The 144,179-nt window shown below is 35.4% G+C and overlaps 3 protein-coding genes and 3 long non-coding RNA genes across 55 annotated transcripts in view; 1 reads left to right on the forward strand and 5 right to left on the reverse strand.

Annotated features, from left to right (window-relative positions):
• Positions 1–1,406: 1,406 nt before the first annotated feature.
• On the reverse strand, positions 1,407–84,261 carry ptprc (protein tyrosine phosphatase receptor type C). Of its 50 annotated transcripts, none has more exons than XM_087304332.1 (41): positions 84,123–84,261; positions 83,936–84,031; positions 76,069–76,128; positions 73,186–73,260; positions 72,759–72,809; positions 71,899–71,934; positions 68,410–68,463; positions 67,385–67,438; positions 66,253–66,276; positions 65,660–65,722; positions 65,138–65,254; positions 60,335–60,421; positions 58,981–59,043; positions 34,954–35,034; positions 34,827–34,850; positions 34,487–34,726; positions 33,824–34,003; positions 33,563–33,685; positions 33,322–33,444; positions 32,113–32,262; positions 29,776–29,934; positions 28,466–28,686; positions 28,324–28,384; positions 28,090–28,192; positions 27,970–28,001; positions 27,787–27,887; positions 15,010–15,100; positions 14,824–14,891; positions 14,598–14,634; positions 14,305–14,402; positions 13,165–13,290; positions 12,928–13,085; positions 9,564–9,699; positions 6,891–7,034; positions 6,717–6,807; positions 5,025–5,155; positions 4,753–4,887; positions 3,954–4,076; positions 3,417–3,583; positions 3,194–3,329; positions 1,407–2,320 (listed from the first exon to the last, which is right to left on the reverse strand). In XM_087304332.1, the coding sequence occupies exons 2-41, from the start codon at positions 83,988–83,990 to the stop codon at positions 1,967–1,969; spliced, it is 4,332 nt and encodes a 1,443-aa protein (XP_087160458.1). In that variant the 5' UTR covers positions 83,991–84,031; positions 84,123–84,261; the 3' UTR covers positions 1,407–1,966. The 50 variants fall into 50 exon arrangements, with proteins under 50 accessions (XP_087160458.1, XP_087160457.1, XP_087160460.1 ...); XM_087304331.1 differs by having other exon boundaries at positions 27,970–28,004; XM_087304334.1 differs by lacking the exon at positions 71,899–71,934.
• LOC147831575 (zinc finger protein 618-like) lies at positions 23,922–24,878 on the reverse strand. Its single transcript, XM_087304398.1, has one exon. The coding sequence runs from the start codon at positions 24,803–24,805 to the stop codon at positions 23,996–23,998; it is 810 nt and encodes a 269-aa protein (XP_087160524.1). The 5' UTR covers positions 24,806–24,878; the 3' UTR covers positions 23,922–23,995.
• LOC141380327 (uncharacterized) lies at positions 41,276–44,039 on the reverse strand. Its single transcript, XR_015522038.1, has 5 exons — positions 43,569–44,039; positions 42,485–42,611; positions 42,223–42,308; positions 41,882–41,924; positions 41,276–41,784 (listed from the first exon to the last, which is right to left on the reverse strand). It is a non-coding gene; the product is annotated as an uncharacterized LOC141380327 (long non-coding RNA).
• Positions 84,262–94,995: 10,734 nt separating the features above from the next.
• LOC147831576 (uncharacterized) lies at positions 94,996–101,683 on the reverse strand. The gene is made up of 4 exons (XR_015522044.1): positions 101,565–101,683; positions 100,751–100,966; positions 96,529–96,650; positions 94,996–96,431 (listed from the first exon to the last, which is right to left on the reverse strand). It is a non-coding gene; the product is annotated as an uncharacterized LOC147831576 (long non-coding RNA).
• A 6,422-nt stretch (positions 101,684–108,105) lies between these two features.
• On the forward strand, positions 108,106–113,601 carry LOC147838494 (uncharacterized). The gene is made up of 2 exons (XR_015522042.1): positions 108,106–111,341; positions 111,444–113,601. It is a non-coding gene; the product is annotated as an uncharacterized LOC147838494 (long non-coding RNA).
• A 7,572-nt stretch (positions 113,602–121,173) lies between these two features.
• nek7 (NIMA-related kinase 7) overlaps positions 121,174–144,179 on the reverse strand; it is a 126,723-nt gene continuing 103,717 nt past the window's right edge. Inside the window, 2 exon segments of the mRNA NM_001003617.1 lie at positions 121,174–122,761; positions 131,691–131,804. Coding sequence (NP_001003617.1) covers positions 122,654–122,761; positions 131,691–131,804 — 222 coding nt within the window. The 3' untranslated portion in view covers positions 121,174–122,653.

Here is a 144,179-nt window from a genome sequence, read left to right on the forward strand (position 1 = left end):
TTAGATTTGTTGTCACTGAAAATCACGTTTATTCCACTAATTGATTTCAAAAGTTGAAAGGTGTTGAAACAACTTATAATGTTCCAATGACAAAATGTGCATTTTTAATGTAGATGAAATTATATTAATAGTTTGCAGAATTAAGTGACTGCTGTTGACTGCTGGCAATAAAAAAATAAAAATAATAATGTGTGTGTGTGTGTGTGTGTGTTTTAATAAATATAGTTAATGCAATTATTCTAGTGAGATTATATTGACTAAAAATTGACTTTTGGATTTGGAGCTACTGATATATAAGTAAAATATTCATCTGTTCCAGTGTCACCATTTCACAATAAGGAAAACAAAATTGTTTCCCCCTGAATTTTAGCATGATTCCCCCCGAATTTAATATCCTTACAATTATGTTTAATTATTATAGGCTTGTTCACAGTTATATTAAAATGTTTAGCATACAAACAGACTAATAAATAAAACTCTTCCAAATACACCTCTGCTACTGTATAATGTAACATATTGGCCTATAGGTTATAAAAATAGGCATATTAAATAATTTGCTTTATTCATAGCAAGTTAGAAATTAAGCATACATTATAGACCTACATATTTCCACAGTGGCACACTAACTGATGTTGCTTTTATTTAACATCTTTATTAGTAGGCCTACCGGAAAAAATCATGCTGGCTTGAAGATGGATGAAATGTCCGTGCACGCGCTTCTTTTGTTAACAGGCGCCATCTTGTGGTTCATCTTTACAATACAAAGGCTTGTTTTAAGTCACAGTAGCGCTAATTTCAAACGTTTTGCGTTTTCTAGGTCAGGTTTATGCACCTGACGAGCACAAAAGCGGGTCAAATTAACCATAAGGAAATACCTTGACCCGAATGCACAAGTGACACTGCTCGTGTTTATGTTCACCTGTGAAATAGGCATGCTTTTTGTTTAAGCCTTATGCACCCGTTTGGTGTGAGTAATTTGTTTCATTGTATTTCATTTTAGTAGCCCCGTGTGGCACATCTGGCATAAGAGAAGACACGGATCACTGTATTCTTGAGAAAACATTTTAAATATTGGACATTCTTAAAACAAAAAATTACCAATAAAAAGGTGCGAAGCACCAAAAAAGTACACATTTAAATAGGTTTTTGGCTAAAATCGTCAAAAGTGTGGTTATGATGACTATCTGACAAGCTAATTCAGAAAAGTGCTTAAATGTCACTAAAATGCAGTATTTAAATTTCACAATTCAATTGAAAATGAGGTGTATAATTGCAAAACAGTCCACTTTTTGAGAAAAAGAACCCTTTTCACCAGCTTGGATCCTGATAACATTTCTACTCATTTAAAATAGAAAACATTGCAATGAAGAGGCATTCTATTGGTGAATAAAAACAATTACCAGTCATATTGTTCAAGCCTTTATTATTTTGTTAACTTACATCTGCTTAAAATGAAAATAGGTAGCCTATGAAAGATTCAGAAACACACAGTAAAAAGAAAGATAGTTTGATGACAGCTGTAGTACAAGTCATCCTTGCCATATTTTGTTATTCTTGAACATAAAAAAATAAAAAATATTTATTCACATCAAACTTCCAATACAACATAATTTAGACGCAAGATTGTGCTTTGATAGTTTTCTAAAAACAAAACAAATGGTAAGGTCCTATTTTACAATACATTCAAATGCAATTTGATAGCCTAATAAACTCAGATCATAAAGCAACACCTTAACACGTGTGAATAAACAATCAATATAAACAGATTTGTCACAAATATCATAATTACACAGAAAAATTCAAACCTGAGAGGAAAAGTTTAAAAGGATCAGTAACATGCTGGTCAAACGACAACAAATGTACTGTAAAACTAAAATATAACCAAAAAAATACCAGAAATATTATTTTTTACAATTTTGGCAGACACTTGGTGTCGAATCAGTAAAATGTAGCTGAATAAAAATGGCTAAGCTTCAACAGTGGCGGCGGGCCCGTTGGTTGTGGCCTCCGGTGTGTTTTTCTCTCCGTCTCCCTCTGCTGGTGAAGCCGCGGCACTGCTGTTCTCCTTGGCCTCCAGCTCACTACTCTCCGTCGTGGTTTTACCGTCTTCCGTCTCCTTCTGTTCGGTAGCAGGAGTGCTGTTGGCGTGCTCGGTGGCGGCCTCAGCGGCGGGCTCGGCGAGGAGCGCGGTGGTTTCGTTAATCTGCACAGGTGTTTCGTTGATGATCTCCGCGCTGTCGGTTGCAGCCGGTGTCTTTATGGTGCCATTTTGCACCGGGAAGGCGCCCTCCAGAGTCGTATAGAGGAACTGATACTGCTCCTGTGATGAGTTCAGAGTTTTACTTCAGAAGTGTAACTTAATATAGTTTATTAATTTGTTTGATATACATTAACTAACTATTAATTCTTTTTAACCGTTAACCGGTTTTGGTTAGCATTTTTTTTGCATATGCTAGCAAAAACCGTTTGAATTAGCTAAAAAATATGGTTTGTCTGTGGCCATGTTTGTTAACTTTTCTCTGAGGTAGGCCTACTTCAAAACCTATTGTTTTGAAATCTCTTTAAAAGCACTTTTTAGAAACATTTTGACAAGAGTTAGCAAGATTTTAATTAAACTATGAATGTGTGGCCCTGTTTGATTTTTTTTGTGAAACATTTTAAAAGACGCTTAATTTTTTGTTAGAAATATATAGAAAAAAAGGTAGTCAGGGTTTGTTTTGTCTGTTCTGTTCCTTTTCTTTATACCTTTATATTTTTCATCTTTTATATGCCGTTTAGGGCATGCTAACAATACCAATGGTCCTATTGTATTTCCTGTTTTACTTTTTTAATTTCCATAGCTTCAGAATTTTAAAAAAGGTTTGCATATTGCTAAATGGTGTTATAATAGCTGTTTTAACATTAAATTATTATTATTAAATTGTCTCTTACTACATTTATGAAATAATTTTACAAGCAGGACAAGCAGGAAATGTTCATAGGCTAGTTGCATCACCTCATTGAAATTGTCTATATTAGCCTATATTACAAAATAACCTTGCATAATGTGAATATGGCCCAAGAAAACAATACTTCTCTGAAAGCCACAAAATTACAATGGGCATTTGAATGAACATTTATTGATGAATATTTTTGATATATAGTAATAGAAAATTCATTAAATCCTATTTACAAAAGAAGAATTAAAACTTACAAATGTTTCCACCATTCCCTGTCTCTCCTTGCGCAAGTTTTTGACCACTTGGAAGACGTCAACCAACTTTTCTGTTAATGAGCAATCCATAAGATTCCACAAAGCACAGAAGAGTCCAGTACGCGATGACCCATTGCTGGAAAAACGAGATTAAGATAGATAGATTTATTTAATCTATCCATAGATCCATCCAGAAAAAGTAGGTCTCCGGTATTAGCCTTACCTGCAGTGCACTACTATAGGGATGCTCCTGTTTTTTTTGCTGTTGTCATATTTGCCATTCTCTCTGATGTTCTTTATCATCTCTATCAACTCCTGAGCATTTTCTGGAAGTTCATTGCTTTTCCATTTTAGGAACTGGTACTGATCCAACTCCAAGATTTCGTTCTTCTATTATAGGATTAAAAACGAATCAATCAGTGCATCCAAAATGATATACTACAATAATTTTGTATGTGAAAACAATATGTGTGCTGAGTAGTTTGTCTAAATTAATTGTATTTGGTAAACAGGTGAGAAGTACTTGGATGACTCACAGGTAGGTAAATAAGGTAGGTGATGTGATAATAAATGGTCGATGTAGTATGTTTAAATTTAATTTATGCTACTCACATTTGTACTATATAGAACATACTTTTTTAAAGGTCGGCAAATACGGTCAGAACCAACATGAGTAGTGTGTGATTTCAGACACATTAATGACTTAATTCAACGAAGATAACATGTCTTCAGTTAATAGCATGACAGATATTCCACTTACCTTTGTGGACTGTATTTCCAGGTGACGTTTTACATATGTTGGGAAGCTTTCTGTCTTTTTCACCTCGATTTCCATATCTCCAAACACTTTCTTTTCATCTCCCCAATACTGACAGCACAAATCCTAAAAAAAATACAGATGGGTCACTCTACCGGAATGTCTAATCAATCAAATTTCAGAAAATGTCTACAAAAAAACAAGAATAGTGCCGAAATCCAAAACATTTAATGTCATTGATGTTTATTTAGTGCGTAACCCACTATTTTTATGAGAGAAAAATGTAAACATGCCAATTTTCACTTAAGTCAAAAAATGACTTTTAGAATAATTTTACATCATTATGTTTTTTTTACAGAAATATCGGATGATCTGTTAGTAAAATCTGTTTACTTTGGCCATATCTGTAGCATTATTTGGTGATCTGTTAGCGAAATCTGTTGACTTTAGCAATATTTCTTGCATTATTTGGAATGCTATTAGTAAAATCTGTTGACTTTAGCAATATTTGTTGCATTATTTAGTCATCTATTAGAAAAATCTGTTGACTTTAGCAATATTTGTTGCATTATTAAGTCATCTATTAGAAAAATCTGTTGACTTTAGCAATATTTGTTGCATTATTTAGTCATCTATTAGAAAAATCTGTTGACTTTAGCAATATTTGTTGCATTATTCAGTCACCTATAAGAAAAATCTGTTGACTTTAGCAATATTTGTTCCATAATTTGGTGATAGCGAAATCTGTTGACTTTAGCAATATTTGTTTCTATCTGTTGTCTGGTACTGTGGGAGTTCATACCTTGCCGTCCTCTTGACAGTCTGTGAGCATAACAACTGTTTTAGTTTGCTGCTGGTACAGCATGAGCAGAAACTCTGCTGTTGTGTTTGGTAAAGGCCCTTGTGCTGCGATCAGACTCTTCTGACACCAGTAGCCCTGTTGGAAATCAAAAGGTGTGTATGGGTTAACGTTTGGGTAATTTATTCATTATTTTACATTTTCTCCTCTAGTCCAACAATTGAATAATATAAAATCTATAAATTAATTAAAGCCTAGAAAATCAAAAGTCGTACATCTAAGAATGAAGCATTGATGTATTCATTAGATTCTTCTTCTTCTTCGTCTGATGAATACGTGTCATCCTCAGGGTCGCTGGTCTGGTTTCCCGCAATGTCCAGTCGAAACAACACTCGATTATAATCATCTGCAAAATAATAATAATAATAATAATAATAATAATAATAATAATAATAATAATATTTATCTGATACTAATTCAAAACAAATTAAAAATCTTTTTTTTTTCTGTGTTTACTGGAACTAATACTGTAGGTGTGATTTTTAATGAAATGTTAATATTTCTTTAATTCAATAAAGGTAATTATTATTAGTATTAACATCAGGTCTTAATTTTTCTTTGTTCATGTATTGCTACCCAGTCTGGCCAACACCCATGCAACAATTGATCTAAATAAAACTTTTTAACAAGGTAATTTTTAACTCTATTTACCATAATGGTTTCATTATTTTCTTTACAGTAACATTTGTTTAATGTATTGTGACGAGCATCCCATGAAGCTATCAGCATCGTCCTGGAGAGGAACGAGGAACACCTGGGCCCTCTCGTTCCCAACTAATCAGCACCAGCTGCAACTCATCCAAGACCGGCTACATAAGCCACACCGAAAGAACTAGAAAGGGAGAAGCATACGAAGGAAACAGAGCAGTAACTCTTATTCTCCCTTTCTTTCCTGCAGACAGCAGTTGGTGACGGATCGGGTTCCTAGACCCATCTCACAGACACTGAGCACCCCACGGATGCAAGAACATCACCCGCTGGAGCACCACTTTGGATTTTGCACTCATGCACCTTTGTAAATAAATCCACCCTCTGGGATCTAAACTAGTTCTTTTTGTCGTGTGATTCTTCAGCCCATCATAGTATTTACTGCTGAGGACGTTGACCTGGACAGATTGTTGTGCGTAGATTTATTTTATTATAGTTTTATAACTTTTAAAACATTTTGTTTATTTTTTTTATTTTAAAGAAAGTTTATGTTGGAAAAAGTGTATGGATACAAGTAAAGCTTGCTTGTTTTTACACAATATATGAAATATTTTGCAAAGAAATACTAAAAATATTTAAAAATATATTTAATTATTATTGTATTAATTAATGTATCAAATGTACTTATATTTGATAGGGCAAATAAAAATCTTTTCCATCTGGACCATTTGAAAAATTCCTTAGCGTTTATCGCTTTGAGTCTAAAATTTCATTTATAATGATCTAAAAATGTCTTTTAAAAGTCTTAAATTGAACACAAACCAGTAGAAAATGTTATACTTTACACAAACACAACTACAAAGCATAAATCTAGAGAGTTTTGAGTTGTCTCTTTGAATTTTTTGAGTTATATAAATATGTATACTAGGGCAACACAGTGGCGCAGTGGGTAGCACTGTCGCCTCACAGGAAAAAGGTCAATGGTTCATGTTCTCCCCGTGTTCAAGTGGGTTTCCTCCACAAGTCCAAAGACATGCGGCACAGGTGAATTGGGTAAGCTAAAGTGGCCGTAGTGTATGTATTTGTGTGTTTCCCAGTGTTGGGTTGTGGCTGTAAGGGCATCTGCTGTGTAAAACACATGCTGGATAAGTTGGTGGTTCATTCCGCTTTGGCAACCCCTGATTAATAAAGGGACTAAGCCAAAAAGAAAATGAATGTATGAATATGCATATTACTATAAGTCACTTTTGATAACTCACATGGGATGACTTTTGAGTCCCGATTTTTGTCCTTGTTTTCTTCGCTGCTTCCTGTGTTGATTGTTCTCCAGTTTTTAAATTTCGGCAGTTTCTTTGTAAAGCAAATCAGAGAGAAGACTATGTGCATTAACAGTCAAAAGCACACAATCAGCCAGATAATAAAATGGAACAAACCTGGAACTCTATTTCCATTATGCTCTCATTGCCTTGTTTCTCTCTGATGGTGTTGAGCACTGAGTGGAACTCAGACAGGAGGATCTCTGTCTCTCCAAACTGATTGTGCTCTATTAGAGCTGTGTGGATCAGTATGTACTGGGCCTGAAACAATCAATACAGTGTTACATGTTAAATCAAGGAAACACACACTCATGAAATCTTATTGCTTGCATACAGAACTAATTTGATGGATGTCTTTATAGTGGTTTAAAGTGAAATATAATTTGACTACATTTAAAGATAACATTTGGTAACGATCATCAGTTATTTACTCCAGAGCAAATAGAATTGAGTGTAATGTTAAGTTTTTATATACATACAGACATATATTAGGGCTGTTAAATGATTTTAAAAAACTTAATTAATCACTCTTTTTAATTACGATTAATATAAAGATTGATTAATTAATTACTGATTAAGCACAAAATGCCATATTTATTACAGAAATAAAAACACAGGCATTTAAGTGCCATTTGAATTTCAAAACAATCATTGCCAATAACAAACAAAAATGATTTTCATGTTGGATTCTAAGTGGACTACAAACACACACACACACACACACACACACACACACACACACACAATACAGCAGACCCGGTGAGGATCCCTTCAGATTCATCAACACGCATGATCGAGTTAATCAAATTTGCTTAAACTAAGTGTTCTACAGTATGGCTGTATTTTACAAGCAAAGATTCTGACACAGCAACGTAAAGCAACGCGATGTGAGGGCTCATGGAAGTAACTTAGCTTAAAGGCAGAGAATAGGGCTGTGGCTGTCTTTGACAGCTTGTGACTTCATTGGCCACTTTCACTACAGTAAATTTACATGGACTCCAATACTCTGCTTTTAGGATTAAGATAATTGTGATTAAAAGTCTACCATGTAAGCAGCGATTTTTGATTACCTTAAAGCGATGTTTCTCAACTGTGGGTCGCGGGAACATTTTTAGTGGGTCGCGGAGTGTGTGATCAAAAAAACAAAAATACAAAAGTAAAAATTTTAACTCAATTAGCTTATATCGGACTTTTATTGTAAAATGCGTGTGCAACAACCGTACTGTTTGACATGTAAAATTTCATTTAATTATAGCATCAAATATGTCGAAGCGCAAGTACGATCTCGAATATGTAAAGTGTGGATTTACATATATTGACAACAAAAAAGGCTTAAACCTCAGTGTGTCATATTTAGTGAGGTGCTCTCACGAGAAAGCATGAAACTTTCTAAATTGAAACGACATTTAGAAACCAAACATCCCAATTGCAAGGACAAACCTGTGGACTATTTTCAAAGATGACTCCAAAAGCTGAGGGCATCACAAAAGTGCCTAACATCTTCATCTTCAAAACAAGCTCACCGTTTAGCAAAGGCCAAGAAAGCCCACACAATATCAGATGAGCAAATAACTGGTGATTGTTATAAAAAAGGGTTATGATCATTTTAATCATTGTACATCAATTTGCTGGTTTGTTCTGTTCAACAGGATCATGTGTTAATGTGTTAATGTTTTATTAACAGTTCAGTTTAGTTAATGATAACTGAACTTTTCCTTATCCTAAATGCTGTTTATAGTATTTGACGTTTTTACGCTATAATATTACTATAATTTGATACATTTTGATTTATCTTTCACTACTTGTGTATGTTAAGAAATAAATACAAATAAATTATAATTCCTAAAATTACATTATATTTCCTAAAAATTTGGGTCGCAGCATGATGACCATGTAAAAATGTGAGTCCCATGGCCAAACCAGTTGAGAAACACTGCCTTAAAGGATCACGCGAGTCCCGAAATGCGGAAGTTTTTCTTTCCGTTTGCCATGAGGTATCAAATTCCACTAGAACATCCTGAATGAAAATATGCTAAATGAGAGTGAACTGCTGAACTGCAGTTGAAGTCTAAAGATTAAAAATTAAACACCTGAAATTGCATGAAACTCTGGAGGAAACGCAGGATAGCCTGGTGATGCGACATTAATTGTTTTATACTAAAACTTTCCTTCTAAAAGCCTGTCCTTGGTCTTATCCAAATTTCTTTGCACGTTAAACACACGCAGGACCAGACCAAGCTGAACTGTTGGTCTAGGCAAATGGCAGTCCCACCGCCCTGAACCTGAAAGTGACTGATTCGCAGATGAAAGTTAGGACCGGGTGTTCGCTCACTATTCTGCTCCCAAAGGCGGCTGCCTAGGTCACCTCAATGCACGTGCCATCCCTGCACACACGTTGGCCACAACAGGAAATAAAAATAAAAAAAACTGCAACTGCGTTATTTGCGTTATTTTTTTATGTGTTAAATATTTAAAATTAATCACGTGCGTTAACATTTTGACAGCCCTTATACATATACATATATACATAAGTTGTTTTATAGTATTATGAATATTAAATGACTATGAATCAATTACCAGGTAACATTCAGAATTAAATAAATAAATATTTTGTTATAATTAATAAACTAATACATAATGAAATTACTATAAAAACAAACAAACCAAAAAAAAACTATGCCTTTTTAAATGAAACTTATAAAAAATTTTCTGCACCGGACAAAATTTTTTGCTGATCAATAGCAAATCACTCAATATAAAACCTAATGATAGCTTTCCTAGAAAACTCACCTCCACTTGCACCATGAGGCAACGCTGGCGACGTAGTTTTGCGACAAATCCATAGATATCAACTCTGTTCTCTGCTTCCAGACTCTCAATCATTGCGTCGATCCCAATATAGGTTCCTGTACGCCCAACACCAGCACTATAGAGGACACAACACTTTTTAGTCTCATCAGTTACAGTACTTTCTGTGCTACCAAATGTGCATAGTATTCTCTATGGTCTTGTCATATTATGGCACATAAATTTCAAAATATATATCCAGCTGCAGACCCACAGACGTTTCAGGCATACACAATCTAGCACACATAATCTAGGCAAACCAAATATGGTTAATGATGAAATTCCTACTGAATTTCACAAATATGGCGATCGAGACCACCCGTGCTATGATTGCCATTCATTAGACTGTGAACAGTTTATGGTTTCCCATTGCAGTCATTATTTCCTTATTATATCGTAACTATCTTTTTAATATTTGTTCAGTTTTGGAACTCAAATTATGTAAGTAAAAATAATTGGGTTAAACACTTATGACTTTATTCATGTATCCACATACAAAAAGAAAACATAATAGACCGTCTAATTGTAGCATTAAGTGTAATAAACTAATTCAGGATCTTAATGTTGTCACATTTAGTTCAAATTCTTTTGTAGTAAAATATTAAAAACAAAAAATAATGTGTCACATTAAAATGAGATAGTATAGTTAATAATTTTAAATTAATATAGTTATAGATTTTTTATCTTTTATTAAAATATTACTTAATTTTTTCTTATTAATTATTAGCAGTTAATTTGTTTGTATTACTATATTTGTTCCAACTATAATTACTACAAATTATCAGTACTTTATGGTTTAAAAACAATATATTACATACTATAAATTACTATAGTATTTAATATGGGAAATCATTAATAAAAACATTATTAGAAAATTAGTCAAATAAATACTATTTAATCACTGGAGTAAAATATTAATATAGTGGTATACATTTATTAAATCTAAAAAGATTTTCATTACATATAAAGATGTATTGTAGCCTGTACATATTAACTTGCTATTATTTCCTTTATATACATTATATAAATTAAAGTTTTAAATACCTCTGAAAAATGTTTTAGCAAGGTCAGTAAATGAGTGTCTGCTATCTGACTCATCATTTATCATTGATGATGACTGATAGAAAACGGTTCAGTCTATTATATTGAATGGCGATCATAAACAACGTTCCCCATTCACCCGTCTTGATCACCATATTTGTGAAATACACTATTGTTTATTGTGTACAATATTTATTAACAATATATATATATAAAAATACATTGATGACGATGTCCGAGAAGACATAAACAACATTATTATACAAAAAACTATGTTATCTCTCGCTTTATTCACCATATATAGATCTCCAGGACCCTATGTCAATTTTCTAAAAGAGTTTTCTGGTTTTATTTCTGACTCACTAGTTAAAACTGATAAAATTCTAATTGTAGGAGACTTTAACATCCACGGATGACGCTAAAGTCTCATAACAGTACAGAAACCGCATTAGTAAAAAAATAACCAACAATTTACTCTTAGCTGCTGACCAAGGGTGCATCTCGCTATCAATTTTACTCGATCTTAGTGCCGCATTTGATGCCATCAACCACAATATCCTTATAAATCACTTAAAGTCTACAGGCGTCCAGGGACAGGAGCTACAATGGTTTAAGTCATACTAAGCCGACTGTTAGCAGTTTGTGAATATTAATGGACAGCTTTCACAAGTCAGCCCAGTAAAGTATGGGGTGCCTCAAGGATCAGTTTTAGGCCCTTTGCTGTTTACAATTTACATGCTAACCCTGGGAGACATTATTAGAAGACATGGGATCAGCTTTCACTGCTATGCAGATGATACTCAGTTATATATTTCAACTAAACCTGATGAGATGTCTGAACTGTCTAAGCTAAGTGAGTGTATTAAAGATGTTAAAGACTGGATGACCAACAATTTTTTTCTCTTAAGTGCGTGTGCGTGTAAAACAATATAATTTACACAAAGAAATTATAGAGGTTCTTCTCTAAAGAAGTAGTTACTCCACCCAGTTTAGAGCATCATCATGGGTGTTTTACGTTATAACTAATGTAGTTCAAACAATGGATTTGCGACAGAGAAACTACGGGTTTTGGGAAACACTTGTCACTACATCATTCTTTTATCAACCGATGCATCATACTATGATAGTTCAGCTGCGAGTTACGTCTTTGTTTGGGAAACCCAGATTGAACATTTTTAAACCATATCTTATAATCCAAATTAAATATTAATCAGATCCTCATTCTTTCACTCCAGTTGACTTGGTTACACATGATTGTTTTTAGTTGGATAGTCCCAACACAATTGGGTTATTTGGATTTTTGGTTATTGCGCACTGAATCAGAAATTTTGTTTAATTTCGCACTTAAAAAAGTAAATTCAACCTCACACTGTTAATCGTCTTTCACCTTCAAAACCTTTCATTCATTCATTCATTCATTCATTCATTCATTCATTCATTCATTTTCTTTTCGGCTTAGTACCTTTATAAATCTGAGGTCACCACATCGGAATGAACAGCCAACTTACCCAGCATATGTTTTACGCAGCGGATGCCATTCCAGCTGCAACCCATCTCTGGGAAACATCCATACACACTTATTCACACTCACACTACGGACAATTTAGTCTACCCAATTCACCTGTACCACAAGTCTTTGAACTGTGGGGGAAATCGGAACACCCAAAGGAAACCTACGCGAACATGCAAACTCCACACAGAAACACCAAATCACCCAGCCAAAACTCGAACAAGCGACCTTCGACTCGACAGCACTACCTACTATGCCACTGCGTTGCCTCTTTAAAACTTTTGTTCATCATAAAAAAATTTTAATCAGATTTGATTTTTTTTTTTCTTATCTGAAAAGGTGTTTTGAGACATGTTTTGACAATTTAAGGCAGCCATACAAGCGAAACCAAGTCAAAATAGAAAATGGCGTCAAAGAAACTAATCCACTTGGTCTTGCAACACAAAGCCCTTTATCTAAAAAGATTAGAAAGTTAGTATAAAAACAGATTAATTAATATGCATCAGACTAGTTTGCAAGGTTTGTGTGCATAATGAATATTTCAGATTTTAATAAAAAAAAATAAGGCATACAAATTTTTTGAATTTCAGTCTGAAAAGACCTTAAAAATATATATTCCTACAGTTACGATATCTATTTTTCCGTATGCTTGCAGAGAAAAGCCTTCCAAAGATTTTCTTAGATGTACTGGTGACCCAATTAGAGTGCATAAACATTGAAAAAGTCAGATTTTTACGATATGTCCCCTTTCCGTACCTGCAGTGGACCACGATAGGGCCACTGAAGAAGTTTTTGAAGGAGTTGACTCTTCTCCTGAGCTTCAGAAGCTGACCGGGGTCTGTAGGCACGCCATGGTCCGGCCAGCTGATGAACTGGATATGAGTGATTTCTCTTTCTGAGGCCTTCTCTCGCTTCTGTATACACAAACACATGCACAAGATGATAAAATTGTCCGAATAATGGTACAAACCAATGAGTGGACCACATGCTCACATTGGCCAGGACCAGATGGCGAATGATATAATCAGGGCAGTGTTCCTCAGTTTTAATTTTCACCACGAAATCATCGAAAATCTCAGTCTCTCTGTCCAGACAGGGCCAGTACTGGGCGCATTTGACCTAAGAAAACAAAAAAAAATGTTTCGTTATTGTAAACTGTACATATTTAAAATAATGTTTTTGCCAAAAGGGTTAGGAATGTTGCATTGCAAAAAAAACAAAAAAAACAAAAACACAGTAAAACTCGATGTTAAGGTTGACATGTTAAAAGGTAAAATAGCCTAAATTGCATTGAAAAACTACTAAAACTTTAACTAAATTGAATATACAAAAAATACAAAATAAAAGGCAACTCAAACTTATAAATTGGAACAACCTGGAAATTGTAAGTTTTTTTGGGTTTTAAATGCAGAGTTGTGTGTTTGACTAAAATGTAATTCTGTTTTATTCTGCAACTAATAAAAATTGGTCACGTTTATTTTTTTAAATTTTTTTTGTCATTTACAGTTTTGTTTGTTTTTTTCGAACACAAAACGTTTTACAGGCATGTTTACTGTATATTCAGTTTAGACAAGACAACACCAAGTTTTATAACTTCAAAAGAATTAACAAAGCAACATTTGGTGGATTTTTAGTCGAAATTAATTAAAACATTTGTTATTCTGACCATTTGTTCTTTAATGAAAAAAATACAGGATTTATGTGAAATTGTAGGAAGAGTTTTTTTTTTCTTTTTTTTTTAACAGATATTTATTTAATGAAACAATTATTAACATAACTCCAACACAATCTTACAGCAATTCGTAACTTTTTGTTTTAGTGGCTAATTCATATGAATTCGTACAATCTCATTCTTATGAATTATTACGATTCGCTTATCCCTTAATGGCGGTCAGGTTTAGGAGTTGGGTTGGGTGCCACACCTCCTTTTTAAAATCGTACATTTTCGTACAACTGAACTTGTAAAAGTATATACGAATTAGCCACTAAATTGACAAAACGTAAAATAATTACATTTCCTTATGAGATCAGGCTGAAAAACCCCTGCTATTGAATAGTGTAAATTAATTTTAAGTGGTCATTTTTTCCATAGTTGTACACAAACAATTCTATAATAGCAAACAAAGCACAAACCTTATTCCCTTCCTCACAGCGGGTGACCATGACAATAATAGATGACTTCTGCTCCCACATCATTTGCCAGAAATCAACAATAGTTTCATCCTTGGGTCCTGAACAACACATCCAACAGAATATTGAACTTTAACACTCTATTAATCATCACTATTAATCATCTTAACTGCTGGTATAATCTATTCTCTCATTTTTTTTTTTTTTTTTTTTGTCAAGCAACAGAAATTGTCCTAAAGTGTGCATTTATTGGCCGCTTTAAATGTGCTTTAAACATTCACAGTTCAGACTTTTACCTTGGGCTGCAATGTATTTCTTTGGCTCTTGATAACCCTGTATGGATAAAAAAATGTTGAAATAAGAAAGCCAATTAAGTTTTACCAACTGAAAAATCCTTTGATATTAAGTGTATTAAAATAATATTTACTTGCATTTAATATACATTTAAAATCTAAATAAATGTCAACAATGAATAAAATGATATTAAACAAGCGTGATATATAGAGATGATATAAGTTGTACCTCAATAAAACTGGCATTGATGTAGTCACCATAGGCTCCAGATGACAGGGTCACACGATTATAATCATCTGCGAATTCAAACACAAAACAAGCTGTTGTCAGACTGAAATATGTAGAAATGTGTAAAGAATGCTCAAGGAAAAAAGCATAAATGGATCTGTTTATGGACGCTAAAGAGATATTTACAAGGCAGGATGTCAACATAGCGGTTCTTGGACTGGTTTTCTGGTCTCTTCGCCTCCTTGATGGTGTAATTGTTAAAAATTCGGGGAATGCTCTGAAGAGAAAACATGCATTCTCATTAGTATGGAACAATAAAATAAATAAGGAGAATAATAATAATTAACATGAATAAATAAATTAGTATTAGAGAAATGTATAAATAAAAATTGTATTAAACTAATTATAAAATTATAACAATTATTTAAAAAAATAACTTCTACAAGAATTGATTAACTGAGATTAAAATAAACCAAAAATTAACCAATATCTGATTTAAATACATTTAACTTAATCTACACATGGCCAGTTGTTAGTTCAAACTACTAATTTAAAATGAGCTAAAAACAACACAATTCTTGAGGTTTTTGGGGGATATATTTTTTTATGTTCAATCCACCTAAATTTGTAAAAACTAATAAGTTAACTTAGTAAAGTTTCACAAACTAATTTCAAGAGGAGCATATGATATGATTCATCGTGGCTGGCCCCATATCCGTAATCATTAGCAAGCTAATCAGATCATTCCAAATTCAACATAAATATCCCATCTAACTTTACTCTCTTATCTTCATTTTTTGCAAAACCCCACCGAGCCACCCCATTTCCCTCCGCCTCTTTTCTAGATTAATCCAGGATTGGGTGACATGGTGGCTCAGTGGCTAGCACTGTTGCCTAACAGCAAGACGGTCTTCTGGTTTGAGTCCCGGCTTGGCCAGTTGGAATTTTTTGTGCGGAATTTACATGTTCTCCCTGTGCTTTTGTGGGTTTCTTCTAGGTAGTCCAGTTTACTCCACAGTTCAAAGACATGCAACTTAAGTAAATTAAATATAATCAATAGGAACAATATAAGAGCACGTTAGTAATAAGCTTTCATCGCATGGATATGCGCTGGTGTGGTTGGCGGTCTATTCCTCGCTGCCCCTGATAATCAAGGAATAGGCCGAACAAATTTGGGGAGCTCTAAAGAACTACTTGATCTCGTACCCCCTTGCATGCTCATCGACCAGGCGGGAGCCATGGGCTCAGTTGTCTCCGAGCTCAGGGTTCTTTCTCAGGGCAGCATGCTAAACCTGCTAACATTATCAAGCAATATCTAAGTGTGAACTCTTAAAGGGGTGGTCCAGAATAGAGATCTGCGCGGGACTGAATTTTGAATTTCGCTTCCGCCCGCACCCGCCAGGTTTTAGTCCAAACCCGACCGCTCCCGCTTATGTTCAGCATTCGTTGTCCCGCTGCCCGACCCGCTCCGTTTTCAATCCACCGTGCCCGTTCCCGCTTACGAAGGGGAAAGGTTGAGGGACAGAGCTATATAACATATATATAACAGAGCTGACAGCCGATATAACAAGCTGTCTGTATAAACACACACAGCACCAACCAAGCAAGCGACGCACATTATGTGTTTATTAACGCAGAGGGATCATTGCTTCAGCACCAACTGAGTGGATTAAATTTATTCTCCTTATTTCTTTCTGTTTTATTATGAAGAACATATATATTTTTTTTAAGTTTTAGGTAAAGACATCAAACTATGCCTACACATGCAAGCTAACCCATGATTAGACTATTCATATAACCGGTAATACATAAAGTGAAATCATAACGGTAAAAAATGTGCATTTATAAAAATGAAAGCAAACATTAAAAAGGGTTCTCTGTTTTGTCAATTTAATTGCTTTTAATAATATTATTAATTATGAATTTTTAAAATTGTAATATGAACTACTGTGGGACCATGCAGTGTCCAACTGAACATTTTTATTAGGCTACTCTAACATTAATCCCTAACGTCTCTGCGTCTCTGCTAAAATTAATTTAACGGCAAATTTCTTTTGCACTTTTTCCCTTTGAGCTCAAGAGAGCTGTAGCCTTTTTGAAAAATTAGTTAACCAAAACATTAAATTAATTGTGTTGTAGTGCTCACCTTCATGTCATCTAGTTTTCTCCCGTATGAGCTTCCGCTGCATGCGCGTTTTAAATGTTTAAATGCTACCTGGCACTGATTGCGGTCCAGGTGCAGCTCATCAACTCCCGTGTATATATACCGCACTCACGCTCAGGTTCATTGCGAAGTCTTGATTTGCCTGGCTGTCATTTCTGAGCGTTCCATACTCCCTGCTTCGGACTGATCTGTGTTTCTGACCCTGTGCTTGTTCTACGATTACGAAAGACATCTGCCTGCCCCTGATCTCCAGCCTGTTATTCTGACCAGTAAGATATCTGCCTGCCTTTGAACTTTTGCCTGTCCCACGTTCTGTCTCCTGGATTGCCCCTTTGTGTTTGTTTGTATGTGTGCTTTTAATAAAGCTTGCAAATGGATTCAATGCCTTCTGACTCATCACAACAAAAGACTTCGCCACTACAGAATCCAGCAGCTTTAGCACAAGTTTCTACTGAACTTTCCGCTCAAGCCACTCAGTTAGCCACCCATCATCAACAACGCACCCATCTAACATCCCTCACGGAGGAACTGGTGAGAGCTATGCAACAACTCCGTCATCCGAGTCCTGCAGTTACCCCACCTGCTACCATGACAGCTCCCCAGCCAACGCATGTCTCCAGTGTTCCGGCTACCGTAAGTCCCCGATTAGCTTTTCCTGAAAAGTTTGACGGTTCACCTTCTCGCTGCAAAGGCTTCCTATTACAATGCAAACTATTTGTTAACCAACAACCTGCATTATATCCCACTGATTCCAGTCGAGTGGCTTTTGTGTGCAATCTGTTAACGGGGAAAGCGCTGGAATGGGCTACAGCGATATGGAAGGAGGAGGAATGTAACTACCCCACGTTTGAAAATTTTCTCAAGCAGTTTCGGGAAGTGTTTGAGCATCCAGCAGAAGGGAGAAGCCCCGGCGAGCAGTTACTTTCTCTTACCCAGGGGCGTAACACAGCTGCAGAATACGCCTTGTCATTTCGCACTCTCGCCCCTCAAATTAACTGGGTTGAAGACACACTGAAGACACTATTCAGACGGGGTCTGACTGCCACTCTGCAATCTGAATTGGCTTGCCGTGACGAAGGAAAGAAATTGAACAAACTCATTGAGCTTACCATCCGTCTTGATCATCTGATTCGCAGTCGTAGAAATCCTCGCACACAGCTCCACGTTTCAGGCGACACGCCCCCTGATGAACCCATGCAACTGGGTTTCACCCGTCTTACCCATGAGGAAAGAATGCACCGATTGCAAAATCATCTATGCCTGTACTGCGGCCAATCAGGGCACAGGAAATCCACCTGCAGCGTACGACCTCATACCCCAGTTCAATTGGTGAGTCCTTCCCATGTTCCAGCACTTTTCAGTGTACTGATTCCTGTAATTATTAAATTTGATAAAAGAATGATTAATACCACGGCTCTTGTCGACTCTGGGTCTGCCGGAAACTTTATATCTAAGAAATTTGCTTTAAATCACGAACTATCTCTCAGCTCATATGATTCCTGTCTTGCAGTGGAAGCATTAGACGGTCGTCCTGTGGGTGAAGGACGCATCCGTATGATCACGAATAAGCTACAGTTACAAGTTGGTGTTCTACACATTGAAGAAACGCAATTCTACATTATTGATTCAGTTAATCATCCACTGGTATTGGGACTGCCATGGTTACGACGACATGATCCTCATATCTCCTGGAGGGACGGACAGATACTGCAGTGGAGTGAGTCATGCATGAAACAGTGCATCCAGCCCATTCACAAGATTCCATTGCGAACCACCAATATGTTACCTGAACTCGTTGATGAACGAATCCCCATTGAGTACCATGACTTACATGAAGCTTTTAGCAAACAAAAAGCTACTCAACTTCCCCCACATCGACCAAGCGATTGTGCTATTGAATTAATTCCAGGCTCCAGTCCTCCAACGGGTCGAATATTTCCTCTGTCACAACCTGAGCACAAGGCAATGTCTGAATATATCGACGAGGAATTGGCCAAAGGTTTCATTCGACCTTCTACATCTCCTGCTTCAGCTGGATTCTTCTTTGTAAAGAAGAAAGATGGCAGTTTACGTCCCTGTATTGATTACCGAGGGCTCAATGAAATCACCGTAAAATTCCGCTATCCATTACCCCTTGTACCTCCTGCCCTGGAACAATTAAGAAAGGCTAGATATTATACCAAGCTTGACCTTCGCAGTGCCTACAACCTGGTCAGAATCCGTGCCGGTGACGAGTGAAAAACTGCGTTTTCCACCACTAGGGGGCACTACGAGTACACAGTAATGCCCTTCGGCCTGTCAAACTGTCCGTCCGTGTTCCAATCCTTTATGAATGATGTCTTTCGGGATATGCTGGATCGCTGGGTAATCATTTACATTGTCGACATCCTGATATATTCAAACACGATGGAGGAACATGTTGAACATGTACGTATGGTGCTGCAACGCATGATTCAACATCGTCTGTACGCCAAATTAGAGAAGTGTGAGTTTCACCAGACACAGATCGCCTTTTTGGGATACGTCATCAGTGCAGAAGGGGTTACTATGGATGACACGAAAGTACAGGCAGTTCAACAATGGCCGTTACCTCAGAATCTCAAGGAGTTGCAGCGATTTCTAGGTTTTGCCAATTTCTATAGACGGTTTATCAGAGGCTTTAGCTCAATAGCCGCACCGTTAACAGCCATGACCAAACGAAACTCCCACAAATTAACCTGGTCCTCTGAAGCACGACAAGCATTTAGTGATCTGAAGACTCAATTCACCACAGCTCCTATTCTCCGTCATCCCAACCCAGACCTACCTTTCATTGTGGAAGTGGATGCATCCAACACAGGAGTCGGGGCGGTATTATCCCAACGTCAGGGTCAGCCATCCAAAATGTATCCATGTGCCTTCTTCTCCCGTAAATTGACCAACGCAGAACGAAATTATGATATGGGAAATCGCGAATTACTGGCAATGAAATTAGCCCTGGAAGAATGGAGACACTGGCTGGAAGGAGCTAGTTAGCAATTTACCATCTTAACTGATCACAAGAATCTGGAATATCTCCGCTCAGCCAAACGTCTAAATCCCAGACAAGCTCGTTGGGCTTTGTTCTTCACCAGATTCAACTTCATTGTCACCTATAGACCAGGGAGTAAAAATGGTAAGGCAGATGCACTATCCAGGCTATCAGAGGATAAACCCACAATTAGTGATGAAACCATTCTTCCCACAAACTTATTAGTGGCTCCAGTACAGTGGGACATACTTACCGAGATCCAAGAGGCAAACCGAGAAAACAACCCTCCAGTAGACTGTCCGAATCACCTGATTTTTGTACCCAATAACATACGTACCAGATTACTGACCCATGTTCATGACACTCCCAGTTCGGGGCATCCAGGCATCACGGCAACATTGGAGTTAGTCAAGGCTCGTTTCTGGTGGTCGTCTCTCACGAAGGATGTGATCAATTATGTTCAGAAATGTAAAATTTGTCAAACTACTAAGGCATCTCACCAAACCCCTGCTAGCTTATTACAACCGCTACCTGTTCCTCAGCGGCCCTGGTCCCATATAGCGGTAGACTTTATCACGGATCTTCCTGTTTCCCAGAACAACACAGTCATTCTCACGGTGGTTGATCGTTTCTCCAAGGCTTGTCGCCTAATACCATTGCCCAAATTGCCCTCTGCTTTTGAAACCGCAGAAGCCCTGCGCAATCATGTATTTCGGATGTTTGGCTTACCTGATGATGTCGTCTCAGACAGAGGATCCCAATTCACTTCCCGGGTATGGTCTGCTCTCTGTAAAAATCTAAATATTAATGTTAGTCTCACCTCAGGGTACCATCCTCAATCCAACGGTCAAACTGAACGAATGAATCAAGAAGTCATTCGATTTCTACGTTCATACTGTCATCAGCAACAGCACGACTGGAGCAGATATCTGATGTGGGCAGAATATGCACAAAACTCATTAATAAAGCCAGCTACGGGTATCACACCATTTAAATGTATTCTTGGCTACCAACCACTTCTGTTTCCATGGTCCGGAGAACCCACTGAGTTACCTGCTGTCACGGATTGGCTGCAACGGAGTGAGGATGTTTGGAATCAGGCTCACAGACATCTCATGAGGGCAGTCAGGAGGAGAGAGATTCAGGCGAACCGTCATCGACGCCAGGGACCCACGTATGAACCGGGGCAGTGGGTGTGGTTATCGACACGGGACCTTCGTTTGAGATTACCCTGCCGCAAACTCAGTCCCAGGTATGTAGGGCCGTTCAAAATATTACGCCAGATTACTCCAGTGTCTTTCCGCTTAGCCTTGCCTAATCATTATCGTATTTCTCCCACTTTTCACATGTCATTACTCAAACCCGCTGGTGGTCCACGAGAGGAGACGGCTGAGGAGGAATCGGAAACCAGGACCCCCTCACCTGTCATGATCGAGGGCGAAGAAGCCTATCTCGTTCGAGAAGTGCTGGACTCTCGACGCCGGGGTGGCGCCCTCCAATATCTGGTGGACTGGGAAGGGTATGGTCCGGAGGAACGGTCCTGGGTGAATGCTAGGGATATCCTAGACCCAACTCTCACGGAAGAGTTTCATCAGAGGTTCCCAGAGAAACCAGCTCCCCGACAGTGCGGTAGACCCCGGCGTCAGGTGCCTTCTCGCTTCAGGAGCCGCTCGCAGGAGGGGGGTTCTGTTGTAAATGAGGGCGATGCCGATCCTCTTGTGCACCACCAGAGGGAGCCATCGCCCGAATTCTAATTCGACTCACGGACTCAAAATCCCACAAGCCCTGCTACCTGGCACTGATTGCGGTCCAGGTGCAGCTCATCAACTCCCGTGTATATATACCGCACTCACGCTCTGGTTCATTGCGAAGTCTTGATTTGCCTGGCTGTCATTTCTGAGCGTTCCATACTCCCTGCTTCGGACTGATCTGTGTTTCTGACCCTGTGCTTGTTCTACGATTACGAAAGACATCTGCCTGCCCCTGATCTCCAGCCTGTTATTCTGACCAGTAAGATATCTGCCTGCCTTTGAACTTTTGCCTGTCCCACGTTCTGTCTCCTGGATTGTCCCTTTGTGTTTGTTTGTATGTGTGCTTTTAATAAAGCTTGCAAATGGATTCAATGCCTTCTGACTCATCACAACAGGTAGAAAGGTTGGAATGACGGGAGAAATTAATGACAGAAATAATTTTCAGGTTTGAGTAATGCACAAATTCTTTCTGAGAGGGCAGTAAATAAATTCGTGTAATTTATTAATTTATTTATTTACCTGCTAGCAGTATTATATTATTTATTTATATATTTATTTATGCTGGAATTTGTGGATTTGAATTTATATTTATTTGCTTATCTAATTATTTTTTTATTTATGCAGGAAATTATGGATTTATTTACTAATTTATTTAATGTTTTTTTGTATTTATTATTTATTGTTTTTCCAGGTTTCGTTTTAAGAGATAACAGACAATAGGTTAAGGATATTATTTATTTTTATTCGTTTTGTCAAGATGCTTTTAACATTTTAAATGTCAACGTGGAAAATGTATTTTAAAAAAATGCATGTACAATATAGCCCATTAGTTATTTTAATGTAAAATACAAACATACTATTTTTCTTTCACCACAGTAGGAAAAAATAAAAACAAAGGAACAAAATCGTTATCCACTGTGAACTTAAAGGGTCACGAAACACCAAAACACATTTTTTGAGCTGTTGACAGTCATATATGTGTCCCACACTGCTAAAAACACTATTAGGACACCTATATTTCACTAAAAAGTGTAAATTGGTTGTTTTTGCGTTATTTCAAGCAAATTCGTACTTCCTGTTTGAAACGAATTTTTGAAGCTGCGTCACGGTCATGACATAATAGCGTTGTATTCCAGCGTGCAGACTGGGCGTCTGTGCCAGAGTGTGTCTTATTACGTCTTACAGTGTGATGCATTAATGCATGAGTAAGGCTTGGTTCAAACCAATCAGCGCGCTCTATTGTGCAACTTCATTAATATTCATTAGTGTCACCGTCTTTACACCACAGAGACGCCACGTTGTGTTGGCAAAACAAGCGTGAAGTGTTGCTTTTATAGTTTGCTGCCATTAAGTTTCGTTTTCATTTTCTCTCTGTGAGAGCTCATCTGGATCAAGTGTGGATTACAGTGTACGCGACGCTCGACAACAATAATTTACGTGTCTAAGGGGGATTATTGTTTACCTGAGAGCTGTTCTCATCTGCAAACGCTGAAATCCGGATTCCGGATGTAGTCTTCTCTTCATAAAGACGCGGCTCTAGTTGCTGGTGATTGTCCTGTCTCTACAGATTTGGTAAGTGAGCGACCAGTGCTCTTTGTTTATTCAGTTTTTTCGTATCAAATAAGTTAACTATTGCATTGAGTGCAAACATGTTAGCACCGCATTTTGTGACCGGAATAACACACGCGGCTTTCGGACGCTACCTGCCGAGTGCATCTAAGTTTCCGGGAAATGCGGAGTTTTTTTTTCTGTCATTCGCCGTGCGGTATCAAACATTGCATGAAAAATACACGCTTAGAGCAGATCTTCGAATCAAATATCTCATTTGTCGCGAGGGGCATGAATGAATTCCCTGAATGAAAGAGCCAAACTGCAGTTAAAGTCCAACATTTAATAATTTGGCAAATAATTCGACTACAGATGTCCATGTAGGTTAAACACCATCCCTTTCTCCTGTGTATTTTGACTGAAACTCGCGCGTGCCCAAATAGACACTCCCACACCCTCCCACTTTAGTTCCTCCGACACTCCCCCCTAAACAGAGCTGGACACCCCCACTTTTCTGACTTTTTCCAAAGAAGAGGTGTGAAAACACCCTGCTGAAACGAGGGGGTTTCATGGCCCTTTAAATAATTGTTAAATCCAACAAAGAAAACAGGCATATATACAACAATAAACGGCATCTCAAAATTATAAACCGTTAATGAAATGAAAACCGTTATTTACATGCAAGATCCTTTTTTTTATTTATTTTAAGTTTCCATGCAGGAAAAGAATGTCATTGACTGAGGAGGGTTTCAGTACCGAACGTCTCTCCTCCAAAATCCGACCACAAAGGCTGAATGCTCTCTCGGAAGGTGCACTCGTGGCAGGGATGCAGAGGACAAATCTTGCAAGGTTGCTCAGGGCAGGGAACTGGGAATGGTTTGAATTCCACCACTGCAAAATGTTTTGTTGACTTGATGATTCAAGTTTTAAGGTCTTGTACTCTTGAATCTGAACATCTAGGGATTTTAATCCACATGATTCTTCCTCTTCTTCCCAATCGGAAAATTTATAATAAACAGTAGGTCTTTTGGCAGGTGTTGGTTCAATATCTTCATCATGTGTATCAAACTTTAAATCTTCGATCATCTCCTTGACTCCCTGTATCACATCCTGTCGCCCTCTTTCATCTAACATTTTTAGACCTCGCAAATTTGGTGTCAGAAAGGTTGCTATTTTATAAAGCATATGAACCGAATGTAATAAAATGCTGTCTGTTGATAGTAATTCTTTCAGCCGTGTTACACAGACAGTTGCGATTTTAGAGAGCAGAGGGTCTTTCGTGGCTGAAGTACAGTGCTCAATTAATCGCACAGACCACGGAAGAACCAGTGAGGCACTGGGAGCTGTGTTATCAGTTTCCAAGTCGTCAGTTGCCTCTTTGAAGGGCTGTAGGAATGATACTAGTAACTTAAGTGTACTGATGCTAATGCGTCCGATCTTGGCATAATTGTTGCTCTCAGTCAGCACAGATGCGATGTCTTCGTACTGTTCTAAGACAGAATTTAGCATGTCAAAATTAGAGTTCCATCGTGTCTCTATGGATTGTTTCAGTGACTTTTTTAGCTTGCCCTACAGTCCTGGGTGTTTGAAATATGTGACCAATTTTTTAACATCATTCAGAAGCGCAGCGATTTCTGGAGACTCTTCTATTATGGCAGAACCAAACGCGCTGGAGAGCGTCACGTTTGGTATGTGAGCTGTGCAGTTTAGCCTTGTGTATTCTCGTAAGGCATTGATCATGTTGGCTCCACGATCTGTGACAAAAACAATCTTTTTGCCCATGTCTGTCGCATCGATGCCAAACACTCTAAGATTCTGCAGCAGGTGGCTTCGAATATTTTCATCCGTCTTTGGGGTGCTTGGGTCAAAAGGGGCCGCAAAAAGCACTCTTGAATGTAGTTCAAATTGCTCCTTAACATAATGTAAGGTCGCAGACAAAAATGACGTTTTACGATATGTTTCTGTCCAAATGTCTGCTGTAACAGAGCACCCAAACTTCGATATTGTTGCAGTAATTTCGTCCACAACAAATTTACGTTGAATCTGAGCCCACATTTCAACATTTCTTGACACCGTTGTTGGGTGTGGTAGTATCTCACTGACATCGAATTTTCCTATTCTTGCTGCTATGTCGACTAAATGTTGGGCCAGCTGTGTGAAGCCTTTTCCTGAGTTAGTATCATACGGTCGAATGTCTTGGCAAACAAATTTAACACATTTGTCTGTGGTTTCTTTTCTAAACTGTTCTGGCACTCGCAAAGACTTGGTGAATGTCAGTTTTGTTTGTCCCTTTCTAATCAGACATGAGTGCTGTCTTAAACCTGAGGTTCCAGTTTTGTGACTGCTAAAGGACAACACTTTGAGGCATTTATCACATTGCGCAAAGGGTATTTTTTTCCATTTGCGTTTATGATGCATGAAAAATACTTCCATACATCAGACTTGCCTGACGTTGGTTTTCTAACAGTAAACTGACCGTTTTCGATTGCAAGCTCAATCTCCTTCGAGGACGGCCCTTTTTTCACTTTGCTCTGCCATGTTGGTAAAGCCCGCCCTGCTCTGAGGACAGATGATGCACGCACAGAGTGTGCGAAAAAAAGCACGTACAGAAAGCACTGGTTATGCGTTCAGCACGTGATACAGTCGTGACTAGTATTAGCACTGGCTGTACCTGTGCTTAATAAGAATAGGAAATAACAGATATGCTATTCCGAAATAACATCGGAAATGCTAAGGTTTGACCGCCCGCCCCTGTTTAGATTACACCAGAGTTACCGACCGTTACCGCGTTTTATTCGGAAATGTAACCCCGTGCCGCAAGAACTCAGTCGGGTCCCGCAGCGCCCGCGGTACAGCCGCGGGAATTCAGACCTCTAGTCCAGAATGTTATTTTAAGGCTTGGTTGTGTTAATAAGATGCAAAGCAATGTGTGCTCATGTTTCACTTGAAGGAAATTGTGTTATTTTTTCATATATCTCACTTTGATTATACAGCTACTCAGCTAACATGAAAACGACTGTCATATTTCCTAGTTCCTCTAAAAGGCCCTCCCTCAAGTGACTCTGCTTGGTCACCATCATAATGTGCTGTGATTCACCGATCGGCTCCACGTCATGCCCGGACAAGCATGTGCGTTTTGTGTAAACAGTCTGTCAGTCAACACCTGTCTGTAACGAGTGAAAGTGGGATGCGACTCCTTGCTTCGAAACGTTTCAAAACCTCACTCTACGGTGACACCTAGTGGTCATTTTTTATGAATTGCATTGAAACAGCTTCAGCAAAGAACAGTTGAGCTAATTGAGATATTAAACCCCACTTTGCACAAATGAACCTTTAACTGTTGTAGAGGAGTGGTTAAGGTTTCTGACTACTATCCGGGGATAGTGGGTTCGTAAACAGGCTGATACAGCTGTTTTGAAATCCTTTAATACCAGTTGGTAATGCTATGTTCTTGTATCATTTTGTTTTAACATTGGTCTGACATTCGAATAAACACTTTGTGAATAAATTTGTCTTGTTTTGGTCATGAAACAGGGTTGTAGCTAGATCAGACAGAAGTTAAGTGGCCAGTTGTGGCCAGAAGTTAAGAATAATTATTTATATTATTCATTTAGTTTACCATTCATTGTATTTTATTAACGTCCACCTAAACCCTAAACCCATCCCATCACAGTACTGTAAAAATATAAATTATTGTTTTACAGTGTTACTAAAATGATGCTAAACTGATGGCGCATCTGCAGCTATATCCTATTTAGACTACACCATGAAACAGACACATGATTAAAATACATAAAATCATTATTTTGGAGTGTTTGTACAAGTCGGGATTCGAACCTAAAAGTCATTTGAAGCACAGTAACAGCCTGCACAGGCACAGTCCACTAGGCCGTTAAAAACAGATATTTTTATGACCCTGGCACTCAAATGTAAATTTGAAAGGTCTCAAAGCGCTTCTGAAATGATCAATGCTTTGAATCGCTTTAGTCGTGACCAGGTGTTTCGAAACACCTTAATCATGTGTCCTGGGTGTTTTGAATCATGCTTCGGTGCAGTGTTTCGAAACACTAGCGCTTCGGGATCTCGACACTGTGTCAAAACATCAGTTTCACGTCAGCCATCCCTATTGAATTCCTGTTTAGTTTTTGTTTGAGTCACTCTCGTGCTTAATTTTTGCACTTCACGTTCTTGTCGATTTTGGTACATTGCCTGTCCCTTTGTCAATTTTTGGATCTTTATTGTTTGACAATAAATGTGTTTTGCTGCACTTGGATCTTTCCCTTGTTTTTGTGAAACGCAGTTATGATAAATACAAAACTAGTTTAGATATTAATAATGGTCATCAGTAGTTTGCAGAACTAATCAAAAACATATGTATCAGATATTTAGATATTTATAATTTTTAATTTCACAGTATATATATTTTCCATTAAAGGTCACATTTAGGGACCGTAGTATTAAAAACATTGAAAACTTTTATAGAGAATCACCTGAAACTCATCCATAAACAGTCGGCTCTCATCAGCAATCTTGGTCCTATAAGCATCAATTAAACCTTCTGGATAGATGGGCTCAACCCTGCGCAGGGGCTCTAGAAATGGACAAGAAAATATATTGTTTAGAAATCCATTCACCATCAAAACACACTGATTTTAACAGAGTAAATGACATACGTGTAAGACAGATTTCGTCTTCCTCAGGAGTCCTGCTGCGAGATAAGCACAGATAAACACTACGCTAATATTATAACAATAATAATGTTTATATCATTTAAAAATATTTGAGAAACAGACCGTTTTCTTTTCAGCAGGAAAATTTTGTACAACACAAAAAGGAGAGCAATTGAAGTCACTACGATAAGAAACGCCAAGAATCCGATGACAGCCGTATCGTTATCTAAGAAAGAAGCACAAATCTCCACTTTCAGGACTATTATTATGTTTGAAACATTTTATTATATAGTACTACAAAATATTTGCCATCCCTATGTGGGTTTGACTTTTAAAATAAGAAAGAGTTTATCTTACATCTAGTGGATGTGGAAGTTGAAACAATGGAGTATTTGCCATGTCCATTAATGGCTGTAATCTGAATGAAATAAATAAATATTGTGAAACACAAAGCAAAACACTATAAGTGACACTAAGGCAACTGCAAAAAAATAAATACCTTAATTGTATAGTTTGTGAGGTAGTAAAGATTTTCAAATAAAAATGAACAATTAATTGAATTATTGTATTTATTTGTATTTCCAGAGCTGGTGAGTTCGAATTGATATAATCCTCTAGGCCCATTCCATTGAGTTTCAGTCAGATTCTTGCAATTCACTAAAAAAGAATTGTGAGATCTGCCAGATACATTGACATCCTTTTTATCTCCAAACATAGGCTCTATTAAATAAAATAAAAGAAAAGACAAATGTTATTTGATTCTGATCAAGACACACTTATTTACTGTATGATCTTAATGGCATTTCTTTGGTTAAACGTTTAGGAAAAAGTCTTTAGTTTAGATTAATACTAAGATGCTCCATGGGATAGTTTTACAGCTTCCAACATCAAACATAACTTGAAACAGTAGTATTTCTCAGAAATAGAAAATGAACAATTTAGCAGAGCAATATTAAGCCAAGTGAGTGTAAATAGTACAAATATTTAGTATAAGAAAGCAAAAAACAACATGTATTCTAATTTCACTGTAGCACAAAACATCTTTTTAGATTTAAGAAACCACTGAGAAATAAATATCACAATTGCATTATCAAAAATATAATTTGCATTAAACATTTTCAGCAATATAAATGAATTAAATAAGTACAGTAATGTTCAAAATGCATTGTCTGAGGTTTCAAAATAGTTTTATTCATGCGTGAGATGACATTATCATTAATTTGCCTCAATTGATTTGCTCTGCAAAGTTTGGACTTTCAGCAGAAAAAAACGCACACTGAACTGAACTAAACTGAACTTCAACTCTGAAAACTGGTTTGACAGTTTCAATTAATTAGAACTTCTGTGTTAAGCTGCTTTGATACAATCTACATTGTAAGAGCGCTGTAGAAATAAAGATGAATTAAATTTAATTGAATTGAATTTGATAGTATTCATGTTATTATCAAACCAACAAAATCACATCCTGATAATTCAGAAAGAGAAAGGACTTACAAAAAGTCTGTATTTTAAATTTATAATATATGAAAAAGTGAAATTATATCACACTAGTAAACAAACCTTTTTTTATCTCAAAACAGCAGACATATTTCTGAAAGTCTCTGAAAAAATCATTTGAGCCAATAATCCAGTGACCCATTCATTAAGACCTGCTTTGTTGTAAATGAATCAACAATTTTGAAAGGATACTTTGAATGGTTCAGTTATTGCGAAAAAAAAAAAAAAAAAAAACACTAAGATATAATTCGGTCAAGAATGCACACCCAAAGTCAGTTACTATGAAACAAATGTAAAAATAATAACACTTACTGTAAGATTTTGTTCTTTGTATAAATCTGGTAACAAAAGGTTCACCACCAATTGTTGAATTGATGTGGGCTGAAATACTGCATTTGTACTCCGTGTATGCACTTAATTCATTAAATGTGCAATTTACAGTGGTTGCATTGATTTTATCACATCCATGAACTGAAAAAAACATACAAATATTTGCCAACAGTTAGTACATCACAACAGTATTAAAGTCCTAAAGATATTCAAAAAGATATTCAAAAATCTACAATCATTTAAACATATTTTGTCACATAAACCCCTCAATTGTCACCCCACTTTTGAGTTCTCACTAGAAAAATTTCTAGTTTGTCTAGATTCCACTTCTGCATTGCAAAAACTAATTTATATCATAATATAAAGCCATGTCTGTCAAGCTCAATCATCTGATAGAGTATGTAAACGGGCCAATGAAATGCCAATGAGTTGGCAGCGTCAGCTTGCACAGCTGAAGCTTGTTGCAATCAATTTGGCAATTAGAGCCCAGTGCGTGCTAAGCAGAGCATCCATTTCGCTTCAGAGCCTTTCACTAAGCTTCTGAGAGAGTCAGTGAGGGTTCCTCCAGCTGTACTACAGAAAGAGAGTGAACGAGAGCGGTCTTCCGGTCCAGAGTGTGTGACATGCAGTGGCAGACAATCGTGCTGAGTTTCTCTCATGCCTGGCGTTCTTTGGGTCCAGTTCTCCAGAACGGTTTGTGTTGTTGCAAAATTCCTAAAAGAGCAACACGGTTGGGCAGCATGACTTTTTCAAGATGTCGCTCCTACTGTGCATTTCTGGATGTGGTGGTTTTCTGTCCCCAGATAATGGGCACGAGCACTGCGTTTCATGTCTGGGGGCCCAGCATGTTAATGCGGTGCTCGCGGGCAGTGCATGCCATCACCACAGTGGCATGTCTGTTGCGCAGTTGAGATCGTGGCTCGCTCTTGCAAAGGGGCTACCCACCCCAGTTGTCCCAGGCTCTTCGGTGGGCACTCGGGCAGATCTGAGGGTTACAGTGGGATTAAATGCTCGGGCTTGCGGACCTCTTGCTCCTCCATGCGCTCCATCCAAGCTTCAAGTGAGAGAAGCGGTCCATCCTCGGATGGCCGGCCTCTCACTTGATGACACAGAGGCTCAGATGCATCGGAGGATGGGCTATCATTGTCTAATGAAGGACTCAAACCTGCTACCTCCCTTCGTGGTAGCGAGCGCAGCGTCAGATCTAGAAAAAAACATGATAACTATGCTTTCTTAGGCTGCTTCGGCTGTTGTCCTGGGGATGGTTTATCCCCCAGCCCTAAGGCCGGACCGACTAGATGGGTGTATGTGGAGGATTAAAAAGGCAAGACCCTCTAGCCTCCCATCCCTTTCTTCCCGGAAGTGTGTTCTTCCCGGTTATTTGCCCCTTCGAAGCCAGAGCCCACCAAGCCGCAGCCCAGGTTGCTTCCACCCTGCACGCTATAGACCATGTGCTTCCCCCCTCCTGGTACAACAGCGATCGTAGCGATGAAGCCATTAGCGAGGGCTCTGCCTGCCTGGTTAGCGCAGGCCAGCCCTTCGTGGTGGCTCAAACACACAATGAGACTTGGCTAGGTGAATCAATTGGCGAAACGGCCTCCGAAGTTCACGAGTGTGTATCTCACCAGGGTCAGCCCTGTGCCCGCCCCTGTCTTGCGAGAGAAGATTGCTGTCCTCCTGGCGAAAGATGCAATCTAACCAGTCCCTCCAGCCGAGATGGAAAGCGGGTTTTACAGCCTGTACTTTAACGTACCCAAAAGAGCGGTGGGCTACAGCCAATCCCAGATCTGCAAGTTTTGAACCACTGTCTTCACAAGCTGCCATTCAAAATCTTATGCAGAAGCACATTCTCCGGTGCATTCGTCCTCGGGATAGGTCTGCAGCAATAGACCGGAAGGATGCGTACTTCATGTCTCCATACTTCCACGTCACCGTCAGTTTAACTGCAGTCAGCTTTTAAAGGTCAAGCCTGGAAGTACAAGTCCTCCCCTTCAGGATCTCTCGGTCTCCACGAGTTTTCACCAAGCTCGCGAAGGGTGCCCTGGTGCCCCTTCGGCCCGAGGGCATCTGCATGCTTAATTATCTCGACTGGCTGATTTAGAGCTCACTGGATCAGTTGATTACGCACAGAGACAGGGTGCTTCTGCGCCTCGACCTATTGAGGCTTTATGAACTCTTACCATTACCATTGCTTTGGCACTCACTACTTTACTGTTTTTTATATATTTATTATCTGTTTTTTTTTGTTTTGTTTTTGTAATTCTGTTGCACTGTAGAAGCTCTGTCACGAAAACAAATTCCTTGTATGTGCAAACATACCTGGCGATGAAGCTTTTCCTGATTCTGATTGGCATGTGGCAGAAAAGCTATGCCATATAATTCCTGGACAGTTATCTCCTGGGTTTAGAATTCTTGAAATCACAATTGAGTTGTTGGTTACTGCTTCGTACAAATTTGTATAGGACCAATCTGTAATGATGTAAAAGGTTGAAAGCATGAGGTAAACATATATGTTGCGAGATGTAACTTTGTTTTATTATGACTAACAGTTGTCTCTTTTGCTATGCTGTTCAATTTAATGATATTTTATACAAACAAACAAACATTTTGAATATAATCATAGAGTGTATTTTAAAACGATGATGTCAATATTTAGGTGTAAAAATACTACATTTATCATGCATCAGTCAAGCTGTATTAAAAATAGATTACCCATTTTTGTATCATAATTAGACTTATATATATATGAGCAATAGAATTATATATATATATATATATGAGCAATATCATACTCGTAGCAGTGCGATATGTCTGTATATCGACACTGGTGGGAGGCGTGCGATGCTTAGTGCCCCCACCAGTGCAAATATACAGCCATATTGCAACGCTACGAGTCTGATATTGCGTTTATACAACAGTTTGACAGCATAATTGTGTAAATTAAAACAAAATCAAACATGGAGAGTCTCAAAAACCCTTTTGTATGTGGAACTACTTTCTTCCACATTGGATTCAAATCATAAGTTGACAGTTAAACAGTTGAGCAAGCATCTTTTAAACTTTAGATCTGTAGTGTCTGCTTTTTGCTGGCTGCATGTGGGCGGAGTAATACACAAAGGGTAAAGAGGCTCTAGGAGTTCTGATATTGCAGAATATCGCACGGCTATCAGCCAATCAGATTTGAGAATATATATAAACTAAACTTTCTTAAACTGGACAATTTATTTTCAACACCAAAACAGTGCTGCAGCACAGCTCAAGGTCCCATTATTGAATTTTAAAGCATAATTATAATCATAAATCTGAATCAATAGGCAATTTATATTAAAATATACAGTGATAGAACTGTTTGAACAATTTACTGTGTTAGTATTTAATTAAGTGGGATAATGTTTAAAACTGATGTACAGTCACAGTACATTTATCTACTGATGAACACTTGTAAATAAACAACCAAGTTTTACAAGTTTGACTGCATAATTGGTAAATATTTGCATGCGTGTGAAATAGTTTGAATCAGCAACTCACTGCAACTGATAAGAATGTCTGTTGAAGTGCTATTAACAAATGTATTGTAATATTTGTATTTTCCGGTGCAGCTGTAGCTTTTGCCAGGTGCCAAATACGCATCTTGATTTAACCTCCAACATTCTAAAGCAAAAAGCAAAAAAAAAAAAACATTAAATCATTTTCTTTAATAATCAGCTCATTAAAGTAATTTTCAAATAATAACATTTTTATAATACTAACAAACATTGACATTACTTACTTCCACCACCACAGTCAATCTCAAATGTATCATTGCAGTCACTCATTCTGGTTTTATTGAGTGGTTTATTACTCCACTCGAACTTAGTGGGAATAGTTTTGTTGTATTTCAGTTCAGGTTTGACTGAAATGAAAACAACAATACATTCAATTAGTATGTGAAATTATATCACTGATGCAAATTATATGACTCTTGTATACATTTTTCTTAACAGTGGTCTAAAATAATATAATAATAATTATCTATGTACTAAATAATTACCTGGGGGCATGAGGACTTTCATTGCGTAAATGCATTTGTCTAGGTTAATTTCAATTGATCGCTGAACACATGAGTCTTCGGCTGTTATGTTTGCACAACCTGTCAAGTTCCATTTTTTATCTTCAAAACACACTTGCTTGTCACCGACATCTATGGCAGTATATTCTTTACTTTCAGAGTCTAAAAACAAAGAAATTCTGGTCACTCTTTACAATAAGATTCCATTGGTTAATGCTAGTTAATGCATTTAGTAACACTAAAGTAAGAACGAACAATACTTGTACAAAATTTACTAATGTATAATTAAAACCTAAATTCTGCTTGTTAACATAAGTTAATCATTATGAGTTCAAAAGGACTAACAATCAACTACTATATTTTTATTAACTTACATTAAATACATGAATATATGTATTGTTTACTGTTAGTTCTGGTTAATAATTACATCAATCACTGTAACATAAACTAATGGAAACTTATTGTAGTGTTACCGAAATTATTTACACAGAAACAGACATTACATTCCTGGTTTACATCAATTAATGAAAACTCAAAGTTATGAATTAAAATCAAAACAACATTTTTAGCCATGCTATTTAGAAGGAAGAATTTCATATTCATATCTGGCAAAATCACATAGTAATGTCCCTGTAAATGACTTACCGTTGGAATAAAAAGAGTTTTTCCCCTTGACAGTACAGTTGTCAACGTGGATGGTGTATTCGGTGCATGGTTTTAACATTTTAAGTGGTATTTTGAGGGGTGAAATTCCATTGCTAATTGTCTCAGTGTTGTGCTTTAACTTGATTATGTACGTTTGGTTTTTATAGTCTCTTGCATTATTGGGGATTGAAGACACATTGATTATTGCTTCAGTCTCATTCCATGTTATGTTGTACTGACCTGTAAGTGCAAATGAACATTAACAAATTAATAAGAAGCAAATTATAGATACTGAACATCGCAAACAGAGGTGACTTCACAAAACAAGTGCAATACTCACATGTCTCTTCGCTTATTTTGGCACCTGGAAAAAGCAGAAATTTATAAATTAGTCATAACGAATCAAGTTATTTTGTCACAATAATCTGTAATCATTTGTACTGAGAGCACAAATGGAATGAATTTACCCATGCTGGTGGTCTTGACTGGGGGTATGGGTGAGGTGGGTTGCATGAGGGTGATGTTTGGAGGTAAGCTGGTATCATTCACTAGGTAACAATAGAAGAGTTAAATCTGGCTGCCCAGGCCACAGATCACCTTATAAGCTGTGATCAATAATGTGATCATTCATTACATTATGTAATTCTCAAAAGATTATCCATCTGATGCACAATATTGGGTCTAAAGTGACCAGAGTGAGTTTTTTTATTGTACAGGTACTGTATTTTTTTTTTTTTAGTTCTGCTTATTATTACATGATTTCTATAAAAGTCTCATTACGTTTCTTCTAAATCTCTAATTAAAATTTTGTCTTTTTGTTTTTGATAATTGAGAGTGTGTTAGAATAGCACACGTTATTCCAAATCCTCTAAACGACTATTTTTTATGTTTGGAAGAAATGGCATGATGTTTACACTAAAAATGTATTTTATTTTGAAACATGCAACTATAAATCATGAATCTAGAGAGAAACTAAAGAGAGAAATCTAGAGATTTGTCAAGTGGTACTTATTTTTTCCAGAGTTGTATACTGTATAAATGAATTTCATTGTTTAGTATTCCAAGTATTGCTTAATGAAATTTCAATCATCTCAAATCCTAATTTTCATTGTTCTTTTCTGAATTTGTGAGTAAATGTACTTGCAAAAGGTTGTGAATATTTAATCTACAGTATAAATACAACTGAGCTTTTTGTAAAATTACAAAAATTAATTTGTGGAAGTCAAAAGCAAGAAATTTGATGAATACCTGCCAAATACTTTAAATGGTAAAATATTATTGAAGGAAAACAGCTTGAAAGCCATGTATTTTTGGTCAAAGAGCCACTACTGTACACTCTTGCATTCACACACATACACTACTGTTACTGGAAGTTTTGGTAGTGCTTTGTTGTTGCAAGGTCCGTGGAGGTGAGGTTGGTGTGTTTGCCTTGTTAATATTTTCAGTATTATTACCTAAAATGGATTAATGAATAAAAAAAAATTGGGGAAATTTTTGATGACTTGAAATAATACTAGATTTTTGTTCCTTTTTTTAAAAAAAGTAGCCCTTAAATTTAATGTATTATAACAACAGAATGCATACACTCGACAGTATCCAAATATATTTTAGCAAACTAAAACTCAAAAATTCGTGGTTTAAAAAAAACAGAATGTCAAATACGATGATGACATTAAAGAATGATTACATGAGGAAGAAAAGTTGATCTTTTAAACAATATACAAATTAATGAAAAAAATTTACTTAATGGTAATACAGTGTTACCTGGAGTGGTGATGATGACGTGTTGTTGCATGATGGTGCGTGAAGGTAAGCCTGTAGGTTTTGTGTCATTTATATCTTTAGTAAACATTATAATGGCTGTTATAATAAATTACATTTTTATATAATAAATACACTGACACTAAGGAAGCTGGACAATACATGGCAAGTAAAATTAGCACCAAAAATTGACTCATTGTTACAATAAACTGCAGAAGTTCTGCAATATACATAGGCCTACATAAATTATACATTTACACTACACAGGTCCCGAAAGTATAAGGTTTTCTTACGAGACTTTTTAAACTCTCACAAGGGTTATTTTTATGATTAACTGTTGACTTCTATGCCAAACACTTTGAATTGATTGCTACCAATTGAATCCATTAGAATAACACACTGTTATCTATCAATAAGTGTTTCAAATATAATATAAACAAGCACATACTGTATATAGGTTAGTGATCATGAATTAAGCTATTTTGTCACAATAAACTGTAATCATTTGTAGAGTGAGCTCAAATGGTGTGACTTTACCTGTGCTGGTCTTGGTGACTGTGGGTGAGGTGGAGTGTATGAGGGTGGTGTTTAAAGGTGCTGGAGGTGCTGCTGGTGTGTTTACTAGTTAACAATATAAGAGTTAAAACTGGCGGAACAGGCCACAGATTAACTTATTAGCTGATACTGTTGATTTAGTCATGTCAAAGATGAACCATTTACTGCACAATATTGGGTCTAAAGTAAGCAGAATGAGTTTTTATATTTAACAGGTTTGAGAAGCCAAAAGAAAGAGCACTATAGTTCTCAGTTTATATGGGTTTACTGTGTTTAATGAACTTTCAATCGACTCAAATCCAAATTTTCATTTTTTCCTTTCTTACTTATTTAATAAAAAAATTGCAAATATCAATGGTTCCTCAATTTGTCCTTTTTGACCAATAGGAGTAAAATCAATGTAGAGTAGAAATAAAAAAGATTGCGCTTCATGTAGGTTAAATATCAAAAAAGTTATTTGTGGAAAACAAAACATTTATTTAATGAATACCTGGAATTAATACAAGATAAAGTATATTTAATTCAAAAACATCCCATAACTGGAATGACACAGGAATTAAAAACAGGTCATTTTAGACCCATTTTATCAAAGAGTTATTATATACTGCAGTAGTATTAGCCATGTCAAAAGAAAGGCAGGAATCATTTGTAGAGAGAGCTCAAATAATGTAACTTTACCCGTGCTGGTTTTAGTGACTGTGGGTGAGATGGAGTGCGTGGGAGTGGGATTTGCAGGTGCTGGTGTTGCTGCTGCTTTCACCAGTTAAAAAAAGAAGAGTTTAATCTGGCTGATCAGGCCACAGATCACCAGAACAGCTGATACTGTGTATTGCTGTGATCTGTGATGACATCCTGCACTACTGGTCAAACCCCCTAATCAAAATTACAATTTAAAAAATGATGCTAACCTTGCAACATGGCCAACACCCTTGGAAGCATTTATACTTGTACTCATAATCCCTAATATCTGCGGAGAGACATATGATTCCCCTTATATCAAATATGTGAGCCATTTTCTTAATGTTGGCCATAAACAATGGTATAGTAACTGAAGACAGGGTAAAAAAAACAGAGGTAAACTGTATAAACACTTGAAAAATGAAAGCCTAATACACTTTTGTTTAGTTTTTTATTTATTTTTTGTTACTTTTTGTTTTGTTTTGTATTCTGCTTAATTTTAGTACTATCCCCTAAATCAGTGCTCCCTAACTGTTTTATCACTGCAGACCAGTCAACACTTTACAATTTTACCTGGGAGGTTGGGGGCTGTGTACTTAGATTGCTACTGTAGGCGACAATCAACCATTTTCTCAAAGGTTGACAAGCTGACAAAACATTGCTGCAGCTCTGATACAAGTTTAATTTATGGATGAATTTAAAAAGCACTGCAGTGTTTCTCTGAGAAAATAAGCCTATACCGAAATGTGTATATTACATACAAAATAAGAAGTTGATTGGTCAGTTCATATTATGCGACTCGAGGTGCACTCGCAGCATTCTGAAGATGATTCCAAATGGGGGCGCTTGGAAGACATGAGCATGTCGCTCTCAATATGTGCACACAAGCCGTGCGCATCCATTGGAAATAGCGGACCGCCAACATTTGCTGTCTCCAGCAGTTGATCTTCTTACACAGACATGCTGGATTCATCTGATTTGTTGACAAATGTGTTGCGGATTAATTCACTAGCAGTTAATGGGTCCTTCACTGGGCCTTTTCTCTTTCATAAACTTTCCAAAATTGTTTTAATTATTTTGCTAGCTTGTGGATTAAAAAAAAAAAAAAAAAAAATATATATATATATATATATATATATATATATATATATATATATATATATATATATATATATATATATATATAGAGAGAGAGAGAGAGAGAGAGAGAGAGAGAGAGAGAGAGAGATTTTTTTCAAAATAAAAAATTGTTAGACTCAGATAATGAATAAGATGAAAATAATTAAGGAGTTTAATGCTTGAAGGTAAGGTGGTACTGGCCTTTTGGTCTTCTAATGCTGGTAGTTGGTGATAGAAGAGTTTAGAAAATGACAGGATATTACTGCACTTTTTAGCAATATTACTCCAGACTTAAGCCTGATTTATACTTCTGCAAGAGAAATTTCCAAAGTAACATGAATTCACTGGTCAACAACTGCTAAATTGTTAATAACTTTCACCTCCTCATATGTTTCCATAATGTCTCTGCAGGAAAGTAAAGGGAGTTTCTGGATCAGTGGGAGTTACCTAAATTGGTTAACAAGAGGGCTGGTTTTCAACCTGTTTGGCTCATTATATCAGATTTATTTTATTTGACAAATTTACTTCATTGATTCTGTAATTGATCCTGTGGCCTATTTAAGAATGCTGTGGATGTGCACTTATCTCAAATATCTACATCAAGCTTGAAACTGTGGCACCTTTTCATTGTGGACCAGCAAACATGCAATAGACCAATGCAGAAGACACTGATTAAACTAGATCAAGCCACACTTCTTCTGTTATCCTGGATTTCTTTATTCTACTTCTGTGCAAAACCCTTCTGGATTGCTGTTGCTGTTTTGTTGTAGCATATAGGTGAGTGAAGGAGAGTTTGATGTGTTTGCCTTTTTATCTCTGATACTACTCTCTAAATGATGATTATTTTTAGATTAAATTAAATGTTGCTCATATGATTAGTTTTATTCAACCTATATGGGACATAAAAAACCTCAAAATATAATGTCAAATGCAGCATTACCTGATTTTTTGCTGGTGTCTTGTGTTGAGGCATTGAGTATGGGTGAGAGTGTATTGTTTTTCATAGGCAATTCTGAATCAGAACCATTCCCTACATGTGAATGATTATGTGATCAATGTGTTTTCTCATAAATATTTGCATATAGATTAGATATTAGTTATGTACATGTAAATATAATAATTAATAGTGGATTTTCATTCATTGATGTTCAAAATTAGATATTACATTAGTCATATTAAATGTTACAAATGGCACAAACACCACTGCCTGCATGTCAACAAATAAAATATATAGGAGATGAAATAAACTAATCCTAAAAAAACATTAAAGTCTAGATGAAATATAAACATGAAGACCACTGTAGCCTAAAGGGTTTGCTAGGGTTTTAAACAGCCAATGAATAAGTCTGTCTGTCAGTCTGTCTGTCTGTCTGTCTGTCTGTCTGTCTGTCTCTCTGTCTGTCTGTCTGTCTGTCTGTCTGTCTGTCTGTCTGTCTGTCTTTCTATTAATCAATTAATCAATCATTTAGTCAACAATTGATCAATAAATAATTAATCGAATTATTAATCAATCAGTCCGTCTATCAATCAATCAACAAGTTAGTCGTTGATCAAACAGTCAATCAATCATTCAATTAACCAATCAATCAACTTATTAATCAATCAGTCCGTCTATCAATTAATCCAGTGATCCATCATTTATTCATTCATTCATTTACTAAATCATTCAGTCAGTCAGCCAATCAATCTTGAAAGTATTAATATACATCATTTTTCTTGAAGCATGACATAATGGTAAGATGGAGGTCAGGGTGTGAAAGTGTTTGTAACAGACTAGCAATGCAGGAGTGTGAGTGTGTTGATGTTGTGGAGTCACCTTTATCTGGGATGCTTTCAACAGGCGTTTTGGATGTGGTGGGATTGTTGTTTGATTGAGGGTCTGTAATGATGGATTGACACCATGAAATATCTAAGCATATGAAGCTTTCGAAAGACACATACTCAACAGGACAAATCGAGTGTTGGGGAGTAGCTAACCTTAGCTTCTATCTGTGCTACATTTTCAGCAGCTTGACCGAAGCTCAGCCACTTTTGATACAATCTAACTTTTCCAGTAGCTAGTTACTTTTTCCAGCAAGTAGTGAAGTAGTTTAACAGCTACATTACATTTAGTGAAGCTGCAATGGTCTGAAGCAGCACAGCATCGTCTTACAAGATTACACACTATAATACTATATTACAGCCATCTGTTGCTAATTATCACACATCTCATTGCTTTACATTATTTATTTATTAATTTATTACTGTTATTTGGTCGTAGCATTCAATTCATGAAGTATTTCAACAGTTGTCAGTCTAAAGTAAGAGCATGGTGTGAAGGCTTCAATAATATTTCTTATCAAAATGGAGACATTAAGTTTATTTAAATTAATTTATCTTATGTACTTTATTTTATTTTTTTAGAAAATGCTATCATACACAGCAAAATGTGGGGACCCAAAACAACTCTATGGGTGTTAATTTCAACACTTTGAAAGTGTCTCATGGGGTCCACTCAAAACAGACTTAAATCAACACTTTCAAAAGGGTTGGCACATTGACACCGAAGTAAGGGTTAATTTTAACTCAGGGCAGAGTTAAAAAATGTAACTATATTTAACACCACCTGGTGTAATATATTATTTTATTCAACTCTCTTGAGTGTAAATATGGTAAAAAGGTCAAATAGACTGTAAATTACAAAATAAAGACATTTTATTTAAAAAAACATTCACAACTTCAACAATTCATTCAATTTTTAAAATGCAACAATGTCAAATATGCTTTAAATGTTTTATTAGTACAGACAGTATCAACAAAATATGATGTCCAAACTTTATGTTTCATCAGAGCAATTTGAAAGTTCAATATATCGTCACTCATAGTTTTCTTCTGAACGCATAGTTTTCTTCTGAAATCACATTTTAAACAACTTGGCGTGCAAATCTTTCACTTCTGGTGTTTCCTTGGTCCTCCACATCAAACACAGCAGTTTAAATGAAGGTATAAATGCTGTAAACTTGTGTGAAAACAAACTGGAGCTAGGAAATCTCATCAAGCATGTCCTGTGAATGAAGTGCTTCCCAGCCACAGGATGACCTTTTTATCCATGACGATGTAGCAGCTGCTGATCGCTCGTCTGGTGGTTCCTGATGCATGGATATAGGGTGATGCTCATCTAAGAACTCTTCAAGACTCCAGCATGACTAAGATAAATGTTTGAAAACAAATTGCAATCAAATTCTATGATATATTTAAAAGAACATTTAAAGTAAATAAAACATTCAAGAAATCTAAACTCACCTTTTGAAAATCTTCATGATGATCCACAACTTGACTCTCCCAGCTGGTTGAGGTGACAGGATATGGAAAAGTAGAAAAAACACATACATCACTGTTGGATCTCCAAAAACAATTAGGTTAACCACTATGACTAGAACTAGAAAAACAGGCAGCTGTCTGTCCAGAATCCTGAATTTAACACAACACTTGGAGCAAAATTTAGAGGAGCTTAAAATCTTTTATATCATTTAGTGATGCTGACTTCCCCAAAATATTGGCCACAGTGTAAAAAATATTCATAAACTTACAGTTTTCTGTAAGCGTGTGCGTGCGTGTGTGTGTGTGTGTGCGTGTTTCTTTACCAGATTCAACTTGTTAGGCCCTTTCAGGTCCAGTATTGACGCCACCTTTCCTGGAGTCTAGCAGATGTTTCAGGTCCAAATAGAATCTAAAATATTAGGATAAGGAGAAGAGGAAAAGTGCAAAGCAAAGAGCAAAACATTATTTAAGTAAAAGTTCACCCACAATACAAAACTTATCACCTTCATGTCATTTGTTATTCTCTAATGCTCTAATACCCTCTCAGCTTATTATGAAACAAATACAGAACTTTATCAAACATACCTTCATTATTATCACCACATATGACCAAGAAGGTGTGCTTGGTCATTTCACCAACTCTGGAAATACACCATCCGTCTCTAATCAGCCACCGTCACAGGGTCTTGTGTTATTGTACAGAGAACTGTGGCTGTTAAAAAACAACAACACATTAGTATCTAACACATATGCATAACCTTCAGATAAAAAAGAGAGATGAACATCACAAAGTATGCCTCACACATTTTCACATATCTTTTGATTCAGATGTTGATTATTGATAATAAATCTACAAATCAAACCTGTATCATCATTAGGCTGCTCAAATATGAATCAGTTGATTAATTTTACAGACAGGTGGCTGTTTACAACGCACTAATAAAACGGAAATGTTGTGTACAGTACATGCTAAGTTTAGCCTATAGTTTTAAGCACAATATCATGCGGGAGAAAAAGCTTGACTAAGATGTTCCTGACAACAGAAATAGCCTAACTTACTAACGTCAGACATCCCGAGTTGGGAAAAGTCATTTTCGGGGGATACAGAGTTGATTTGCGGGAGGTAGCGCGAGAGATAAGTACCTGAAGAGCAATGGGATGAGCTGCGCGCGACGTACCTGAAGAGCGGTGGGGGTGACTTGAGCGCGACGTACCTGAAGAGCTGGGAGGGATGCGGTGGAGAGGGGCGTGCAAAGTGTTTATTGACCGGGCGGGAGACGCGCGATTTCCGGGAGATGATCATTCATTTGCGGGCATCTACTTGGGCATCTGGGAGTCTCTGTGCATTTGCGGAATAACGTTAACGTTAGTCCCGCAACTTCCGGGAGACTTCTGTAACGTTAAATGTCTGATAAAGTGCAAACGCGGTCATTTAAAGACATTAATGTTAACATTCCGACTTTAATGGTTGTCAACACTTAATATAATTCAAGCGTACGTTATCACACGAGTCTAAGTTATGGACTAATGGTATATGGACGGCCACGAATGAACCAGTTTAAAAGGGCCGCGGTGTTTAAAATAACCAAATTGACGTACACGAATAACAAAAAATCATTTGTTTCAGTCAGGAAGCCTTTTACAATTAAGCATATGTTCATTTACTCACCAGATATGTTTTAGAAACTCTCCAGAGCTTATGGAAACCGTCCTGTGTTGCCGTTAGCATCCGGGCAGAGTAGGCTAACGTTAGGCGGCTCCGGGGATTCCCTCGCTAGTTTGCTTAGAATTAAAGGAGAAGTGTCGATTTTATTTTACAGATGGGTAACAACGCACAAAATGGCATTAAGCGTGACAGAAATGTGCTGAACATGTACATTTGATGTTTTTATGCACTATGTATGCGTGAGCATATATAAAAACATTCTTGAAAAGAAGTCAATAGTAATGCAGTTAAGCTAGATACACAAACGACCATGAATGAACCACAGAAGTTTAAAATTGTCACTCCATTCTAAAGTTATTAACTTAAAAACATGTTTACAACTGTATTTCCTTAAAGAAAGTCAGTAAAATACCAACATTTAGGTAGTTTGACTCACCAGTTGCTGTTCTAAACCTCAGATGGAAAATGGCGTCTGGAAAATTCTTCAGTGACTGGGGCTGCATGAATTCCCGGATGTTGGAAATAACACCACCAAGTGTAGAAAAGATAACTCCTTGATTTCGCACTGAATAAAATCAATTCTAACTCTTATTATATTCATTTATCAAAATCTAACTCTTTAACGTCAACACTTTACTCTCAAATGCTTCAACACCGAGAATTTAACTCTGATGAATTTGCTGTGTATGCTAGATCTGACTTAATTGTTTTATTATTGCAATGCAACATTTGTTGCATTTTTGTATTTTTAACTATTATTTGTAAACTATAAAGCTTCGTAGCTTAAGTTTAATATTGGCCTTTAGGAACTTAGCTTAGCTACTTTTGCTGATGAGTAACTTGTAGCTTATCAAGTTATTGTTTCAGAGTAGCTTCCTCAACACTGAACAAATCATAAATTGATTTGGGTTTTGGAGCTGGGAATTATTTGGGTTTTGGCATTGAGTAACAGATGTACCCGCTAAATGATAATGAGCATAATGAGAAAAGTTAATCTTTTAAACAATATACAAATGTATTAAACACATGAAACTGAATGTAATGCAGTGTGAACTGGAGTGGTGCTGATGTGTTGTTGCTTGGTAGTGTGTGAAGACAAGCCTGTTGGTTTTGTGTAATTTATATCTTTAGTAAATATTATAATGGTTTTTATATTAAATTACATTCTAATATAATAAATACACTGACACTAAGGAAGCTGGACAATACATGGCATTTAAATATAGCACCAAAAGCTGACTATAATTATTACTATAAACTGCAGAAGTTCAGCAATATTTATATATTTACACTTTACAGGGTCCAAATATGAAGTTTTTACTCACAGTTTTTATAATTACCTGTTGACTTTTATGCCAAACACTTCAAATTGATTGATACCAAATACAACTGTTAAAATCATATACTGTTATCTATATCAATGTGTTTAAAATAGTACATATTGTATAAAAAAACATATTTTTTCACATATTTATTGGTTATTAATCATGAATTAAGACATTTTGTTACAATAAACTGTAATCATTAGAAGAGAGAGTTCAAATGGTGTGACTTTACCAGTGCTGGTGCTGGCGACTGTAGGTGTGGATGTGGGTGTGGGTGAGGTGGAGTGCATGAGGGTGGTGTTTGAAGGTGCTGGATATGCTGCTGCTGCTTTCACTAGTCAACAATAGAAGGGTTAAAACTGGCAGATCGGGCCATAGATTACCTTATTAGCTGATACTGTTCATTTAGTCATGTCAAAGATGAACTCTTTAATGCACAATTTTGGATCTAAAGTGAGCAGAATGAGTTTTTATGTTTTACAGGTATGAGGAGACAAAAAAGAGAGCACTTCTCAGATTATATAGATTTACTATATTTATTAGGTATGTGTTATTTTATAAAGGTCAGATAACTTTTCTTCCAAATTTCAAATTTAAATGTTGTCATTTAAAATTAGCTTTCATTTGTTGTTTGAAAATCAGGGTTATTCCACCAAATATTGATTTCAACTCTTTAATCTCAAAATCTTCTACAATTGAAACATTGGTTTGCCTAAAGGTAAATATGAATATGTTTGAAAATATAGCATAATTTTGTAGGTATCAGTAATAGGTAATATTTTTGTCATTTAAAGTGTCTTTCACATCGTACACAGAAAGCTGTGCACTATGAAACAGATGAATCTCAATGGCTTGCACAGTGCAAGATTGGTTTGTTGTTGCACCAATCAAAGACCTCAAGCTGACAAGCTCGCCACAGTCAGAGTTTAAAATAGGCGGTCAGTGCAGCACATTCTGTGTGCGGTGTGAAAGCTGCTTTATGCAACAAAAACAGCTACATTTTATTTTAAATTTGGAAGAAATATAGTCAGGAATCATTTATACAGAGAGCTCAAATGGTGTGACTTTACCCGTGCTGGTGTTGGTGACTGTGTGTGCGGTTGTGTTGGAGTGCATGAGGGTGGTCTTTGGAAGTGATCTGGTTTCATTCACTAGTTAACAACAGAAGAGTTAGAACTGGCTGACCAGGCCACAAATGACCTTATTAGCTGATAGTGTGAATTACTGTTTAAGATGAAATACAACAGTAGTATTAGCCATGATAGATAGGCAGGAATTGTTTGTACAGAGAGTACAATGGTGGTGTTTTACCAATTGGTTTGGTGGTGGGTTTAGGTGAGCTTGAGGAGGAGAGTGTGGAGAGATTGGAAGTGGATGCAGGGAGTTTAGTTGTTGAAGGTATGGTGATGCCATCATTTTGGCCTTGTTATGTTGGAAGATGATGATAAAACAGTTAAAAATATGACTGGCAAGAAAATTACTGCACTGAAAACTAATCTAGAATGCTGTATTGCTTGACACAAATAAATGCACTGATACACATTACAGCAAAGGAAATATGGAAAAGCAAGTTTATGATCGTGTGACATTCGGCACTACTGGTCAAAATTATGATTTTAAATAAATGTTTTCTTATTATACACAATTTAAAATAAAATTTATTTCTGTGATTTTCAGCATTATTACTCCAGACTTAAGCCTGATTTATACTTCAGCATTAAGCAACGCTCTACCCCACGATGGAAACTTTGCAACATGGCCAAAATGAACACATTATCTCTAAAATCTCTACAGTGACATTGGTATTCCTCTTATATCAATGTTTTGGGAAATTTTTTCTTCATTTTGGCCACAAACAATAGTATAGTAACTGAAGACAATGTAAAAACACCAGTAAATAGATTGTAAACACTTGAAAAAGGAAAGCTAAATACACTGTTACCTGCACTGATGGTTGTGTGTTGCGTATGGCTTAGTGGAGGTGAGATTGATGTGCTTGTCTGGTTATTTTTAGTACTATCCCCTAAATGATAATAGTTATTAGAATTAATGTAATTGTTGTATTCATCAATATGTTTATACAATCTAGAATAAGATATAAAAAAAAAACTGAAATATAATATTTAAAACACTGTTACCTGAAGTGTTGGTGATGTTTTGTTGTTGCAAGATGCGTGGAGGTGAGGTTGATGTGTTTGTCGGGTTATTATCTTTAATAGTCACTAAATGATATAGGGTGGTTATTGGAATAAATGAAATGTTTTTCTTGTTCATTACTTTTACACAATACATAAATTTGTTATATTATAAATAAAGTTGTTATATTAAAGTACATTCTTATATAATAAACACACTGATACTAAGGAAGCTGGACAATACCAGTTTTTATAATTACCTGTTGACTTTTATACCAGACACTTCAAATTGATTGCTACTAATTAAATCTACTTGAATAGAATACTGTTATCTATATCAACAAGTGTTTCAAATATTATATATTGTATAAAAAAGCACATATTTATAGGTTAATCATCATGAATCAAGACATTTTGTCACAATAAACTAATCATTTGAAGAGAGTGTGATGTGAAATTGGTGTGACTTTACCAGTGCTGGTGCTGGTGCTGGCGACTGTGGGTGTGGATTTGGATGTGGGTGTGGATTTGGATGTGGGTGTCAGAGAAGTGGAGTGTATGAGGGTGGTGTTTGAAGGTGCTGGAGGTGCAGCTAGTTAACAATAGAAAAGTTAAAACTGGCTAATCAGACCACATATTACCTTATTAGCTGATACTGTTCATTTAGTCATATCAAAGATAAACCAAGCTGACAAAACATTGCTGCAGCTCTGATACAAGTTTAATTTATGGAGAAAATTAAAAAGCACTGCAGTGTTTCTCTGAGAAAATAAGCCTACCGAAATGTGTATATTGCATAAAAAATATGAAGCTGATTAGTCAGTTCATATCATGTCACTCAAGGTGCGTTCACAGCACTCTGAAGATGTTTCCAAATGGGTGCACCTGTAAGGTGCAAGCACGTCGCTCTTAATATGCACGCAAGCCGTGCGCATCCATTGGTAATAGCAGACCGACGACATTTGCGGTCTCCAGCAGTTGATCTTACACAGACATGCTGAATTCACCTGATTTGTTGACAAATGTGTTACGGATGAATTCCTTGGCAGTTCATGGGTCCTTCACTGGGCCTTTTCCCTTTAGCAAAATGTCTGTTTCTTACTTATTTTGCTAGCTTGGGCGTTAAATTTTGGCACTCAAGTGAGAGAAATGTAACTGAGAGAATACTGTTATTTTTCAAAATAAAAGATTGTTCAGACTCAGATAATGAATAAGATGGAAATAATTAAGGATTTCTTGCGTGATCTACAGAGTGGTACCAGACTGGGGTTTGGGGACCACTGCCCTAAATGATAATAGTTATTAGAATTATTTTAAATGTTGTTCTTATCAATACGTTTATACAATCTAGTATGGGATACACAAAAACCCTGAAATAAAATTTTAAACACTTTTACCTGAAGTGTTGGTGGTGCTTGGCTGTTGTGAGATGAGTGGAGTTGAGGTTGGTGTGTTTGTCTTGTTATTTTGTTCAGTATTACACACTGAATGATAATGATTATTAGAGTAAATCAAATGTTGCTTTTATAAATGTTTTTTTACACAAATTAGCATGTGATGTTAAAAATACTAAACAAAACTGAAATATAACGTAAACACACTGTTACCTGAAGTGTTGGTGGTGTTTTGTTGTTGCGAGGTGCTTGTAGGTGAGGTTGGTGTGTTTGTCTTGTTATTATTTTCAGAATTATTACCTAAAATGGATGATTGAATCAAGTAAAGTGTTTTTTAAATATAACAGTTCAGTATGGGATAACATGGTGACTCGACATTATACAACATATAGTTTAGCAAACTGAAACTCTGATGTTGTGTTATTTCACGGCAGTGCGTGAAGTAGACAATTTGTTTTTGTGTCATTTATGTCCATAGTAAAACTTATAGTGGTTGTTAAATTAAATGACATTTTTCTATATAAATACACTGACACTAAAGAAGTTGGACAACACGTGACGACTAACATTAGCACCAAAAAATTGACTATTATAGTTACAATAAACTCCAGAAGTTCATATTTATATATTTACACTTTACAGGGTCTGAAATTAATTTTTTTCTTACCAGATTTTAAAGATCAAATATGTGGGCCATTTTCTTTATTTTGGCCAAAAACAATAGTATATTAACTGAGACAATGTAAAAACACCAGTAACCTGTTTTGAACACCTGAAAAAGGAAAGCTAAATACACTGTTACCTGCACTGATGGTTGTGTGTTGCGTATGGCTTAGTGGAGGTGAGATTGATGTGCTTGTCTGGTTATTTTTAGTACTATCCCCTAAATGATAATAGTTATTAGAATTAATGTAATTGTTGTATTCATCAATATGTTTATACAATCTAGAATAAGATATAAAAAAAAAACTGAAATATAATATGTAAAACACTGTTACCTGAAGTGTTGGTGATGTTTTGTTGTTGCAAGATGCGTGGAGGTGAGGTTGATGTGTTTGTCGGGTTATTATCTTTAATAGTCACTAAATGATATAGGGTGGTTATTGGAATAAATGAAATGTTTTTCTTGTTCATTACTTTTACACAATACATAAATTTGTTATATTATAAATAAAGTTGTTATATTAAAGTACATTCTTATATAATAAACACACTGATACTAAGGAAGCTGGACAATACCAGTTTTTATAATTACCTGTTGACTTTTATACCAGACACTTCAAATTGATTGCTACTAATTAAATCTACTTGAATAGAATACTGTTATCTATATCAACAAGTGTTTCAAATATTATATATTGTATAAAAAAGCACATATTTATAGGTTAATCATCATGAATCAAGACATTTTGTCACAATAAACTAATCATTTGAAGAGAGTGTGATGTGAAATTGGTGTGACTTTACCAGTGCTGGTGCTGGTGCTGGCGACTGTGGGTGTGGATTTGGATGTGGGTGTGGATTTGGATGTGGGTGTCGGAGAAGTGGAGTGTATGAGGGTGGTGTTTGAAGGTGCTGGAGGTGCAGCTAGTTAACAATAGAAAAGTTAAAACTGGCTAATCAGACCACATATTACCTTATTAGCTGATACTGTTCATTTAGTCATATCAAAGATAAACCAAGCTGACAAAACATTGCTGCAGCTCTGATACAAGTTTAATTTATGGAGAAAATTAAAAAGCACTGCAGTGTTTCTCTGAGAAAATAAGCCTACCGAAATGTGTATATTGCATAAAAAATATGAAGCTGATTAGTCAGTTCATATCATGTCACTCGAGGTGCGTTCACAGCACTCTGAAGATGTTTCAGGGTGACTATCATTGGTAATAGTAGACCGCCGACATTTGCGGTCTCCAGCCGTTGATCTTACACAGACATGCTGAATTCACCTGATTTGTTGACAAATGTGTTACGGATGAATTCCTTGGCAGTTCATGGGTCCTTCACTGGGCCTTTTCCCTTTAGCAAAATGTCTGTTTCTTACTTATTTTGCTAGCTTGGGCGTTAAATTTTGGCACTCAAGTGAGAGAAATGTAACTGAGAGAATACTGTTATTTTTCTAAATAAAAGATTGTTCAGACTCAGATAATGAATAAGTTGGAAATAATTAAGGATTTCTTGCGTGACCCAGTACCAATTGATCTACAGAGTGGTACCAGACTGGGGTTTGGGGACCACTGCCCTAAATGATAATAGTTATTAGAATTATTTTAAATGTTGTTCTTATCAATACGTTTATACAATCTAGTATGGGATACACAAAAATCCTGAAATATAAAATTTTAAACACTGTTACCTGAAGTGTTGGTGGTGCTTGGCTGTTGTGAGATGAGTGGAGTTGAGGTTGGTGTGTTTGTCTTGTTATTTTGTTCAGTATTACACACTGAATGGTAATGATTATTAGAGTAAATCAAATGTTGCTTTTATAAATGTTTTTTTACACAAATTAGCATGTGATGTTAAAAATACTAAACAAAACTGAAATATAACGTAAACACACTGTTACCTGAAGTGTTGTTGGTGTTTTGTTGTTGCGAGGTGCTTGTAGGTGAGGTTGGTGTGTTTGTCTTGTTATTATTTTCAGAATTATTACCTAAAATGGATGATTGAATCAAGTAAAGTGTTTTTTAAATATAACAGTTCAGTATGGGATAACATGGTGACTCGACATTATACAACATATAGTTTAGCAAACTGAAACTCTGATGTTGTGTTATTTCACGGCAGTGCGTGAAGTAGACAATTTGTTTTTGTGTCATTTATGTCCATAGTAAAACTTATAGTGGTTGTTAAATTAAATGACATTTTTCTATATAAATACACTGACACTAAAGAAGTTGGACAACACGTGACGACTAACATTAGCACCAAAAAATTGACTATTATAGTTACAATAAACTCCAGAAGTTCATATTTATATATTTACACTTTACAGGGTCTGAAATTAAGGTTTTCCAGATTTTGCCAGATTTTAAAACATCAACAAGGGTTATTTTTATAATTACCTGTTAATTTTTATATCAAACACTTCGAATTGATTGCTACCAATTAAACCATTATCTATATCAACAAGTGCACTATTTAATTTACAGCACTGATAATGATAATAGTTATTAGAATTAATGTAAATGTTGTATTTATCAATACTTTTATACAATCTAGAATGGGATATAAAAAAAACTGAAATATAATATTTAAAACACTGTTACCTGAAGTGTTGGTGATGTTTTGTTGTTGCAAGGTGCTTGGAGGTGAGGTTGATGTGTTAGTTTGGTCATTTCCTTTAATATAACTCACTGAATAATAATGATTATTAGATTAAATCAGATGTTGCTTTGATAAATATTTTTGTTATAATCTAGCATTGGACATTAAAAAAACTGAAATACATTGTTAAACACGCTGTTACCTGAAGTGTTGGTGAAGTTCTGTTGTTGCAAGGTGCTTGGAGGTGAGGTTGATGTGTTTGTCTGGTTATTATCTTTAATAGTCCCTAAATGATATTGGGTGGTTATTGGAATAAATCAAATGTGTCTCTTGTTCATTACTTTTATTTTTTAACTCATTACCTAATTAGTCCAAATGAGGTTCTATCTATATTTGCATTAATCATTTTCTTGTTCAACTTTTGTGCAATACCCCTCTGGAGTTTTATTGTTTTATTGTTGCGTTTGGTTGGATGAAAGTGAGGCTATCATTATTTTCTTTTATCCAGTCTAGTATGATATCAACCCCCTTGTCTGTCTGTCTGTCTGTCTATCTGTCTGTCTGTCTGTCAGTCAGTCAGTCAGTCAGTCAGTCAGTCAGTCAATCAATCAATCAATCAATCACTCAGTCAGTCAGTCAGTCAGTTAGTCAGTCAATTAATCAATCAATCAATCAATCCAGTGACCTCTCATCCATTCATTCATTCATTCATTCATTCATTCAATAAATCAATCAGTTATTCAGTCAGTCAATCGATTAGTCAATTGTGAAGACATAAATAAAAAAATATTGTTCTTGGAGCATGGCATGATGGGAAGATTGAGGTCAGAATATGAGAATGTGTGTGTGAAAGACTAGCAGTGCAGGAGTGTGAGTGTGTTGATGTTGTGGAGTCACCTTTATATGAGGGGCTTTCGGCAGATGTTTTGGATGTGGTGGGAGTGGCGTTTGACTCAGTGTCTGTAATGATGAATTGACACCATGAAATATCTAAGCATATGAAGCTTTCGAAAGACACATACTCAACAGGACAAATCGAGTGTTGGCGAGTAGCTAATCTCAGCTGTTATCTTGAGAAATTGAGGAATTTCTCAATTGAGATATTTAGAACTATGTGTAATAAAACATTAAGCTTCATAGCTTCAGTGTAAGAGCTACTTTTAGGAAGTAACTTGTAGTGAGGCATGCTACTTTTTAAGAAGTGTAGTTTGACTGTAGCTTAGCTAATGTTGCTGATGAGCAGCTTGTAGCTTATCAAGTTACAGTTTCAGAGTAGCTTCCCCAACACTGTACAAATCATAAATTGATTTGGGATTGGAGCTGGGAATTATTTGGGTTTTGGCATTGAGTAACAGATGTACCCCCTAAATGACAATGAGCATAATGAGAAAAGTTAATCTTTTAAACAATATACAAATGTATAAAACACATGAAACTGAATGTTAACGGTGTTACCTGGAGTGGTGCTGAAGGTGTGTTGTTGCATGATAGTGTGTGAAATCAAGCCTGTTGGTTTTGTGTCATTTATATTTTTAGTAAACTTTATAAGGGTTGTTATTATAAGTTTAGAAATATTTATATATTTACACTTTACAGAGTCCGAAGATTAATATTTTTCTAACCAGTTTTTACTTTTACCTGTTGATTTTTATGCTAAACACTTCAAATCAATTGTTACCAATTAACACTGTTAAACTATTATACTGTTATCTATATCAAGAATTGTTTAAAATAAATTATATAGTATAAAAAAAAATTGAACAAATTTTATCACAAATTTGCATGTTATTCATCATGAATCAAGATATTTAACAGTTCCCCGTTTAAGCTGATCATTTGTAAAGATAAAGCTCAAATGGTGTGACTGTACAGGTACCGGTGGTGATGACTGTGGGTGTGTTTGAGGTGGAGTGCATGAGGGTGGTGTCCGAAGATGCTTGAGATGCTGGTGCTGTTGCTTTCTCTAGTTAACAATAGAAGAGTTAACACTGGCTGATCAGATTACCTTATTAGCTGATACTGTTCATTTAGTCATGTCAAAGATGAACCATTCAATGCACAATATTGGGTCTAAAGTGAGCAGAATGACTTTTTATGTTCTTCCTACACAATGCTTAAACACGCAGGATGTACAGCAATACAGAAATATATTTACAAATGAAAAAGAATTAAAGGATTAAAATATTACAAAAATTAATACTTTCGACATAAATATAAAAACCACTGCGCCTCCTTGCCTTCTTCACCTTGGGTGCTTTTCTCAGTTTATTTATGAAAACTTGTTAAAGTATAATGTTATTATTACCATTAGTATTATTTAATATATGCATATTTATATTTGTTTTATTAAAAACAAGCTTAGATTTGTTCACCTGTCAGAGTTTGGACCATATGGGGCATAGGACGTTTCTTTGGATATAACTAGTTTTTTTGACCACACTTCGTTGTTATTGTTCATTTATTCCTTTGCTGGAAATTTTTAAATTTAGAAATACTGTAGTTTTAAAACAAATCTTTGTGCTTAACAAACAAAATTAATTATGTAGGCTAATACGTCCTCACTGGAGAGCGTACAACACCGTTTTCTTATGCACGAAAGAGAGAAACTGAAAGTAAAGGCCGAATAGAGAAGGCTCATTATTCTCTTGCTGCAGATCTGTTTAACTGTTTTCTTAACCCTCTACCGCACGCATTATGATAGATCTATGAAAAATATTTGACAGTTTTTCTTTTCTTAAAATGGATTAACTTGAAGTGCTGTAAAAAACATTTGGAAAAAATTATGTTTTAGGGTACTTTATGATATGTTACCATATGGCAACAACGTCTAACAGTGAATCTAACTTAGAAATTTCAAATTTAGAACTTTCCTTATAATTAATAATTTTGTTGTTTGAAATAATTCATTTAATGTTGCAGTATTATAAGCTTTAACACAGAACTTTACCTTATACATACTATGTATACTCCTATTCCAACAGCTTTTATTTATTCCATTCTTTTTTTTTACTGAATATTATTAAAACAAACCTAATATTGTATTATCATGTATACGACATATATTAAATATAAATATTTTCTCTAGTAAAATTATAACAATTAAATAACAAGTCTAGTAGATCCAGATGCATCAGAATAATGCAGCTACTAGCTAACAATGTTTAAATATTATACTATATACTTTACTGCGCCTGTTTTATCTGCCTCTGAGCTAACTTACCTGAACTGTCTCCATCACTGCTCTTGTCAAATGTCCAATCTGCATTATTCTCATGGTCACTAAAACCCATCTCATCCTCAATTTTATCTGATCTGATTTATCTGATCTTGATAATTGACATGATTTCATCCTTTGTTTTTATTGATATTTACATTTGCATTTAGCAAATCCTAACTTAAGATGTTCCTTTCCTTTTTTTTAAAAAACATTTATTTAATGAATAACTGGAATTATTAAAATGTAAAATATATTTAATTCAAAAACATCCCAAAACTGAAATTGAATATTGGTCATTTTAGACTCATTTTGTGCATTAGAATGGCTCTGCAGGGCTTGTGCATCAAAAAGAGTTATTTTATACCACAGTAGTATTAGCCATGACAAAAGATAGGCAGGAATCATTTGTAGAGAGAGTTCAAATAATGGGACTTTACCCGTGACTGTGAGTGTGGTTGCATTGGAGTGCATCAGGTCTGTGTTTGAAAGATTGCTGGTTTCTTTCACTAGTTAACAATAGAAGAGTTAAAATTGTCTGATTAGGCCACAAATCAAGTGAATACCTGACATTGTGCATTACTGTTTAAGATGAAATACTGCAGTAGTATTCGCAGTATATAGGCAGAAATTGTTTGTACAGAGAGCACAACGGTGGTGTTTTACCCATAATGATGGTAGTGGGTGGGGATGAGCTTGAGGTGGTGTGTGTGGAGTGATTGAAAGTGGATGTGTGGAGTTCAGAGACTGAAGTTAAGTTGGTGCCAGCCTCTTGGTCTTGTTGTGTTGGAAGATGATGATAAAAGAGTTTTTAAAAATGACTGACAAGGGTATTACTGCACTGCAAACTAATCTAGCATGCAGTATTGCTTCAAGCAAATAAATGCACTGATATACATTACAGCAGAGGACATCATGTGACATTCTACACTACTGGTCAAAATTACAATTATATATAAATGTTTTCGTATTTAACATAGTTTACAATTACATTTGTTCCTGTGATATTCAGCATTATTATTCCAGACTTAAGCCTGATTTATACTTTTGCATTGAGTAACTGATCGCTCTACCCCACGGTGTAAACCTTGCAACATGGCCAACACCGTTGTGAGCATTCATACTTGTACTCATCATCCCTAACATTGCACAGGGACATTTCTATTTTACTTATATCAAATCTGTGGGCCATTTTCTTTATTTTATCCAAAAGCAAAGTTTAATTTCTGACTCTGATATTTACATGGAAGTGTAAAAGCACAGATACAGTAAATGGGATATAAACACCTGAAAATGAAAACTAAACACACTGTTACCTGAACTGCTGGTGTTTTGTTGTTGTGTGGTGTGTGGGGGTGAGGTTGATGTGCTTGTCTGTTTATTATCTTTATATAATAAAGGAATAAAGCAAATGTTGTTCTTGTTAATTACTTTTATATAATCCAGAAAGGCATTTTTAAAAAGAAACCAAAAAACTTAAATACACCGTTACCTGTACTGTTTTGTTGTTGCTTACTGTTGAATAAAATGGTTTTAAGCCAATCTAGTATGGTATTGAAAATCCCCCCTGAAAAATTGTCAAATGTGAGGCAAAATCATTCTATATATGTAAATGATTACTTGATCAAATAAATGTTTGTTGTTTTTTTCTTGTAAATTTATACTTGTACAGTACTTATCATCTCTAATATCTGTACAGGGACTGTAAAAAAAAATTAGCGATGTCTGTACAGGGACATCCCTAAATTCCCTTTATCTCAAATCTGTGGGCCCTTTTCTTAATTCTTGGCCATAAAACAGTGTAGACGAAATTGATGTGCTTGTCTGGTTATTTTCAGTACTACTGTATCCCCTAAATCTAGTACAATCTAGTGTGGGATATAAAAAAAAAAAACTGAAAAGTAAATATTTAAAACACTGTTACCTGAAGTGTCGGAGTTGCTTGGTTGTTGTGAGGTGAGTGCAGTTGTGGTTGGTGTGTTTGCCTGGTTATTTCTCTCAGTATTACACACTGAATGATAATAATTATTAGATTAAATCAAATGTTGCTTTTATAAATGTTTTTTACACAAATAAAAAAAGCTGGAATACAATGTTAAACACACTGTTACCTGAAGTGTTGGTGGTGTTTTGTTGCGAGGTGCATGAAGGTGAGGTTGGTGGGTTTGCCTTGTTATTATTTTCAGAATTATTACCTAGATGGATAATTGAATCAAGTAAAGTGTTTCGTAAATATGTAAACACAGTTCAGTATGGAATAACATGGTGGCTCGACATAATACAAGATATATATTAGCAAACTAAAACTCTGGGTCTGATGTTGTTGTTGCATGGCAGTGCGTGAAGGTAAGCCTGTTGGTTTTGTGTCATTTCAGCCTGATCTCACAAGAAAACGTAAGTATTTTACATTTTGCCAGTTTAGTGGATAATTCAGGCGAGTTCAGTCGTACAAAATGGTACGATTTTAAAAAGGAGGCGTGGCACCTGACCCCACCCCTAACCCCAACCGTCATTGGGGGATGAGCAAATCGTACTAAATTGTACGAATTAGATCGTACGAATTCATACGAATTAGCCACTAAATGAAAAAGTTACGAATTGCCGTGAGATTGTGTTGGTCATTTATATCTTTAGTAAAACTTATAGTGGTTGTTATAATAAACTATATTTTTTCTGTATAAATACACTGACACTAAAGAAGTTGGACAACACATGGTGACTAAAATTAGCACCAAAAAAGGGACCATTATATTGTTACAATAAACTGCAGAATTTTACATTTATATATTTGCACTTTACAGGGTCCGAAATTAAGGCTTTCCCTTACCAGATTTTTTAAAACCTCCACGAGCCATTTTTATAATTACCTATTGCCAAACAACTCAAATTGATTGCTACAAATTAAACTATTATCTATATCAACAAGTGTTTAAAAGATATATAGTATACAAAAGTACATATTTACAGGTTAATTATCATGAATCAAACTATTTTGTGAATCAACTGTAATCATTTGTAGAGAGAGCTTAAATGGTGTGACTTTACCCGTGCTGGTGGTGGTGACTATGGGTGTGGGTGAGGTGGAGTGCATGAGGCTGGAAGGTTCTGATGCTTTCACTAGGTAACAATAGAAGAGTTAAAACTAGCTAACCAGGCCACAGATCACCTGAATAGATGACACTGCGCCATGTTAGATGGTCAGGAATTGTTTGTACAGAGAGCACAAAATGGTGGAGTAAGCTTGAGGTGGTGAGTGTGGAAAGATTGAAAGTGGATGCATGCAGTACAGGGGTTGAAGGTAAGGTTGTGCCAGCCTCTTGGTGTTGGTGATAGAACAGTTTAGAAAATGACTGACAAGTATATTACTGCACTTTTCAGAATTATTACTCCAGGCTTAAGCCTGATTTATACTTCTGCATGATACATTTCCCAAGTAAAATGATTGCACTGGTCACATTTAAAGCAAAGTCAACAACTGCTAAATTGTTAATATATTTCTCTTCCTCATATTGTTTCATAAAGTCTCTGCAGGAAAGTAAAAGCAGTTCTCAGATTGGTTGATTCTCCGAGGGCTGGTTTTCAATATATCAATAAGTTATATATGTTATATATTTATATAATATTTTTCATGTAATTTCTAATGTAATTTTTATTCATTTATTTTTTTATTAAATATTACATTAACATTATTCATACAATATTTTACTAATTGCACAAAAGCGCCATTAAAAAAATATATATTACCTGCACCCCAACAAAATAAAAGGTAATCAATAAATCAATTAGTTTAAAGTAAAAATCAATCATTCCATCTGTCAATCAATCAATAACACAGTCATCAATCAATTAACCCATTAATCTATTATTCAATCAATCAATCAGTCTGTCAATCAGTACATCAAAAAGTACATCAATCGATTAAACTATCAAGCCATCATTCAGTCAATCAATAATGAAAGCAAGAGAGAAATGTTGTGTTTTTAGCTTGATATGATGGTAAGATGGAGGTCAGAGTGTGAGAGTGAGTGTGTGAAAGACTAGCAGTGCAGGAGTGTGAGTGTGTTGATGTTGTGGAGTCACCTTTATCTGGGATGCTTTCTACAGGTGTTTTGGATGGGATGGGATTGGCGTTTGGCTCAGTGACTGTAAAGATGGATTGACACTATGAAATATCTAAGCATATGAAGCTTTCAGCAGACATGTACTCAACACCACAAATCCAGTGTTGGGGAATAGCTAATCTCAGCTGTTATCTTTGCTACATTAAGTAGCTTTTTCAGTAGCTAGTTACTTTTTCCAGCAAGTACTTTAACAGCTACATTACATTTAGTGAAGCTGCAATGGTCTGAAGCAACACAGCATCGTCTTTCAAGATTACACACTACAATACTGCATTACAGCCATCTGTTGCTAATTATCACACATCTCATATTTTTACATTATTTGATAAATAACATTTTTAAGTTACACCAATTGTAAATCAATTCATAAAGTGTTTCAACAGTTGTCAGTCTAAAGTAAGAATGTGGTGTGAAGGCTTCAATAATATTTCTATTTGTTATTTATTTATTAAATTTTTATTTTTTATTTTTTGAGAAAATGCTAACATATGATAAATCTGACTGAATTGTTTTATTAGTGCAAAGGAACATTTGTTGCAGTTTTGTGTATGTGCAACGAACTATTTGTAACAAAAAATTAAGCTTCGTAGCTTAAGTGTAATAGCTACCTTTAGGAACTTAGCTTAGCTAAGGAAGCTGGACAAAACATGGTGACTAAATATAGCACCAAAAAATTACTATTATTGTTACTTTAAACTGCATAATCACAGCAATATATATTTATGAACCCTTTACATTGGTCCGAAATTAAAGGTTTCCTTAACAAATTATATTAACCTTCACAATAATCACCTGTTGACTTTCATGCAAAACACTTCAAACTGATTGCTACCAATGTGACATTCTGCACCACTGGTCAAAACCCCTGATGCAAAAAAAATGATGCAAACCTTTCAACATGGCCAACACTGTTGTGATCATTTATACTTTTACTCATTATCCCTAATTTATGTGCAGGGACCATTGATTCCCTTTATATCACATCTGTTAGCCATTTTCTTAATTTTGGCCACAAACAATAGCATAGTAGCTGATAACAGCATAAAAAACACAGGTAAACAGTTTATAAACACCTGAAAAATAAAAGATTAATGCACTTTGTGTTTTGTTGTAGCATAGGGATGGATGGAGGTGAGATTGATTTGCTTTTCTGGTGTTTAGTGCTATCCCCTAAATGATAACGGTTATTAGAATTAATTTAAATGTTTTTTCTTATCAATACTTTTATACAATCTAGTGTGGAATATAAAACAAACTTATATAGTAAGTATAATAAGTAAAGTAAATAAATATAATAAGCAAAACACTGTTACCTGAAGTGATGATGGTGTTTTGTTGATGCGAGGTGAGTGGAGGTGAGATTGATGTGTTTTTCTCCTGAGTATGTGGAGAAATATTACCTAAATCAAAATAGATTATTGAATCAATATAATGTTTTTTTTTTATATGTACACATGCTTTTACACAACAACTTGACATAATAGCAGATTTTACTTTCTTTAAATGTAAATCTATTATAACAACAGAAACTATACGCTCAAGATATAGCAAAATAAAACTCACAAATTGATACATTAATAAAATACATGAAATATGGTGTTAAATACACTGTTTTTTATTAAATATAAATATGCTGACACCAAGGAACCTGGACAATACATGGTGACTAAAATTTGCACCAAAAAATACTATTATTATTATACTATTATAATCTGCAGAAGTTTAGCAATATTTATATATTTTCACTTAGCAGGGTCTGGAATTAAGGTTTTCTACCTTTTCTAGGTTTTTTACCTCCATAAGGGTTAATTTTATAATTACCTGTTGTCTTTTATGCCAAACACTCAAATTGATTGCTACCAATTAAAACTGTTAAAATATCATGCAGTTATCTATATCAACAAGTGTTTAAAATAGGATATATAGTATAAAAAAACACATTTTATTAGTTTAAATTCTGACCCTGATATTTACAGTTGAAGTCAGAATTATTGTAATGATTGTAAATGATTACTTGATCAAATAAAATGTTTTTATTTTTTTTCTTCTAAGTTTATACTTGTACTCATCATCCCTAATGACATTTATATTCCATTTATATAAAACCTGTTGGCCCTTTTCTCTTTCTGTCTTGGCCATAAAAAACGGTAGAGGTGAGATTGATGTGTTTGCAAGGTTATTTTTAGTACTATCCCCTAAATGATTATAGTTATTACAATTAATTTAGATGTTGTATTTATAAATAATTTTATACAATCTAGTATGGGATAAAAAAGCTAAGTATATTAATAAAATACTGTTACCTGAAGTGGATGGACAATACATGGTGACTAAAAATAGTGCCATATAATAATTGACTGTTATTGTTACTATAAACTGCTTCAGTTCAGCAATTTTTATATATTTACACTTCACAGAGTCTGAAATTAAGTTTTTTTCCTATACTGTACCTCATGTATACTGTAAGAATACATTTTCATTATTCAGTAATCCAGGCATTGCTTAATGAACTTTCAATCAACTCAAATCTTATTTTTCTGTTTCCTTTTCTTACTTTCTCATATATAAATGTAAAAAATATCAAAGGTTTCTCTAACACAAGAAATCACACAGTAACTGAATCAAGGTCATTTTAGACCCATTTTGTGCATTAGAAGGGCTTTGCATCGCTTGTGCATCAAAGAATTATTATATACTGCATTAGCCATGACAAAAGATAGAAATCATTTGTACAGAGAGCTCAAATGGTGTGACTTTATCCATGCTGGTGGTGGTGACTGTGGGTGTAGTTGCATTGGAGTGCAAGTCTGTTAGGTGTGCTGGTTTCTTTTACTAGTAAACAATAGAAGAGTTAAAACTGGCTGATCAGTCCACAGATCACCAGGGGTGTGTTTCCCAAAATCATTGTTAGCCAACTAAGGTCGCAATTTCCTTCGTTACAAACATAGTTTTTTGCATAGCATAGTTTCCCAAATCTGTTGCTCCAACGAACATTCGCAAACTGCATCGCAATCTTGAGCACTCGCAACCATACCTCTGGAGCTTTAGTTAGAAACATAGTTCCTGGTTGTGTTCTATTCCAACTTATCCCCCCAATGCCCTATTCATTTAGAACATTTTAACATTCAAAGTTGGAATAATTAAAAATAAAAAAGCATTAAGGTCATCTCTCTTAGGTGTAATTTGCTTTCAAACTATTTTTACAGTTCAGTTTTGACTGTTCAATTCTTGATGTTTACAAGTGTGCTCCCTTCGCAGTGCACTTTAAAAACATTGATGTCATTTTGAACACAGCCTCATGGCGAAAGCTATAGGTGACCTATTATTTAAAAGTGGAATTTATGTTACCTCTCTAAAGCTTGTGAAAACAAAAAGCATACGTTAATTCTTTTCATAGTGGGTTATTTATTAAGTATCTGTACTTTATATGCCTGCTGGTTAGAACTTTTAGCAGTGGTTTACATGTGTCAAATTGTAAAAGTAGACTTTAAAAAAAAAAAAAAAAAAAACAATTACCTTTCATTCATTCATTCATTCATTTCCTTGTCAGCTAAGTCCCTTTATTAATCTGGGGTCGCCACAGCGGAATGAACCGTCAACTTATACAGCACATTTTTACGCAGCAAATGCCCATCCAGCCGCAACCCATCTCTGGGAACTCATTCCACACACACTCATACCCCCACTCATTCACACACACTCATAAACTACGGACAATTTAGCCTACCCAATTCACCTATACCGCATGTCTTTGGACTGTGGAGGAAACCCACGCGAATGCAGAGAGAACATGCAAACACAAAAACGCCAACTGAGCCGAGGATCGAACCAGCGACCCAGCGGCCTTCTTGCTGTAAGGCAACAGCACTACTGCGCCACTGCTTTGCCTAATATTCTTTTAAAAACGTAATAATAATAATAATCATCATTATCATAAACATTAAAGTATGATTTTTTTCATTTCTAATAAATAATAAATTCCTTCATTCATTCATTCATTCATTTTCTTTTCGGCTTAGTCCCTTTATTAATCCGGGGTCACCACAGCGGAATAAACCGCCAACTTATCCAGCACATTTTTACGCAGCGGATGCCCTTCCAGCCACAAGCCATGTCTGGAAAATAAATAATAAATATTACATTTCATTTTATAATAAATAGCCTCATTATTCATTTATTTATATGATTTATATGATATTAGAATACGTGTTAGCTTGTAAGTGATACGTTTTAGAATAGAATCTGTGATGTTCAATTTCTCAATAATATTTGTAAAGGAAACACAGGCACTATGTACCATTTAGTTTGCAAAAAGAAATGATGGGTTTTTCTCTAAAGAAGTAGTTGCTCTGCCCAGTTTAAAGCAACTTTGTGGTGGTTTTACGATAAAACTAACGTGGTTCAAGTGATGGATCTGCGACAAAGAAATTATGCTTTTTGGGAAACACTTGTCACTTATAGTTCTTTTCCCAAACGATAAATTGTACTATGATAGTTCAGCCGCGAGTTACGTCGTTGTTTGGGAAACACACCCCTGAACAGCTGACACTGTGCCATGTTAGATAGGCAGGTATTGTTTGTACAGAGGCTACAAATAGTTATCTTGTACCCGTGGTGATGGTGGTGGATGGGAGTAAGCTTGAGGTGGTGAGTGTGGAGGGACTGAGAGTGGATGCAGGGAGTACAGTGATTGAAGGTAGAGGGGTGCCAGCCTCTTAGTTTTAATATGTTGGTAGTTGGTGATAAAAGAGTTTAGAAAATGACTGACAAGGATTCTGCAAGATACATTTCCAGAGTAACATGAATGTCCACTGGTCACATTCAATGCAACCTCAACATTTGCTAAATTGTTAATACGTTTCCCCTCCTCATATTTTTCCATGAAGTCTCTGCAGGAAAGTAAAGAGAGTTCCTAGATCAGTGGTAGAGTGGACAAGAGGGCTGGTTTTCAACCCATTACCTGTTTGGCTTATTGGATCAGGTTTAATTTTACTTTACAAATTTACACCATTGATTGATCCTGTGGCCTGTTTAAGAATGCTGTGGATGTGCACTTATCCCAAATATCTACTTCAAGCTTAAATAAGGTGGCACCTTCTCATCCTGAATCAGCAATCATGCAACAGACCAATGCAGAAGACACTGATTAAATTAAATTAAGGCACACTTTTTTTGTTATTCTGGATTTCTTTATTTTACTTTTGCGCAAAACCCCTACCATGTGCTAAATCTGACTTAATTGTTTTATTACCGCAATGCAACATTTGCACAAATATTACATTAGCCTTATTAAATGTTACAAATGGCACAAAACACCACTGCCTGCATGTCAACAAATAAAACATATAGGAGATGAAATAAACAAATCCTCAGAAAAAATTTAAAATGAAATATCAAAGTGAAGACAGCTGTTGCCTGAAGGGTTTGCTATAGGGTTTCAATCATGTCTGTATTTCAATCATTCAATTAATCAGTCAATCAATCTATCATCCAGGCAATCATTGATCAATAAATAATCAATCAAATTATTAATCAGTCAGTCCGTCCATTAATTCATCAATAAGTCAGTTATTGTTCAAACAATCATTCAATCTAGTGATCCATCATTCATTCATTTATTTATTCATTTATTCAACAAACCAATCAGTCAGTCAGTCAGTCAATCAGTCAATCAGTCAAGAAAAAAGTGTGAATAAAAACTATTGTTCTTGCAGCATGACATGATGGGAAGATGGAGGTCAGAGTAGGAGAGTGAGTGTGAAAAACTAGCAGTGCAGGAGTGTGTGTGTGTGTTGATGTTGTGGAGTCACCTTTACCGGAGGTACGTTTGGCAGCTGTTTTGGATGTGGTAAGATTGGTGTTTGACTGAGGGTTTGACATCACAATGAAATATCTAACCATATAATGTTTTTCACAGACACAAACTCAACAGGACAAATCCAGTGTTGGGGAGTAGCTAATCTCAGTTACTATTTTTGCTACATTTTCAGTAGCTTGACAGAAGTTCGGCCACTTATGGTACAATGTAACTTTTTCGGATGAAATACTGCATCAGTATAAAGCATGAAAGATAGGCAGGATTGTTTGTACTAAGAGAACAAATGGTGTGGTTTTACCTGTAGGGGTTTTGGTGAGTGGAAGTGAGCTTGGGTTGGTGAGTGTGGAGAGATTGGGAGAGGGTGTTTTGAGATCAGCGGATGAAGGTAAGGTGGTGCCACTTGAAGCCTCTTGGTCTTGTTGAGTTGGAAGATCATGATAAATGAGTTTAAAAATGACTGACAATGATATTACTTCACTGCAAACAAATTTAGCATGCTGTATTGCTTCATGCAAATAAATGCACTGGTATACATTACAGCAGAGGAAAGACTTAAGGCCAATTTAAACTGTATGATAAATTTCCAGAGTAACATGAAAACACTGGTCACAATTAAAGCAAAGTCAACAACTGCTAAATTCTTAATACGTTTTACTTCCTCATAATGTTTCATAAAGACATTACCATCCGTAGTGAAAGCAAGAGAAAAATGTTGTGTTTGTAGCTTGACATGATGGTAAGATGGAGGTCAGAGTGTGAGAGTGAGTGTGTGGAAGACTAGCAGTACAGGAGTGTGAGTGTGTTGATGTTGTGGAGTCACCTTTATATGAGGAGCTTTCGGCAGATGTTTTGGGTGTGGTGGGAGTGGCGTTTGACTCTTTGACTGTAATGATGGATTGACACCATGAAATATCTATGCATATGAAGCTTTCCACAGACACATACTCAACGGGACAAATCCAGTGTTGGGGAGTAGCTAATCTCAGCTGTTATCTTTGCTACATTTTTCAGTAGCTTGACTAAAGCTCAGCCACTTATGATACAATCTAACTTTCCCAGTAACTAGTTACTTTTTCCAGCAAGTAGTTAAGTAGTTTAACAGCTACAGTACATTTAGTCTTACAAGATTGCACACAGCAATACTGTATTACAGCCATCTGTTGCTAATTATCACCCATCTCATGGTTTTACATGATTTATTTATTAGTTTATTACTGTTATCTACTTTTAGGTATTAACTTATAGTGTTGTAGTAGAAGTGTAGTATGACAGTAGCTTAGCTACTTGTCCCCACACGTAGCTTGTTAGCTTGGACAGTAGCTTATCAAGTTACAGTTTCAAAGTAGCTTCCCCAACACTGTACAAATAATATATCGCAGTAAAACTGTATAACAGAAAGTATGTGACACTTACCTGATGCTGCATTTGTTGTTTCACCTGGGGGCAGTGTAAGATAATACATTATTAATTACCTTCATCTAAATTTAATGCTTCTTTTTTTGTTTGTTTTTTAATTTTTAATTTTAATTTTATTTTTTTTTAACAGAGGGATATCTAGAGCAATACGCGGCATATATTCAACAATGTGCTGAAAACATTCATCAGAGATTTTAGTTCATTTTCGACCTGATAGTATCACACTGCTGCAGATTTGTCATCTTCTCATCTATAATGTAAAGCTCCTGTCCACTAAAGTCTTAGTGGTTTATTAAATTGAACATGTGAACATGCCGTCAAACCCATCTGTGATAATTTGCCCATGTCAAATGCGTTTTATTATATCAAATTGTGACTCTACCATCCGAATTTCACAGCAGAAATCGAGATTCATCAGACCAAGAAACCAATCTCATTCAGTCAAATGTAAATCATCATGCTTTTCCAGATAAGTTTGCTGTAGTGACCAAATCTCTTCAAATGACAAGTACAAAAGGAGATCAGCGCTCAATAATTTATTAACTGAATCCCAAAAGTAAAGAAAACCTTTTTCAGTCTTTTACTGTTCGTCTTGTTGAGCCTGTGTGAACTGTAGTGGTCACTTCTTCCTTTGTTTCAGTGAATAAAACAGACTTGACAGCACTTTATTTAACACAAACCACAGCCTTGCTGAGTATCATGATCACTAATTCATGACCACATATCTAGATCAACTGGTATCTTGAACATGACAGTATGTTCACTGCACTAAAAAGGCCCCGACAGTCACCAAATCTCTATCAAATCGGAGAATTAGATCATGGATGTTAAGTCAGCAATTCTGCTGCATTTATGCATTTCTGTCATGTCAGTATAGACTGAAATCTCCGAGGGGTGTTTTCAGCAGCTTGTTGAATCTATGCCACAAAAATAAAGGCAGATCTGAAAGCAAAATGATCCAACCTGCCACTAGCAAGATCTACCCAAGTAAGTGACTAGTGTGATCTATACACGCACACACTACATTCAGATGTGTGGAGAATGGATGTCAGAGAGAGTAAGAGATCTGTGATTTAGCATGAGGGAATAATGATAGGATGCAGGAATGTTAGTCTGATGTCAGCTTTACCTGTTGTGGGGGTAGTTGTGTGTGTGTCTGCTGAATTGACAGAAGTTGTTGAGCCTGAAATATAAAGGTTAATTAAAAGGTCTGTAAAAGCAATTTTATGGCAGAATTGCTTTATGCAACTGAATAATTTGATTGAACTCTTTATTGAAATTAACAGCACAAACAGAAATGAGTGCATGATGCGATGCTATACTTACCCACATTTATATATACTTCAGAAATATCAAAATTAATGTAAAACAATCAATAATAATAATAAAAACAAACATTTGATGACTGGCACTACTATTATCTACAATGACACCATGTTTATCTTCTCGCTAGAACTTATAGCCACAACAATTAAGATGAAATACACTCTTAAAAAAGTATTCATATTAAGTGTTGAGTCAGACACTGATTGATTTTCTGGGTAATTCATATTCACAACGAGGAAATTTTAATTCAAAACACAGAACGTTCCCTCAACATTAGTTTTTTATTGTTGTTGTTGGTGTTGTTTTGTTCATTTTAGCATTCTAGGAATGATCTATCAATCTTGTGTATTATAAACACAAGTAACCTTCCCAGACTGTTTATAAATATATACACATAACAAACTTAAAACGTTTTACAACCCAAACACTAAACAGAGTGTTCCCTACAGGTGATTTTTAAATTCTGTCATCCATTCAATAACGATAGGATAAACTATAGAGGTCAAGAGAACGTTGTAGGAACATTAAAATAACATTACAATAAGGTTTAAAGAACAATGGAAGTTAATGGTACATTAGCATATCCTCTAATAAACAAAAAACTTTCGCAGCTAACCAAAAACCTTAATATAAAAATTAAGAATGCTCTGAAAACCAGATAGTTTCCGGAATGTTGTGGAAAGGGTGACATGAGCATGAGAGATAGTGATGGAGAGCTCGAAGTGCAGTATAAAGAGAGAGGTTGAAGGTCAGAGGTCATGAGTGAGACTGATGATGTCATGTGGAAGAGTGTGTGTCTGCTTTGGTGATGCGTGTTGTCATGGTTACCTGAAGGTTTAGATGTGGTGATAATAGAAGTTTGTGTGGGTGAGGTACTGAAACCTATTGACATTAAACAAGTTAATTTACAGAAACTAGTACACTGCATATTTGGTAGAATTTACATTTTTATCTACTGGACCAGTTTATATACTATGTATATTATTTATACACAAACGCAAACACACACACACACACACACACACACACATACACACACACACACACACACACAAACACACACACACACACACACACACACACACACAAACACAAACACACACACACACACAGACAGACAGACAGTGATGAGCAAGATCAACAATTAAGCATTAGCAAATAGTGAATTCATAATCTGTTATGCATTAACTCTACATTAAAAGATGTTAGTAAGCAGTTTTTTTAACTGCAGATGCAAATGTTCTATACTGTTGACTTATAAGCAAATGTATAACGTGCTTAATTATTGTGTTTTCATACTTTGTTAATGATTATTTTTTCATTACGAAATTAAGTATTGCAACATTTACAAACCAGTGATTTGAGAGAAGTTGCTAGTTCAGGCATTAATAGTTACTTTGCATGTTAAGGAATGCTCTATTAACTCAACTTCATCCAGTTTTGTGACCTAATCTAGTGAGGTCTATTTATGCTTTGTAAGTCCCTTATAAATGACAATCGAAGGCTCAGTTACAATCTAAACATGGAAAAAAGAAAATAAATTACTGTATTCACTTCTATTTATTCAAAGATACAATTATAAAATGAATAATACATCTTTGCAATCTTAACTAAAATAAAATTACTGTGTAGTTTACAATTTTGCTAAATAACATTGAAATGTTGTATCATATTATATTGTAAATTATTATATTGTTGTTTTATCCTATTTTATGCTTAAACTTTACAGTAATTTTACTTTTTAGATAAGATTGCAAAGATGTAGTGTTCATTTGATACTAAGCCTTTAATTGTCGTTTATTAAGGATTTATAGAGCATAAATTGTCCTCACTTTAGATTATGCCATAAAAATAGATAAAGTTGAGTTAATAAAGCATTTATTAACATACAAATTATCTATTACTATATGCCTGAATAGTAAAATATAAATGTTAATTTGAATAGTTTATTAATCGTTTACTAACTCAGTCTGTATGATCCTAAACCCACCAACTACTCTTAAATACAAAGGATTTGTAAATAATGCGATAATTAATTCAGTCATGTAAAATTAATCAATATTAAAGTATGAAAGTACAATTATTAATCACATTATACATGTGCTTGAAAAGTCAAGAATAGAGCAGTATATCTGCCATTATAAACTGCCTGCTAACATCTGTTAATGTAGAGTTAATACTTAACAAATAATTAACTGACAATTTGCTAATGCTTGATAAATTATTCATAATGTGTTGTTATTTAAAGTGTTTCCAAATTTGCCAACAGTACAATTTATGCCAGACTCACATTATGCAACTGATTTATTCATTTGAATAGTTTATATTGGAGTCAACAGTGCAGACTGCCTATTTAGTTTTGTTTAAAAAAAAGTGTAAACAGATCAAAGCATCTCTAAATTTAAGAACTTGCCATGTTTTAAATATATTTCACTGTATTATCTTTATTCACTCTATTAACTTTTAATTCTGTACTAGTCACTGAATCCTACAGAGGATGACGTTACCTGCTTTTGTTGCCTTTTTAGAAAGAGTAAATGTGGAAGTGGGGCTTGAGGGGAAAGCAGGGAATTAGAGATAAATTAAGAGAATAACCTTAAACACACTAAAATTACAAATTATATAAACGCTAAATTGTATGGTTTGAAACATTTACTCTTTTCAGTGATTTTCTATTTAAAAAATAGAAAAATAGATTGAATTGCAAATGTTTGCAATAACAGGTCTTGAACAGTGCTAAAGCTAAACCTTGTCTTAAAAATGACAAAATGTGCCAAAATCATATTAGACAACTGAATTATCAACACAAACAGTTTGTGTCAAAAGGGTGACTAAATTTTTTTTGTTTTGTTTTGTTTTGTTTTGTTAAGGTAAAGGGGTATATCTAAAAACTTTCTATTTGTTATTACCTCTTACATCATCCTGCAAAGAGCACGAGTGTTAATGAGTGATAAGTGTGGGTGAGGGCTCTATCAATCAAGGGTAAATAAAGTTTTGTTTGGGTAATCCAAACTCATACAAAAGCTTAAAAGAGCTTCTTTACTATGCACTTCTTTTAGAAGGAAATGGCAAGATGAAATAGTTTGTTCATTTACCTACATACCTACCTACCTACCTACTGTATGTACCTACCTATAATAAAATTAAATAAGTTAAATAATAAAATTACTTCCCAAATTCTGGGACATCAGAGACTTATATAACATCTGGTAATCAACATTATATATATATACAGTTGAAGTCAGAATTAATAGCCCCCTTTGAATTTGTTTTTCTTTTTTAAATATTTCACAAATGATGTTTAACAGAGCAAGGATGTTTTCACAGCATATCTGATAATATTTTTTTCTTCTGGAGAAAGTCTTATTTGTTTTATTTCAGCTAGAATAAAAGCAGTTTTTAATTTTTTAAACACCATTTTAATAATAATTAGCCCCTTTAAGCTATATATTTTTCAATAGTTTACAGAACAAACCATTGTACAAAAACTTGCCTAATTACCCTATCCTCCCTATTTTTTACTCTCATCATGGCAAAGATAAAATAAATCAGTTATTAGAAATGAGTTATTAAAACTATTTTGTTTAGAAATGTGTGGGGAAAAAATCCTCTCCTTCAAACAGAAATTAAGGAAAAAAATAAACAGGGGGCTAATAATTCTGACTTTAACTGTATGTATGTATGTATGTATACAATGACTGTTATGAACACTTTTCAATTGCTTTGCGCATTTACTTTACAGTTATGTCTTTGACTACAACATTATTTTATTTTATTTTATTATTTTATTGCTAAATAAAATAATAATAATAATAATAATAATAATAATAACAATAATAATAATAATAATATGTTAAACAGTACTCAATTTAATTTGTTTAAATTCAACACATCTAAATTGTTTGCTACAATTTTGCAGAAATAATTTTTTCAGTGTACAATCACCTCATACATCTTTACTGGTCCCTCAATCTAAGAGAGTATGTCAAAAAATGATGACCTTAACCTGCTTTGTCTAGTACAATAAAATAACTATACATTAAAACTACAAATTTATACACCAAACGACCTCCTTAGCATGCACAGAAACCTCTTTTTAGAAAACAATTACTATAAAGAGTGTATTTGTCCTCTAGAACTCACAGTAGTGCAACAGGAGAACCATTTGGTTAAAACTCAAAAACATTATCAAGAGATTTTCATTTCTTGAAAAAATGCATTAACGATATCACAGATCTCTAAATTTAAACAGATTTTTTTTCACCTAATCACCTAATACATCTTTTCTGAGTCCCACAAAAACAGTGACAATTTTACCTGTTGTTTCTGCCTTAGTGGGTGTAGGTGTGGAGTCTGTGTTTAAAGCAACATGTGAGATCGTTTATGATAAAAGATAGGGCCTGTGATTAAAGCAGTGTTTCTCAATCTAGGTCCTCGTGCCCCATTGCGCTGCACATTTCAAATGTTTTCAAGTTAGATTTTTGTTCTAATTCAACAAGGATTACAAGGACTCCACAGGATATTCCACCATGATTTTAGTTTGAAGGGAGCAGATACATATAGGTGTCATTCAAATGGCATTTATAATGTATTTATTTATAGAGGTATATTAAGTTATATATGAAGAATTCAGATGCAAAAACCTCTAAGTGCCATCTGAAATTTTCTTCTAAAACTAGCATTTTTCTCAGGCTCCTGTGTCTTGATTCAGTAAATTCACTTTTATGGCAAAGAATAGTTTATTTTCATTGATTTCATTGACATGGAATAATGAAACAAAAACATAAGGGGCAGAGAAAAATACTCATTGTAGAAGAAAATTCTAGATGGCATTTAGAGGTTTTTGCATCTGAACTCTTTATATACATGTATATATTATGATTCCCAGGTAAAATGTTGAGTAAACTCATGAATGAAGTGAAATAATGGTTTCTCGTTCTCTGGTAGAACGCTGTGAAGAAGACAGGACTAGGGAGGAATGCACACTGCATAGGGATGTGCAACTCAGAACAAAGTTGATATAAAAGAGACATGCACAACATGCAGATCGGTAGGGCACGAGGAACGGGAGAGACTCACTGAAGAGAAATATTAAATATTTTAAATAGATTTTACTTTATAATCACCTCGTACATAATTACTAGTCATTATATACTACAAAAGAGGATGACCATTACCTGTTGTTTTTGTGGTTTCAGAAGAAATGAGTGTGTGTGAGGGGCTTGAGGCTAAAGGGAAAGGAGTTAATTGGAGATAAATCAATATGATAACTATAATCACAATAAATGTCTATAACTATAATCACACTACTTTCATGGTTTAAATTTGCTTATGGTTTCATATTATTTTTAACAAATATATAGAAAAATAGATTGGATAGAAAGTGTTAGCAATGACAGATCAAGTGTTGAAGCTTAAATGTTTCTTGAAAATGATGAGATCAAAATCACATCATGCATCTGAATTATTAAATGTAATTATTCATAGGAATCAACAACACAAAGTGCAAAAAGATCAAATGGATCTGCAGCTCTAAGAACTTTCTATTTACTGCATTATTACCTCTTACATCCTACTGCATCCTAAAAAGGGGACCGCCATTACCTTTTTCTATCACTGTCGCTTTATTTGTTGTCGTTGCTGTTGAGTTGTTTTCAACAGTGCGTGTGGATGAGGGGTCTATGTTTAAAGGGAAAGCAAAGGTCAGTTTAAATAATCCAAACTACAAACTAACACAAATGTTGAAAAAGTTTCTTTAGCCTGCACCAAAACATATTTTAAAAATCAATGCATGAATGAAATAGTACATGTGTGGGTCACACCTTACAGTAAGATTCATTAGTTAATGCATTTACTTACATGAACTGTGTATAAGCAATACTTGTACAGTAATTATTAATCATAGTTCAACATTTACTAATGCAATATTAACATCCAAAGTCATGCTTGTTAACATTAGTTTATGCACCGTGGGTTAACATAAACCAACAATGAACGACTGTATTTTATTAACTAACATGAACAAGTTCTGTGATGAATGTATTGTTCATTGTTAGTCGATGCATTACCTAACCTTAATACAACCTTATTGTAAAGTGTTACCCAACTGTGCTAAAATACTACGATAAAAATCCACTAAAAATAACTTCTTGCACAATGGATGCTAAAAAGGAATTAATGCTAAATGTATTTACTTTGATTCATTTACTTACCTGAAACCATAGCATGATTAATTAGTTTAGTTTTTAACTGGAAGCCAAAATGAATATGTTTCTTTTTAAATGCTGAAGAGCTCATGCTACACCTTTGGTAAGTGTATATAGGACATTCTATCAGAATCGTACATTTTCAATTATAAGAAATGCGACAGGGCCCTACTTAAGCTTGTCGTCCTTCAAAAAACCATACAAACACAAGCACAAAATCATAGAATTCAATAATAGAACACATGTTTGATCACTATCAGCTTCATTAAATGATGTCATAGCTTTAAACGTGTGTTGCACACATTTTGTGTTAAATTAAACGCAAATGTGACAGGACTGACAGAAACATGGGGACAATTTTAAATATATTTGCATTAAATTCTCAGTGTTTGTTCGAAGAATTGGTTTAAAATTTTAAGTTTTTCATCAATTGATGTGAATGATAACAACTTAAACTTGCTATTTCTGAAGTTTTTTTCTCTAAATAATGTACGTTTCTGGTAGTCCTGTTTACTATGGTAAAGACACATCCATTTTCATTTTTATTTTTCCCACATATCAGAAATGAGTCAGGGCTCATCAACAGCTTATTAGCATTTAAATGGAAACATAGAAAAACGGCATGTTTTTTCTTAAAAAACAAAACTGATTAATATCAGCATGACACAAATTAGAAATTAAACGTAAAACATTGAATAAAATTTAATTTAATAGAAATTACATAAATATGGGACTCCTGAGATTTATATTACACCTTGAAAACATTATTTCACAGTTTGTAATCAACCTTTTTTAGTATTCCTAAATATACAAACAATATGTCAAGGGGAAGAAAATAAATAAAACTATTCTGTAAATGTTTTGATGTTGTTAAATCAAATAAACTTTTAGTAATCTCAACTTATCAATCGTACTGACTTAAATATTACTTTGAAATGTATAAACTTACTAAAAAAAGTTAAAGTAACATGAACAACATTTGTACATTTTTTACAGCGTAGTAATTAATGTTTTGAAAATGCGTATAGGGGCTATAGAATCTATATTTTCTGCATAACAATGTTTCAGCATATAATGCTTATTCGTCAAGGTGGCAGCATAAAACACAAAGGTAATATATTTTTAAAAACAAAATAATTGAATCAGCCAAACTTGAAAAGACTTGAAAGGCTTTAATTCAAAGCAGTTACTGTACACAATCAAAAATATTATTTTTACTGTCAGAGCAGATCTGCTGGAAAAGCAAAATATTGATTTTGAAGACATTGAAACTTTTGATAATATGGTTCAGAGCATTGACATCTATGGAGGAATTACATTTTAATGATAAGTAATAGTGAAACAATCTGCTTATACTGAACCCTTCCACATTGCAAAATATGACAAAATGTGGATAATTTTATTCTTCTGTAAATGTTGTTAAAATATGAGGAGAGCTTCAAGTTTTTGCAGCATATACAGTTGAAGTCAGAATTATTAGCCCTCTTTGATTTTTTCTTTTATTTATTTATTTTTTTATATATATATTTCCCAAATGATGTTTAACAGAGCAAGGAATTTTTCGTAGTATGTCTGATAATATTTTTTCTTCTGGAGAAAGTCTTGACATAATAACTAGCCCCTTTAAGCTATATATTTTTTTGATAGTCTAGAGAACAAACCATCGTTATACAACAACTTGCCTAATTACCCTAACCTGCCTAGTTAACCTAATTAAGCTAGTTAAGCCTTTAAATGTCACTTTAAGCTGTATAGAAGTGTCTTGAAAAATATCAAGTCAAATATTGTTTACTGTCATCATGTCAAAGATAAAATAAATCAGTTATGAGAAATTCATTCATTTCATTTCATTCATGTTCTACCTACTGTGTCACTGCATCGCCCGTTATTAAAAAATGAGTTATTAAAAATAAGTTAAAGAAAATATTTATTATAAAACCAGGGGAGCTAATAATTCTGACTTCAACTGTGTATAGGTCCTGGTCAATTAAATATATGTACAAATATGTAATAGTACAAATATTAAACACAAACCTTGTATTTATTTGATGGTTAAAAGTTGTTTGTGGAACCATAAATGCCCATGCATTCGCAATTTTTATGATTATGTTTATTGATTCATTTGGTAATGTAGTGTTTAGGTAAATTTCAATCATAACACAAAATCATTATTTTTGCTGCTTGTTCAAACTACTCATTCAAACTGAGCTGATTCATCACAATTCTTGTGCTCTTTTGGGACAACTTAATTGTTTTATCCTAAAAAGAGGAACACCTTTACCTTTTGTTGTTGTAGTTGTTTCTTTTGAGTTGTTTTCATCAGTGCGTGTGGGTGAGGGGTCTATGTTTAAAGGGAAAGCAAAGATCAGTTGAAACGATCCAAACTACTAACTTATACAAATGTTTTTAAAAAGTTTATTTTGCCTGCACCAAAACATAATTTAGAAAATTAAAAAATACATTTAAATTAAATTTAAAACTGCAAAAACAAGTAAGTTAACGTAATCTGTTTGTTTTGGACAAGATGAAGAAATTGTGTGGAACCCTGCATTTTTTACCGTGTAATGTTGTAAAATCGATCCCCATTCACACAGACCTAAAAAACTGACCAAATAACACCACATTCTGCATGCAGGCCAGTAGATGGTGATGTTATACACAAGCAGATACAGTACTGTAATGCTAGCAATTTGTAACTTTTTTTAATTTTGTGGCTAATTTGTGTGGGTTTGTACAATCTCATTCATTCAATTTAGTAGGATTTGCTCATCCCTCGATGATGATTGGGTTTAGGAGCCATGCATCCTTTCAAAATCGTACGACTGAACTTGAAACATGAATTAAACTAATTTGACACAATGTAAAAGTCATTCCTAATGCGATCAGGCTTGTATTTCAACATCATAGTTGCTGACTGAAGTTTGAACACATAATACACTCACATGACATCACTACTTTCACATAGGGACAATAATAGCACTCGGGCAGCACAATATTGGAAAAATCTGACATTGCAGATAATAAACTAAACTGTTCTTTAGGTCTATTTGAAAATAATTGATAATTTCATATTGATTTTAATGATTTTGCATAACAAATATATTAAGTGTGTGTTAAAAAAGCTGTCACTGGGTATTTTTTGTACATTTTAGGCACTAATATGTACCTTAAAGCTACAATGCAGACCTGGGGTGTCCAAACTCGGTCCTGGAGGGCCGGTGTTCTGCTGACTTTAGCTCCAACTTGCTTCAACACACCTGCCAGGAAGCTTCTAGTAATCTAGTGAGAACTTGATTAACTGGTTCAGGTGTGTTTGATTAGGGTTAGAGCTAAACTCTCCAGGACACCGGCACTCCAGGACAGAGTTTGGACACCCCTGGCCTAAAGGATCTGAAATGATACTTTAAAAATAAACATAAGTACCTAAAGTGCCTACAGTATAGCTTAAATGTACATATTAGTGGCTACAAAGTACTTGTAAAATGTGACAGTAAAAGTTATTTTACAAAAGTATGTACATAAATTTACTTTCCCAGTAACTTTTTCCCAGTTTGTTTATGTTTTTTGACAATACTATGGTTACTTTTTAGTTTTTTTCTCATCAGTGATGTACTTTAGAGTTGATGAAAACATCTAATCGTGTTTAATACTCTTTATTAAATTACAGTACTTCATCATGTTATCACAATGGTGTTTAGTAGTTGTTTAATTGACACTGTGGGACTTCTACATATGTTTCTCTCTTGTGGAAAAAGCTTTGGCTCATTATAATGATGGTCTCATGACCAGGTGTTTATGGTTGTTTCAGTGTAACAAAGGGACAATGTATAGATGTTAGTACTTCAAAACACTGTGTATAATACTATAACTCTGAAATACGGTAGTTTATTGTACATTTTTTTTTTAAATAGGGTTTGTACTGTGTTTTTAACACAGTTGCCAAGTTATTTGACCATGAATTGTACAGATTTTATTTTGAAAAGGTTACTGACCCAGTGACAGCTCTTCTACCTTTATTTCTGACAGTGCATGCAGAGCTAAACACAACTGAGCAAAGATGAATAAAAAGTGCTTTATGGTATGTGGAAACTCTAATAGTTTTCAGGTAAATAAATTGAATAATCAAATGTAAAATAACAGTTCGTTGTATAAAATAAATAAAAAAAGGAGTTGACTTAACCATTTAACAATCATCGTAACCACCATCATTATTATTTTAATTGCTTATTACTATTATCAGAGTTGTGCCAATATATTATTCAAAAATAAAAAAATAATAATTCAAGGAGTGCACCTTAGAGGGTTAACTCAAAATTGTAAGGCAACTTGCTGCAGAGCTCTTTTGAGTTGACTAAACATTCATCCCAAGTACTGCACTTGACTTGATTTAAGTTGAGTAAACTCAAAAATGTCCTGAAGCTGGTTTGCTTTAATATTGTACGTTTTCACAGGGAATTAGTGTTTGTTACTGCTCAACTACAATCCCATATCAATGCTAAATCAATATGTTGTGCAGCCCTTAATTCTTTCATCTTCAAAAAACCTCACACACACACACACACCGAAGGCTGGTTTTACACGCTCTAAAATTGTATGTGTGAAAAAGCGCCTTTAGTGCAAAATCATTCGGCTCTAAATAAACAAGAACAAGTTCCTTCACAATCGAAGATGTTACTTTATTTTAGAAACAATTCAGCTATTGCAGTCCGCCACTCTCTCGGCTCGATTCTTGTAAACCCGTGTGAAAGATGCACCCTACGTAAAAGAGTCGATCAGGTCAGAAAAGGGGAAGGGAGTTACTAACCATGGTCTGAATATGGCACGACCTGGTTGCCATGGAAACGCAGAGCACAAACTATTTCGGTTTCTTAACCACAGCTTCCTGTAAGCTTGACAAAACCCTTCCGTCTTGTCGAGGCACTTTGCTTTCTTTTTTGTTCTGCTCGATATACTAGTCTAGGGTTGTTGCAGGTCTACGGTTATGTAGCTCATATACAGAGCGTGTACGGAAGTGGGGAATATGAGAACCAAAATGAATTTTGGGAAAGATAAGATGCACAAACTATATCTATGCTACTTTATATTTACTATATTGGTTAAACTTATAAGTCAGTCAAGTAGTGCAAAGTCATTCATCAAGATACACTGTTCTGAACTCATTTAAAGGGATAGTTCAGCCAAAAAAAGACATTTTCCCTAATATTTGCTTATCGTCAAGGGGTTACAAACACTTTTGAGTTTCCTTTTTTTTCTGTTGAACACAAAATAAGATATTTTGAAAAATGTTGGAAACCAGTTGACTTCCATAGTAAGAAAAACAAATACTGTGGAAGTCAATAGTTACGGCTTTCTTCAAAATATCTGTATTTTTGTTTAAGTGGAAGAAACTAAAACAGAAAATATATTTATTTTTGGATGAACTGGCCCTTTAATAATATGCAATAAGGCATAAATATTATTTTTAAAACACGCGTTTTATCATTCTGAAAATCTCTTCTGATATCTTTCCTCAAATGTTAACTGTAGTTTTAACTGCGACACAGCAGAGTAGCTGTACTTTTCACATATTTGCTTTGCCGGATGTGGTTTAGCTCGACTCAATTTGAGGCGCTCGCATGTCGAGCGTGGCTGTTTTAGCAGGTCCACCCATTACAAGAAACTCATTCAAGGTTGAATGAGAAAAATGACATTTCAAATGTGTTGCTTTGACAGCATTATATTTCAGAGGAACTATGATGAAGTTCAGCTAAATCTTGCAAAGTGAAGTGTCTAGGGACAGATCACCCAAAAATGAAAATTCTGTTTATTCTGTCTAATTTGCTTGTCACAAACCTGTTTAAGTTTATTTTCTCTGTTGAACATAAAATATATATATTTTTTTTTTCCTAAAGTTGGAAACCTGTAACCATTGACTTTCAGATTAGGAAAAACAAATAGTATGGAAGTCAATGGTTACCGGTTTTCAACATTGGTCAAATTAACTTTTTTCTAGTGTTTAACATAAAAAATAAACTCATAAAGATTTGGAACCACTTGAGGACAAGTAAACAGTGAGTAAATATAAATTTTTGGGTGAACTATCCCTTCTAATTAATTTTTGAGAAGTCAAAATGAGCATGAAAAAAAAAACTCCATCTTCACTGAGCATAACATGTATCTTAGTAAAAATGAGACCTCTACTTATTAAGATAATAATGTGGACATCCAAAATTTTGATTACATTTGACATTATCATTAAATTGACTCTTTTAATGTCATCAAATGATTCTTGTCCTAAATATGCCAGACAGGATTTTTTTCTTGTGTAAAACCTATAACAGTCCTTTTAAAACAATGATAAAAGATGTTTTCAGCTTAATACAGTGTTGTTATTACAATAAATGATCATTTTTCAATGGGTTTCATACATAAATCTTAATTGTCTTTATTCAAAGTGGTTGAAAGCCTATTGAACATTGCAAGAATTTAACTTTAAGACATTTTTATTATTGCATTTGTTAGTTTTTTGTTAGATTTACTAACCGTTGTTTAAATCCTTTTCAAACTTCAGCATTTCAGTGTGTATTTCATAATACACTGTGAAAAATCCTGTTTGCCTTAAATATTTAAGCTGAATCAAATAAACCTTATGAGTCCATTGAACTTATATTATGTTAAACTGACTTAAAACAGCTCACATAACTTATATAATTAAGTTCGAACATGATTAACTTTGTTTAATAAGTTACAATGACATTAAACATATGCTGTCAGGACTAATTGCTCATATAATTTTAAAGATATTTTGGGATAGCTACAAATACAAATACAGTACACTGGTTAAACACTTAATTCAGACTTTATTTTGTAAAACAGCACATTTTTTATTCTTTCTTTACTGACAAAGAGCTGGCCAAAAACCAAAACTAATTTAGGTGGGTCACTTGGCCAATGCAATGTGTCAAATATTTACTGCAGTGTTTCATGTATGCATGATTTGCATAAACCTTTAACGGCCTCTTTTTTAAAACTCAGACATCAAATCAACATTAATCAATGACAGCGTTTGGGACAAAATTATTTCAATATATATACAAGAAATACTGATAATCATCAAATGTCATCTTTTTCGGTGGATATTGCAGATAAAGTGTAAGTAATACAGAAACAAAAGATCAATCCCAAAATACACATTGTCAGAATTTGTACAAATTCATACGATTGAATATAAGATCGTAGGATTTTTAAAAGAAGGCGGGTCTCCAAACCGCACCCCTAACCCTACCCCTCATTGGGGGATCAGCAAACTGTGCTAAAGTGTGTGAATGACACCACATAAACTAACATGGATTTACCACTAAAACAAAAAATTACAAACAGCTATGAGATTGTATTGAAAACAGCACATTTAAAGGCTTTTTAAATCTAAAATACTGAAAAATTTATTTAATTATTACTTCAACTTAATACCTGATCTGAATTGTGTTGATTTGGTCATCTTAATTAATTCTAAAATTTGATAAAATTGTACACCACACCAAATATGCAAAATATAAACATCCAAATTTGTGATTTTGTAATGCATAATTTACTCCTAAGTAGACAATTTGGTTATCATTTGCTCACCATCACGTCATTTTAAATCTGTATATTAATATTTTGTTCAGCCATATTAGTCATGACACAATTAAACATGACACATGCAGAACATTCCAAATCTTTCAGTTACTCAATCCCTTTATGAGGGTTTCAATATTTCAATATTTAATTTTCCAATTTTATATGATGTCAGAAGACTTAAACTAGAGTTTAATTATTGCTGTGATGCATTATTACTTTTGTTTTGCATTCATTACTGTTTTTTTAATTTGCACTATATGAAAATGTGCACCATGAACACTCTGCTAAACTTCTCCTTTTTATTTCCACAGATTAAAATAAAGTCATTTGCATTGAACATGACAGCTTTTAAGCTTAATTTTTGTGACTGAACATATCGACTTATAGGCCTCAATTTTACATGTAGGCTCTTCTTTTTGATTCCCATCTTCTTTTTGTGTGCAATTTGCATGTACAGTGCTGTCACAAGGATTCTCATCTGGCCTCTAGCCACAACCATTTTATATATAGATGTAGTTTTAGATGCAGCACGTCTCTGTAACTCTCGCGAGCACCATTTTAGCCGGCAAACAAACGAGACACAAAAAACAGCTCAAAATGGAACTAGGAAGTGGTCAGAGGCGTCTGTAGAAAGACATGTCACAGAGCATCATGCAAAAGGGCGAAATCTAAAAGACAGTCAAATGATTATAACACAACAAATTTTTATATATTTCAATTAAATGTAGTCAAAGCACAATGTTATGTCCATATACATAATGTAGATAGGGATTTATAGACTTTCTTTTAAAAAGTGTGTAAATCCATTGATTTTAAAGTGAATAGTTGAGTTTACTTAAAGAAATTAGTAAACCTGATGGCTTAAAGTTATTAAGTAAATAATCGATGTGGATAGTTATACAATATTAAGTTATGTTGATGTAACAATTCCAAGTTACAATGAGTTTACTCACTTTTTTTTTTAAAGCAAAGTCTATCAATTTTTACAGTAAAGTAAGTAATCGCTTTTTACAGTGCAGACACAATAATAATGCTGATAATCAAAAACCGTCAATTTTGGTGGACATTGTGTAATAATGTGTTTGTGATGATGTGTAAGTAATACAGAAACAGCAGCCCAATCTCACAAGGAAACGTAACTATTTTACGTATTTTATTACATTATATTATATTAATATAAAATATATTTTACAATATTTTTTAAATGTTGTTTTTAATTCATAAAGCTTTTATATTATATTATATTATATTATATTATATTATATTATATTATATTATATTATATTATATTATATTATATTATATACATGCATTTGACATTTTTGCCAATTATTATTTTTTATTCAACAAAAATAATCTTTATACTCTTATTAATAATGCAATCTTTATTAAAATGCAATATACTAATAATTTAAACAATTTTATAATTTAAATAAATATGGAAACTGCAAGAGATTGTAATTAAATGTAAATTTATACTTAAATGTAATTTAATTTTAATGAATAAAAAATAATATTATACAAAACGTATTAAAAAATTATTTAAAAAATAAATTTTACTTTTAGTTTTATGCTTATAATTAGAATTAGTTTAGTCTTATTTAAGTAAAACACGTGCATTTAAAAGCAAAACTTGAACATGACAGCTTTTTGAGTGAAAATACTATTATGTTATATTATATTATATTGCATTGTATTGTATTGTATTGTATTATATTAGATTAAATTAGATTAGATTAGTATAGATTAGATTAGTAAACGTGCAACCAAAAATAGGCTGATGCAATTTTCCCACCAAAATCTCAAAAGAGCTCAACCCGGGAAAGCCATGCATGTTTCTTCACATTAAAAATCCCAAAACACTTTACTTTTCACACTCAGAACAACAGCACACCATCGAACAAACAAATGGCCAAAAAAAGCATCCATGCGTGACAGAAGTCTGGATGATTGACTGACAGCTCGGCCAAATCTAGTCTTGAGGGACACACCCAAACCAGCCTGATCTATTACTGATCTTTTGACAAGCTTACGCCAACCACTGTATCAAACAACTACTGTCCTACTACAGACCTCCATTTAAGATCACTTTCAACATTTTACACTTTACTGTCAAATTCTTTAAACTTTAAAATCCAAAAACTTTAAAAAAACAAAAAGTTTCAAACGGCTAGGAAGAAAGCCCCATCGTCATAGTGAACGATGGTGATGAGAAGAAATTCAGAAGAAATAATCAATAATTCAAAATGAATTCAAAATGAATACATTAATTATGTGTGCTGTTTGAGGACACACTTATTTAAGTTTATGGCTTAAATCAATTAATTATACTGAGGAAGATTAAATAAACTAGTTTACAATTCAGACAGATGCTACAAAACACAATCAACACCAAAGTAGGAATGAAATTACACCACAAGAAGCATGTTAAATGTCAAATGGATCACTAAATAGGTCACAAAAGCCACAGAATACAAAACAATTTTAAGAAACATCATCTATACAACACAAAATGACAAAAATAAAAAATCTCAAATTTTTTTACTTACATAGGACCAAGCATAGGACCAAAACCAAGGGTCCTATCGCAAAAAATCTCGCCATTTCCAAAAGTTCAAACGCCTCTTCTTAAGACACCATATGTCCTGTTTGAAACACACACAGATCTGGGTTAACCATCAGAAAAGCGGCATGCTTTTTTTTTCATTGTCCTACTGGGTTTTCATCAAATCTTACGTGTTCTTATGCGTCTGATGGGTCGCTCCTGTTGTCGGTGAGTTTCCACCTTCAAAAAAAGAAATCCTTTAGCTGTTTTTTGTTGGGTCTGGAGACAGCAGAGCCGTGTCAGAGACACTCTCGCCTTCAACTTTTCGTTAAGGCCCTGTCTTAACAGGAAGTTGCATTTTCATCTACGCCACACATCTCATACTGTGTCATGTCCTTCAAAATGGGAAATGAGAGAATATTAGCTCATTTTTTGGTGCTCTTTTCCTGTTGCATCCATGGTGAAAGCAGCACCTTTTAAACAAACATCACGTCTAGATGAAGGGGTGAACATTTCATCAACACATGTCATCAAAACAGAAATTATCACATCATTTTGAGGATCAAAGTATCACCAGAACTTACTCGTTTTCTTTAAAACCATTGTATAAGTTCTTCTTCAGATAAGATAAAGAATCTTTATTGTTTATTTAAATAATCCTTTAATAAATTTTTATTATTAAATCATTCAAATACTTTTATGTTTTCAGATATTATATTAAAATACTGCACTAAATGTAGATACAGTGCATTCACCAAAATGATGATTTTACATTAACATTTACATTTTATTGCAGCAATTGCAGCAATGTTTTTACTTTACACTTTTGATACTTTATTTAACTGACATATATGTGTTAAAAAATATAACAACACATTTGCTGTCAGATAGGTTAGATATGCGTTAATTCATTTTCTTTAGTTTAAACTGTGGTGCATTGTGATTAGTAAATAAACAAGTAAATGGCTACTTGTTTGACGGAAAAAAACAATAATAATGTCTTGTATTTATTTTTAGGGGCTTAGGGCTATCATCGCTGCTTGTAGCTATTTTTACAGTATTAATACCATTAATTCACAGCCTGACTCTGTCCATGACAGTCTGGAGCTCGAGCTAAATTATTATTATATCATGACTTAATAATTAAAAAAATCTTTATTTTATTTATTTTTAGGGGTGTAGGCCCGGTATTGCTGCTTGCAGCTATATTTTTACAGTATTAATACCATTAATTTACAGCCTCAGCCTATTCATTACAGTCTGGAGCACAAGCTGATTTAGAATAACATCCTGATTTAATAATAATTTCTCGTATTAATTTTTGGGCAATGCGGTGGCACAGTGGTTAGCACATTTGCCTCACAGCTAGAAGGTTGCTGGTTTGAGCCTCGGCTGGATAAATTGGCATTTCTGTGTGGAGTTTGCATGTTCTCTCTGAGTTCACGTGGGTTTCCTCCGGAAGGTTTGAGTGTGCATGTGTGTGCGAATGTGTGAGTGTGTATGGATGTTTCCCAGTGATGGGTTGCAGCTGGGAAGGCATCCGCTGCGTAAAACATATGCTGGATAGATTTGTGGTTCATTCCACTGTGGTGACCCCTGATAAATAAAGGGACTAATCCAAATAAATGAATGTTTGTTTTTATTTTCAAGGGCTTAGGCCCGGTATCGCTGCTTGCAGCTATATTTTACTGTATTAAAACCATTACTTCACAGCCCGAGTCTATTCATGACAGTCTGGAGTACACTCTGATCTAAAATTATTTTCTGATATATAACTGCAGTATGTACAGTACATACTGTTTAATAAACTCTGGCAACCTGCAAATATGTCATAAAAACACAGTGCTGGAAACCATTTTGTGAATATACTTATCATTGTTAAAGTTTGGCCTCTTGAATTCTATATAACTTAAGTACAAGTTATAATGCATTTGCTAATGTGTATTCACACTCGTTTTAGCATATATGTGTGTGTTAGTTATGACCATCAATTTGTATTAATCCTTTTTGAATACATCAAATGGGTTAAAATTGTCAATTTATTATGTGAAACAAATTAGAAGAAAATCAAGTAAAGATATGTTTTACATTTCCAAGAGTAAATATATAAAGACTCAATTTTTAATTAGTACTATGCATTGATAAACACTTAATTTGGAAAACTTTAAAGGCAATTTTCTAAATATTTTTAAAACTCTCAGATAGATTTTCAAATAGCTGTAATTTAGTTATATTTCATCTTTGCGTCAGTTATATGTGTAAGAAAGCGAGTGATTAAATGCATAAATGCACTATTTCACCAAATGCCCTGTTTGATTTGTTGTGACGTGAACCACATATTCAATCAATATGTGTTCTTGGTCATTAACTTAAACCTTACAGTATCTTACTGTACCAGCAACTTTTCAAATTAGCATTGAATGCTACCGTGTTATTACTAAAACAGAAAAAACTTTTGGAATTTCAAATTACAACAAAAACCTAATAAACAATGTATAAATTGTATATATTTATATATGTTTTCAATATGAATGCAATTTAAATGTATCAGATTTATATGATTCAATCCAAGCTTATTTGTAAACTGCTTCTCACAATTATTGTTTCAAAGCAGCTTTACACAAGGTGAACATTATTGCTTTATGATCAAATTCAGAAAAGTTGTAACGAAAAGTAAAAACTATATTATTTACTTATAACTTTAATTAAATAGTAACTGATTAACTTTTAACACATAAACATAGTTAGCCTGTAGTTAAATAGTATGTAGGTGATGTTTATGTGTACATATTCAATGAAGTGTACTTGTGTATTAAATGTTTGTGTTGTCCTTAATGGTTGGCATCATCTTCTCCCAGATCTTGGATCTCATCAAGTGGCACTGCACAATCTCTAGAGGCCTCGGAATGAGTATCCCCAGGTGGAAATAGAGAAAAAAGAAAATAATTAGCGTAGCTGCAGTTCATTATGTATTTTTAACAAGAGATATTACATGGCGATGTGAAAATGAAATGCTATAAATGAAAATAGGAGTTCTATAAACAAACATAGAAGTATTAATAACAAAGTGCCTGGTGTATTAAGACAGGAAGAGTGTGTCCTACGAGTGGTTTGTCAAGCCCACTCACCTGCATTCTACAGTTATGTAATGAATTGAGTGTATGCTTTACTAAAAAAATTAAGTCTTTAATCTTGTTTTAAACTGCGAGAGTGTGTCTGAGCCTCGGACATTATCAGGAAGGCTATTCCAGAGTTTGGGAGCCATATATGAGAAAGCTCGATCTCCTTTAGTGGACTTTGCTTTTGTGGGGAGTTTTGAGATCTTAAAGAGTGGGTTAAATTGTACCGAGACAGAAGGTTGGTTAGATAAACAGAAGCTAGATTATTTAAAGCTTTATAGGTAAGCAGTGATATTTTAGAATCAGACAGCCAGTGTAAGGAAGATAAAATTGGAGTGATATGGTCATGTAAGAATTTACATTAAGAATGTTTAATCAGATCATTGCCAATATTAACCTTATTGAAATTTTGAATTAAAATCATTTAGCCTATAATTATTATTACCCAAACTATTTGTGAAATCATTAAAAAAGACAACATAAAACTCTGAAAACTTTTCAAACAATGTTTATGTTACTTACATAAATACTGCAAACTATATCGACTGCAAAAGGTCATTTTATGAATGCTGCAGTAGCTTAAAAAAAGTCCTAAAGTGTATGATATATGAAAATGCCTTAATATACTGATATAAGTTCATATTGGATATGCACCTTTGATACCTAAAGCTCTTCCATATACATAGTCCAAAATTACTTCAATAATCTTCAATAATTTACGGTCATTTTTCTTCAACATTAACCGTCAAAAAAGAATTAAACAAAGAAGTTTATTTTGAGTCCTTTAAGCATTTGCAAGTATTCATTCACTGCCTAAAAGCTACAGTTTGACTTTTTGGGAAGATTTTTTCATGCATTAAACATGCAAACCTCTATCATTGCTTACTGTCAGAGTTTCTTTTTTGGTTGAACACAAACGCTCAAAACATTTTAAAAACCCATAACCACTTGACTTCCATACTATTTGTATATATTACAATGCAAGTCGATGGTTACCAGTTCCTACAGTAACATTCTTCAAATTATCTTCTTTTTGTGTTCAACAGAAGTACATAATAAGCAAATGTCAATTTTTTTATGTGTACTATCCCTTTAAATGTACATTACACAATCTTTTAGGGATGATCTGACCATGCTAATCTAAAGTTTATTCTACATTCTATCTACAATCTCTATTCTATCTACACACAAAGTTCATCAATGTTTAAAACGTGCATAAATGACTGAACGATGATTTCAAACTCAAACCTTCTCTTCTCTCGCATGGCTTACAAAACTTGAACTTTGTAGTTTCTTGACTATCTCTCACTTTCCAAAAGCCCTCTGCATGTAGGCAGCGCTGCAAGATACCACTTCCTTGCCTGATCTTTTTTTTTCTCTCCTCTCTTTTTGGTTTCCCGCCTGTTTGAGGAAGTAGCACAAAGACACACACAGAGAGAGAGAGAGAAAGAAAGAGAGTGAGACATGCAAAGATTAAAACTCAAAGTAGAAACCTGTAAGAACACAGATAACACAGACCAACTTCAAATATAAACTGATTATCAGTAATGTAAAGTCAAGACAGTTTGCATAGGCCTAAAGAATATAGCACATCAAAATGACAAGAATCAATTCCTCATTTCTTTACTTCTCTCTAACACTTTAAGAGAATCTGTGGGAAAACACTTACAATATTTTACTTTTTTTTGTCAGATGCATCACTTCATGGTACAAAAAAAGAAAAAGTCAGACATTAAAAATCCAACTTCCTGCTAAAACTTGCGGTGGTGATAGCAAGTATTAGTGTAAACGTTCCCAGGCTAACTATGTGCTCTGGCCAGGTTCATGTTTTAAAACTGCTTCTTTACTTTAGGTTGGCTTTAGGCACATTATAGCAGGTCAGGCTAAAGAAAATGCTAATAAGTTGGTTACCAAAAACAAACACAAACTTTGTTGCTACAATAAAACTGTATGTGGTGGGTATTTAGCTGAATCAAAAAGGTGATTAACCACTTCCTGGGTGGCTGTTCTGTCTGTCAAAAGTACATTTGCAAATCTGCAAATGCAAATCTGACATGTAAACACCTCCTACATTAATCAAGTGTAGTGGATGAGTAATTCAGGTACTGCATTGTGAAGCATTTAAAGCAACATTTGTTTATCGAAGTTTAAAATGATTTACTGCTTATTTAAGTTACTTTAAAAAAGTATATATTACAACCTTGAGCCTATTTTATTGATAAATAATCCTCTAAATAGTACTTCAAGAGTTCACACAGATATTGCTTGACAACTGTTAGCAGGTTTGGCATGCTGTCCCGGGAGAGAACCCTGAGCTCTGAGATATTTGAGCCCAGGGCTCCCGCCAGGTCCATAGAGCATGTGAGGGGAGTACGAGATCAGGTGATTCTTGAGAGCTCCCCTTTTTTAAAGGAGGAAAGGAGGAGAAAGGGGATGGATGGGGGGTTTCTTCGGTAAACGAAGATGAGGGAGTAATATCTAGCTAGGCTATTTATAGTGGGTTAGGATAGATCTGATTGGCTAACTAATGAGTGTAGATAGGCGGCCAGCTGCAGTCAATTATATCACTTGTTTCTCTCGAAATTAGTTTAAAAACATCACTTCAAGAGTTCACACTTAGATATTGCTTGACAACTGTTAGCAGGTTTGGCATGCTGTCCCGGGAGAGAACCCTGAGCTCGGAGATAGTTGAGCCCAGGGCTCCCGCCAGGTCCATAGAGCATGTGAGGGGAGTACGAGATCAGGTGGTTCTCGCGAGCTCCCCAAATGCATGAAGCTCGGGACAGCAGCCGTGTATTCGAAGAAACTCCCCAAAAGGCTTGAAATGCTATATCCGGCTGCTGGATATAGTTATTTGGCTAACTAATGAGTGTAGATAGGCGGCCAGCTGCAGTCAATTATATCATGTGTTCCTCTCGAAATTAGTTTAAAAACTTCACATACTTTCACATTATTTCCTTAAAAAAGTAACTAAGCAACACATTTTCAGTAGTTCCTTTTTTTTAAAGTGACTCACTAATGTAGTCATCATGAACTCTAAATTTACTCGTCTTATTTTTAAATGTTTACACTACCTGACAAAAGTATTGTCACCTATACAAGTTTTAGGAACAACAAATAATAACTTGACATTAAGCTGATCATTTGGTATCAGAAGGGGCTTATATGAAAGGCAAAGGCCTCTAGATTACGCTTATTTTACCAAAATCAAATATAATCATGTCTTGATTTTTTATTATTTAATCACAACAGTAAGATGTGACTTTGCTTAGACAAAAGTCTTGAAAAAGAATGAATATTGTGTATGACTCCCATGAGCTTGGAGGACTGCAGTCATACATCTCTGCAATGACTCAAATCACTTATTAATAAAGTCATCTGGAATTGCAAAGAAAGCGTTCTTGCAGGACTTCCAGAGTTCATCAAGATTATTTGTGTTCATCTTTAATGCCTTCTTGGTCATATTACCCCAGACATGCTCAATAATGTTCGTGTCTGGTGACTGGGCTGGCCAATAGGAGCACCTTGACCTTTTTTGCTTTCAGGAAATTTGACGTGGAGGCTTGAATTATGAGAAGTGCTATCGTGCTGAAGAATTCACCTTCTCCTGTGGTTTGTAATGTAATGGGAAGCACAAATGCCTCAATACCTCAGGCTGTTGATGTTGACATCCACTCTGCAGATCTCTCGCACGCCCACATACTGAATGTAACCCCAAACTATGATTTTTCCTTCACCAAACTTGACTGATTTCTCAGAGAATTTTGTGTCCATGCGAGTTCCAATAGGTCTTCTGCAGTAATTTTGAGGATTAGGAGGCAGTTCAACAGATGATATATTATATATATATTATTTAAGCTGATTTTATAAAGAAATCTTAGAAAATAACATCAATTGTGTGCCTTTAAGAAAACTCAATGACAATTATATTTTTTAAGATTATTTTTAAACTACTGAAGTTTTTTGTACTTACGGCAGCTCAAACATGTCATTTTGTTTGCTACAGCTTTAAGAAAATACTATCATTAGAAGATTTGCTAATATACAGTTGAAGTCAGAATTATAAGACCTTTTCTTTTAAAAATATTTCCTTATTAAGGAAATTAAGTTGAACAGAGCAAGGAACTTTTCACTGTATGTCTGATAATATTTTTTTATCTGGGGAAAGTCTTATTTGTTTATTTCAACTACAATAAAAGCAGTTTTTTATTTTTTTAAACTACATTTTAGGGACAAACTTATTAGCCCATTTAAGCTATATTTTTATTTGATAGTCTACAGAACAAACTATCATTATACAACAACTTTCCTAATTACCCTAGTTAACCTAATTAACCCAGTTAAGCTTTTAAATGTCTCTTTAAGCTGTATAGAAATGTGTGTGTGTGTGTGTGTGCGTGTGTGTGTGTTTATATATATATATATATATATATATATATATATATATATATATATAATATATATACATACATATATATATATAATATATATACATACTGTATATATATATATATATATATATATATATATATATATATATATATATATATATATATATATATACACACACACACACACACACACACACACACAGTATTGACCAGTAACATTGTTTATGTGCACTGCCATTTTAGTTGTTCAGTCAAGTCTATGAGATTTTAATAGCCAATCTGATTGGTTAGATCACTGTAGGATGAAATACACAAGAAAGTTTTGTTCAAATAATTACTTCATGCCACATTATCAATAATCATATTAGCTTTAGCAAACACCACAAATACACTAATACAGTGTAGCCAATTCATGTGTACAACATTATGATCTATGTTATAGAAACATAAAGGGTCTAAGCTGAAAATAAAATAAATAAATTATAGAAACATTTAGAATAGTATTTTTTAAATATCATTGGAATAATAATATGTCAGAACACCAGAATCAGCAGCTAAGAGAAGATCATTTACAACGTTAGAAAGAAGATCTTCTCTTAGCTGCTGATTCAGGTCTTCTGTCCATACAGTAGTTATTCTTTTAGATATGAGTGCTGCTTTTTAATACTATTAGTCCTTCTTGGGCTTGTAAAGGAGTAGCAGATAATGCGCTTCACTGATTTTCATCTTATTTAAGTCACAGAAAATAGTTTGTGCTGATAAAGAATAGACGCTGTGGTTCTGTTTCAGTTGTTCATGGTGTTCCTCAAGGGTCAGTATTGGGTCCACTTTTATTTATCATTTATCATTTTCTATGATGTGCTTGCTATACTCTGTCTTTAAGGTGTTCTTAAGTGCTTTGAAAAGCATCTATTAAATAAGTATTATTATTTCTATTATTATTATTACATTTTAAAATGATCAAGAGCAACCCTGCAATTCTAGGTTACATTTATAAAACATAAATGATGCAAAGCTAAGTGCTGTTATATACAAATGCAGACTTTGCTTTGAACGCAGAAAGCTCTAACCTGCATGTGGACAGAAAATAGCTACACATGTAGCAATTAATCCTGCTGGTGACCATTTCCTGTTTTTTTTCCAACCTTTCAACCTTCTCCAGCACCTTTCGAGGTACTGCTGCAGGACAAAAGCAGCCCTCTGACCTGAAAGAAATCTTTCTTGCACTTGCAACCATATTTATCCTGTTTTATAGCTGTCTGGCACTGGTCCACACGATGGTGTACCGCATGTTTACATAAACCTCTCAGGGTCATAGTGCCATGTGCTAACGATGGCTGAATCCCAATTCTGTGCTACTGTATACTGTATGCAAGATTAAGGGTAATGCAGCCCGAGTCGTAGTATGCTCAAACTAGCGTATCAAACCTAGTGAAACAGATCGCTACTTATAAAAAGGATTACATATTATGGAAACAATAAATGTATAAATTAAACAAATTTAATCCAGTTAAGCCTGCTTTTTTTACACATTCGTTCATTCTGCTTTGGCTTTCTCCCTGATTTGTCCATGGTCGCCATAGTGGAATGAGCCGCCATCTATTCCATCATATGTTTTTACACAGTGGATGCCCTTTTAGACGCAACCCATTATCAGGAAACACCATACACTCTCACACACACACACACACACACACACACACATACATACATACATACATACATACAATTCATCCAATTCACCTGTAGCACATATCTTTGGACTGTGGGGGGAACACCGGATCACCTGGAGGAAACCCACACAAACATATTAGAATATGCAAACTTTACACAGACTCCAGGACTCGAACCAGCAACCTTCTTGCTGTTGGGCGACAGTGCTAACCACTGAGCCACTTTCTTTCACAATGGGAAATTAGTCTGGATGGTGAATTGTTGGCTGTGGGCTTTTATTTATTCTTGTTAAAGAGGCTTATATACTCTAACCATTGTGGAAGGAAAATAAGGTTATGAGAAGTGTAGACAATCGCTTCCATAATGTGCTGAATTTCGCAATGAAAGAAGCTATTAAGCCAAACAAAACAAAAATGTTTTGTGACTTTTAACTGGGCGTTGATTCGATTGTCTGTATTATGAAGATGGAAAAATTGGGGAGCTGATAATTGTTTTGTTGTGTTGCATGTTTGTGCTTTTGGTGATGCTGAAATGAACAGCCATTCAAACGCATTTCTCTTTTGACCACATGTGTTTGGTGATATTCATTAGTTCCTTATTTCCTCACAATCATCATTTTCTTTGAGCATTAAGTATGATTTACGTATATTATTGAGTGGACAAACCCATGTTGTGTGGCTTACGAGTGAGCAGAAAAGAAAGTAAAGTAAAATGATATGAATAGCAAAATCATAACCTTTCAAACCTCATTTTCTTCCTGTTACTGAAGCACACATTGCTGACTGTTGCGATATATCAGCCTGATCTCACGAGGAAGCATATTTATTTTACACTATATCAGTTGAGTAGCTAATTCGTTTAAAATTTCAAAAAATGTAAAAATGTATGATTTTTATTTCACTTCATAAATTTAATAAATGTATTATATAAGTTTCCCGGTTTCCTCCCACCATCCAAAAAAAACATGCAACTTAAACAAATTGACTAATCCAAAATAGCACAATAGACATGCTCCTAGTAAGTAGTTCTCTCTTAAGAGCAATCACTATCTGTTCATTAGCTACTACAGCAGAGTAGTTGTCGAGATCTACCAGAGCTAAAACTCCCCTCTTGCATTGCAAACGAGAGGGAGCCCCAGGCTCGAGGATCTTATGAACTCAGGGCTCTCTCCTGGGACAGCATGCCAAACAAGCTTTAAAATCAATCATCAGCTAAGTGTGAACTCTTGAAAAAGGAGGCGTGGCACACAACCCCACCCCTAAACCCAATGGCCATTTGGGGATAAGCGAATTATTGTACAAATGAGATCATATGAATTAGCCACTAAATCAAAATGTTATGAAATGCTGTGTGATTGGGATGGATATACATTTAAATTGCAAATTTTTTTCTCTATGCAGTTAGGTAGTTTGTTTCCTATTTAAATTAGATTTTAGACCAGATATTGCCCCAAGCAGCATCTGAAACACCATCCAGCAAGTCCAACTCTTTTACAAGCCAAGCTCTTAAAATTTTGTTTTACTTCAAATTCACTATCTCTGCTGATTTTAGACACCTTTGTTTATCTCCTCTAACTGAGATTTGTAAGGGTGTCTTAAACCCTGTTTACACTAATACATTTTAGTTTTAAAATGCATAACTTTTGCTACAGTTACAGCTTCCGTCCACACTACACCCGAGTTTGCGAGCCCCGAAAATGGAGTGTTTTGAAAATGCTGAGTATGCCGTTTTTGTTTTAAAACGTTGCTGCTCCATGTCAATTTGAATGGGGAAAACGGAGTCATCTGAAAACAGACGCATGGCTGTAGACTTTCACCTATTTGATCGGGGCTTTTTTTCCAATATCAAGCACACAAAATTCAGTCTTGCGTCCTTTTCTTGTAAGTTCAGACTTTGCAAGTTTGATATGGAAAACAAACTCCTGAGGACAAGTCCTTTAAACGGAACAGTGTAGCTACTTTATAACCTCATTCACATCACCCTGGCTACGTTGTTTCACTATTTTAACAATAAAATAAAAACATAATTTACGGAACTACTATTTTCAATTTGCTATTAACAAGTCAACAGACTCCAAAAATGTTGAGGTGTCGTGTAGCTAAATATTTATAAGACCATCATCTTTCCTGTATGCATATATAGAACAAAATGGAGCCTATAACATTACTGCCTCCTTTATTTTCATTAAAAAATAGAAAACGTACCCTGTCTCTTTTAAAAAACATATAAAAGTATAACGTACATTAAGTTTATACAATATAAGAAATAAAGACAAGCAATCAGTCAATATGCCGAGTGAACGTGTTTACGTAAATTAGCATATTAACTCATCATTTTAACACATCAAAACATGTTACATGAGAATAAGTAATAGATTAAAAAGACAGAAGAATCAATAAATAGAGACTAGATGAATTAAATATCACGTTTAACAACTATGGTGAGATGAGGGTCCAGCGGTAGATCCTTGATGAACTGTCCGACCTGCCATGTGGAGGTGCCCGCAGAGCACCCACTGACTGACTAGGGCTTAGACGTCTGCACACAGTGCAGTGCATGTCAGAGCGTGTGTCTGGTCATGTGATGTGCATTTTCAGTGGTATAGTGGGGACGGAGATCTTTTCAGAAAAGCTAGGTGATATGCCAGAGTGGACGTAGGTCGTTTTCTTTCTATTTTCAGTTTTAAAACTAAAATTTATTAGTGTAAACAGGGCCTCAGGAAAGGGAAATGAGAAGGGTGCAGATGACCAGTCACGAGCACTTGTCCCCTTCCCAAAACCTTCACAGGAACCAAACAACAAAAAATATAGTTTTCCTTTTTATTTTTTTACTCTAAGCATGATTCGAAAATTGTGTTTTCAGCATGGGACGCAGTTGCAAAAACAATGACGCTAAAGAGCAAATCCGTACCTCTTAAGGCCAAAAAATGGGCATCTTGTACATATGGCAGTATGTCTCAAAACTACTATATAATTTCTTACTGTAGACTAAATTCTAGGTGCATACTCAGTGATGTGCAGCTCCAGTTATACAACAATTTTACATAGTGTCAAAGTCAGCTGATGATTTAAGCTATTTTGCTTATTTTTTGTCACTCTATCTGAAGAAAGAGCAGAGATCTGTGATCACTGATGTGTCAGAGGCTCTATTTATAAACTACCCAGTATTTAAGTAAGTGAAAATGAAGAGGCGTGTCCTGCACGTCCTGCAGCTGTAGAACGAGTGAGTAGGGCAGGCCTGAGAAAAAGCATCTCTATATTATGTAGATTTCTTCCTCTTTGTTCATCTTTTTTATGGTGAAATCTCTGGATTTATGCTAGAAAGTGAAAATGTTCAGAGGTTAGCTTTTGGATCAATGCACAGACATGAACTATATTTATTCTCACATAAGCTGCCTACCTGTATATACTTACAGTATCTACCCAAAACATCTGGCAGTTCCTGGCATTGCAGCTGGCATGATTATGAGGTCATGTGGAGAATAGAGGTCATGATGGAGCATCAAACACATGCTGGGATGCCACAACAGCACCTACTGTAAGAATGCACACAACTTCTGTCAAAGTAATGCATTCTTATGGACTTACGTTGTTTAACTAATATTAAATAACTTTGCGTTTCTCTAAATGTTGTAAAACTGAGATCTTTATCATATTTTAGGTCCCACTAATGATTTTCTTTGCATACAACAAGCATATAACATATGTTAAGATCTATATTTTAATGTATTTTGATACTTACATGAAAGAAATTAACATGGTCATGCATTTTCTTTACATTAAATAATAAAGCATTTGAATGTGGAGGATAGAGAGTCAAATATTTAGCAAGTAGGTGAAGCTTAGCTTTACATTAGCCTTGGTCAATGTGAATTCAACTTTATACAATATTTTCACTTAGTATGAGGAACAGTAACGATGCTGGTCTTATCAAACACTGCTAAAAATAGTTTCCCAGCAGAAAGAGGATGTCAGATTGACGTTGTACCCAGGGGCGGATTTAGTGATTTGGGGGCCCAAAGCAACTCCAGCCATGGGCCCCCAAGTCCTGAAATGCACCCTTCTACTTTTATTTAATTTTTTTATATATATTTGAGTTTTTTTTTTTTATATCTCTCAATCTTTTCTACGTTTTATCCAAACGTAAGCTTTACAATTTAAATAATCAGATGTCTTAAAATTAATTTACAACTAAAAATTATAATATATCTTTTATAAATTTGACTGCTGGACTGTTCCATGATTGAGGGTGGTGGATATTTTTTCATATTATTACATAACATTACGTTATTATAACAATATTATATTTTATTGTAAATTAAACTATTTTTATTACGTAAAAAATTATTTTTGACTCTCACTATACAAAATATAATTAAAAAATTATGTTTATTGGTATAATTTATACTTCTAGATATTTATTGGGGGCCTCCTAAGCGGTCGCTTACTTTCCTTATTGGTTAAATCCGCCCCTAGTTGTACATCAAAGTTGTGGGACGTTGTATTCTATTTAGAAATGAAAATCGGTTTGACATCAGGCCAACATTAATGTCCTACGGCGAACAGATGTTGTATTTTAGGTTACTTTCCAATGCTACCTAAAAAAATCAACGTCTAAGGATGTTACAGCTTGACGTTACGTGGACTTTACTGATATCAGACGATTTTGGTTGCCATACTTGACAAATAAATGTCAGTATTTGACGTTAAAATGACGTTGGTTTAACATGTTGACTTTTGTTGTTGACATGTTGACTTTTCATGTTGGATTTTGGTTACTTTCCAACACAACATAAAATTGACTAAATATCAATGTTTAAAGATGTTACAACTTGACGTTGTGTGGACGTTACTAATATAACATCCATCAGACATTATATTTTGGTTGCTATACCTGATGAATAAATTTGACGTCAATATGACGTTGGATTAAGATGTTGGCTCATTGTTGGTTTTGGTCACTAAAAACAGCTCATTGTTGGATTTTGGTCACTAAAAACAGCTCATTGTTGGATTTTGGTCACTAAAAACACCTCGTTGTTGGATTTTGGTCACTAAAAACAGCTCGTTGTTGGATTTTGGTCACTAAAAACAGCTCGTTGTTGGATTTTGGTCACTAAAAACAGCTCGTTGTTGGATTTTGGTCACTAAAAACAGATCGTTGTTGGATTTTGGTCACTAAAAACAGATCGTTGTTGGATTTTGGTCACTAAAAACAGCTTATTGTTGGATTTTGGTCTCTAAAAACAGCTCATTGTTGGATTTTGGTCACTAAAAACAGCTCGTTGTTGGATTTTGGTCACACATCACAACCTAAAATCAAACAAATATCAATGTCATTTCACAAAATTACTGAAAGTCAAAATAACATCGTTCTTAGACGCTGGCGACGTAAATCTGATCTAATATTAACGTCATATGACATTGTGTGTCTGCTGTGTTTGTTCTATATTCTCTGGTCTGCATTATCACCTTTATTTTATAGTTATATTTAAACTATCCAGTCCAACATCAAGTATCTAACACAAAACAACAGGTTTATTTAAAATGTCAAATTCCTATAAATAACTATGTGAGAAAAAGGTTTTTCTAGTTGAAAAGGGTGTGAAACAAAAACATCATCTCAAGAAGTACTGAACTGAAGACAAGTATATGGGCGTTTTAGCATGTTTTTGGCACTTTTAGCGCAAGTCTGGACATTAATTTGCATAAAGTTTTGTTTAAGGCGCTTAAGTTGTGAGCAATTACAAGAACACGGTGACGTGAGGACTGCAGTAGTTTCACTTCCTTTCACGAGAAAACGTTTGGTAAGAACAAAAGTTCCTTTTTGTGGACAGCTGTGTCTTACATCGACAGCATCAGCGTTTATTTTATTTTTTTCATTCTAAAAAAGATCTCTTCATAATAACAAATTCATACCAGGAATTACCGCCTCTTTTGTGCTAGCCACAATGTCACATGACAACTAACGCACGTTAATATTGTATAAGAAAGAGTGTGTGCTAACTATAGGCCTACTCTGCAGTTTGTATGTGATGTCAAAGGTAGAAAATATTCTTTACAATGCTTGTAAAACAATCTAATAACCAGAAACGTTTGATTAGGGTTTTAAAAAAGTCTTTACATGGGATATTTAAGTCTCTGTTAAAGTAAAATGAAAATGTTTAGGTGTATCAATATTTAAGGTCTTTGTAGGAGCCTTACCACTGTATCTAGCACGTTTGTGTCACCCAGACTCATAGCCAGGGGGTGTTCGAGGGGTTCGAAAGACCCACCCCCCACTGACAAAGTGCAGAATTTGGCCTCTATAGACCATTTCAATGTGCTGATGTCATTGGCCCATGAGAATTTCCTTCTTGTTGTTAAACTATTTGATAACTGTAACAATAGGCAATTCAATCATAAGCTGACGTTATTACAGGATTATTTATCATGATTTTTACTTTTTTAGATTCTCTGAAGCTATTGAAATTAAAAATGTAAAACAGGAAATACATTTGGACCATTGTTATTGTTTACATCCCTCAAAATAGTCTATTTAAGCTCATTTGTCACATTTTTGATAGTATGCCATCATAAATTGTGAAAATAACCGATAAAAGAAGGCTATAAGACAAATAAAATTTGTAATTATTAAATTTTACAAATTCTGACTGAAGAAATTCGGTTTAAAGTTGTGTATGTATGCATATTGTATGTTTTTAATAAGTTTTAACAGAACCATAATTGTATTTTTTAATGATGCATGATAACAAACTAGGATTGTAAAAATAAGTTTTTTTCATTCCCCTTTATTCTACATTTTTAATAAAAAATTCTAATCTCATACCATTATCTATAAAGTTGTAATAACTTACAGTTTAAAAGCACATTTCTAAATAAACACTTTGTGGTAAAATAGTATGGTAAGCTCAAGATCAAAAAGTGTGGTTGTGATCACCATCCGAGAAGCTAATGCAGCAAAGATTAGTGCTTAAAATATCACTAATCTGCAGTATGTAAACCTCATAATTTAAAAGAAATTAAGGAGGATAACTGCACAAAGCTCCACTTACTGAAAAAAAAAGAACCACTCCTTTCAATAGGCTGACAGCGGGTCTGTATCCCCAGAGCAGGTGATACTTAAATGCCAATTAAGCAAATAGTTCACACAAAAATAAATTCTATCATCATCACACTTCACTTCAGCCTGTACAAAATAAGATATACCTATAGGTAACCAAAGTCCCCATTAACTTTTTGGTTAACATCATTTTTCCAAACATACTTAGTTGAGCTGAGAAAATCTCATAAGACTTAAGTGTGACTAAATCTTAAGTTTCTTTTACATCCCCTTCAGTTAAAACAATTGTCTTAAATATACAATATTTATTTGCATGTAAGCTTTTTAAATCACTTACAGTTTATAAAATGCTAAATAAAAGAGAAATTGTTCACATCTACCACTTGATGGCAGTGTTTATCCACCACTGGGTCTTGTTCACCTACCTTGACTAATTCTGTTCGCCTGCCTCTGAGGTTGACCTGTGCGATTTACATATCTGCATAAACCACCTCACCACCTCTTAAAAAATAGTCATCATCCTCATTTTCCTATTATTCTGAGGTCTATGATTATTAGTGCAGCAGAACTGACCTTAAATCGGCTTTTTCAGGAAATAAAAATATCTCTCTTGCCGAAGGTTATAACACTGTGAGGCAAAGTTAGCCAGGTCTTGTTTTTGATTGACAGCTTCCTAACAAGGACAGCTTAAAGCGGCGGAGTTACGCCCTGAAGCCCCTCTCCTCTCCCATGCTGCACCAGAGGGCAGGGGGCTGTGTGTGTGATGTGTTTGTCTTTATCATCTTCCACCTGCACACACACAGTCACAGAGGGGTATAAATGACATTACGGGTGTCAACGTTCGCTGTGTCTCATCAGGGTGGATAATGATAAAGAGCCATTAAAACACCTTCCTCTGTCCTCTGACTATGAAACAGCCATGCTCCCATACAAAAAATTAATTAAATAAAAACGTGTCATTGTATATCGAGACTTGTCTGAACATTTAATGCTCGTACATTATATTTCATACTCACAAATATCAGCTGTACTATCTGCTTAAGGAAATTGTGGCTGTGGACGGGAGAGATCACTGGCTTTTGTGCATATGCGTGGCTTTATTCTGTTACATAGTTGATTGTGTTCATATTTAGGCCACTAAGTCATGTTTAAAATCAAACAGCCCACAGAAAATAAGTTATACAGTATGGGTGATACAAATATTTGAGTAACTAATAGCTTACTATATTTTTCAAGTAGCTAGCCCAACACTGTGGCTTTAAAAAGCCTGCATAACTATAGTTACAATTAAATTAGGCAACGGAAAGGGAATACTGACATAATTGCAACAATGGCAGATTCGAGAGATACATGAAATGACAAAACTGTTGCATTATGCATATTCGACCTGTAGGTGGTAATACTACACGTCTGTGTAGCCTACATCCGGTCCTCTCATTCATCTTTTTTTTTTAAAAGTTCCCCAGGTTCTGCAGGTTGCAATGTCCCGAATTTTGCTTGTCAATCTTAAGCCATTTGTAATGGATTGTTTGGTTCAAATTGGAATTTTCCCAACCATCAGAGTGAGTGCTCCGACAGGCCTCCAAAATGTCACCATCTAAATAAACAGCCAAAATAGGATGCCTTTTGTTTTTAGTTAACAATAAATTCCCTCTTAAACTCTTTTTACTATGGTATTATAAATAATAAATTAAAATTCACCTTAATCTAGCTGGAATACCACATTGGAAAATGTGTTTCCAAGACTGTTGCATCCCAATTCACATTCTTATACTACGCCCTAAAAGTATGTATTTTTTTGTGATGGAAAAAGTATGTAATTTTGAGTGTGTAAACGAAGATTATGCAAGCTTTGGGACATACTACACATCATCCACATTTTTTTCCATATTTAATTTCCTACCTTATTGAAAAAGCGGAGAGATACAGAGAATTCTTTTTTAGGTATAATTATGCATTCAGACGTCAATGTCAAAACACGTCTTTATATAAGTTTGGTGTTGTTATTGTTGTTGTTGTTGCGGATGAAATATGACATAGAAAACGTGATTTAAATATTTTCCAGTGGGCTGATATTACTTAACAGTTTTACAAACATCTTACCGTTTTTAGTTCTAATCAAATTTATGTCCATTGCCCAATGTACTGAGGGCAATATCAGCGGTTAGAGTGTGGAAGCTGCTACACTTAAAATTTTTACCGGAAATAGTAAACCATTTGGAAACCTTTGGCATACTATTTTCAACATACTACGATTTTGGATATACTTATTCTATTTTTAAATACTATTTAGGATGGATAGTATGTGAATTGTGAGACAGCAAATGAGTATCTCGTCAGTACAATCCACAGAGACCTGTGTCTCTCTAAAATAAACTCAATTCCTAACAAGGTATCCATGGCGCAGTTTTGAGAGCCTAGAAACATCCAATCAGCTGGAGAGCTCCTTTGTTAATACAGCTGTATTGCATGAAGGCATGGATCACAAATGAACATATCTGACCAGCTGGACATGGAAACCAAGAGTACCTCATTGTCAGCATACCTTGGAAAAGCATTCAACCAAACCTGGAGGCCATCATTAAAATTCCAGATCAAAGGAGACATTCATGCCAGCTACACAACAACGACAAACCTTATTCATATGTGGCACTAATCAAGATGCGCAGCTGCAACAAAAGCATTCGAACATCAACTTCTGGATCTACCAGGACCAAAGACGTTGAGAAAGAGCAATTGAATGCGAATGAAAGAATGAGAGGCGAAGAATACACCACAAGGGATTCCAAACATCTTGAATGCACTTTGATGTATACATCTATTTTTAAATATATACATACTATTGCGCTCTCCTGGGCTGCACTATAATATTCCTGACCAAACAGCAAACAGCAGGTATGCTAGCGGACTCTCCAGAGGTATTCATCTTCTATATCTTCTGACAAGGTAGCTCTACTCATTCAGCTCTTCTCTGTTTCTCTTTCTAGTAAAGGTGGAATCTGTCAGTCAAAAGCTAGAGTACAGTACAACACATTATTCTTTATCTACAGCAAGTCATCCATCCGCCTTCCACCGATCACTAGATATCTATAATTAGTCCACATGAAATCATACATTTGTGTTTATTTTGCCACCTCATATTGTTTCTCTTTAGGTGAACTATTAATACTTGCCGATTTTCGAATCAAAGTCTGACCGTTTGCTTCAACGTTTGGACCAAGCCTCTCTCACCGTTAGTTTGGTATGAAGGAATAAGGTGAAAAAAGAAAGCCCCACCCCCTACTTAATATTACATTTAATTTTGGAGTAAATAAAAGTCTCAGCAACATCCAGTTTGCGCAGACTTTATTATTTGTAAATATCTAAAAGAATGTTTTTGTGATAGTATCGTAATGTAGTCAACAAACTAAACAAATCTGTATCTAGCAGAATTAAATTATGACATAATAATGGGTCTTACTAAATCAGAACTGCTGAACTACAGATGAAATTGATTCCCAAACAATCTCTTGGTGGTAACACTTCCAAGTCTTTTGCACATGTTTGCTAAATTAAAACGTTTGTTAGCTTACTAATCGGTCAAATAAGACATAGTGCTAACAAATAAGTGATGTTCTGAGAGAATGTTCCCTGGCTGCCTGAGGGATTTGGTAGTAGAAAGCTCCTGAATGGATGGCATATTAAAGCTGAAACAGGGATGCGGACATAAAGAGCTACTGGTAAAGACCAGTTTAAGCTAGTATGTTTGTTCTATTAGCTATATCTATAGCTTCTAGCATCACCTTGATTGGCATACACTGAATTCCTTTGGTTTTACTCAGAAAGTAAACTACATCCCATTTAGCTTGACATGCAAATCTTTTGTTATAACCTACTGAGGTCTTCATTATTTGGTTTGGAGTGATTACCCAAATAAGCTTGTATAATAGGACCTATTTAAAGATATCATGGCAATATAAGGAGCAAGGCCTACATCAGAAACTTGGAATGGCAAAGCATTCCCTTGAGAAATATCTTTTTTTGGAAAGATACATTGGCTGCACCCCAGAGATTTGGTTCTCAAAAGCTAGCCACACACAGTATGCAGCCTTTGTTCCACTGAAAGCATTTGTCTTCAGTGCAGCGCAAAGAAGAGGGGTTAAAATCCAATTCAATCGATATCACTGGAGACGCACAGATACAAACAGAGGCTAAGGATCCCTCCCTTCTCCAGCTGAAAGTTAAAATAGAATAAAATGTTGAAATGCCTTTGAAGTTTCAATACCAAACCCTGAGCAAGTCAATACTCGCCGTATTGTTACAGATACCCAGAAATTTCGACAGAAATCCACAGAAAAACAATGACAGTCCTGCCTGGTTACCCTCATTGAGATGTTAAAATCTCTCTGCTTGTATATAGTCATGCTTTTCAGAGCAATAAATTGTCTTATAAACAGTTGGTGGATTTATGAAGGTCTTATATTGTTTATTAGGGCTGTAAGGAATGGTAGGTGGTCCATGTGTGGGTCTCCTCCTCGGGTTTAAATTTTAGGCCATGGAGGTGTAAAATAAGATGACTGTCCCATCACCCCAATTCACCCACCATTCTCTTACCTTACCACCTTCCCTCCAGGTTAACCCTGTGCGTCCTAACTAATGAGGAGTTTCCGTGGCCTGCTGAGCTCCCGGGATGGGATGGAGCTTACCCCTGGTGTGGGACCGGGGGAGCGGGACGGTAGAGCACCGGTGTCAGCCTCCGCTTCGCTGCACATACATCATGCCGGTCATTAGCGGAGGATCAGGCTGGACCTTTGGCCAGCGCGCCACTGGCGGCAGGGAGGGGATGGCCATAAAAAACCCCAGGCTCTGTCACTCATTGTCACTTAAAGCGAGAATTTATCAGGGCCTCTGCCTGCGCGCCGATGAATAATGAATGAGGTTCTGGAGCTTTGCCTTGACGCTCGGGTGCTAATGGGGCCGGAAAGCTGCGGCAGGACCATCCTTTGTGCCGGAAGGTTGCACTGTCGGGGTATGGACCGGCCTCTATTGGTGGATGAGTCTGGCCATAATATCACACATTCACAGCGAGGTCTGGCCCCTTCTTCTCTTGATGTATATGCCTAGAGCAGCTTCTAGACCCTGGGTAGTCTGTTACATACCACCAAAAGTGTAAGGAAGTTTAACACCAGTGCCTATTTAAGCTGCATAAGAGGCCTCAGTTTCGGAAGTGTCAGAATTCTTGTCCAACTAATGCGTGTTGACATTCCCTTGCGTTATTCGAACACGAGACTGGATGAATGTTGTTATTTTGACATAAAGCTGCTTAGGGTGGCCTTAGAGGACTTAAAACTTACCCTTGACTTTAAATATGGAAGCACTCTTGCCTTTAAGATCTGGATTCAGGGAAGGGAAGTGCATCCCTCGTTGGCCGCTTTAGAATAGATTCATGAAGACCGGCTTATTGCATCAGTTGCGAGAATTCTCTAAGAGAACAAGTTTGGTCATAGGGCAAGATAATAAAACAAATATTGCTTTATTTTACTTGTTAATTCGGAACAACCTTGAGATGAGGTGAACACATCTGACAGCTTTGTGCAACCAATGAAGGAGATAAATAGAGATGAACGATATCCCTATGTTATATTTATGTGGAATCCAATCCAACATAGTGTAGGAAATACTGTCGCAATCAAAATGTGTGGAATTGTGCTCAACTTCTTGTAAGGAAAGTTTGTGTTTTCTGGACTAAAAGGGACTACTCGCTTTACACACTTTTGATACTGTAACTAACCATACAACTCCTCGCTCCTGATGAAATAAAGAGTTCAAATTCAGTCTTAAAGTCTCGGAGCGAAAGAGTTTTTTGATTTATTCAGAGAAAGATTTTGGGGCGAAAAAAAGCAACAATAAACAAGTGAACATTCTGAGCTTCTGCCACACTTTCTTCCTGTCAAGTCTCTGAGAACTTTCAGCTAATTACGAGCAAAGCCCCACACCACAGAGAACTTGCATCCGTCGCTGTCTGAGGATGACAAAAGGCTTAGAGGGGGCAAGAAACAAACAAGCCCCAGAATAAGAAAAAGGCTTTCCAGCGGAGCTGCATGGGCGACAGCAACATCTAATCAGTTGTGTTTTTTTTTCCTCAGCACTGCCTTCAGCGTCGCATGGAAGGCGCAGTTCCTCTGATCAGCGAGCGAAGGGGCTCTCCCACTGCGCCAGTCTCCTGTCCTCTGAACCACGGGTCAGTCCTTGGTGAGTAGCCTTGCTCCTCCGTCTACTTTATGGTGGTGCATCCAGTCTTCATTACCATGCAGAGACGCATGCCGGGGGTAACTGCACCCCAGGACTGCCTGGAGGGGCTGCGCTCTATCCGGCCTCCATCGGGAACTCCTGCGCTGCTGGTTGCCGCCGAAATGGGAGCGCAGGATGGAAACGCAGTGCATTAAGTGACTCCATGCCTCGGGGTCAGAGAGGAGGCGACATGGCATCTCCGCCGAGCAATCGTAAACAAGCAGAGGATGTTAGATCTCTTCATCCTATTCAAATGCTTTATTATGCTGATTTTTGAGCAAACTGTAAACTAATCAGGGCAACTTTTTACCAGTTCTCGCATGCACACGGGGGGAATTGTTGGAAAGGTTAGGCGCTGCGAGTCGATTGTGGTGCCTCGCCTCCAAACTTTGCACTCTCCGGATCATTTCAAACAAACACAGGGAGAGTCCGAGGCTGGAAGAGATTTCATGCGGCATACTTAATTGGAAAAGGGGGGCTGGTGGACCATTGCTAGAAACATTCACATTCAGTATGCTCATTGGGACCGAAGTTGTAAATAGTTAATTATGACTCTGTATGCAAATGTTGGCCTTTAAATGAATTCAAGGAATAATTTCCATGTTCATGTATTTGCATAAATGCATATTACATGCATTTCACACTCAACACCTCAAAATGTCATAAAGAGTGATACATTTAAAAAAAAAATCTAATATATTCACTTGCTTTACCTCCCACAGTTCACAGAATGGACCTTGAGCATTTCACAAAAACGGAAAGGATCTTTTATACACTACAGGTGTAAGTTCATATGTCCTCTAAAATATGCATTCACAATTACTGCACATATGCATTACTGAATAAAAAATATATAAAATACAACAATTTTTTCCTCTTAAAATACAAAAGGTTAACAAAACTGCTTCAGTGCATATATTCTAGAAATGTTTAGTAGTAAAAATATTGAATGTGATAAACATCAACATGCATTATCCATATTACTAAAAACACATGAAATAATATACAAAGTATAAAAATTTAACCATATGAAATCCAGTTAAGATGGATAAAAGTTAAATCTTTAACAAACATCATAACAACCAGGTTGACCTTTTATCCGAAAATTATCATTATTATTTTATTGGCTCATATTTACCAAAGTCGTGTCAGTATATTAATCAATCCAAGATGTGGGCCAAAAAAATTATTTTCAAGAAGTGCACGTTAAGATTGTTTAGATGATTCTTCCCGTTTTCTTCGCTCATTTCTAGAATGCAGCATCTTTGTATTAATTTATATTAAAATAGATATATTAAATTATATTATATTAAAAAGAAGTAAAGTGGCTCGTGAAAGGTCAGCAAGCCAAGACTCGAACTCCGGATGCCCGAAACCCAATGACACAACAAATTGATGCAGACAAGATACTGCAACTTTAGTGTCTCAAACTCATTTAATTTCCCCAAAAAGGATAGTCATCCACTAATGACGAATGCAAGAGAGGACATAATGAAGATCTTTTTAATGGCTAATCAGTTCACCAGTAGAAATTGCTTGCCAGATCAACACTGAACAGTAGTGTCAGTATATTATTCAATCCAAGATGTGGGTCAAAAATTATTTTCAAGGAGTGCACCTTAAGATTCTTAAGAAGATTTTTTCCCGTTTTCTTTGTGGACTCTCAAAGGAAGGACATATCTACAAATAAATTGACTGTCTCTTACACACAAATACCCTTCCAGAAGTGATCCTTCACTGATCACCCACTGCAATGAGGATCCAACACATTACTGTTATTCGTGGTGGGCTGGTCTTAAGACAAAAGCCTGAGTTCTGGTTGACAAGAACAGGTAGAGAGAGGAGGCGGAGGAGCGAAGGAGGGCGGCTAGGACGACTGTGTTAATTGGACTTTACAGTAACAGTGTGACAGGTGTTGTTTGGAGGAAGAAAAAAAAAAACTTGCAGAGAGTTGGGAAAAGAACACACCAAGTCGTTTGTCAGGAAAAGGCAGCTCCATCCTCCCGCAACCGTTTCCCTTGCTGTTTTCCCTCAAAATGAATGCTGTCTGCTTGTTTAGTGCCGGCAGAACTCCAGGCCCAGCATCCTTACATTTTTTTTCTCCTTTTTTTGGCCTTACCACACGGATGTGGGACTAAGCCTCATATTTAAGATAGAAACCCGCATCAAAAATATCCTGACATGATCCCCCCACCTAATGCCTAGATATGCCATACTTGTCATTTACAACAGAAAAGCGAGGTGTTTTTCACAGATAAGGCAGGTCATGCCACTTTGTTGTTTCGTTGCTGTCAGAGCAAACTACTTTTAAAACACAGGATGTCTTCTCTTGCGTTAAAAGCTGTCAACAAATAGAGCCGACAACAGCTCGCTCCCAGCGTTCTCCCCAGGCAAAGAATTTGTCCAAAACAGATGTTTCACCTCTAAATAGATATGGAGTTGCTTGTGACGGAGGTAATTTTGTCCTGGGGAAAATTGTCAGTACAAACTCCCAGCTTCTTTGGACATGATGTAGATTTCAAAGCTGTATTCTTCTCGACGGAGGTCATCAGCCAATGAAAAGCATCTCCGCTGTCGATTCCAGCCTCTTCTGGTAATGACCGGAGACCAGCAGTACAGAGGAAAGCGTGGGAACGTACAGGCAGACGTGGGCTTTAGCTTCGGCGTGCAGCGAGGCCACAGGTTTATGCAGGAATGCCTGTGGTCGCACGCTTGCCGCGTAAATCAAGGCCCCAAAACAGAGCATTTCATTCAGCGAGGTTGGGGAGGCAAAAGCTCAGAGGACGCCTGCATCTGGTAGCGTTTTTGATTTACTAGGGACCTGCACAACATTACAGCACTGGAAAACGGTGGGAGCCCGAGTCCAAAGGGCTCTAATGTGTAGGCGAGCGCAGTCTAAAGGATTCAGTCGGAGCGGTTGGCATCCAGGAGTGCTTTGCCATTCCAGAGGATATGAGACCATGAGCAAATGCGCTGGATTAAATGAGTAATTTTTTTTCTGTGCTGATCGGAGACGTAGAAAAAAAAAACACAAAGCTTTCAAGGGGAGTAGAACACATGTCAGAGCAGTTAGGGTAATAACACTTGAAATGGGAACATCACATTATCACATCTGACATGTTTATGACATAGCAGCACACAAATAATAAACTTACCTCTTTGCGTTACAAGCTGTAAAAATTAAAAGAAAACTAAGCGCCCTGCGTGATCATTCTGATAAACATCTTGTTTGTTTAGAATTGGATGACTAAAATCAGCATAAATGCAAATTATTTAAAGCCCTAAGAAAAAGAAAGTTATACTTTGAAAGCTTACCTTGGCATTTACTACCTAGGTGCCTATTTCACTAGATTAAAAGGTAATGGAGATTTATCAGGTAATGGTAATTTGCATATCACATTTTAGCAGTGATTAATTACAATCAACTAAAATGAAAGAATAACAACAAGGAAAAATGGGTGTACAATAATTAACAGTCTAATAAAATTGTGCGAGCAATACAAAACATGTAAACATGAAAGAAAAGAGATCAAATCCTAATAACCGCACATGTATGATCACTCGATGCACTGCAGACTTCATTTGCATGACAAGAAAACTCATATGTTGAACCATTACTATTCATGCACAGCTTACATGACAATCCCTACATCTCTTGTTAATTATTTATTTCAGAATGATTTTAATTACTTTACACTCCAGATTGGAGTCCAAACGGAAATAATGGCAAACATTCTCTCTTTTCATGCTTACTCAAGCAAGTCTATCTACGTTTTTTCTTTATTCACAGCTTGATGGAGGGAGGCAACAGGATGGGATGTGACATTTTGGTTGGAAAGGCTTCAGAATTCGAAGCAGCTGTGAGTAAAAAACCACCTGTAAAGACACTCTCTGGATCAGATTTCTTTTGAAACCTCAACCGAGCATTTGTTTCCAATAGTTAAGTTTGTAAAAAAACCACAAAAGGTTCTAGAGATGCTTCCTTGGTCGGGTAACATGGGCTAAATATACCGGGAGATGCTATTGAAATGTTTATGGGTCCAGCTCAGAGGGGAGCATTTTTTTACTTCGTTAAGGTTCACCACAGATAACCATGTATTTCACCATGTTTTCTGTGGGCCTTAAAAAAAATTATAAAAAACTACAAGTGCATGGACATGAACAATACTATATGTGAAAACTAATGGTTCATGTATTTGCCGCAAGCATTTTTGCTATACGTGTTAAAGACAGTAAACCTTTGTTATGAACAAATATAATCCCCTTTCACACAGTAGTATTGGTAAATTGCTGTAGAATTACTGCAACATTATCTGGAACATCATTTCGTCAAATTGACGAAAAAAATTTTCTGTTCTTTAAAAAAAAAAAAAAACATGTTCATTTATAAACTCAAGTAAATTGAACAATAAATCTCTGGAAAAGTCTACATCGTCACTATAGAATTTTAAGGTTCTATCTGTGTTTTGAATGATTTTGAGATATTGAGCTTCAAAGTTTTTGCATTCCATATAGCAAACAGTGTGTGTGTAAGATTTGTTTTTGTTTATTTTTTTAAATAAAAAGACTTAAAATGTAAACAACTTATAAAAAAACATCCCATGATGTAAATAAGTTGTCATTTAACAGGAATGTTAAAATACTACAAATTTAGGGTCAACATTGTCATTATATTTAATTTCTCCCAAAAAAGATGGCCGTTCACTAAAGACGAATGCAAGAGAGGACAGCATAATGCAGATCATCTCAATGGCTAATCAGTTTAACAGCAGAAATTGCTTGCTAGTTCAACATAGAACAGGATAAAACCATTGTCACACTGCCTTTTTTTTTTTAAACCTTACTTAGTTCTATTTATATGCATGTAAATGTGCCAGACCAGAAACACAGGCTTGTGCGACAAGTTTTAATTCATATTAATTTAATTAATATCATGTAAATGCCTGAAACCAGTAAGAGATCAAAACGTGACCTCTTTACAGAAATTTTAAATAAGGAGCAAGACTTGAACTCTGGATGTCCAAAACACACTGACACTACATGTCAACGCAGAAAAGATACTGCAACTTTAGTGTAACAAACTCATTCAATTCCTCCAAAAGGATGGTCGTCCACTAAAGACAAATGCAAGAGAGGACAGGATAATGCAGAGCATCTCAATGGCTAATCAGTTCAACAGCAGAAATGTCTTGCCAGTTCAGTGAGGAACAGGATAAAGCCATGGTCACACTGACTTTTTTACCCCATTAACTTCCATTTATATGCATGCGAATGTGTCAGACCAGAAACGCAAGCTAATGCAACAAGTTAAAATCCAAGGAAACATCAGTATCAACAGCCATATCACTCTGCAGCCCAAGACCAGTTATTCACTGAAGCTAAGCAGGGCTGAGCCTGGTTAATACCTGGATGGAAGACCACATGGAGAAAAAATAGGGAAGTGATGTTAGTGAAGCAGCAGGGGGCATTCAATCTGCGGTCTGTGTGAGTCCTAATGCCCTAGTATAGTGAAGGGGACACTATACTGTCAGTGAGCGCTGTCAGGAGAGGTCCTGTCTCTCATTAAAAATTCTATATGGCACTTTTCGTAAAGAGTAGGGGTCTAACCCCTATGTGCTGGCCAAATTCCATCATGGCCTCCCAATCATCCCCAACCACTGAATTGGCTCGATCACTAACTCTCCACTCCATCTATAGCTGGTGTGTAGTGAGTGCACTGGCGCTGTTGTCCTGTGGCTGCCATCGCATCATCCAAATGGATGCTGCACACTGGTGGTGGAGTGGGGAATCTGAGGTGGAATAACCAGTGGAAATAATCCATCATTTATTTGTACATAATTGTTCTCATCAAGCTGATAATCATCATATTATAAATACGCATTCATTGATTTATATTATGTGACTGGTCATATATTGTGCATTGCTAGTAATTGTTTTATAAGCTAGGGAAGAAGGTAACAAGGCTGCCCAGTAACAGAACTACATTTTTAAACCTAAACTTAACATAAAGCTTCTGTTTGAAACCGAAGTTTCTCCTTCTCCGATACATGTAGAATAAGTACAATTATATCATCAATTATTCACTATATTAAAATTTGTAACAGAGTTAACATTAAGATTATCGCCAACTTAAACCAAAGCATATGATAATGCACCAATAAACCAAGCTTTTATTAAGCAGACACATTATTAAACTATTTCATTATGACAAAGCACAAATAATACATTTTGTAGATTTTAAAATATATAAGTGAAGTTTCACAAACTAATTTCAAGAGGAACACGTGATATGATTGAGCATGACTGGCTTCTCATCTGTAATCAGTAATAATCCAATCAGAGTGATCCTTGCTTTCTATAAATGGATCGTTTTCTCCCTACGGCTCTATCCTAATTTTGGAAGAATCCCCCCTTCCACCCCATCTCCTCCTTTTCCTCCCCTTTCTAAGGGGGAGCTCTCGAAACCTAACTGATCTCGGATCCCCTTATATGCTTATTGACTGGGCGGGAGCCTTGGGCTCAAGTATCTCAGATCTCAGTGTTCTCTCTGGGGACAGCATGCCAAACCAGCCATAAACGCTAAGCATAAGTGGGAACTCTTGATTTAAGATTGAGATTACAGATGAATCATGAGCTTTTAACCAACTAAAAATGTGCACATTTGCCAATATAGCAAGGCAAAAGTTGTGTGAGCAAAGAGTGGCAATATATTTTTGTTGATGCGTGTAGAAATGTCACCCGAACCACAGTAAAAGCTGAAATCAGATACTCATTGTTAAAGTCATTTTTTCTTACACGCATGCATATGAGGGAACACATTTTCTCGAATGACCCAATAAAAACAGAGGGGAACTACAAACAGAATCATTAACAAAACATAAGCCCGAGTTTACACGCTGTTGTTCTTCTTTTCCTCAGAAACCGCAGTGGTAAGAAATTGCCAGATATAGCAGTTTTGGAGCAAACTTTTCAATAGAGCAACGGTTTGAATGGTGGATGTTTGGAGATCATCCCTTGATAATTCTCTTCCCCTCACAAACTAATTGGTTTAAAGTTGCCAAGCATGCGCCACAAGCTATTTCAAACCTGCGCGCTATTGATATTTCACGTTTCAAAGCTCAAATCCTTTCAATAAAGAAAAAAAAACAAAAAAATCTAGAGATGCGCCAGCTATTTTCCCTCCATGCTTGTCCACTGGGGGAAACAAACAGTGAGGAACCCGGATTCTGTCTACATGCTTTTTTTCACGCCCCGACTATACGACTTATTTGTTGTCCCAACTGCCCTCGCAGCTCCAAACTTGTACAAAGTTTGGCTCAAAGAGCGCCTCTCTCTGCTGACCACGCAATCGGGCCAATAAAGCATCAGCTTTCCGGCCACTTCAAACGCAGCATACAAGGCAAAACTCGCCTCAAGAACCAGACTTAAAGAGCAACGGCACGTTTCTCTTGCCGAAATGCAGCAGAGGAAAAAAAAAAATCTATGAAAATTCTGCCAGCAGCTGAATCTGCTGCCAATGCAGAAGGGACACGTTACAAGTGCTGGTCCCTCTGGCAACAGACAGATATAGAGAGCTGAACCAAGCACCTGGATCTTAAGGAAAGAGAATATATTTGGCCTTGGTGCAAAAGGTAAAACATCTGAGTCAGTTGGGCTTCTGTAGTGACATCTCTCAGTGTCTGTGCAGTCTGCCGACAAAGTGGAAAATGGATCAGTGGGTAACAACTAGCATACTGTTCAATAACAGCGCTACACTACATTGGAACATGTTTTGCGAACAAAAAAAAAAAATCTCAATTTCTTGAGAGTGACAGATACAATCGCTGGATGGAAAACGAGGTGATGATGGCAGAAAATTTACTTTTTAATGGCCTCTACTGTTCTGGATGAATCAGTTCCTAATGGTTCAACAAGATATACAAAAGAGTATTCAAAAAACAATTGTCACATTTGATTTAAATTCTTTAAAAAAAGAATCATATGAGGATTTTCTCTGACACTAAGGGCTCTATTTTGGCGGTCGATGCACAAAATGGAAAGGGCAGGGCGCAAACGCATTCAGGGCGTGTCAGAATCCATATTTGCTAATTTAAGGATGGGAAAATTCGCTTTGCGCCTTGGCGCATGGTCTAAAAGGGTTGAGTTTATTTTCTTAATGAGTTATAGGTGTGTTTTGAGAATAAACCAATCAGAGTCTCATCTCCCATTCCCTTTAAGAGCCTTGCCTCGCGCCATAAGTGCATTTGCTATTTACAGGACGTAAAGTAAGTGGAAAAACTGAGCATTTCACAAGCAAACAGTTAACAGTTTTTTTTTAAACAGAAAACTTAAACAGAGAATCTACTGCGCAAGAATGAGAGATAATCTATCTACTTTCACTTTCGCTCTTGGATAGGGAAACCTTTCACACAGACATCAATTAGCCGATAAATAATTAATTTTGTTTGTTAAGTGCAAACATTCGTTTCAAAACTATTTCTAATTCAGTTCGAATTTCCAGCAAATGAATAAATAAACAATAATTACGAAGTCTGTTCAAAAACCTGAGTTATATCCTAAAACACATGCTGTGCCCCATATGGTCTAAAACAGGGGTGGCCAATCCTGTTCCTGGAGAGCTACCTTCCTGCAGATTTCATTTTCTACCCATATCAAACACACCTGAACCAATTAATTAGGACCTGAACACCACGTGATCATTACAGGCAGGTGTGTTGATGATGGGTTGCAACTGAAATCTGCAGGAAGGTAGATCTCCAGGAACAGGATTGGCCACCCCTGGTCTAAAACCTGCAGCTGGACAAATCTAAGCTTGTTTTTAATAAAACAAACATAAACATGGATATAATAAATAATACTGCTAATAATAATAACATTATACAAAAGCAAATTGTTATAAATAAACTGAAAAAGCCTCCCGAGATGAAGAAGGCATAAAAGCAGTGATTTTTCATATTTATGTAGGCTAGAAAAGATAATATGTTTTGTAATATTTTAATCCTTTATATTTATATCCTATATCTATTCTTATTATATCTTATATATATCCTTAATATTAAAATTTTTTCATATGTAAAGATATTTGCCTATTGCTCTCTTGTGCGTATTAAGCAGTGCGTAAGCGAGGCGCAACTTTGCGCTGGAGTTTAGACCGGGTTTGTTTTGGTCTTATGAAAAATCGATTATAGTTTCTCAAAAAAGCAACGCGCCAGCAGTGCCCCTCAAAATGGCTTCCTTTTTAGACCAGAACGCCTATGGGCGCACATATGAGCGCAAGTGCATTTGCTATTTAAATAACGTGGTGCAAAACACCAAAACAACACTTGCGTCAAGCTGAAACTGGCAAACAACAATTGCGCCGTGCCTTGCGCCGGGTGTATGATAGGGCCCTAAAACTGGACTGACACATTTTCAATTGACCACAACTTTGATATTACGCTGCTTTGACACAAACATTGTAAAAGCCCTATAGGAATAAACATGAATTGAATTCTATTTAACATATTTAAATATGTTTTTTTAAATGATGATGAATTCTAATATGCTGAATGGGCTACATGCACACAGACTTTTCATTTAAGTCAGCCAGCCCCAGGACTTTCTGTTAATTCTCATCCCATACAAAAATCACAGCGTTTAAAAAAAATAAAAAATAAAAAAATAAAAAAACAGCGATTCAGATATGATATAAAGTGGGTATCAGACCAAACAAGAAGCACTGCATTAAATGATTTATTTTCCACACCATGTCTTTAAAATATGGAATTGATCTTACCCCAGTATTTTCAATAGAGTTTCTGCACTAGTCTGCTGCTAATAACGGCGCCTGTGTTTAAACGGTCTTTTGTCTCTTTTTACACTTTAAAAACCAAATGGAAGCTCAAGTCTGTTCAACTGATTGTATTTGAACTACATTACAATCCTTATGCTGTTAAAGGAACCAAACGAAATTGAAAATAGTCACATAAAGCTTTCACTGGAGGTTCATCATTGGCTGAAAAACACTAGCTGTGCATATAACCCCCACTGGTGCTCAGGGAACATTTACTTTCAAAGTAGAAAATAAAAGTCTTACATTCATTAAAAAGGATTTTATATTATAAACAAACTTCTCAAGTTAAAAACTTCGTAATCATAAAATTAAAAATTACTGTGCATTAAAAATGGCTTAAAACTATACTATTAATATAAAGTGCCTTAAAGAGATCAACCAAAACTGAAAAGTCTCAACACTCAACCTTTACTTGTCGCAAACCTGTTTAACTAAACTCTGCACACCCGGTACCTCAAGTTTTTAATGTCTGTACTGACTTAACACCCCCATAAGTGGATCTGTTCTCTCATAGAATAACTTTTCATAGATTCTGATCGTGGCATGTTTCCTATGATTACTGACATGTGCAGGAACCAACTAAACTAATAGACCACGCAGAACCTAAAAGGTACACTTTCAAATTTCTCTTTTTTGGAGGGGTTTATTAACAGAGACAACATATACAATTATTTTGATCACTTTCAACAGTGTTTTACTTAAATTTCGAATTTATTTTCTTTGAAATGACACCACACTTTTGCATTTACACTTCTGCATGTGAATTTGGGAGGCTTTTTAATTTGTGTGGGCAAAATCCAGGTGGAAAACTCAAAATACCACTTGACTCTAAACTTTTTTTTCTGTTGGACACAAAAGAAGATATTTTGAAAAATGTTGGAAACCTATAACCATTGACTTCCATAGCATATGTTTTTCCTACTATTGTAGTCGATGGTTACAGGTTTATAGTGTTATTCAAAATATGGGTAACACTTTAGGTGAGGTCACGATGGACCATTTTCACAAGCCTGTTATGACGCGTTTAACGGTCATCAGCATCTTAGATCCTTTAGTTTTAAGTATTTTTTTTTTGACTTAGGAACATTTATATGTATTTATGTATGCAGTATATCATCTTTGCATCAAATGACAAAAAACGTATTAAAAAAATTACCGCTTTGGTGTTTTAATGCAATGTCTATGGGGCAGAACAGCAAATTTGATGTTATTCTCTCCTCTGACTGCCGTCATCAGTCTCACACAGTTTTATCAGTTTCTTGTCTTGATAACACCATCGTGAAGTTTTTATTTTATTATTTAAGCAACTAAGATAGTTAAAAACAAAAAAAAATAGTTTTACTCTTCCATTCCCTGCACTCTTAAGTTTCCCAACTATGACGCTACTAAGAAACCAGGAAGAGTGAAAAGGGTCTACTACTAGCTCAGTAAACTACTAATTAGCTGCTTATTAACAGTTAGTAAGGTAGAAGTTGGGTTTGGCTTTGGACAAGATTAGAGATGTAAAATAAGATGATACTACTAATGAACAGTTCACATCTTAATATCTTCTTTTTTTATTCTTTCATAACATGTTTTTAACACGTTGTAATCTGTGTTTAATCACTGTTGTTATTTGTTTAGATTTTCTTATACTTGTCTCTTTTATTTGTTTATGTAAAGCTCGCTGGATTGCCACTGGGTATGAAATGAGCTATATACATAAACAAGCCTTGCCTTACCTAGCCTGGGAATAATGCAGTAGTTAATAGAATGAATTGTGATCCAAACTAAAGCGTTACCAAAATATCTTTCTTTGTGTTCAGCAGAAAAAGGAAACGTATAAAGGTTTGAGGACGAAATTGAGAACATTTTAATTTTGGGGTATCAACTATGCCTTTAATGCTAGAAGTATATTACAGTTCAGTTAAATGTGCTTTCAATGAATGAATGAAAAGAAACTGTTTATTTGCCCCTTTATCATCTAGCAATCAAGCCAACAACAAGGTTTCATTTAAGTCTATTAGAGTCAATGTAGTGCAGTTAGACTCTACCACCACTAGATGGATACCTGCATCTGCTTTCCAATCCCTAACTGAACACTAAACCCCAAAACAACAAACAACAACAACAGAAACTCACCAAAAAGCCTATTTTTTCATAACTAACACAGAAACAAGTCTGGCTAAAGACAGCAGCTTACAAGAGTCGTGTTTCCACCGAGCGCAATATCAATTGTGATGTTTACTTAAGTTTGTTTTCGTTGTTCTGCCAGTTTCAGGGGAGCAATTTCCAGTGCTGAAATTGAAGCGCTCTCCTTGAGGAATTCATTAGATTGAGAGGAAATAGTCCCCTTGTTGAAGCTTCTCCTGGAGGGAATAAGCCGGACGTGGCCCCTCGGGGCCCCGAGCATGACACGCTGCCAGCTAATAAAGCTTGCGGCTAAGTGGAGACAGTCGTTAAAAGAGCACAAATAAACACAAGCAGATACGAGTGGGTGATGCTTTGGGGATTGATAGGCATGTACAATTAAAAAAAACCAAAGAGTCTATATCATTTCAGTTGAGTTGTGTATAGACATGCTAATTTTGCAATTCTAACTTTATATTTAGCTCCAAAAGGTAATTATGAGGCCAAGCACAACATTAACAGATGACTTTCATCACAATGATCGAAAAATCACAAATACAGTCATTACTGATATGATTGAATGATTAATCAGATTTGACCAGTAGGTGGCGCAGTTATCAGTGTGTGATGAGTACTGTGGGTGTTCATTCATTCATTCATTTACCTTCAGCTTAGTTTCTTTTTTAGAGGTTGCCACAGCGGAATGAACTGCCAAGTATTCCAGCATATGTTTTTTATTTGGTGCAACTATCAGCTGCAACCCAGTACTGGGACACCCATACACTCTCACATTCACACACACACACACACACACACACACTTACATACAGTACACTATAGCCAATTAGTTTATTCATGTCTTTGGACAGGAAACTGAAGCACATGAGGGGAAACCCATATGAACACGGGGAGAACATAAAAACTTCACAAAGAAATGCCAACTGACCCAGCAAAGGCTCGAACCAGCAACCTTTTTGCTGTGAGGTGACAGCACTACACACTGTGCAACCACGTCGCCCAGAAACAGCCCTTTCTAAAGTTATAAATGATCTTCTCTGCGACTGATTCTGGTCTTTTGTCCATAGTTACTCTTTTAAACATTACTGCTGCTTTTGATACTATTAGTCCTTCAGTATTATTGAAACAATTGTCTTGTATAGGAGAAGCAGATAATGCGCTTCGCTGATTCTCATCTTATTTAAGTGACAGAAAATAGTTTGTGCTGATAAAGAATAGACGCTGTGATCCTGTCTCAGTTATTCATGGTGTTCCTCAAGGGTCAGTATTGGGTCCACTTTTATTTATCATTTATCATTTGTTATGATGTGCTTGCTGTAAGGTTTTCTTAAGTGCTTAAAATCATCAATTCAAAGGTATTATTATTACTATTATTATTATTAATATTATTATTAAACTCCACACAGAAATGCTAACTGGCCTAGCCAGGACATGAAATAGTGAACTTGTTGCTGAGAGGCAACAGTGCCAACCACTGAGCCTCCTTGTGGGTGTCACTTTGTCAAAGCTTTGCCATCAAATTTGCTGATGGAGTAAACAAACGTATCTAGAACATCTTGCAAACATGTCAAGATGAGTCATGTTTAGTCAAAATCATGTTAAAAACATTTTAAAAGACGCTTTAAGCTAAAAGACGCTACTTTTAAAATCTTTTAAGTATCTTTAAGTGCCGAAGATGCGCAAAGAGGTTTGTAATTATGCACCAGTACATTTCTAATTCCAATTTGAATTCCATCATTTTGTCGACTGCTCACACATTATTTAAAAGCTGTCTGACTAATCAACTTGAGTTCCAGAACTTTTTGTTAGCATCATATAAAACATACAATGTCTGTCTTTTTTGTCAGTATAATTTTTGCCAAAACTTAAAAAATAAACTGTGTCCATTTATGTCATGGTTGTCATAACACACCAATTGTGGTCTAAATTTGTTAAAGCGGTCTTACATTTACTTTGGCATTTGAATTCCATAACATTGTTGTGTTGTCACAATACTGAATTACAATACTGACATTTTATAAATGTCCATTTCCTGCTAACATTTAAGTAATGTTTAGTATTTGCTTATACATCACTGATTTGCCATTGTGTTCACATGCTCAACAGAAATGACTGTGATTGGCTGTGTTTAAGAATGTGCTCAACATTGCTTAATGGTTAGCGGGAAATGGACATTTTTTAAATTCAGAATCGTGACAACTTCATAACTTTGTTGACTGTTTTAACACATTATTTAAAAAACAGTCTGACATGTCAGCTTTAATGCCATACATTTTTGCTACCATCACTTAAGACAAATTAATTTTCTGAAACATTCTAAATGTGTACATTTGTGATGGAAAAAAGACTTCATAGGGTTTCCCCCCACAGTCCAAAGATATGCACTATAAGTGAATTGAATGAACTACATTGGCCATGGTGTATGAGTGTGTGAATGTAAGAGTGTATGGATGTTTTCCAGTACTGGGTTGTGGCTGGAAGGGCATCCAATGCGTAAAACATGTGCAGGAATAGTTGGCAGTTAATTCCACTGTGTCGACCCCTAATAAACAAAGGACTAAGGAAAATGAATGATGTGACTAATGATAGAAGTTGAGTTAGACTTTAAATATGCTGTGGTTAATGTTCTGATTGCCGTGTATTGATGTGCTAAATTTTCTAAATTTGCTTTTTAAGGTCTGTCATACTCAAGAGCAGAATAGAATAGCATATGGAATAGGTGCCTTAATAAATAATAAATAAACAATAAAAAAACAAGAGCTAAAGGTTTAAGTCATTTCATTTCTTTATTTTTCATTTCAATTAGCATATAAAGAATTAACGTCCATCTTGAATGTTAAAATAAACAGTCAAAAAAAAGACAAATAAATAAAAAGTTGCCTTTCTTTCCTTAACGTCCCAATTTTGGGTGAAAGTGACGTGAGATTACAGCCTAATTCATGTGTGCTTTACCACTGTAAAGGATCCAGAACTTGCTGGAGAAGGCCTTGCATGCCTCGTCAAGATAAATACACTCTGTTATTTATAAGGCAACAAGCGCGCTCTGTAATCGTGTTAACGAAAGACGAAAAAAAAGAATAAAGGTGGTTATTGCAAAAATACAGTAAAAGTAAACACAAAAGATGCTCTCGGCTAAAGTAAAAATAAAAAAATACCATTTTATACTTGGTACTATCACAGCAAATCATACTGCCTGCAAAAGGTGCTGCGTAATAGCTGCTGTCAGGATAGTAGAACTTCATACGCTCGTGTAAGTCATATTGGACCGAGTCTGCCAAACATCACAAGCCACATTCTGGAGCGAGCAGCACAGTCTGGAAGAGGTCATAAAACATTATTTCCAATTGTACAAACGGACTCATTTGTAAACGTACCTCTTTCAGGATGCTAAACACAACATAAACCAATTGGATGATGTAATCTGTGCATAACATTTAAAATAATGCAGGAGGGGGGGTTCAGTTTACAGCAAGAAAGGCAGCGTTTCTGAACAAGGCACTGTGTGAATATTTCTAGGTTGAGGCTTTTGCATTAATCATTCATTAAAGTTCAAGTATCAGCGGTGGAGGTGCGGATACTGGGAAGAATTTGCCTTTTAAAACGGACTTCATCCTGAATGCATTATAATAGAACGCTAAGGCACCGCATTGTCGCCATTAATAATTTATGTAAAGCTTCAAAAGGTCTAAGGCCTAAAATCCCAAGAAAATTTGGGCAGGATGGTGAGGAAATCTGCTTAAATACAAGTGGAGGTTTAGATGTGGACTAGTTATTTCGCCCACATAAAAAGTGAGACAATCGCCACCATGACCTCACGCTCTTTTAATAGAACGACAAACACTCGCAAATATTGAATGCTAGATAGATGCCTTCTAAGGGGGAATTTTAAGTAATTTGGATAGTCATGTTTTTCTCATGATTACGAGATTGTCGAAAGCGTATCATATTAATATTTCCCGCCGATGGGATGACAAACAAAAATGGAGGTATATAAGCGATCATCGCATTGTACCAAAATTGAAAAGAACAAAGATCAAGTCAAACCAGTTAACAACACTGCTTAGTTTTTCCTTTTTCTTCTTTATAGACTGCTATATTTGATGTATTCTAGTAAACCAAAGGCCTTGCTTTGTGCCCTACGTTGTATACTTTGTAATGAAAGAAGCCAGGTTGCAGGCTTTAAAATGACATTTGTAGGCAAAACGATGTTCTGCCAAAGGAGAAGGAAGAGGAATCGGGTGTGAGACTCAGTTTGCGATCCGACCGTGCATGTGTTTGGCCATGCTGTACACATAGGTGATGTCGGGCCTTTTCTCCGGGTCCGGGTTGATGCACATATCTACCAGCTTTCTCAGCTATAAAACAAACAAACAAAGACAACACGTTAATTAAGAAGACAGATCAAAAATACAGAACACTACACAAACAGAACAAGGGATGAGCCAAAGTAGGGCGTGCGAGCTGGTTGGCCCATTGTAACCTTTGATTTGGCCCACCATCCACCTTATTCATGTTTATTTATTCATGTTTATTTCATTTAGCGCTTTTCACAATGTAGATTGTGTCGTAGGGGCTTAACATATTTCTAGTAAAGTCCAGATTTATCCTTAAAGGATGGTGAGAATGATGGATAATGGCTTTAATAATGGCTTTAACACAAAGCTCGACATTTCTAATTTGACGCAACGTTTTTTGTTAGTATGAGGTCCCTTTCATTGCTGCTTGCAGCTTTAATTTGTTAGTTTTATTGCTGAGGTACAAAAAAAGCAAACTGAAATCAAATGTTTCAATTAAATCTTGTAAATGAATCAGATTTTTAAAAATACAAATATCATCATTTAACAGATAGAGGACTACGCAAAAGATATTGGCGAGTCAAGGCAAAAACTAGTATCCTTCTGTTATAAATTAGATTATTTTTGTTTTTACTGTAATACGTTTATTATAAAATTTAAACAACAACAACAACAACAAAAAAAGCTGTATCAGTTAATATAAAGCAATGTCTTCTAGACATTTTTAAATATTATTAAATGAATTGTAAAATTACCCATGGCTTGCGCCAGACAGAATCTGCTGACATTTTTTGCTATTTCTGCAGATAATTTTGTAAAAAATCTGCAGATTAATGCTGAATTATTTTGAAAAACTTATTATATGAACTGAAAAACAGTAGCTTTTTAACTTTTATTCAATGTTTACAATGCAAATCCAATTAGATCCACTTTATTGGTAAATAAAGCAAGCCTATTGTACAATATATTTTTTAAAGACCGAAAATATGACTTTACAAACTGTTTTGTAAATAAATCAAATGAATACTTTCATATTAGTCAATAATACTACTGAAATTTATTTAAAAACTGAATAAATATAAATTTACACAAGTAAACAAATAGACTCAATGATGGGCTAAAAAATCTGCGGAAATCTGCAGATTTCTGCGAGCACAGATTCCGTGTGGGCCAACCCATGGCAACTACAGTATAATTACCATCAGCGCACTAGCTTCAGTCAAGTTTGGTTTTTGGCCCTTCATATAAAAAAAAAAATGTGGGCACCCCTGATCTAGCAAGTTGAGGAGTTTTAAGTCCACTCGATGAACCACTTCCTCTTTTCAAAGGGAAAAAAATGTCATATGCTAAAAAGATGACACATACAGTATGAAGATTTAAGATGCACAAACCTCCAAGTTTCATCTGAAATAGTTTTCTAAATTGAACTTTTTTTCGCAGATTTTTGTGTGCAGGTTCAGTAATGTTACATTTATGTCAAAAATAGATTGTTTTCATCGTCTTTAATGTAAAATACATAAAAAACAGGGTTTCTGCAGGTTTCACAGAGTTAAATTTAAGACTTTAAGAGGAAGTTTTAGACCCATAAAGGGCTAAAGGCTAAGGAACTTTTCAAATGGCTTAGATGGAAATGATTTATATATATATATTTATATAGGGGTCTGTGTCCTCAGCAGCAAATGGAGAACTACTAAACAATCGTTACAGTAAGGAAAATAATCAAACCATTATGGTAAATAGTTAAAAATGACCTTTTAAATAAAAAAGTTGAAAGTTTTATTGAGATGATTGTTGGTGATTGTATGGGTTTTGGCCAGATTGTGTAGCAATACATGAACAAAGGAAAATTAAGACCTGTTTAAAAAAGATTTAAGGCCTACAACACAATATTTCAGTAAATCTAAGACTTTATAAGGCCAAAAATTTGGATTTTGAGATTTAAGACATTTTAGGACTTTAAGAAACCCTGGAAAAGAAGCATAGGAGACTGAGAAAATTTTAGAAGAAATGTTTAGATGGCACTTGTTTTTGCAGCTGAACTCTTCATATACAAATAAACACAAAAATAGTAATAAATAAATACATTTTACAATAAAATAACTTTTTACAGGAGTGCCGGTTAAAAATAAAATGAAGAATCAAATTATCATTTTAATAATTTAATCATTAAATTATATAAATAAATCAGAATCTAAATGGAAAATTAATAGACTAATAAACAGACATAATCAAAGGTGTTTATTTAAATTGTGTTTATAAATGTCATTTAATAAAGCAATACATCAGTGCATATAAAAACAACTTTTAAATGTACAGTTTAAGTCATTAATCAGTTATTAGCCCCCCTGAATTATTCGCCCCTCTGTTTATTTTTTTCTCCAATTTCTGTTTAACGAAGAGCAGATTTTTTTCAACACATTTCTATACATAATAGTTTTATTAACTCATCTCTAATAACTGATTTATTTTATCTTTGCCATGATGACAGTAAATAATATTTGACTAGATCTTTTTCAAGACACTTCTATACAGCTTAAAGTGACATTTAAAGGCTTAACTAGGGTAATTAGGTTAACTTAAAATGGCTTTTACAAAATTAAAAACTGCTTTTATTCTAGCCGAAATAAAAAAAAAAACAAAGACTTTCTCCAGAAGAAAAACTATTATCAGACATACTGTGAAAATTTCCTTGCTCTGTTAAACATCATTTGGGAAATATATATATAAAAAAAAAAAAATTACAAATTAAAGAGGGCTAATAATTCCAACTTCAACTGCATAAATCAATAGAAAATTTTAGAAATGTTTAATTAAATCATGTTTTAAAACGCTGATTAATCAAACAATAAAAAATGTATATTTATAGATCATTTAAAAAAGCATTACAATAGCTTTTTAAAAAGGCATTTGACAAATGCTTTTCTCTATTTGCCACTTGCTTTTCATTGCCTTTTGAAAACTAAACCTTTCCTAGATGCATTTCTCAAGTTGAAAAATAAATCAAGTTTAAAAATGCCATTGGACAGTTCACACATGGAAGCAACCAATCAACTTTTGCATCAGGTCAAGCTAGACCCTCTCTTGCTTGTAAATCATCGGGCAGGAATATATAATGGATTTATGCACATTATACACATATCTATAGAAAAACAAGCAAATAAATAAAATCCTAAAATAAAATTTAAAAAACGCTTCAGGTATTTTTAATTTTACTTACAAATATTTTTACAGTTGTTAACTATAAAATATTAACTATAAACTATAAATATAACTGTAAATATGTATTATTATTTTTATTATTAATTTTGTTTATAATATTTGTCAACATTGCTATGAATATTGCAATAATCATGAAATATTTGTATTATAACAATAATAAAGATAACTAAATAACTAACTAACTAACTAACTAAATAAATAAATAAATAAATAAATAAATAAATGATCAGAGATTTAGTCTGGAATAATGTATTACCAACTGGCTTAAGACAAACAAAATGACTGACAATAAAAAAAAAAAAAGTCAAGTGTTTCAGAGTTCAGTGAACTGCAATGCTGAGGGAAAGCCTCGGAGCAATGTAACTTCCAGCAAGAAGCCCTCTGGCCCTGCGAACATTTGTTAATTCTCCACTACTAAAGTCCCAGACACACACACATGCACGCACACACACACAAACATACACACACACACACAAAAATAAAAAGTACACAAACACACAGTCCCAGCTAGTCAGAGTCGAGAAGCTGCACCGAGGAATAAACTGAGCCCAGACAAGCAGCGGCATCATTAAAAGTGGGGGGAAAGTGGGAATGGGAGAAAAAAAAGGCGGAAGGAAAGAAGATGCCCCTGTGTCAGATCGCCATGGCAACCGCCTCTGTTGCCGAGGCCCGACTGCTGTTGCATGGCGCCGCGTCTCCTAATCAGCCCGGCATGTGAAATGCAAATGCAGACAGTCTGAGAATTAGTGGAGAAGAAATGGGGGACGGCGAGCGCGGATGCAGATATGTAAAATATTCATGCTTCTGCGCCAGAGAAATGCGGGGGGTTTCGGTGGTCTCCGTTCTCTTACCCCCCCGTTTTAAGGGGAGCCTGTCTGTCAGGTGAGATACAAGGAGACGGTAAATGACACACCAAAGATGAGCGGCTGACACTTTTTTGCCTTTCGCCTTCAGGAGCATTGTTTACATGTAGACAGGGAGGGAGGCAGGCCTTCCTGCGGCACTGGAACTGCTGAATGCCGGGCTTGTAAATAATAATAATAATGGCAGCTTTGGTTGGACGTGCTGGATCTATCGCAGGGTACTGAGATGCTTGACATCAGAGAGTGACGGCACGGTACCAGGAAAGACTGCGGATGCTTTCCAGGCTAGAAACTCGTATGTTAGGTTGGCGATGGTCTACTTGATGGACCAGTGTGGATATGAAGAATAGCTATAAGCAAATACAACTGAAGATGATGATAAGCGATGTCATCATTCACTCAACTTTGTATAATTCCAGACTTTTGAAAAGTGCCTTTTGCATCAAGTCAATGGGGTTCAATGGGAGTTCTTACTTTGGACCCCATTGACTTTCATTGTGGGGAATAACGATACTGAAATGTCTTACTTCGACAATATGTATCAATATTGATACCGTTTTTGATACCAATGGGCAAAAATTACAGCTATTATTTCAAAGTCAAACCTCAAGCATGGCTTAATGAGTACATTTACATGGACATCAATAATCCAATAATACGATTATGACAATACTTTGATTAAGAGTCCACCATGTAAACAGCAATTTTAATGACCTTAATTCGACTAAAATCATAATAAAACTAAACAGAAATCTGATTAAGACATGTGGAGTATGCCGATATTAGTAGCATTATTGAAGTGCAGTACAAATATGTAAACACCGCAATCAAACTACTACCGTTTTGTAGGATTGTCACCGCATTTTGTAACAGGATAGCCTACACAGAAAGCTGTTTGACACTATTATCTGTACCTATCGAGTCAGTGAAGAACCACAGAGACCTGCATTGCGAAATGCAGAGGGTTTTTTCACCATACGGCGTGCAGTATTAAAACAACACTCTTCCAGCAGTTCAAACTCACATCCAATATCTCGTTTGTCTTGGGGGGCATGCATGAAATGTTTCTGAGTGAAAGTGAAAGTGCCAAACTGCAGTTAAATTCGACAAATTAAAAATGAAAAACCCAAAACTACATGAAACTCCGGAGGAAATGGGGATAACCTGGTTGCTGCACACGTCCAACAGCTGTTGTGAATTTTATCTCTTCGCAATAAAAACATATATATTAAAAATATACATTAAAAAAATATTTATAAAAAAAAATATATATATATATATAAAAAAAGGTTTTGAGATGACTGAGGTGATTGGGTGGCTTTTCTTGGACAAAGGAAAATTAGGACCTGTTTAAAATGATTCAAAACCTACGACACAATGTTTAAGGGAATTTAGGACTTTAAGGTCTAAAATTTTATTTTGAAATGTAAGATTTTTTTAAGCCCCACGGACACCCTGTTTATTATGCTGCAAAAACCTTGTAATAAACTGCCAGTAGATGTGCTCTTATTTTAGACTAGTTTCTCTATATATTATTTCCTACACATTATATTATATCAAACTACTAAAATGTCAATAAAAGTCGCTTTTTTAAACTGTAGTTTGACATGCCATAATGCATTTCACAACCGTAAATAAACAGAAAACACTTGTGAATCATAAAAAACAGAAACTGTAATAGATATTTTTTACAGTTTAGCTGCTTTTGAATACATTTCACAACTTTTAATTCCAGGTTTGGTATGAGCCATGGTACTAGCCTAATTTATATATATATGTATATATATGTATATATATATATGTATATATATGTATATATATATATATGTGTGTATACATATATATATATATATATATATATATATATATATATATATATATATATATATATATATATATATATATATATATATATATATATATATATATATATATATGTATATATATGTATGTGTGTATATATATATATATGTATATATATATACACATACACACACATACATACATACATATATATATATATATATATATATATATATATATATATATATATATATATATATATATATATATAAAAACCTAAAACAATATTGAAACCAAATGAACAGTATTAAAAGAATAATGAATGAGTCATGTTGGCAGTTTTGGTGGGAAGTGCTGGATCTCTCAGGTGGTTGACATCAGAGAGTGACAGCATGTTCTAAGAAAAGACTGGCCATAATTTCCAAGCTGGAAATACACATGCTGGTTTGGTGATGTGTTGATGATGCAGACTTGGTGTGTGTGTGTGTGTGTGTGTGTGTGTGTGTGTGTGTGTGTGTGTGTGTGTGTGTGTGTGTGTGTGTGTGTGTGTGTGTGTGTGTGTGTGTGTGTGTGTGTGTGTTACAATATTTACAATACCACAGGGAAATCTTGCTGCAGGAATAATTAAAATGACAATATCCATGCATGTTTAAGTATCTGTTAAAACCTCAAGCATATATAGATATTTACTACTATTCCACTACTATTCCACTTAATATAAATTAAAATTAAGATCAGTTAAGATTTTCATTTATGCTAACAGTTTCACCAGCCCAGCTTAAAGATAAATAAAAGAGTGAATTAAATATTTGTTGTTTTGAACTATGTAAGATTCATAATATATTATAATTTTAATAAATATGTTCATGACGTAATGACGCAGTGGCGCATTAGGTAGGGCTGTCTTCTCACAGCAAGAAGGTCATTGGTTCGAGCCTCGGCTGGGTCAGTTTGCGTTTCTATGTGGAGTTTGCATGTTCTCCCTGCATTCGCGTGGGTTTCCTCCGGGTGCTCCATGCGATACAGGTTAATTGGGTAGGCTAAATTGTCCAGTGTATGAGTGTGTGTGTACGTTTCCCGGGATGTGTTGCGGTTTTAAGGGCATCTGATGTGTTAAAAGAGGCTGGATAAGTTGGGGGTTACTATGCTGTGGCGACCCCTGATTAATAAAGGGACTAGGCCGAAAAGAAAATGATCGAATGAATGTACATGATGTTAATTGGGTTTAATGTTCTTGATTTGGACCGCATTGATTTTTATTGAAGAAAAAGCAAAAATGAGTTGAAACATTCTTATAAATATCTTCTTTTGTGCTCCACAGAAGAGTCAGTCACGAAGATGAGTAAAGGCTGTCAGCATTACACTTTTCTTAGCGATAACTTTAATCCTCAACACGCATTTAAGCCCGTTTTTACCTTAAAGTAATGTTTAGTTCTTAGTAAGAAAGAGAAAAAAGTTGCTAATGCTTTAAGACCCTCAAAATATATCTTAAAGTTATTCATTTCTCTGAATTTTTACAACAAAAAATTTATGAAATATAACATTTTGGATCCATGAATGTCAACTGGGCTTTAGTATCAAAAATGTTTCTCATATCTAACAGTAATGGGTCTGACGTCTGTTTTTCTTCAGCATAATGTATATGATTATACAATTCATTTATATATATAATTTATATTTTGGATTCATGAATGTCAAATGGGTTTTAGTGTCAAAAATATTACCCACATCAAAAATCATAAAATGTAAATATGTGGGTCCAAACTATGACAAATATGCTAATATTAGGCATTTGACTGGAAATCATGGCTCAACTAACTTACAATTTCATCATTTTTGCTTAAAGTCCTTCTGATGAGCCGTTAAATGGATATTTTAGCTGTCAATTCCAAGTCTTTCTTCAGCATTATATAAATAAATATTTACATTTTAGATCCATAATGTCAACTGGGCATTAGTATTAAAAATGTCTCGCATCTAACGAAAAATACATCTAACAATTTTGGGACTGAATTTGATTGATGAACATCCTAATGTACACAAGTTGTTTTATAAAAATGAAATATTTGGCCCCAAACTAGAGCTTACTCCAAACTCACTTTATAACCAAGTCGAGTGCTTGGAGAAAAACTCTCTGTGAGATGATTCTGTAGTCGTGTGATTAGTAGTCAAACTGAATCAATGAAAGCAAGCAGTCAAATCTTCTGTTTACAATGCTACGCTATGTTTTTTCCCCCTGGGTTTCTAATTTGTGGGTGTTTAGAGTGCACAACAAGCTTCTCTGACATCACAATGGCAGCGTTTGCTATCCTATTTTGATTATTGTCCAGTCCTAGTCCAAATATACCCACAATGCCAACATGTAAAACACATTTTAATTGTAACAAGGTTTAAATACTACAACAGAAATGAAAGCTCTATGACAAAGATGACCAAACTAGGGCAAGCAGGCCAAAGTTGGCCCATGAGTGACAATGATGGGGAGTGTTAGTGCCTTTAACAGAGATTGTCATTTCTAATTTAACAGAACTTTGTATGTTTGTTTTATTACTAAGCTAAAAAAACTGAAAATATGTTTCAATTAAATGTTGTAAATGAATCAAAATTTAAAAATATATATAAATAATGTCACTCAACAGACGCAGAACACGTCGGCAAGCAAATCAAGGCAAAAAACGCTAGCGTAACTCCATTCTGCTATAAATGGGAATGCATTATTTTACTGTAATAACTTCATTATAAAATGTAAATAGTTAAATAAAATGTAGTTAATATAAAGCAATGTTTTCAGTTTATTTTTAAATACTACATAAATTAGGAAATTAATGGCAACTCAATGTAATAGAGGTTTGGTATCTTTACTTTTGGCCAACCACTCTCAATCAGTTTTTGGCCGTTCATAACAAAAAGTTTGGGCACGCCTGCCCAATGAGAAAGGCGTAAATGTAAAGGTCAAGCTATCAAATGTTTTAGCAAAATGAGCTCAAACACAAGACAATTTTACCTGATAAAGTGATTGTGAAATCTGTAAGTGTCAATGTTTTAGACTTAGAATTCCCTGACTGAAACTGACAACTGAATTCATCATGCAAAAAAAGACATACCTCTTGAGAGTAATGGTCAGATGGTAGAGGTGGGTAGTCACACTGCTCAATCTTTTTACACAGCGAGTACAGATTCATTTTGTCCCCGTAGAACGGACTCTGCAAGGCCGCCATCTAGAGAGGAAAAGAAATATGAAAGGTGATTTCAGAGAAAAAGACATTTGGTAGACAGCTTGTTAGACACAAAAAAATGGCAGACAAGTTCTTGGCAAAGCTAATAATTCATTGTCTAAATGTGATTTGAATGGACTTCTGTGAAGATAAAACAATTATTTATATTTCACTGTCACAGTTCACACCTGGAGTTGAGAAATTCATTCACTCCACAGTTCTCACATCTCTCATTCAGCATCTTGAAACACACTAAATCTTCATCAAGCAGTGTCTACACGTCATAGAAGCCAACAGACAACTGCCATCTGTTAGCTTGAGCCGTGAGGAAGCTAAGAGTTGAGGCTAAAGAGCATGTATCATGTCACTCAGAAGAGTCTATGCATTAAATATGCAATATTAAATACAATAGACACATTCTCTGGCAAAACAATGGTTTACTAACTGTAGACTGCTTAGTGTCTAGACAAATACGCTAATATTAAGTATTTTAATGGCAATCGTGGCTCATATCTAACTTTCAATTTCACTCTTTTCACTTACAGTCCTTCTGATCAGTTGCTAAATGGACATTATAGCTGTTGTCATTTATTCACCCTCAAGTACTTTCTGTAATTAAATTTGGCTAATTGAAAGGCTTTGAAATACGGGAGAAACATCACTTTGAAAAAATAAAACAAAAATTAGGAGAAAACAAAATGTTAGCTAGAAGTTTGTTTCAGGTGTTCAAAACAACTCTGAAAAGCAAAACGTTTGGCTCTGAGCCTCGGCCTTCTTTGAAGTGGAAATGACCTCCAATTCATTTCTTCTGATCAGTATATCAAGGTCAGATGTCGGCAGGCAAAAACAAAGACTGGAGAGCTGATTTATTGTTGAAGATGAAGTGTGAGGGGCACGTCTTTGCATCTAATAACGTGAGATGCATCACTCGGTTATGCTTTTTAAAAAAGTGCCTCATACGTATTGTTAAAGTCAAACAAAACAGTTGTCACGAAAACTTTACATAGTATGCAGAATATAATAGCCTGTTTCCACTGAGTGGTACGGTACGCTTTTATGGCCGCTTCCACTGTTAAAAGGTACCTAAAAGCGAACTGTACCGTACCACTTTTTGGGGGCCCTTTGCAAAGAACACCTAGCATAAAAAAAGGAGAATGAATACAAAGAAACCAACATTTTTAAAAACACAGCTGAGACATTACACTGTAATAATAATATAATATATATATTATAACGAGCCATAGTCAACCTGGGGTCCGTTCTTCGTACGTGGATTACTCAGTTAGCTGGATTTGGATATTGACGATTTGACACAATCCAGGATCGTTTCGTTCTTCAAAGCTGATCCGAGAGCTGTTGTCATGGCAACAGTTCTGCTAGGTCAAACCTGATCGGGAGCAGGTTCAATTCATATAAACAGGATTAGATTGGCTCAGTTCAAGCAAAGATAATACAGAAAGTATGTTCCGAATTCTGATATTTTCTTACAGTAGTAGTTATATACACTTGCGGAAATGGTACATATTTTTTAACTATATATATAAAGTTATAGTCATTAATAAAATAAATAAAGTTATACATATTAATAAAACGTACGCAATCTGCACCCTCGAAATGAAAGTACAAAGACTGCCATCTGGTGCAAAGAGAAAACTTATTGATATGAACTTTTTAGATCGCTTTAGTACAAATTGTGTATAATAGAAATGCACAATATGTCACTTTTTTTAAAGCAATAATACATTTCAGCAGTCATAAACATGTTTTGATAGTTAATATGCCAGTGATTTGATGCTTCACAAAAGTTGCAGACACCTTTACCAATACGAAAATGCTTTTGTAAACAACCAGTTATTCTTTACACCGATTACAAAACCGCTACTATTATAAAGAAAATCTTTTCTAAATGTAGAACTAAATACATTGATTTGCATTGAAATACATGATGAATACTCTTGTCTTGACAAATGAAAGTGTAAAGCCTGCAGCTCACAACAAATGTGTAAATTTCTTGCGTGTCATATTTAACAAACCGTTTACTGCTAATTTGATGTATTTTTGCTCACATGGATTATTGAATATTAATCAGATGATTTCATTACGCTGCTGTGCCGTCAGCCAATCGTTGCATTGCTGATCATGATTTCGAGGATCGATAGATCTGTCCTTCACAACACACGCAGCGATCAGATCAGTTCATCCAGACATTCTAATCTGATTCGCGAACTTGTTTGAAGAACCAAATTAGCGAGAGATCAGTTATCAAGATTAACAGATCCAGGATCTGCCAAATAATGTTAGATCATTAAAGCGAGGTACGAAGAACGGATCCCTGAGCTCAAACAAACCTTGTCGTCATCTTGATAAACAGCCACAAAGCCAAGAACAACTAAATCTGCTATGTCCTGTTTTTGTTTTACGAGGCTGTCTAAAAGTGTGAGCAGTTTCACTTTCTTCAGAGAACTCCTTTAGCTGATTATAATAACGTACACGTGATTATTGAAGTGCCTCTGACATCCAATCCTTTCAGAAATGGACAAACACGAGAGTGAAGCGCGAAAAAAAGGAGAAGCTAAAAAAAGGGAGCAAATGATTTCTTCAGCAACCTAAAACATGAAATATCTGCCATGTTTGACTATTAACATCATTTTTATCATTGATTTGCAGGTATAATCAAATCATGTTCATAGAAAGCTTAGTCATGAACATTTATACACAGTATACACAGGTATTTATGTGAATAAAGCATGTTTTGTGAAAAGTGCTTCTCATGTGATATGTGAATGTCCCTTACAGCTTTACTTTGACATTTCCTCAAGCGAGAATGACGTCGACTGAAACTTTGTGTCGTACCATTGGTACGCTTTTAGCAGTGGAAACGCAAGCCTTATAAAGGTGACCCATACCGTATCATACTGTAAAACTCAGTCAAAACCGGCCTTAACATTGCTTGCCCGGCCTCAGGGTTCTTCTGATTGGTCCACTTTGGAGCTAACATTGATGAGTGGCGCTGTGTGGAGAAATTCAAGGCTTAAAATCCCAGAGCTTATGTGACTGTCACTTAAAAAGACACGAGACGCAAGTGGTCATGCCAAACTGAGCCTGGTTTCTCTCAAGGTTTTTATTCCTTTACTTTCATCAATTGGTGAAGTTTGTTCCTCGGCTTGCTTGGTTTGGGACTTGTGGACCTGCGCATCAATGGATTTGCTATTTAGTGTTTGTACTTCCAGCAGTGAAAATTAAAATACACTCAACTGAACTAAACTAAACTTAAACTCTGAAAACTGGACTGACAGTTTCAGTTTACTAGAACTTCTATGTGAAGCTGCTTTGACATAATCTACATTGTAAAAGTGCTATAGAAATAAAGGTGAATTGAAGTGTAATGCTCATGCATGTCAATCATGAACACATTTGCATAGAAAAACAACTGCAAAGCATTACATCGGAATGAAAAAAACTTTGTAAATGCCTTGCTAGTGTAAAACAACGTCAATGGGTCTCATTTACTAAGCATTGGTACAGTACATACACATTTGTTGATGGAATCGGTTTTCACAAACAAATCATGATCCACCAAAAATTTTACACGGCAATTTATTCCAAATTTACACACACACGCAAAGTAGGATTCTTAGGCCCAATCCCAATTCTACCCCTTAGCCCTTCCCCCTACCCCTTCTTGTCCTTTTGCACATTCACGTGAAGGGGTAAGGATGTCCCAATTATCTTTAGCTTGAATGCGTAGGGCTAAGGGGAAGGGCTAGATAGCCCTTCAAACAGAGATTTTTCAGGATCACATTTGTAACCAAGGGGTATGAAAATTTCCCAGAATACACCAGCTAAGTCAGGAGATGAACAGATTAGTATTTGTGTCATTATTAAGAATTTTTACAACAAACAAGCACGTTTTAATATATTCATTATCCACTCATGTTTTACCGTCATATTTAAAAAAAATAAAAAAATTAAAAATTAAAAAACCCGCTAAATTTTGCTATCTATAATCCCTAATAATAACTCTTGTATAGCAGTCCCACAACATTCTGACACTCGAATATCCTGTCATAGTCTAGTGGCTGGAAATGAGCTTTTTACAGTGTCTGTTGTAATGTTAATGTTGTTTTTGTGTGTTTAGATGTGGATATGGCCACAGTGTAAATGGACAGTACAGTTAAAAACTTATTGCCACATTAGATCATTATATGATAACATAAAATCGTTGTCTTTGATTTCCTGAAGATAAATACTAAGGGTGTCACAATCCTCCAAATCCTCAATTTGATTACATTTTCGATTCTAAAGTCACGGTTGGATTTGATTTTCGATTTATAAACGAAAATTTAAAATCATAAATAAATCATACAGTAAATAAATAAAGATAAGTTACAGATATATTTACCACCTGTCAATCACTTTTTCTGTGGGACTCGTGAACAGGCAGAGTGATCTGTGTCATTTCAATGGAGTCGGTAAAAAAGGTGCATAACCAACAGGAACCAGCCAACAGTATCTGAGGTGTTCGCTAAAATTACTTGGTACAAGTGTGAAAGTAAAAGATTGAAGCAGTCTACTGACTCGCTGACTGCCTGGACCAGCTGTCTCGTGCATGACAGTGTGTGTGCATCTGTATGTAAATGTGTGTGTGGTCACGTGATGTGCGTTTTCAGCGGTAGTGAGGAAGGAGGGCTGCTCAGAAATGCAAAACGGCAGTGTGGATGTGGATCATTGTCGTTATAAAATGCCATTTAAAATAGAAGACCTATTAGTGTAAACAGGGCCTGAGTGTCTATTTTTCGCGAGCGGATTTGCAACGGGGCGTGGCGGAGGATCCCAATGCCGGCATTGTCTAGTACTCGCCCAAGCCTAATATATACATAGCAGAGCTTGCAAACTGTGTTTTTTTTTTTTTTTTTTGTCGACAACACAAACGTTGTCAACATAACTCATTGGAAATCCAAAAAACTTCCACACCGACGACTTCATTGAAAACGGAGAGGGTTTAAGTTCTGTCGACAGGTCTCCTGCGTCTGCAGTTCAACAAGCGTGTTTTTTTTCCGCCAAGCTACTATGACATGGAGGCGTGTCAGTATCGACAATTCCCTTTTTTGATTCGATAATCAAAATTGAGCACGGATTCCGATCAATTTCGATTTAAAATCAAAATCGTGACACCCTTTATAAATGGGATTGGGCCTTTGCCTTGCTCATGAATGTAGTGTAAGGAAGGGTTGTGAGGAAAGCTCTTATACAGTAAATATTGGGACATCGACACATTTCTAACATTTTTGGCTTTATAAACCAACACAATGGATTTGAAATAAAACAAGATGTGCTTAAACAGCTTTAATTTGAGAGTATTTACATCCAAATCAGGTGAACGCTGTAGGAATTACAAAAGTTAGCATATGTGCTTCCCATTTGTTAAGGGACCAAAAGTAATTGAAGCTAGATGTTGATGTTAGAATGTTAGAACTGTGTTGATGTCCCAATATGTTTTGGACCTAACTGTAGAGGGCTGTGAATCCTTACGAACTGATCTGATTCACAATTCATAGGTTTCCTATTTCGACTGAGCCAGGGCTGGCCAACCGAACCAGCATGGAGCAATCACACTTGTAAAATGAACCAGGATATGGCGGTCAAATGCACCCAGGCATGGTTCTGATAGTGTAGGGCGAGTATACCCTTACAATACTCTAAATTCACTGACGTTAGAACATGCTTAACATGTTGTGAATTAGGTAAAAATATTTAGTTAAATTTATATCAATATACAGTAAATATGAAAAAACTATGGGCCACACAGTTGCTCAGTGGTTAACACTGTCGCCTCACAGCAAGAAGGTTGCTGGTTCGAGTTGGATTTTACATGTTCTCTCCGTGTTTGTGTGGGTTTCCCCGGATGCTCTGGTTTCCCCCTCACAGTCCAAAGACATGCGCTGTAGGTGAACTGAATAAACTAAATTGGCCGTAGTGTATGTGTGTGAATGAACGAACGAATGAATGATTAGTGAATGATCTAGTGAATGAACTATTTTAATTCAATGCTGTTTCCTCACTGTTGTCGTTTAGTTTTGTGTTTTATTGCCTGATCTAATGTAGGTGGCATTGAGATGATTTCTAACAATAAACTGCTGCTTAGTATTTTAAACTTCCTTTTACCCATTAACGAACAACAAAAATGAACTTTGCTGTTATTATAGTTTTTCCAGAAATCTCAGCATTTCAGTAAAAAGGAAGCCAGAAAGAGACGAACAACAATGTTGACTTCAAAGTTTCCGGATGTAAATCACAGTGGTTACGGAAGAGATGGATGAAGTGCATCCTGGTAGCCTGGAGCTGTGCAATCCCGCTCAACCAGGAAGGTGATGCTTTGATGACGTTATGAGATTATGATACTGCAAAAGCAGACTGGAAAAAAACAGCCTCGAGCAAATCCACAGAAGAAGAAGAAGAAGAAGAAGAGGAGAGGAAAAAAAAAAAAAAACTTTCCAGATGCCATGAATGCAAGCAACACAGTACTTGCACGAAACCACTACAGCGCAAACGCACACTGGACGAGAACTCAATTAAATTGACATAGAAGGACAGAGAGGAAGCGGCGAGGAGTGGGGGTTTTAGGAGGTGTGATCGAGCGAGGAGAAACGACGGTCTGGCCTGTCAGAGGAAAAGAGGAGCGTGGAGTGGCAGAACTCATGGAGCACAGCACATTTCACCAAACGGGAACAGGAGGGGCGAAGGAAAGGGGGTCTCTTTCTAATCATCAACAGAGCAGGAACAAGAAGAACTTGGATGTTTCTGTAATATATATATATATATACATATATATATATATCACTTTTATACCAAACAGTACTTCTTACAAAAACAAAACGTGCCAAAACTCATTATCACAGTGCACTTGTGCTGGGTTTGAAGATAAAGACTGTAAAACAGGGTGGAGTGAAGTATAAACATCATCTACAGTATGTTTCTATCATGATGTAATAGACATTTTGAAGCATCACATCAGAAACAAATAATTAAAACACCTAATTTGGGGGGAAACGTCCCTTTTTATGTAACAATAATAGTAATATTGAGGTGGCATTTGGCTTAAGGATAAAAAATGTTAAGTTAATGTAAGTAAATGCAGCGCGGAAATGAATTTATGGAACAAATTGTGATGTAGTGGAAATCAATGTCAAAACCAGAAGATGCTGCAGACATTTATTTCATGATGACGTATTTCCAACTAACGCTAAATAGAGTAGGGGGCAGGTAGGGGGTTTATTTGGTGCCAGTGTTGGGTAATAATGCGTTACTGTAACAGCATTACTTTTAACAGTGACCCACGCTGTAATGCATTACTTTTTTATTTATATTAACTTACAATATTACAATGTGACTGTAACAATCTGATGTGTTTGTTCGTATCTTGGTAAATAAATTCAATTTGGCTGCAGTCTAGCCCACATCTTCCTGTTTACAGGGCTATGTATAGTGGGATTGGTGGATGCCAAGCAACTACGGTAAAGAGTTTGTACTGTATGAGGCGTCAGACTGGACAAAAGTCTAGCGAAAGCAGAGAGACCATATGTGCGCGAGGGAGGCCAAGTGTGCTCGCACGAGAGAAAGAGAGACTATTAACATTACTATTATTAATTACTATTAAAAATACAACTATGTTTGTTGTTTCAAATAAATAAGCACGCATTTGTTATCTGTATAACAAAACTGATTAGTTTCGTAGACACAGTGACACATTGTTACATTTCCGAACACGTTATTTAAATGTTTCGTGTTGTATACAGTAGCTCAGAAAAAAGCAAGCAGGAGGTTTTCCACTGTAGGACTGCAGGACTGTTTTCTTTACAATGCATAAAATGTTATGGTTGTCTACAATAGCAGTTTTGTGGTGCTGAGTTTCACCAAACTGATTCTGAAAGATAATTCAGATCACTTTTATTTATTTAGTTCATAAAGGTTTTGTGTTTGTTGTATATCATCGCTATTTTCATACTCAAGCTGTGAAGGAACATGTTTAAAGGTTAAATACAAACATTTATGGCGATGATGTAACTTTAGTTTTTGCTTTTTTGTTTTCTGAATCTATTATTCAGCTGGTTTATTTTCATTTTTGCAATGCTGGTCTGACTTAAATATTATACTAAGAATCCTACAACTAATAAAACATAATAATAACAATAATAATAATAAAAAGTGTTTAAAAAAGATTATCAAAACGTTTTTTTAAAGGCATGGTTTTATTTTTTACTTTAAAAATAGCTTTGTGCGCTAGTAAAATAAACATTGTACAGTACATTTAAATTTCATGCAGACTTAAATCTTATATAACTAATCTATTGTTTGTGTCTTTCTAGTTACCAAAATCATTGTCAGCTGCTCAAACATCTTGATGGAAATGCATCTGATTAGGAGTTGTTTATGAACTTTATGAAAGAGACAAACATTGTGTTGTTGTTGTTGTTAGGATGGAAACACAGCTTTTGACAACTTTCGATGTGAATTACTTTGTTTTCACACCAGTGTTCAAGATAATTTTAAGTGAAGAAACAATGGATGTCCAATCTGAAAAAAAGCATGAAAAGAATACAATCCAACAATGGCATGGAAAAAAGGGATGGTGACATTTCAGCATTTCAGGAATATGTGAACAATAAGGCACAAGATTGAGATGAAGAGAGATAAACAGCAACAACAACAAAACAGTATCACCTCAAGGTTTTATATCCAGTACCAAGTTTGCTTAAAAGCAGCTCCCAAACCATCAACACCTACAGTATGTAAATTAAGATTTCATGGAAGAGTTTTTGTATACATTTATGGTTATACATACACCCACCAGCCACTTTATAATGTATACCTTCCTAGAACCTGGTTAGAAGTAATCCTTCATGGCATGGATTCAACAACATACTGCAAATGTTCCATATAATGACATAATAGTATCACGCAGTTGCTGCAGATTTTTCTGCTGCGCACATCCATGAAGTGAATCTCTTGTTCCACCACATCCCAAAAGTGCTCTATTGGATTGAAATCTGGTGACTGTGGAGGCCATTTGAGTAGAGTGAACTCATTGTCATGTTCAAGAAACCAGTCTGAGATGATTCACTCTTTATGACATGGTGCGTTATCCTGCTGGAAACAGCCATCAGAAGATGAGTACACTGTGGTCATAAAGGGATGGACATGGTCAGCAACAATACTCAGGTAAGCTGTGTTGTTGACACAATGCTCAGTTTGTACTATTGGGCCCTTAGTGTGCCAAGAAAATATCCCTGTTGATACAAGGTAGGGTTGATCCAGGCTTTCATGTTGTTGATGCCAAATTCTGACCCTACCATCCAAACGTCGCAGCAGAAACCGAGAAACCCCCAGCTAACAGTTTTCCAATCTTCTATTGTCCAATTTTAGTGAGCCTATGTTAATTGTAGCCTCAGTTTCCTGTTCTTAGCTGACAGGGGTGGCACCCGGTGTGGTCTTCTGCTGCTGTAGTCCATCTGTGTATACATACCATTCTCTGTAAACCCTAGAGATGGTTGTGCGTGAAAATCTCAGTAGATCAGCAGTTTCTAAAATACTCAGACCAGCCCGCCTGGCACCAACAACCATGCCACGTTCAAAGTCACTTAAATCACCTTTTATCCCCATTCCGATACTCGATTTAAACTGCAGCTGATCGTCTTGACCATGTCTACATGCATAAATACATAGAGTAGCTGCCATGTGTAATTTGCATTAACGAGCAGTTGGACATGTGTACCTAATAAAGTGGCCGGTGAGTGTATTTCCACAATTTATTGACGTACAAATGTGTATTTTCCATTAACTGCAAATATTTTACCTATTGTATGTATCAATTTTATTTAAATTTCCTGCAGAATTTGCAAAAACAAAAGTGCCATTAAGAAGCTAAAAGTTCTACAGTAAAGTTTAGTATTTTCCTGACGGACAGGTAAAAAACAATGGAAGCAAAACTTGATTTCTGCAGAAAAATGCTGGACTTCACGTCTATCCTGCTTGTCCATCAGTTATGTGGACTGGAATGGCTGTGTGTGTGTGACAGTAATAGGCTCTGTGAATGAGTGTGTTCTGGCCAGACTGTGCTTGGTGTGTTTTCAACTGAAAAATTCACAACAAAAGGGTAGACATTGTTTTTTTTTTTCTCAAGATGATACATCTATAGCGTGATCTCACAGCAACATCTGTCTCGGCAGCCTGCAGCAGCTCTTGTAAAGAGTTCCTTGCGATAATTGCAGACGAACAGCATTTATCTAGACGAATCTGCAGCTCTGGTTTGGAGCGTCTGCATGCGGCGTGCGTACCTGTGGCCGCAGAGGGGGGTCAGGGGCGAGCAGCAGCTGTAGCCAGCAAAGGGTTAAACAAGGACCACCATATTTTCATGCATCTTCTGCTTCTGACAGATGAAAAATGTCAACTGTCCTGTTTTTATTTTGGAGTTTTTGCACTATTCATCTGGTTCATTAGTGCCTGGGCGCTCTTGGCCCTGACAGCTGCTCGCCCCGTGCTCCCGGCCCCTGAATTTTTCAGGCTAATTTGATTCGGGGCGCCCAGGCGATGGGCAAGATGATTGACTTGCTCCCTGACCCCCGGAGCCCAGCAGCTCCCCTCATTGGTATTCCAGAGGAGTCCACCGCGCACCACGCTGGCCTGCTGTCTGTCTGCGGGGCTTCGGCTACCGGTGCACGGTGGCGGAAGACACACACGTTTACACACTCACATGCGCACACAAAAGGGGGAGAAAACGCGCACACACAGACACCAAAGCTCAGAGGAACATACTTAAACAGAATCTCAACCAGCAACACATAAGTGCGCTGACACAAACACACACACCCGACACACACAAAAAAAAAAGAAGAAGAGCCACACCTGCTTGAAAATGCATACACTCGCGCATAGATAGATGCTCACAACAACAGGAAGCCAAAACAAGTAAGACACAAACACATATGGCCGTCCAGGCAGGAAGAGAAAAACAGACTATTTTCTAATTCCTACCTGCAGCTGACCATCTTGGCTTGATATAATATTAGCGCTAACGCTAGTTGGCCAACATATTCAAATACAAACAAACACAGACACAATTTCTGTGTCAATAGAAGTGACAAAGTAAATAAAAAATTATAATAAATAAATACATTTCAAAAAATAAAATAAAATAGGAATCGACTAACATAGCGCCCCTAGTGGTATTATTGAGAACACAAACTTTACCATTAGACCATTTCAATGTGGTGATTTCATTGGCCTATGAACATTTCCTGTGTTGTCAAACTATTTCATAACTACAACAAGAGGCAATTCAATCATGACTTAACATTAGAACAGCTATTAAAACATTCTCAATATGTGGCTCTTTTTGGATTCGTGGAAGCTATGGAAATTAAAAATGTAAAACAGGAAATACGTTACCATTTATATTATTAACGTCCCTCAAAATGGTCTAGACAGTTGATACTCTTTCATCTAAATTGACTAATGGTGGAATAAATCAAACATTTTTATCAGTTCTTGTTTTAGCTGGGAACCTATGACATTATTCACATGTTCTTCTATCTGAGCTACATGAAAGTACACAAACTACACACTGACATTATGGGAGACAACTGTGCCTAAAATCAAGTAGTGAGAGTAAACTTACTGAAAAAAGTAGCTCTGGAAGACAATCTTTGCAAATACGGTGCCTCTAGTGGTGATAGTGAGAATGCAAACAAAACCTTTGCGATTACATCTATGCATCTGTTTTCAATCAGATTAAGTTGCATAAGTTCTTGGTTTACCTTGGAAGCAAACCCATGACCTTGTGATTTATTACACTGTCTACTGTTCAAGCTACAAGAAAGATAATTTTGTTTCATATTGCATTATGATACATTAATGGACACAAGCCCCTTTCACAAAGCGATACCGGTAAATATCTTAAAAAAAAAAAAAAAAAAAAAAAAAACTTACTGAAATGACTTTACCAGTCAATGAAAAACACTGTTTACACAGGCACATGAGTCAAGCAACTGAAGCAGAACTTGAAGGTAAATAAACAATGGTGTATCAAACAACATTTTATCGATAATTTAAGAAGATAGAAACGTTATCTGACTAACATCTAGCAGCTAAATGTGTGGAAAAAATATTCAAAAGCTTTTATTTTCATAAACAGCTTGGATGTGAACGCGTCTGAATGTTCTGTTTGGCTGGAGTAGACATCATTCTAGATGTAAATGCGCTCTTTCCGGCAATCTTCTTTCTGCATTCACACAGCAAAACATTCCGGCAAATTACCGGTAATGTTACAATTTCTTTTTCCGGAAAATTGCTGGAACGAATTTACCAGTATTTCCAAAAAAG

This window comes from Danio rerio, chromosome 22, assembly GCF_052040795.2.
Source record: "Danio rerio strain M-AB ecotype USA chromosome 22, GRCz13ab, whole genome shotgun sequence".
NCBI classification, from domain to species: domain Eukaryota; kingdom Metazoa; phylum Chordata; class Actinopteri; order Cypriniformes; family Danionidae; genus Danio; species Danio rerio.

What these genes read in the sequence shown, in the direction of transcription:
- ptprc (XM_087304331.1), bottom strand. Translation starts at nt 83,990, where the DNA reads ATGGCGAGATTTTTTGCGATAGGACCCTTGGTTTTGGTCCTATGCTTG. An exon ending in AACAACTACAACAACAAAAG is followed by an intron (nt 73,261 to 76,068) that starts GTAAAGGTGTTC and finishes CTTTAAACATAG; the next exon opens with ACCCCTCATCCACACGCACT. An exon ending in CAAAATAAGCGAAGAGACAT is followed by an intron (nt 34,727 to 34,826) that starts GTGAGTATTGCA and finishes TTGCACTTACAG; the next exon opens with GTCAGTACAACATAACATGG.
- LOC147831575 (XM_087304398.1), bottom strand. Translation starts at nt 24,805, where the DNA reads ATGCTAAATTCTGTCTTAGAACAGTACGAAGACATCGCATCTGTGCTG.